This window comes from Podarcis raffonei, chromosome 1, assembly GCF_027172205.1.
Source record: "Podarcis raffonei isolate rPodRaf1 chromosome 1, rPodRaf1.pri, whole genome shotgun sequence".
Taxonomy (NCBI): Eukaryota; Metazoa; Chordata; class Lepidosauria; order Squamata; family Lacertidae; genus Podarcis; species Podarcis raffonei.
This window is the reverse complement of record NC_070602.1, coordinates 64,734,007-64,855,902: the sequence shown is the minus strand read 5'-3', so window position 1 is coordinate 64,855,902 and position 121,896 is coordinate 64,734,007. Positions and strand designations below refer to the sequence as shown.

The window sequence follows — 121,896 nt, the reverse complement described above, 5'->3', positions numbered from 1 at the left end:
CTTCACACCCGTTGCAGGCGACCAAGACTTATTGTCGCGTCTCTCGTGCCGCTCCCCCCCCCCCCCCCGCAGCTGAAGAACTCAAAATAGTCGCAATCATCTCCAGTTACACAAATTACGTTAACTTTCCCAGCTTCTTGTGTTTGTAGGGTTGCCGCCCTCTAGGCTGCCGCGCGCGACGCAGGCTTCTGTGAAACCGGAAAGCCTGCACACTTTGCACACTTTCTTGGCCCAAAGGTCCAATGGACGATCCCAGCAGGTCTCTTTCAGATTTTTTTTCCGGGGTGGGGAGAAGGACTGGCGTGGAAGGGGTCAGAAGCCAGAACAGCCCCTCTCTTCTCCATTCGGCTATTGAAGCTTTCTTCTCGAACCCTCGACCGGGAAAGGGACAAGTTTGAGCTCCGGATATTGGGAACAGCGGAGCTTCAGCCGATTCACAATGCAAAATGGTTCAGGCACACACGCACCCGGCCCCAGTTCAGAAGAACTCTGTGCTGCTCTCCCAGAAACCTCTGCCTGCCCCAGTGACTGCCCTCTCAGCTTAACCTACCCCGCAAGGCTGTTGTGAAGATAAAAAAGGGGAGAGAGGGAAAACAGTGTATACCGCCTTGAGCTGCTTGCAGGAAAGGTGGTCTATCCATGCGCCCAGTTTGGGAGAACAAGAAGGCTGCTGTGCACAGCGCTGCCGCCCGGGACGGCGCTTTCTGAGCTGCAGCTCCTGCGTCCTGGCGCGCTGGGTGACAGGTTCGCTCCTGGGAATGGGGGACTGGCGGCCGGTGATTGATTCTCTGTCTCCTCGCAGCTCTCGCTGCTCCCTTCACCCTCCGCGGCTCCTGCCTGGAGATGGTTCACAGCTTTGTTTTTCCCGGAGTTGGCACTTTAAATAATCAAACCCTTGAGTGAGTGAGAAGAAAAATATTTCCCCTCTGCTTCTCTGCTGAGACTCACCAGCGAAGAAAAAGGGCAGAAATGCGCTTGGATCTCGATCTCTCTCCCCCACCCCCCGCTCCACTTCTTTGAAGGCTGCGGTCCCTGAGCGCATTTATTTTGACGATTCAGGCCGCATTCCTTCGAATCTCCTTTACGAGGGAGTAAGCCCCCCTTGGTTTCAGTGGGCTTTGCTCCCGAATAGACATGACGAAGGAAGATTGCAGTCCGAATCCTGCATCATACATCCTCCGCCCATCCTAAACGAGATCAAATCGCTTCCGAAGCTGAGTGGGGGAGGAGGCTGTGTGTGCAAGCGGGAAAGTGAGAGTGCCGGAACCACACTTTCGTTCCCACTTTCCTTGGGCGCTTTCCACGGACGTGGGTTTGGAATGCTGCTCCTGCGACAGCCCGCGTGTCTGTCTGCTCTTCCCCAAAGTGGTGGGGTTAAACCACTAGTTAATCGAGTCGTGTGACTGAATGCCAGAGCAATAGCGAAGTAAAGATTCCCAACATCTAGAAATCTTTTTTCCCCACTGGAGGGGGACGCGTCATTGGCCACTCATTGTTGCTATTGTTGTTTAGAGAACCGAGCACTTGTCATATCTTTCTCTTGGCCTTCAAGCTCAAAGGAGAAATCCAATCAACCTGGTGTATCTGTTATTGGGGTTATTTTTAAATGCTGCGAATGAGGATCTAGAAGCAAAACATGAGATGGGACTATCTTACACGGGATCCGCTGGGGAAACTGACCGGCCAATGGGCTTTCATCCAGCCCTGCTATGGTCTCAATTCCTGAAATTCTGAACCTCTCCTCGACGTAAGCAACAAGTGCCACTGGAAGCCAGTTCCATCCATTTCAAAGGGGTAGTGGAAAATTTAAGGAGAACCTAGCCGGGAGGGGGCGGAAATTCGACCCTGCCACTTCATGTTTTTGGGGGGATTTATCAGTCAGCATGACCCACGTTGAGCTCCAGCCAAACCACACTGATCTGAATGTATTTCGTTCAGTTAGACGGAAATCAGATTAAACACCAGTGGCTGTGTAGTTCATTCTTCCCCACTCCTTCCAGAGGTCTTAGGGCGGGTTATTCTCCTTTGAAAGCCAATAACAACTCTGAACTGTACTATGTAAATAGACAAAAGCTAACCTAGAAAAGGTCGACCAATTTATAATCCGGACCAAAAAAAAAAAAAAAAGCTAACACAGGGTTAAGACAACAATGGCCCTCGCAAAGAGCTCTGGTCCATCTAGGGCCGCAGGGGTCGTTCATTAGTGCGGATGGCGAACCTGGGATACGGGTCGTTGACAGATTATATTATCTCGGTTCGTTCTACGGTACTTAAAAAGAACCTTTACCAGTTTAGAGGGAAGAGCAAATGGGAATTGCTAAAGATTTCGCAATAGTTTAGGGTGGGGAGATTTTAAAAACAACAACAACCATTAAGTGGTTTAAAAACGGCGATGCCTCTCCGCCTGTACTCAAAAAAGATAAGCTCTGACTCAGTATCTTTCATTCCGTGCTGAGAAAAATGCTACCTGGATTTCTTTGAGACGAAGCGGTTTGGTAAGGAAAAGATGACGGTGTCCGTGTTTAAAAGGAACTTTCCAGTTATCAGAACGGATCGCACTTCTCAAGCATTGCAATTTAAACCACTGCAGTTTTACATGCTATATTTCGGCAGATCGGAATGAAATGGCAGAAACAAGGGGAAACCCAGAAAGCGAAAGCGAGCGGTTAAATAGGCACCTACCTGTTACTGCTTGTGTAGGAGCAGAAGGAGGCTTGGGCGTTTTTGGACTCCGTACCATTTACCACTCTCCGAAGGCAAAGGTAATTTGTCACTCTGCAATTGAGTTCACTCTAAGACGGAAAAGGTATAAATTTACCGAAGTCATTCAAAGTTGAATTCTGGAATTATGTGTCCAAAACACACACTCTCTCTCTGTAAAGGAGAAGTAAAGGTCCTTTACAAACCATGTCCCATGCTGAAGTTAAACACACGCACACAGAGACACGATCAGGAAACAAAACATTTTTGCTGACTTGGTTTGATTCGGCACTTGCTTTTAATTGAGAAATATATGGGTGCTATTTTTAAAATGAAGATATTTGGCAATACTGTACTTTCCGGGCACTATATAGTCCAATGAATAAAGAAATCAGCAAACAAAACAAACTTGGGCATTATGTGTGTGTGTGTATATATATGCAAGTAACTATGCATATCCAAACTTGACAAGATCCTTTAAAAAGGTATAGATTGCTGCACTAGTTTTGAATGTTAAGAAAGTCTCATAAGCTGAGTCTGAAATTCTAGATGCTGCCCTTTTCAGGTCCCAAGTAACCCTGTCCCCTAGAGAGGGTTATGTTAACTAGGTTGTTTAATACCTGCTGAAAAACTGCACGTGACACCAGAAGAGTGATTTGCAACGTTTTGCTTCCTTTCCTGTAATATACACCGGTAAGTTTATTGCATTAAATTTCATCTGTTAGGAGCTGTCATCAGAGCCAGATGTCAAAAACGGCTCAGGCTGCCATCTTGAGGCTGAGATTCTCTCGGCGAAAGCGCAACTGGTCTCAGTGCGGTTTACTTCCGAGTCGATGTTTTTAGCGTCAGCGTCTGCTCCTATTTTCACTCGTAATAAAGTTCCACTAAAACAAGTAAGTGGCTGCTAAGTAACGCCCCCCCCCTTAAAGGATCGGGAGTTCAGTGGCGGGACCAGGGGAAAAAAATATCAGGGTGGGCACAGAAGGGGCAAAGTGTGTTTCTAAGTGGGCGACAAAGAAAAATAGCAGCATATATGAATGACAGGAGTTCAGATATGGGAGGGCAAGTGGGAGGTGAGATTTTTTTTGGGGGGGGTGTTGCTTGCCCCTGCCCCCCCCCGTCTCTGCGGGAATTAGTTGCTTGGAGAGAAAGTCACCACCTCTATAGGTTATATAGGTTAGTTGGCGTGTAGACAAATGCACAAGCTTGGGCTTGGATGCTAAATAAAATCTGAATATTAACTACGTGGAGATTTATTTGGAGATGAGTTTTATCATACTCCATGAACACAGTACTTTCATGTTTTTGAAATCAAATGCGGTCCTTCTCTTAAGCTGCTTGCTGGTTGGCGGGCATTTAAATAGATAAAGTAGATGACACACAGAACTCCACTTTCCACTAAACTGTATTGTTTATTATATTTGCTTTTAGTAAATCACTCGCCGTTTCTCTTACAACAAACCCTGTGAAGTAGGTTGGGTTGAGCGACCGCTACTGGGCCAAACAGCCTCTAACACCCTCTAATCACAGTTTCTTTTATTGCAGCTCCTCTTCAGAGTCGCTCCGGATCAAACCCCCTAATGGGGGACAAAATGTTCTTAGGACGAAGTGTCTGCCATTTTACAGCCTTCCTCTAATCACTTGCAGTGAAGGGGCAGTGAAAGAGAACCAAAGGGGCTGTTTATTTAGTCGGGAAGAGTCCACTAAAGAGATGCCTTTAGAAGTCCACTCTATCCGGAGGGTTGGTTTTGGACCGACCTTAAAATCTCCAGGAAAATCCTTTTCGCTGCATTAAGGTATTAGGTGCACTTCAAGCACTCTGTACACTGAAAGTGTCGTAGAAGCAATAACATACAGTTGCTACACGATCTAACGTAGCTGACTCTAATCAACAACAGCTTATGCCACAATGAAAAAAGGATCAAGTCTTTGTGGTGCCCCTAAGACTCTTCTGTGGTTTCTACTGCCGAAGTAACACAACTACTCTCCGTAAATAATATATACTCTGTCCACAACATCCTCCTTTTCCTCATTCGAATTCGATCGAGGGTATGAGTCCTGTATTTCAGAAAGGAGCCTGCTGCACGACGTAGTGGACTGAGGAAGGCATGGTCTGAGAAGGCCTGGATTCAAATGAGGGTCTCCGTAGCGAACCGGGTCCCTATCATTAGGCAGAGGGAGGCAGTGCTTCAGGCAGCAGATGCTAGAATGCCTGGAGCATCAATGAGAGGGTAGAGGCAGCCTGCCCTGCTTCCCCATAAGCGAACCTGCTGCGCCGTCGTATTGTTAGTGTGGCGGTGGGATCCACCTGCTGGTTCAGGCACATATGACTTATGTGGAAAGCGGGAGGGTCACCACCCCTTCGGCTCAAGTGGCAAAAGTGTGTCGAGTCGATCCTGGAAGCAAGAGAGCGGGGAGATCCTTGATAGGTCAATACAGACGACCAGTGACGACACCAGATATAAAAATAAAATCAGAAGGGGCAAAATGAACTGAGGGTGGGAGGTACTTGTGAAAAATGACTTTTCTTCAAGTAACCGCAGGGATCCAGCAACAGAGGGCAGATCCGCCTCAGCTGATGCTGTGAATTTCAAGCTCTTCCTCAGTTCACGGGATTAGAAGAAGAAACCTTCCTCAAATGCGGCTCTCTTAGGCAGCCTCATTATTTGTACTCAGAAGTCAGTCCCACTGGTTTCAAAGGACTTGCTTCCGAGTAAGGCGTGCTTGGGATGGCAGCCTTATTCGTGCATACCCTTAGAGGCGGAAGAAGAGCCGGATTTAGTAGGGAAGGTATTCTGTAGGGCAATTCAGCAATAAGGTCTGGGAAGAAATGATGGCAGAGGCGTGGAAATGGTGCCCCCATTCCCTTTTGTTCAGCTCAGCTGTTTGGTGGAGCAATTTCACTATGATTTGGGCCTTAGGTCTGCAGCATCCAGGATCATGAGTCCCTGGGACGGCTGGATGGCGTCTTCTTCCGGCAACTCTTGCAGCCAAACTGGTGCCAAACTTTGCTCTGCTTTCCTTTGGGCCACATCAGCGAGGCCAAGAAGTCTTGTATTCTGGGCAGCCCAGGACCTCCTTGCACCCCAGGAAGGTCACTTCAGTGCTCCTAACTAGACAAAAGCAACACGGGAGGCAGCAATTATGAGTTACTGGTCTCTGCAACCACAGCAGGCGCTGTGATTCTCCAGCGGTTTGACTTCATCCCCGGAGGCGCACTCCTTTGTCTCCCGGGACAGACCACCGATGCCAAAAACTGCTTCAAACCCTGTTGAAGTGAGAATCCGCCCTCATTGTTTTACTGTTTGGATGCATATTAACACAACCACGAAGTGCGAAGGAAGCGGTGATTTACTTTAAAAGTCGCTCTCCCTTTCGTTCTACTGTTCCTGTTAGAACATCGCCAGAGTCCCCCTTTCCCTCTTTTCAGCCGATGTCACCTTCTTGACATCTGTGCATCTACTAGCATTTATATAGTGTTCAGTGCCCTTGATCGTTCTTAGAAACGGGTTGTAATTCGTCAAACTGGCTCGGAAGGTGATGGACACCCACGTATGCTGAGGGAGGGAGACCTCCTGGCTGAGGTGAGATTCGAATCGGAGGCTTCCTGTTTCGCAGCTCAGAGGTAGAGCTGCAAGATGAGCTTCACCAGCGCCTTAAGGCCATCGTGAGCTAGACCGGCTTCCATAAAAGCACATGGCAGGGGAGCCCTAAAGCAGGATTCGACCTCCAGTGAAATTCAGGAAGAAGCACTCTTGGATGGCAGCCGGCCAACCTAATGAATATGAGATGAAGAAGAGGAGGATGGAGTATATTTGTGCGGCGTTAGGGGAATCTGCGACCCCAATCGGATGTCTTTAATTTAAGAACTTCTTAAATCCTTGTGTGCTTCTAGATGATGGACGGACATACTCCGAAGGCATAGGCTGCTACACAGCATGCATTTAAAGGACCTCCAAAGAAACCTGGGAACTGTAGAGCTACAATTCACACAGAGCTACAATTCCCAGGACCTCCTGTTTAGGATTATTGCGGGCGGGGCGTGCTTTAAAACTCCTGGTCCGTCTTAATTATTTAAAAAATTTTGTGCATCGCTTGACTGTAATAAAACCTCCAAGCGGTTTACAACCCACCCCAAGAGAACCTTATTTATAGACACAGTTAAAAGCCGGTATCAAAACATTCAAAAACTAGCAATAAGCTAAACACACATAACTTCTCCATGTTTTAAAACGTTTTAAGCAGCTCTCCGAAAGTTCCTGACAGATGTCAAGGGGCAGGGAGTTCCAAAGTGTAAGGACTGCCATACTACAAGATCGGTTTTTGTTTTTTTACCTCTGCGGGACGAGTATTGAGAACAGGTGTTATGTGGGCACGTGGGGATAGCCTGGCTCCCAGGGTTTCATCCAGGGAGGGGCATTTCCTTGAAAAGGCCGGGCGCTGGATTGGGCATTTTCCGCTTCCAAGCGCCTTTTCTCTCCCTGAGCCTTGTCAAAGTTCCCTTCGCAAACTAAGCCGCTTATGGAGCCAAGCCAGCCTCCGAGCATTTCGCCTCAGCAGCCTCCAGCTTGCCCGGGAAAGAAACCCGGCTGTGTTTAGGTCGGGTGGCTGAATTCAGGGCTCCGCGGGATGCGGGAGGGCTCGGTGTTCCGCCCCTCCGCCCGCGCAATGGCGGGAGAGCCGCAGCGAGAGGGGTCTGCCCTGTCCGCTCCTGCCCCCGGGGCTGCGAGTGCTTCTGAGGCGCGCGAAGGCGGCTGAGGCGCCGAGCGAAGTGTGAAGGGAGCGCCCGCGCGCTGCTGCTGCTGCTGCCACTGACTCCTCCTCCTACGCTGCCGCTGCCGCCTCGCGCGGCTCCCCCCTCTCAATTAGCTGAGCTTTGGGGACTTCAGGGCAAAGCCGCCGCTGAGGGAAGAAGTTCAAGGCGGCTCCTCAGTCAGTCAGTTCGCGCCTCCCTCCTCCCGCGCAGCCAGTTCAGCAAGCCAAGTCTTCCCCTCAGCCGCTTCCCGCCAGTCCCGCAGTCGGCTTTTTTTTTTTTTTTTTGCCTCGCTCGCCTTTCTTTTCCCTCACACCCGCGCGCTCTCTCTCTCTGTCTCTCTGTGTCTCCTCAACTTCGCTGTCCGCCGGACCCGAAGGCGACCCTGGAGACCAACCTCGCGTTGTCGCTTTTGCCCGCTCCCGCAGGGCTGGAGCCGGGGAGTTGCGTGCCCAACCCGGACCCCGCGTCGCCGAAAGGGCTGGGCTCGGCCGCCTGGTGCCTTCAGCCGGACCCGGGCAGGGGCCAGAGCGCTTGGAGCAAGTGCAGCGCGGGCGCCGGAGGAGGAGGCGGCGGCGGCAGTAGCGGCAGCGAGTGGTTCCCGGCGCCCAGGCGGAAAGTTTGCGGCGACGCCATGGGCTCCGACGTGCGCGACCTGAACGCGCTGCTGCCTCCGGCCGTGCCCTCCCTGCCGGGCAACGGCAACTGCCCCATGCCGGTGAGCGGCGCGGCGCAGTGGGCGCCTGTGCTGGACTTCCCGCCCGGAGCGTCGTACGGCTCGCTGGCGCCGCACTCGGCCTTCATCAAGCAGGAGCCCAGCTGGAGCGCCACCGAGGCTCACGAGGAGCAGTGCCTGAGCGCCTTCACGGTGCACTTCTCCGGCCAGTTCACCGGCACCGCCGGAGCCTGCCGCTACGGTCCTTTCGCTCCGCCGCCGCCGCCGCCGCCCAGCCAAGCGCCCGCCAGCCAGGCCAGGATGTTTCCCAGCGGCCCTTACCTGCCCAACTGCCTGGAGAGCCAGCAAGCCATCCGCAACCAAGGTAAGGCCGCCGCGTCCATTGGACACGCCGCGTATGCGCGCCCCGGGGGTTCTCGCTCGCCTCCCTCGCCGTGATTGACAGCAAGGGCTGGAAGATGCTCCCGTCGGACGGTGCCATCGCTGGACCACAAGCCGGCGGTGCCAAACGTGGGAACCCGAATCAGAACCAGGCTCGCAGGCGGGCAGACCTAATCACCGGTCTGTTGCGCTATCCCCACCCTCCGCCTTTAGCCACGGGCTGTTACAACCCAGTTGTTACATAAAGAGTTGGTATATACGGCGGCCTGTGTAGAAATATCTAGATATTTCAGGGGGAATGTTCACACTGGTGTTCCGTTCACACGTGTGTTCCGACGCACACGTGCTGCAATGCGAGTCCACGCGAAAGCAAGTACCGCCGAGTTCAAGGGGCAAGTCACGCTGCAGCCTTCCTCCCGAGGGAGTGTGCATAAGATTGCAGCCGTACTTGGCCGAGAGTACGCCAGCAATCTTAACCATTGTAGGGATGTGCATTGTTGGTTTGACTGCATTGCCAATATACCCCTTCTCAGTCAAAACGACAGCCGCGTCTATGTGGAACCGAACGGGAGTTGCTTTTGAAGGAAGATAAAAATCGGGTTGCTAGAAATGTGAGGTTCGGCTGCTCTGGAATTTCCCATTTCAGACTGCGGGGAAAGCAATAGGTACCAGATTAAGCAGGCGGCAGGTGAATACTTCCGAGCTGGGTGTTGGAGTGGATTAGATGCCAGTGGCACTCACCCCATGTAATTTAAAACGATAATTCTAACTTTAAAAAAAAATCATCTGATAGGACACAATTAAAGGCATTCCCCATTGTCGCCTATCCAGGTTGCGTTGCGAATTATAGTCGTCCCCGCTCCCCGACACATGCAGAGAAATTACTACGCGATTTAGCGGTTTGAGGGTTTGCGGCTTCAAAACTGCCATTCAAAGCGTCGGACCTTCTAATCAATTGTGGTCCTGAAGTATTCGCCATGTGTAACAGTTATGACATTTGACGCCCCACATGAAGCTGGAAGGAAGGGGGTGGAAGTTATCGGGCGCTGCTTCTTTGGGTGCTGCGATACAGATTCACTACTGTACAGTCAGTGGAACACTTAGCACTGATTTTGTGGTAGCTGCCATTTTTAGTGTTAGCCTTTCCGGCTGTTCAAGTACCGGATGAGCATAAACTCCGCAGACTTTTTTCCTGGCGGCCTTCAAAGAGTTCAGTGGTGTTTCAGGAAAACAAACTTCTCCACCCTAGTAGCGATGCTGAGTTCAACAGGACTTACTTCTAATAACTGCACTTAAGGAATGTAGTTGTACATAAGATTGCAGCCTAAATGAGTTTATGAGAAGACTCGCTGTTTTTGCCTTACCCCATGTGCAAAAAAAATTTCCGTGTGTGTGTGTGTAAATTATCTTTAACAGTTCTTTGGGATATCAGTTTTCCTGTCAGTTAGCGTTCGTTTACTTATTCTCACTCCAGTGGTGCCTGGTGTTAGTAAAATTCTAAAATCCGTGCTCTGAACACACGCCCACTTCGTTCCTTTTTTAGCTAACAGGTTGTAGTGCTACTTGGAGATATCCTGGCAAAGTACATAATGGCGCTCTTGATTACCCTGCGAAATGTTTGGTTAATGTTACAGAAACCAAACCGCGGGAATGACACTTGCCAACAGGAATTTTAAGATTGATTTGACTGGAACTAAATTCCATAAACAACCTTGTGCAGCTTGCATGCAGGATTCTTTTGCCAGTCTATAAGCACTGGAGATGCTGGGAATTATCATACAATGGTTTTCCCCCTGCAATGTTTTTTTAAAGGGCTGGGGGTAGGAGAAAGGTGACATTAGGCAATTGGCTGACCTGCTCATATTGAGAAGCTAAACCTGCAAAGGAGTAGCCTTGTGTTGAAACGCGTGGGTTTTTCCCCCGCGCAGAGCTTGGCTGAATAACAATTTTTACACAATAGCTGTAGAATCATAGAATCATAGAGTTGGAAGAGACCACAAGGGCCATCGAGTCCAACCCCCTGCCAAACAGGAAAGCTGTAGAGGAATATATTAAAGCTGTCGTCTAAAAGGTGTAAGTTCTCAGGGGAACGGTGTACTAAACAGTACCCCCCCCAATTCTCAGCAATAAGCGTGTGGTAGTAAGTTCTGTTGAAATCCATAGGACTCAAACTGCGATCCTAAACGCACTTTTCTGGGAGTAAGTAGCAGGATACCCAGCGGGGTTTACTTTTGAGAAGACGTGCGTAGGACTGCACTATTATCTCTTTAGACTTGGGGGTTTATAAGAACAGTTAAGCTCGGAACCTCTGCTGCACGCTAAACAAATAAATTGACCTGGACATATAAATTCTATTGATTTCGGTAGAAGACACGTCCAAATAAGAATATGTAGAATCTCATTGACTCAAGGAAATTTGTCTTGAATCGAGTCATATTCTTATTCTGGCTGCTCTTCTATTTAGGAACAGGAAAACAGGTGACTGTAAAACTGGAAGCAGCTTGAAGCAATTATTCAACTAAAATGCTAAATTGTTCTTGTTTTCATCTAGATTCCTATATGTAAAAGAGAAAGGCGTGGAACCTCCAGGTGGATTGTTTGTCACCTGAACAGTTTATTGCGACCTGAGTTGAGTTGAGTTGACTAGTTGACTAGTTTTCCTAGGCAATAGCTTACTTTAGCAGATGCATGAAGTGGAAGTACTATATAATTATTGGTGAATTCCAGAGAGTTATTTGTTGTGAATTCCATAATTAGTCGTGTTTGCTTCTGTAACTTGATCTGTTGCAATACTACACCGACTGAGGCTCTCAACAGCGTCTTGGAGGGAAGGCATCTTGGAGAAAAGCGAAGGACCTCCTTTCGCTTACTTTGCAATTGTCCCTTGAAAACGCGGTTCTGGAACAATGCAGAGCAGCCCAAAGTATGATTAATTTCCAGTAAGAATTCATTTAATCGAATTAACAGTTCACAGTAGTTCACGCAGTTCATACAGTTCGCCAAGTTTTACTTTTGCACGAAACCACTCAGTTTATCATTATTTTAAGGAAGTTACCAAATCAGCATGACTAAAATTTGTAAGGCTTCCATGGATAAAGTGAGGAGAGAGGAAACTTTTAAAAATCCTTTTTAAGGAAGTGTTACCTTGTTGGCGGGTTTTAAGACCTAGAGCTTTGTTCTGCAAAATGTTAGGTTAGGGAGGGAATCTCTTTCATTATTTTGGGAAGCCACTCCTTTTCTAAATAGCAGTTAACCTCTCTCCCTCCCCCCAATCAAGTTCTTGCATCTGGGTCAGTAGTAATTTTTTATGGACCCTGCTCTACTGGAATGCTGATGTTTGGTTATTGGGTCTGACAATTTCTGACTCCTTAGCGAATTCCACATGATGATGATAATTCCTATATAATGTGTGGGTTTCTGTGTATCATGGGGGAGGGTAGTTAAATTAATGAGAACTGTCAGAATGGAACAGAAGTGCAATTCAATTTCTTTTGATGTGAACTGCCAACCTGTTCGCCACCAGTTGATTTTCATTTATTTTCATTTAAATATTGTTTTTATTCCACTCCTCATTCATAAAAGGCTCCCAGACAAAGACTTGCAATTTGAAAATACACAACACAAAAGGAAAATTGATTGGGAAGGAGAAGGAAATAAGCAAACTCAGATATAAGTGATTAGAACCTGTTGCTATGTTGATCCAATTGCATGTTTTTCATGTATCTTTCTCCCTGTATGTATGCATGCACATACATACCTGTGAACATATATGCATATATAATACATACAGTAATTTTTTTTGGAAGAACATTGCCTTGGAATTCTCTCATTGCAGTTAGAATTGTTTTGCATTATATCGCTTTATCATGTGTCGATTAAAATTCACATCCCTTCTTACACCTTTTTGTGTGTGAGACCAGAAATATATTTGTTGTCGGTTATTGTTAGTTGTTGAAAAAGAATCTTTCTAGATTAGCTGAAGTGTATAGATATAGGAAAAGAGTTCGAATGACAGCAGGATAAATGTAATTGTTAACATTAAAAGAATGCAGGGGAAATTAGCACAATTTATCCTAAATCCATGCTTTCCCGTGGACACATTAATCATCAGCAACTTTTATATTCTGTTTTTAATAAATTAGATTAGTGTTGTTGAAAAGTGCTAAATAGAAGTTCCACAATTGCATTAGTTCTCCTCGCCTTGTTTAGTGATGAGAAATCGCTTTTGGAGGCGTGCATTTTGTCCATACGCCCTACGTCCGAGACACGGTAATTCTGTCAGAAGCCAGAGGCTATATATTATATTAAATCAGAATAGCGAAAGAAAATAATTTACTTTGGTAGGGCAGTTATGCTTGTAAAATAAGAATTCGAGTTCTTATAACTGCTGTTTTGATATGAAGAAAACAAATATCCATACTTTTGATTTTCAAAAGGGCGCATTGATAAATATGGGTTTCCTGGCAACGTGAGTCCTGGTGCTGATGAGTGACAGGTTCGTCCAGATACCTTAGATTCAAACTTAGATCCCCGATCTTTATATACTCGAAAGTGAGAAAGCTGCTGATAACAATATGCTGGTTTGGTTTAATTACTGCACCACAAGACCAACAGTGAGGAAGAGTATGATTTTTTAAAAAATTGTAGAGAAGAAATTTAACGATAATCCACAATAAAAACAAACCACCAGCGTCTTTCTAGCTGAAACAGGCGAACGCAAGAGAGGGCAGGGGAGAGCACTATGGCAGGACACCAAGGTTTCATTGGGTGGCTGGGAAGAATTTGGAGAAGCTGGCAAACTATGTTTTGGGCACGAATATAATGTTCTTGTTTTGAATCAGTCAAGGTTGAAGTTTAGGTTTCAGACGAGTTTTCCGCCGTGGGAAAGATATTACCTTGACGGTTTTGCCAAGGCTTGGGGGGGGGGAACCTTCCTGCTTTGAATCTCTTGCCCCGTCCGCGTCCCCCTCCCCGTCGCTTCTATTCTTCCATGCAGCTGGGCTCCTCCAACAATTGTATCCCTTCAGAAGATTTGCCTTCTCCGCCAGATGTCCAGATCTCAATTATTTTCAGCACATTTTAATCAGCCCGGCCTCCGATAAAGTCCTAATTAAAGAGCCTTCGCTATCAGAGGGCTGGTTCAGAACTCAGCCCTCTTATCGCATTCCTGAAGCTGTGGGTCAGGCAACACCGGGAAATGTGGCCAAAACATCATTCTGCTCCGAGTCGAATTGTGAAGGTCACCCAATAAAGTTGCACGCTGGGCCAAGAGTAACGAACAGATCTGAAGTGTCAATGCTTCGGGGAAAGTTGAAAAGGAAAGAGGAGGGAGAAAGGGAGGAGGCAAACCTTTGCTTTGTGGGTTATGAGCAGAGATAAAGAAGCCCGGGACAGCTGCAGCAGGGAAGTGCAAGGGTTGGGCACCGGCTGTCAACGCCGTCCGTGCGCCGGGGGAAAAAAAGGAAGGCTGCGCGCAACAGAACGCGCCAGGCGCACGCAGCAGCCTTGGAGAGGCGCTTCCCGCTCCCTGCTCCACCGCTGGCCAAGTGGCAAGGGGAAAACAGTGCTGGGTACCTTCCTTCGCTTCTTGTGGAGGGAACTCTCTGCCTCGCCCTTCAGGCCCAAACATTTTTGCACCCCTGTGGCAGGGATAGGGGTGGGGAAGGGCAGTTACCAAAAGCGCTTCAGGAAAGCGCGTTTTCCAGAGAGGACAAGATAAGAATGCAGCCCATTCCATATCACTGTAAACACTGTGATTTAAGCCCGTTTACATTCAGATCTAGGATATACTGGAGCTGCAACGCTATGCGCACTTGCTTGAGAGTAAGCCCCATTGAGCACAATGGCTCCTGCTTTCGAGAAAACGGTTGCGGAGGAAATAGCGTGCTACAAAGAAACTTGCTTCCAACTAGGCGGCCTTTAGACTCATTTCAGCAGAAATAAGTTCAGGATCGGGACCGGCTTTTAGTCCTGCTGACTTCAGTGGAAACGAGTCGATTCAAATCTAGCTATTTCACTGTAAAATCTACCTCACTGTAAAAGTTTGCAAGAATAGGAGCCACTGCAAACGTTTTATACTTGAAGCAGGTACTCCAATCTACTTTATGCTGAGACCCTAAAGCAAAAAAGTTGCAATCCGCGTAGATAATTTTCTTCTGGATCAGCGCCATTGGCATCCAGGAGGCCAGCACAACTGCACTTTAGAACAAGAGCTTAATTCTACGATCCAATCATTTTTTCTAGAGCCAAGTTCCGTTAAAAGCCGTGAGATTTACTTCTTAAGCAAATGCCTTCACGTTCCGGGTCTTATTTACACTAAAGCAAAAGGGCCCGGTACTCCGATTACCTAAATTTGTAAATATTAACATAAGTTCCGTTCCAATCGGTACGTAGAACGGTTCACAGGCAGAATAAACCAACGCGGGTGGCTTCCAGATTTCATCCAATGAATTTCAATGGGTTTTCACTGTCAAGGATGGTTGAAGCGTGGGCATGTTTACCAGGGATCACGTTTAGGAAATCAATAGTACTTCTGAGTAAACATGCTAAGGATGTTTGTTCTCAGTACACAGATATGTGTTTAGTAATAGAGGTCTAAATTGTCTTCTACCAGAACCTTCTTTGTATTATGTGTTTCTGCTTTTATTTGGGTTGTCACTGAGGGATCTGGAAGAATTTCCCTTTCGCCCTTCTCTCCCGAGTTCTGTCACATTCTGTCTAACATCCATCATGGTCACCCCCGATCTACTGCTTATTGAAACAACGGTCACTCCATCGGGAGTCCTCCAGATGCATCTAGCGAAGTAGGCTGTTGCCCTAGGAAAGCTCATGTCACAGAAAAGTGTGCAGCGGTGCTTGCTCTCTCTGCGTGCGTTGCACAATCTTGCCTGCCCCCCTGCCGCCAGTTTGGTGTTCTCGAAATAAACGGTGGTCTTGAAAGAGGGCGGGGCGGGGGGGTTGAGAAGACGCTAGTCTTTAAGTATACCTAAGAACTTTGCAAGCGTAGAGTTTAAAATATATTTCTAAGTCAACATAACGTGTGGTTGGGAAACCAAGGGTAGATCTCATAAGGGCTACACTAAACATTCTTTGGTCTTGGGGTAAATGCTGATGAGCCGAGAAGCCTCAAAGATAATATTACTTTGTAATTACTTTTTAGCTGAAGTTGTTTAACTGGCTCCAAGTAATTAATGAAAGTTGGTGTCCAAACGCCTGATTTACGATTCGGTGTCACCCTGAGGTCACTAGAGGCGATCCGTTTCCATCTGAATTCACTCCGGTTTTTTTTAAATAGGCTGTTTATTATTATTTGAGCGAGCAATTTTCGCTTAAAGTAGGAGGCTATTTTTCATTTAACGGCCTGCCATTTTTATTGCAGGCTCTTCAGAAAGCTAATCTTATAAAATAAGTGAGAAGTTAAGAGAGAACGAGATTAAAGGGTACCTTTTACATGTGAAACGGCAGACTAGTTTGCTCAACAGACGGGGGACTTTCTCTTAAATATGAGGAAGAATTAATGAAAGCATCGCTCACTGCGAGAAGCGACCGGCCTGCCCTTTCCAGGCGTAGCCAAAACGCCTGACTCCTAATTTCCCACCGAAGCATCGATCCCAGGCTTGACTAGTCTTGACAACAACCTTTGAGCCTCGCCATCCCAACAGCCTACTTGGCACCTAGATTCCCAAACACAAGTCATTTCCAAGTAAACAAACTTATGATCTCGTTATGACTTGGCAGCAAGTCACATTGAGATCAACGTTAAAAAAAAAAGTGCTTAGAACTGTAAGATTCTCCCCCCTGCCCACAGCTCCCGCAGCACGTGCCTGAGAGCCTCCTACTCAGTCCTCCTTGCTCCCAGAGAGACAGAGAGAAGCGGCACTGCCGTCATTTTACAAAAAGAGAATTGAGGCACATCGTGGGGAAAGTAATTAGACGTGCGCCTCGGATGTTAATGGATCTCTTAACACCCAATGATTCCCCTCAGCAGTTCTTGGCCACCAGCAGCCAGTGTGCTGATGTTTATGGAAAGAAAGAGTTACCTTCCACTAGGCCGAGCTCGGATGCTAATTCAGGAATTAAAGAATGACGGAGAAAGTGACGCAAACAGCCCCAAAGACCAGATTTAGAATGGACTCTCACCACAGTCATAAACACAGGGAGAACTATTTTGGTCACGCCGTGGGTTTATCTGGGTTCATTGAGCAGGCTCTCTCTTCCCGAAGGAAGGAGCCACCAGCGGGGGCTGCAGGTTTTCGACGCCTGCCTGCCCGGGGTGGGGACATTCTTGCAGGAAGCCGCTTCATGAGGAGTTCAAGGGCAGGCGATTCAACTCCTGGTTCTTGACAATGTTGTTCTCTTGGCAGGTTACGGCACGGTGGCGTTTGATGGAACTCCAAGTTATGGCCACACCCCCTCTCACCACGCAGCGCAGTTTACAAACCATTCCTTCAAGCACGAGGATCCCATCGTCCAGCAGACGTCTCTAGGTAACTACTTAGGGTTCTAGGAACCAAATGGAAGTAGTTTTGAGACAAATAAGTAGCGAACAGGTTAGTGGTACTGATAATCATGATCAGGATGGCGGTGGTCTGCCCTTATGTGTACCCATAAAAGCTTCGCCGCTGTTCAAAATACCTTCTCAGAGATTATACCATTGATAACGGAACACAAATGTGGTCCTGTGCACATAAAAGTACATTAATCATAGCCTAGACAAGTGTAGATTTCCTGAAGCTCATATGACTTCAATAGTGCAAACCTAGGCCTGACTGCTCCTAAGTGTCTCAGTGAGTTCAGTGGGATTTATTCCAGTTTAAGAGTCGAATAACCTGCATTGAATACAGTAAGGATTACTTCTGAATAAACATGCTTGTGCACTATAAGTAGTAGGTTTCATTGAAAGTGCAGCTTTTACACACACACACGTTTATGGACAAAAATCTAAGCCCTCTCATGCCTAAGTGGACACTTCTGGTTTGTGTGACTGAATTATATTACCGGCTGGACATTATTGTGATATTATTGACTAAATATTCAGGGCATAAAGCAGTCAAAATCAAGCAGATCCCATTGAAACTATCTTGGGATTTCAAGCTTGATAGTGCCCTTTGTTTGGATGATGCTCTTAGCATTTACAAAAGGTGTTTCAAATGTTGGAAGTCTTAATGCTACAATCCTGTACACAATTACCTGAGAGCAATTCCTAATAAAGTCATCTTCAGGACAGCCATATAAAGTTGCCCAGTATTACTGCATACACCAGAGCGTGGGTAGGTAAACTAAGGCCCGGGGGCCGGATCCGGCCCAATTGCCTTCTAATTTTTACATGAGTAGAATGTGTCCTTTTATTTAAAATGCATCTCTGGGTTATTTGTGGGGCATAGGAATTCATTCATTCCCCCCAAAAAATATAGTCTGGCCCCCCACAAGGTCTGAGGGACAGTGGCCAGGCCCCCTGCTGAAAAAGTTTGCTGACCCCTGCACCAGAGTAATCGTGCTGTATACAAAAAGTCCCAAATTTAATTTCTGGCTCGCTTCTGTAGGTAGAGGTGGGAAAGGTTCTTGTCTGAAATCTTGGAGAACACTGCCAGTCAATGCAGTGTTATAGGCAATACAGAACTAGATGAATAAATCATCTGAATTGGTATAGGGAAGCTTCCTATGGTCTTTCTTCCATGTGACAAATGGGAGGCTCAGAAAAAAGCACTTTGCAGGTTTATGGTTGAAGGGAGATTTTAAGGTTTTATCATCCGATAGCTCTCACAGAACTGGGGATCCAATGTAACACTTGCAAAAACAAAGTGTTTGCCTGTTTTCCACAAGATTTTTGTCAACGGCTACACAGCTTAGAAATAACTATAGGCATTAGCTCTGTTCTACTCAATGATGAAATAGCTACTGAAAATGGAAATAATTATCGGTTCCAAATTATTGGAGACTCAGGTGCTCCCTGCCCCCCTTGACCCCTGAGCATGAGAAAAAGCCCTTCCTCTAGCTTATAGGATGTGACATTAACCCTTCTGAGCATGGAAATCAGCCCTGCTGTGGGGTAGTAACTTCTCTATGGTTTGTCTGCAGGTGACCAGCAATATTCGGTGCCTCCTCCTGTTTATGGCTGCCACACCCCGACGGACAGTTGCACGGGCAGCCAGGCTTTGCTCCTGAGGACCCCATACAACAGGTGCGAAGCCTTTAGTGCTGGTCTTTTCATCTTCCAGTTCTCTTGTGTACAGTTCACCTCCCATATATTGGCAAAACAGCTTTATTGTTGGTGCAAACGCCTCCAAAGTTGAATTGCTGTCCTATACCTCCTCCTTCCTTCTTCACCCCACCAGACTTTATTTATACAAAACTCTCACATTTAGGCCTCCAATAACATGAGGAACATCTAACTTTAGCATGTCTCTAATTCTCCTTTCAGAGAATTAAAGTTGACAAAATAGAGCCCTAAATATTAAAATGCAAGGACAGAAAACCGTGTTGCTCTTAGATGCTCATATTTGTTTGTTATTAAAAATATATGTGATGTGGCAATGTTATTGGAAGGTACATTGGATAGCACCTAGCCCAAGCCCCTGGATTAATGCAGGATCTGCAATGCCTTTCCTTACCAGAATCCCTGACAGACTGCCCTCCAGCATTTGCTTTAAGCACCTCCAGGGAAGAAGAGCCGGAGGCAGTCTCATCCACTATGGAACAGCCTTTTGCAGTTAGAAAGTGTCTCCTAATGTTTGGCCAAAATCTATTCCCTTGCGGTTTCCACCCTTGATTCTAGTCCTGCCATCTCGTAAACAAGTATTTTATTCTATGAACTGCCCTGAGATCTCATGATGAAGGGTGGTAGATAAATGAAACAAACACTGTATCTATTTTTGTTATTTTAAATTACTCCACTCCTGTTGCAGTTTTTTAAAAATTAAATTCATAGATTTCTATCCCACCTTTCCTTCCAATGAGCCTATTCAATTCTCATTGAAAGGATTTTGTGACTCTAGGCCCATATTTGTTAACAGTGACTACCATTTAAAGTGGATTTAGTCTTGATGATATAATGCAGCGAAAGCAAAAAAATAATCTTGTTGCACCTTAAAGCTGAATAAATTTACGGTAGCCCAAGCTTTCATATCCCAATTAACCAGCCAGCCTCTTCAGTTTAAAAAAATGGTTTCTGACACAAAATGGGTGTATAGATTATAGAGCATTAATTACTTGTATTTGGTGCTAAGCCTAGAACAACTGGGTTTATTCTTGTTTCATCCAAGGCCTTGTGTCTTGTCCTCTGATAAAGCTGCATTCAGATCTAGAAAGGAACTCGACACTTTTCTCACAGTCCAGTTTACTAGGACCTTGGAAGCAAGTTCAGTTTAGGGTCCACTGAAGTTTATGGGACCAATCTGGCTGGACACAGAAGTATTACTCAGTTTAACTGTGCTGGGTGCCTGGTCTGTCAGTGATATGGAAAATGAAGGAGCTCGTTCATTTGTTAATTAGTAAGCCGAAGGAAAGGATGAGCTCCTTAGTTTTTCTCCATTCTGGTCTGTGGCAAAAGTCCATCTCTCTGACAGAAAGGAGGAAGGGAGTTACCCGGGTGTGTTCCTTTCCACCACCGCAGAATGGCAGGACCAAATAGGAGCCACTTCAAAATGTCAAGGCGTCCCTGAGATAGGCTGCATCCCGGAATTCTGGGGATGTAAAGTTTAATCAGCGCAAACGGCCTCTTACCAGAGATGGATACCAACTGTGAGAAAAAAGACCAAACTGCGGGGTTTCACAGCAAAATAATATTCTCATTTTTTTCAAAGTCGGATGCGGGATGCAGTACCTGAAATAACATCACTACAGGAGATGTTGGTAGTTAATAAGCTTTTTCTTTCCCCTCTCCTTTCCCTGCCGACGGGGGGAACCGAGGTTGAAAATGTAACTCGCTCAAGGCCATCCACACTGTGTTGATTTTAAACAAAACCGTCCCTTTCCATTCTATCCGGGCTTAGCTTTGTGGCCCGTCCAGCAGGCGTTTAAAAATCAAAACAACCCCCAACTGCTACCCTTTGCCTTGGGACCGGTAGCTCTTGCCCTTTGCTTTGAAGCGATGGTGGAGCGGGCCAGGGGCCGAGGCGAGAAGAGCGAAGCACCTTTTAAGTTTGTTTTGAGCTTGTTTAGGAGCCCGAACAAAACCCTCCACTCCGCTCTCTCCCACCTATGCTTCAACTTTTGGTGAACTTGGAACCAGTCCCATGTCTAGGGAGCTGCTAAGAAACGTGCGGCGCAAAAACAATGTACTCCTGCAAAGGAGAGCGACGCGGACTTTCGTTCTAACTCTACTGATTGATATTGTGCCGCTCAGTTCTAGAAGCCCCTTTGCTAGTGAGCCTGACTTGAAGTCACTGAAGGAGGAGACGCCGGAAAAATGGGATGCATGGATCGGATGGATGGAGAGAGCGAGCGAGAGAGATGTTGCACAGGAATAACTGTGGGGAGCAAATCTCCTCTGCGCAATGCGCACCTCTGTGGGACACCACGATTTCTTTCTTTGCTGGGTGTGTTTAGCAGTCAGTTCCACTGTTTCTAAAGGAGCCTGCTCCCAAGTCTGCCTGCGTCGGGTACCCTCCTGAACATGGTTCCAGTAAATCGGGGCTGCGGAGACTCCTGTGCCTCTTACATTATTTCAGATCAGGGCAGATCAAAGGTCTCCGCCCCGCGAAACCCCACAAGGGTCCTGTAAGGAGGGCCAAGGTGGGGCGGGGAGGGGCGCGCGAACCTGAGCGCCTCTCCACCTTCGGAGGTGTTGCTCGGCAGGAGTCGCGGAGCCGAGCGCTGCGCTTGCTTCATTAAGCTTAATGAGTGAGATCCGAGTGGAGCAGGGCTGGGGTGTCAGCCGTTAGCGGAACCGAACAAAGTATCCTCTAGGCTCTGCTTGTCGCTCACCGATCGGTGCCAGAAGCAATGCGGCAGCAAACGAAGCGGAAAGAGATGCATTGTGTAGCCAAGACTTCGGCTCTAATAGGCTCCCTAGATTCTATGTCCCATTCATTATTGTCGGATTAAGGGTAGCTCTTTTCTGCCCAAGTAATGCATCTCTCACCTGATTGGCCTCGCACACAGTCCGCGCGGTTTTCTGGTTTAGGTTGCCCAAGAGTAACTTGCAGAACCATGATTTGTTGACTCCAAAGGCCTCGCTGTGGCATTAGCCTTCTGCAAACTACTTTCCTCATAAGCTGGCCTTCCGGTTGGATTGGTTGAGGGCCCCCCACCTCTCTCCCCTTGCTTACACCCCGGTACTACACGTCAAGATGTTGCTCCATAGGAACCACTTCAATGGGACTTACTATTTCAAACCAAATATGCATGTTATCAAAGTGCCCCTACCACCTTAACCTACTTCTTCATCCATTTGAGAATTTGTTTAGTTTCGCCTTCCCATTGTGGTAGATATGAAGATACTCAGTATGAAAACTGAGGAGCAAACTCTGAGAAACTGAAATGACTACATTTCTCAAGGATACTATCTTTGGAAGCACAATTAATAATATTTAATGACTGGCTGGCAAGACATTCACTCACTGAGCACAATTCCTGTCAGTGACCACAGTAACTTGTTTATGAAAAAATAATAATACTTCATTCTGCTGACTTAATAACAGCTAGAATTTCAATAAGATAACTTCCATTATTTTAGAGATAGTAGTCCTGTTGATCAAGCTGGGTAGTAAGCCTTCTGAGCTGCACAGGAGCCCTCTTTGGACCAGAACCACCCTCCTATGGAAAACTCCTCGATGCCAAGACACTGCAGAATGCCCAGTAGCAAAGGAGTGGGGTACAGGCTCCAGAAGATTTGGTTCCTAAGCAAGAAAGTGGTGTGCTTCCACTCACTTACATCATGTCCTTACTCTGATGCTTCCATTATTTCTATTTTGAAGGCCATGGCATAACAAGTAGCAGTACATTTTGAAGTGCAGGAGCTTCTCATGATGGTTCCCACAGCTACGCTCCCTGAGGAAAATGCAAAAATGCAGCAGCTTGTTGATACACGTCCACCCCACCAAAGAGCAACAGTATATAGTACATAGTATAAAACCCATTTTATTATGATCAGCTATGGCAGTCATAGAATAGTGATCTGGCAACAGGTGTGTGTGTGTACTGGTTTGCGTGTTGGATTTGGGCTGGAGAGACCTAGGTTCACATCTCCATTCACACATCAAACTCACTGAGTGAACTTGAGCTAGTTACTGGGTGAGCCTTTCCATTCTGTCCTCCATCCCCCCCCCAAAAAACCCCTTACAACTCTGGCAAATGAAGTCCTGGCTTATTACACCACTGCTCTTTCTATGCAGAGAAGTATCAGAGCTTTGCTCCCCTGTGTTCCTGCTCCACTATACCAATGGGCATGACAGCTCTGTGCATACGTTGCTAAGAAGCAGGAAATGGGGATACCATAGCTTGGTGTGTGCATCTGCACACGTGGAGTCCTAGTACTGTGGACAAGAACCTGTTTAAAAATCTGGTCTTTAGAGCCCCAATTTATACCATTTTTTTGTTTTTGAGGTTTAAAATATCATTTACAGTGTGTTTTCCTAACTTTATTTGCAACTGTGGACTAAACATTATTTAACGCTGATGTTCTCATAATTCTGACAAAGCAACCGGATTATGTACTAAGCAGATACGTTTTGCAGTTTATAACATGAGCAGAGCTGTTCAAATCTGTATCACTCAGTGTCCCTCCATTTAACAGCTTGATCCATCCATGGCCAAAGAAACAACTTCTAAAAACAGTTTCGTCAAAGTACCCAAAAGCATAGGGTGAAAGTACTTTTGTACTTTTCAGTAACTTTTAAAAAGCCATAGCTCCTACTGACTTGGTTAGCACTTTAATAAAACTGCTGGAAGGTGTTGATTTGTGCTGCTGCAGATGCACCATGCAGTTTCTTCTCTCTGCACTCCTCCCTTTTCAAGGAAGCTTCATTTCCAATTTGTGCATGTCCCTAGCTTCCTACTGGAATCCTATAACTTTTCACAGTACAAATATTATGGTGGACTTTTTTTTTTGGTCCTGCTTTTGTTTTAGTAAATGTTTCTTCCTTGTAGCAAGAACAGTTGCCAGGATAGCTCCTTTATCTATGAGTGTGTGTACACACTGTGTGATAACGTGCAGCCAGTGCTAGATACAGGTGCCTTTTTGGAGTGCTGTATGCATGACATCATCCCAATGCCATCCCCATCCTGCAGTATTTGCCAATCCAAAGCACATTTTGCTGAAACCGTTGTAATCTGCTTTGTGCCTAGCATGCACTTCTCAAGCGCTTGCTGCAGACGTGTGTACAGAGAGAGTGCTTTGTCAGGTCACCTCCTACTGGGGCAGACCTACTGACATTGCAGGGCTGTGCTACCCCCTCACCATGTTTAACTTGTCAATGAACAAAATAAGTAAAACAGGAAACAGTACAGTGACTTACTCACCTCTGTATACTTCTGAATACCAGTGTATCAGCACACCAGTTTCCACCTCTCTCTTTCGAAAGGGCAAAAAGTACCTGAACTCAGTGGAGTTCTCTCCTCAATTAGTTCTCCTCATACTAATTGAGGAGAGGGGTCTAGAGAACACCAGCGTGCACTAGTTGGAAAACATGCCCACCGGTGTGCATAGCCACACAGATATTAGCTGCTGCCTTAGAGGAAGTTATTGTGTACAATTGCAAACCGTTACGTACAAAAGCACACTGTGAAGAAACAAGCCCTGTATGTGTGAAAGGCTACGTGTATACACAGTTTATGAATTGAACTGAGCGAGTCTGAAAAACTTGCATGGGATTATGCTGCATGAGTGAAATATTTGAAAAGGGGAATTTGCCCAAATACAGCTTCTCCTGTCATAGCAAAACTGTTAAGTAGGAAAGCTGTATCTGGAAAAAAATATTTGTTCGTTCTATATAACCCTTAACAGACAGGAATCTCCTCATTGTTGACTTGGCAACCCTAGCTGCAACATAATATCTGTTTTTCAAGAACGTTGTGTTGGTGTTTGATGGTCAGGCGCAGAAGGCAAAGAAACACCGACTCCAAACATGCATTAGATATCCAACAGTTGCGGATCTATTAAAATGACATTGTGAACTTTTCTGTATCAGTTTGATGCAGTTTGATGTAGTAAACATGTTTAATGCTGAAAATTTACTATGAGTCACACTTACAAAGACTTTAAGAGAGGAGGAGTTGCAGCGCAGATTATAGCTCTTTCTGCACCAAGGTCAAGAACTCGTAGGCAGCAGTACAGGCCAAAACAAACTCTATATGATCTACTACTGGTTTCCTTTTAAGTCCCCCCTCCTTTTTTTGCTTAAAGTTAACTTCCTTTTATTTCACTCCAACTGACATTAATCCCTGTTGTATGAATGTCTTCCCCTCCCCCTACTTCATTTTCAAAACATCTCTGGAAGGCAAGACTGACTTTTTGCACTGGCTTAGGAGGTTCAGTTCATAATAATTGAAACAATCCAATTATTTCCAATTAGTTCTAGTACTTCAGACTCATTTAAAGCAGATATTTGAATAGATCCATTGGTTCAAAAAATGTATTCTATTGCATGTTGATATGTAAGCCAATTTTAATGAGATTTGAATATTGTTGTGTGCCATCCCAATCTATGAGTGGCGCAAGATTCCAGGGGTTACAGGCACTGACCCTAATGAGGGACAGTGGAGACTGGGGTGTCTTTATGATATATGGTTTATTTACACATATATTCAACGTGAGCCTACAATGGAGGGGCTCACAGCATTAATGCCCCGAGAAGGTCTTGTGTCTCCCATAGTCACAGCCTTGGATTCAAGCAGATATCAAGTATGTCTCTCAGGCTTCTGCCTGCCTCCTGTTTCTAGCCCAGCTCTCTCTCTCAAAACTCTGGCTTTTGTCCTTCTAACTACCAGCCAGTTGAGGGAGGGGAGGCCTACCCACATACTTGGTAAGGCATTACCAAGAAGCTGGCCTGGCTATTCCAGCTGCATCCAGGAATTAGAAGGAACTCAGGCATACAGCCTAAGCCCTCAACCACTCACAACACTATGTTATATGACAGAAGTTCTTCTAGCCAAAACAGAGGGCTCATGGAATTATTTTCTGCTCCCTCATAAATCAGAAACAGTATTTATTTATTTCCTTACTTGCTCATTCTCTGGATCTTCCAGGCTTCTATTCTGGTTCATTGTTATGAATGACTGGAGTAGAAACAGAAACTAGCAACAGCATCTTTGGACTGCATTCCTATACACACTTACCTGGGAGTAATTCCCAATTTATTTAATGGGCCTAACTTCTAAGTAGATTGATTGCACGGTCAGGGGAATAATCTGATCATTCTGGTCAAAAGAGGTATCTTCTAAGGCAAAGGTCCTCCTGTAGAAGTGACCTGAGGTTGCATTGACACTTCTACAGCAGCAATCAATTACTGTGCACCAGCCATTCAGAAACTCTTCTCTTCAAATTGCAGTCTTAGGGTTATATTACGTATGTTAATGAGTCTGCATAATTGCAGCATTTACACCCCTGTGCATTGCCTTCCACTTTACAGCCTGCTCACTTCAACAGCAGCTGTTTTTTCTTCTGGGAGGCAGGCTTCAATCAATTACACAGCAATGTACCACAATACCTGTCCTTAGTTCAGGGGTGACCAATGTGGCACCAGCAGGTGAACATGCATCCACAGAGACATTGCATGTGCCCACAGGGTCCTTCCCATTATGGAAACAAAGAGGTCTGCTACACAGCTTGTTTGTGGTGTGTGTGTGTGTGTGGTTAGGGATGTGTGCATAAGACCCTGTGCATTAAAAAAAAAAGCTGATCTTTTTTTCATTCACTCTGTGCCATAGGAGCCAACTCCTAGCAACAAGGTCCCTTCGGCTCCCCCCAATAAAATATTTGAGGGGGCCAACCCCCCCAAGTTGAATGGAATTGCCATTCAAATGGTGTGCGTGCTCCACGTCTTACGATCAATTATGTGGGGCAGGGGTTACCTGGGTCCCCCAATAGTTTATTCAAGTTGGCACCCCTCCTCCGTGCTCTATCAAGTTTTGATCTCTGCTTTGAGTTCTGAGCCATTCTGCGTAAAACAAAGCTTTGTGGTCCCCATTCATCATAATCAGGAATTTCCTTTCACCCCTTTTGTCCAAAGTGGATGAAATTTACAGGCACAAATTTAAGTCTGCCAAAATTCAGACATATTGGTCAGGGGGCTTTTGTCAGGAGCTTTCCTCTATAAAAACTGTATTAGGGCAATATCTTTATTAGGCCATTTGGACTCCACTATTCATATTAACATCATGTTTTCAACAGAGGGAGAGAGGTTTGTTTTTTGCTCTTTTTTACCTTAAAATAATTAATAGGTGGCCAAGTATTGTATACTCTTCCTTGTACATTTAAAAATAAATAAATCCAGGACTTGCTTGTGTCCTCAGGCCTCCAACAGACCTTAAGGATGAAGCTCTGTTTTTATGTGTGTGTTAAAGCAGAGCAACACAGGATTTTTAAAAAGTCAATGATGCTTTAAACTTTTTATTTAATCCTCCACTGCTGTGCTTTAACAAACAATCCAGAGTTCTTCAGTGCTCTGCAGGAACCAGTTTGCACAGCCTCACTTCTTGCAAACTCCACAGACTAGAGAAACAAGGAGATATAGAAAAATATAAAGCTAAGAGTTCAGAAAAGTATAGAAGAAAAACAACAGAGTGACAGGACAACATGAGGCTTTTGGGAGCCCTGATCCTACCCAGTGGGGTTTATTGACATTGTGCTTCAACCCTGGAGGGGGCTGGGTGGACCCTCAAATCACCACAATTTGTCTCATTATTCTGCCTATGCAGCCAATGCACACTGCTAATGTGTGGTGCCCATGACAGTTCCTCTTGTTTGCAAATGTGTTCATGGGTCCAAAAAAGGTTGGTGACCCCTGCCTCACTTAAATGATTGATTAAAACAGAAACTTTGAATTCTCAAAACTTAAGCAATACACACTGGATTTTCACTAAACTGGCAAAAGGCATAATACCATTCAATTTTCGACACAATCTAAACTGCCAACAGGGTAAATTTAATGTATGTTTTGGATAGGCACAAAATAGTGTGAAGGCTGTAGTGCAAAAACTGGTATATAACTTATCCATTCTTCATCAGAATTTTCAAGATTTTCAACCCAGCAATTTTTGGAAGATCAGATGGAATTGTTTCTCACTGTTTTTTAGAGTTTACACGGTCTGTTTTCTTGTTTTTAGAGTTCATTGAATTGATTTTATTTTTCTTAGAGCATCCATATCTGTGTTTTGCTCAGTTTTTACCATGTTCAGTGCATGGCTGGCTTTAAACTGTGAAGCAGCCTATAAATTTGTGTAATAAATAAACAAACATTTGGTCAGATTATACCCCTCACTAGTTGCTTCTCCATACAAAGTAGATACAAGTTGTCCTGACTGCATGACAAACAGAATTTTCAGGTTTTATAATGACAGAATACTGAAGGCTTAGCTAGAGTCAATAGCATGGATCTATAATATTGTAGAACTAGGAAAAGTGCAAAAGAAGGGCAACTAAAATGACCAAGGAGTTAGGAGCAGCATCCAAATGAGGAAAGGTTTAAACATTTTATGTTTTTTCGTTTAGAAAAATGTGAGCAAGGGAGGTCCTGATATAAAACCACAAATAGTGTTCTCAAAGTGGATAGGGAGCAGTTTTCTCCCTACTGTAACACCAGAATTTGAGGTTACTCAATGAAACTATTTTACAGAAGATTTTGGAGAAACTAGGTACTCCACAAAAGCATAATTAATGTATAGAACTCACTGCTATTTAATTTGGTGACAACCATTAGGTTAGATGGCTTTGAAAGGCAGTTAGACTGATTTTGCTCCATGAGTCTTTCTATCAATGGTTATTAGTTATGATGGCTACCTGGAACCTGCTTGTTCATAAGCAACAGTTTGAGATGTATTGCCTTCCTTCATGACCTATTTGTGGTTTCCCAGTGGGTATCTGGTTAGCCTCTGTGGGAAGCTGTATGCTGGACTAAATGGATCCCTGCTTTGATCTAGCAGACTTCTGCTTAGATTCTTAAGATACTGCAACCTGTGCCTGAGTTCAAAAATTGTCCTGATTTCTAAATCCTTTTGGCAATTGCTTTCTCCTGTATCCACATATATAAAAATGGGTTTTCCATTCAAGCAAAAATTGCATATGGTCTGGCTACTCCTGTCACTATAGCACTGCAAGATGAAAATGCTGCCCTAGCAGAAATCTCCATTCAGTGTAACTCATAAAAATATACATACAAGTCATTTCAGGGCCTGGACCTGGCAACCTGAGTGGCTTTCTGCTGGTGACAAGATGAGTAAGTGTATTACTTGATGAAAAAGCAAATGAAGGAAAAAAGGAGATCTTGTGGAGGAGGCCCTTATAAATGAACTGTCAAATGAAATAAAGTTAAAGGAAAATCTCCTGCTGTAAATGCAGAGGTCTGGCGCTTCTAATAAAAATCAGGGCCCTGGAGGAATTAATTACATCAGCATTACAGGAAGAATTCATGGAATTGCAAAATGTAGTGGCACAGACCAGCACGAGCTGCTGTTGCAAATGGGGAAACTGCAGGAGAGTCTTAACAATTTCTGAGCTGATATGCAGGACATTGTAGTCACATAATAGCAGTTTAGACACTCTCATGAATAATAGTATTCAGCGGTAATGACAAATGATATTACACATACTTCGCAGCTGAAGTCATTTAACTTTATTTCTTTGCTTCTAAGGGTGTATATTAAAAGTAGTCCAGTGAAATCTGAAGAGAAAATGGTATAAAAATATATATTTGAGTGAAATTAGTTCTAATTAAATTTAGAAAGGTTTGGTGATTTATAGTGGTGTGTGTGTTTGTGTTTATCTATCTCTACCTCTATCTATCTGTATCTCAAAATTCACAGTGAATGGCCAGCACACCAAGACTTTCCGCAGAATAATGTTTTCTGATAACAAAGAACAGGGGCAAATGGATGCCTGATAGCAGAGCAGGGCTATGTGCAGGCTGCAAGAAAGCCTTGGGGTGCCTGATATGGCCCTGGGGCTTTATGTTGTCTTACCCCTGATGCAAGTATGAATGAAAATCAAGGAAGGTAACTTCTTTTCCTTCATCAGGAAGGTTCCTTTAGCAACTTGTAAGAAAGTTGATCTTAGCTGTTTGTACATCAGTACTTTTCTCCTAAGAGCTCCAAGGAAATGGGAGCATTTCCATGTAATAATTAGTCCTCTGAAAGAACTATGCAGTAACAGGAGCATCAGCGTGGCCCTGCGACTGTGGGTACCTGGGTCTGTGGGTGCCCATGCAGCATGCTAGAACTGAAATTTGTAGGTGCACGGCTCCTTCGTGAGTAATTTTGTGGGTGCTTGGGCACCCAGGGCCTCAGGGAGTTGGCACCTATGTGCAGTAAGTATTTGCTTGGATCACTACAGTACTAACCTGCTGTTATGGGGTGGAAGTGTCTAATGACAATCATGTAATGGGTCTTGCAGCTATTTTAGTTCTCCTTTTTTAAAATAGAAACATTTACATGCCACCTTTTGCCCACGTCAATGCTCAAAGAATAGTCACCAGATATTATATTAATAAGATTAAGGTGATGTTGTCTAAGAATGTTTTAATAATAATAAAAATGAAACAATAAAAAGCATTTGTGTTCACAAACTTCATAGCTGGTGCAGCCCAGTTTGAAGTTCAGGTTCTTATGGGTTTTTTTACTTGGAGTCAAGTTACTTTATGAAGCAATATTAATCACCTATCCCTATAGCTGTTTCAGTTAATTAACTATTGCAGTCTTCATTGAAGAGTAAAAAAATATAGGTGGAACTGAGCTAATAAGCCCCATCAGCGGAAGCCCTACAGAAGGCCTTCTGCTTGCATTATAGAGCTTTCCTCCTCCATACCCCACACCCCTAAAAGTTGATGAGGAGGGATCCTGGAGAACCCCCAGAACATCACATGGGGAAGGAGAGGGGGGTTCAGATCAAAAGAGCATGATGCTGAATTCTACCCCAGCTCCCCCAAAGCAATAATTTGCTGTTATGGGTCTATAAATACTGTAATTTAATTGCATGTAATGTTTTTCTTCTTTGCAGAACTAATTTCGTTATATCATATTTTATGGACATTTTAAAAACACTATAAGGGAAGTATTCAACTAAGTGTTACTCTGAGTAGACCCACTGAAATTAATGACCTTAACTTAGTCTTGTTTATTAATTTCAGTGAGTCTATTCTAAATAAAACTTAGTTGAATGCTACCCTGAAAGTAGTATGATATATTCTCCTCTGATATCCTCCTCTTTTTTTAATCTTTTCTTTATTTTTAATTCAGCCTTACAGATAAGCACCATGCTGGCAAAGCAATAAATTACTTTAAACTGGTTTACCTTTATTTTTGAAATGTTTTTTTTTTTAAAGAAGAAAATAAGAATATTGCTTCTCAGTTAAAACAAATTATTTGAACTGGATCACATAACTTTAGTTCTAACTTTAAATATTTTTGTAACAGTGACAATTTATACCAAATGACCTCACAGCTTGAATGCATGACATGGAATCAAATGAACTTGGGATCTCAACTTAAGGGGTAAGGTTTATGTTTTTGTTTTGTTTTTAAATCAATCTTATATTGCAGAATTATGAAATAATTTATTTTTTGATAAAACAACTTATCAAAATATTAAACTTCTTAGCATGTGGATATTTGTCACTGACATCCTGGCTGTTTATGTTTGTGTGTGTGTTAGATTTTGAAATGCTCAATAAAACCATTTTTTTATTGAGCGTGTTAAGCAGTGAAAGAGCACAAGAGAGCAATATTATCTAATTTGTTATGAGCTAGAAGCATTTATATAACACATTATAGGTGCGGATTGCATTCATTTTATAACATTTGAAAAAAATATGGTGCAGTCATAAGCACTTTTGATAATCATACTTTCACTTACACTGGTGTAATCTTGTAGATTTACAGTATCCATTGATGTACAGTGAAATCTTATTTATGTCTACTCAAAAGTAAGTCCCATTGAGTTCAGTTGAACTTACTCTCAGGTAAGAACATACCGTATTTTTCGCTCTATAAGATGCACCAGACCATAAGACGCACCTAGTTTTTGGAAGAAGAAAACAAAAAAAACAAAAAAATTCTGAATCCCAGAAGCCAGGACAACAAGCGGGATCGCTGTGCAGCGATCCTGCTGGCTGTCCTGGCTTCTTGCTTGGCTGCACGTAGCCTCTCCCAGGCAAGGGGAGCCTTCATCCCCTGCCCGGGAGAGGCTGCACGTGGCTAAGGCTCCCCCAAGAGCCGTGCTCCCTTTAAAGAGTGTGCGGAGTGTGTGTGTGTGGCTCTTGGGGACTTTTCCCCGAGGAGGGAGAAGGGCTCACTTCATGAGACGCACACACATTTCCCCTTACTTTTTAGGAGGGGAAAAGTACGTCTTATAGAGCGCAAAATATGGTATATGACTGCAGCCTGATAGTCCCATAGATGCCTTGGCTGTGACAGCATTCATTCATTGATGTGGATGGTATTCTGGCCTAACCAGCCTTTTTATTTTTGGGGTGACTTTCAGAACAGTGACACTATTTTTCACCAGCATTTCTTAACAAAATCATACACCTTGAATAAACTTGCAGCTTTTTGGAATAACTCCATAAATGGACCTGATCAAAATCTGTGCCTACTGCATCCAGCCCTCCCAAAACTGCAGGGCTGTGTCGCAGGGAGCTGGTGAGATGGAGAGTACCTAGGAACAGGGCCAGCAGACAGAAAAATAAAGTTTGGGCATAGTAACCACATAGAAAAAGCCAAGCTGACTATTGCCTAGTATAAACCCAAGCCTGACCAGGGATACCAGATGTTGGGGTCTGGGTGATGCCTGGGATTGGGGAATTGCGTTCTCTGGGTTTGGAATAGACCCAAGTGCTAAAGTTCATCAGTTTGGAAAGGGTGTGGAGGCAGGGTCCAATACAACAGGATTTTATTCACTTACGATACATAACGGAGGGTGGATAGGTGGGGAAAACCTCGTTTGGCCCTTTAATATTCTGTCAACTGGCCCCAAAGAGGGGAAACTCTAAGGCTGATCTGGAAGCTTTTACAGCTTTGCCAGGTCAGAAGAGACCAGTGGTCCGCTTGGATGGGCTGTGTCACTCTGGAGCCTGAAGCAGGACTGTGGGCCTAGAGATGATTTAATCTGTGGCCTTGCTTGCTCACAAAAAGAGCAACAGAACTCAGGTCAAAGCCAAAGTGGCTCCGGGTTCCAGCCACAGTGGCTCCTGACAGTAACAATGCCACAGCCCACGCTTTCCTTTTCTCCATCCCTTTTCAAATGTCTTATTTTAATCTTCCTCCCCATTTCTTTATACTTTTTCCGTCTCTCGCGTCCTTTTATTACCTTGGATTCTCATAGATCTTACATCCTTTGCCTTTGCTTTTCCGCTGTCCCTCCCATTTTCCTTAGCTTCCTCCCTATGGACCGGACTGTTGTTCTCTCCCACCTGTAGGGAGTGAGCTCCAGACTGGCCACTGCTTGCCCAGAAATTGTTTCCTGTTACCCTGGAAGCAGGAAGTCCTTCTTGAAGGAGCCGCATGCTACTAAAGATATTTGATGAGGCTGCAGGCAGGATATGGGGGCGGTTATGGACAGTGCACTCCTTTCTTTCCTGAAGTTTGAACAAAGTGGGGAGATGAAGGTCATTATAAGTATAGCAATCAGAGGACAACTCTCAGAATTTAATGTTGGCTAGCATGTTTTGGTGGAGTAGAACCTTTCGACTGTGTGAGTTATAAATGATATTTGTATCTGGTGTGTAGATTTGAAATCAACATTTGAGAGAAAATAAGAAAATGCATTTTCACAAATGAATGGAAAAAATGATTCACTATATTTTAAATAATTATAATTGCTTTATTTTCATTTATATGTAATTGCTTTTTTCTGGCAAGGTGTTTACTTGCATCTTCTGAGAGTAAAGCTGCAGCGTTTTATTTTATTTTTAAAAAGATAGATCAGTATTAATTAACTACAGTGGTACCTCTCGTTACGAACTTAATTTGTTCTGGAGGTCCGTTCTTAACCTGAAACCGTTCTTAACCTGAGATACCACTTTAACTAATGGGGCCTCCTGCTGCCACTGCGCTGCCACCGCATGATTTCTGTTCTCATCCTGAGGTAAAGCTCTTAACCCGAGGTACTACTTCTGGGTTAGCGGAGTCTGTAACCCAAAGTGTTTGTAACCCAAAGTGTTTGTAACCCAAAGTGTTTGTAACCTGAGGCGTCTATAATTTAAGGTACCACAGTAATAACTAATAGTTGGATCCTTCTGGTGTTAGCATGTTAAAAATAATTTTGGTTTGAAGAAAAGCAAAATTCCTTATCCTATCTTTTAACAATATTTATTTGTGGACTGAAATCCCACAGTTCAAACAGCCTAGCTGCAACTGGAAGAGTTAGTCTCACTTAGTCTCACTGAGACCAACGTGTGTTAAGTGCGCATTTCTCTGTGTTGGAATTCCTCCACACCCTCTCATTTGAGGTTCTGAATTAGTTTTTCCTGACTATGCTTTGTGTATTTGTTGAAACCAAGCCCTAACAGAAGCATGAAAAATTAGATCTGAGCATTCCCCATCCACACATAATCAATTATTGTCAAGAGATTCTTTCTAAAAAAAAATAAAAAATAGTGGGAAGGGAGACATAAAGATGAAGAAGTAGTTGCTCATCCAGGTCTCTCCCCCCCTCCCCCAAATCCAGCATGTGCAGACATAGTATGTACTTATTATACAGAAGCCCTGGAATGAGCTGAAAACTAAATAAAGATAGAGTGTAAGTAATGTGAGTTTGACATGACACTAAACAGAAATGGATTAACCTATAGTGCAAGAGATATCCTAACATGTCACTGGAAATCTTAACCAAAATGTATACTATCTAATTATGGGGAGGTAGCATTATTAGATAGCACTCTGATTCGGTGCTACTTGTTTCAAATGATTCAGCACTGCATATGCTAGCAATTGAAAAACAACACTTTTTCTATTTCAGCTCCTTTTCTGTGTGTTGGACATCAGGAGACCCCCCCCCCTTAAAAAAGAAAGGAAATAAAATTGGGCCAGTAAGCAAATTTACAGTGAGAACAGTATGATGGAACGCATTGTTTATGTTGCTATGGCAGCACTGAGAAAACGTGTCATTTATTATATGGAAACTGCTACATATAAAGTCATGCTAAGATGACTGAAAATCGAAACCTGTAGTTATCTCAGTGGTGTGGTTGCAATCCGTTGCGAATAAACGGAAGTTAATGATGCTACTTATTCATCTTGGTAAGCTTATAAAAACAAATAAGCCCTACTCCTAGGATGTAGCAAACTGTTATATCCTCTGTTGCGGGGCTTGGGAACCCATGACCCTCCAGATGTTATGGAACCACAAATGCCATAATCCCTGACCACTGGCTGGGGCTGATGGAAGTGCAAACCCAACAACATCTGGAAGATCACAGTTTTCCCATCTCTGCTGGATAGTTTGAGCACAGATGGGAATAATATTAACAGCACATACCTCCAACTGATTAAAGGATTCTTTAGCTACTTCCTTGGTGAACATTATTGTATGACCCATGTAATGCGTTTGCAGACTTGCATGAGCCCCTGTCAGGCAAAAATGCAGGATACAAATAAATAATAATAACAACAACAATAACAATAATAATAATGTACTCTTGCATCCCATTCAGATATGGTACTTGTTACATTGCAAAATAAAATGTGCAGGTTAAAATTCACATTAAATAGTAATGTAAAATGTAACGGTAACATGGTAATGAACTGAGGTCAATGTTTCCAGCAGTACCTTTGACATCTGGCATGTAACTCACAGGAGAGAAAAAATGGAAAGAATACCCAGTTTCTCAACAATCCATCACATTACATGGTTTTGATTTTTTTTTTTAAAATCTCAATACAATACCCACTTCTGCCCTTTTTTTTTTTGGAGGCCATTTCGGACTTTTCTCCTTCATTGTCTGCAATTTCCTCTTTAGATATGATGTTTTGTCTCTTCTAGAGAAAATATCCTGCAAAATGAAGAAGCATATAAACCTTGTCTGAGATCCAAGTAATTAAAGCAAGGAAGAGGTTACTCTTTAGGGATCTGAGTGGTGGTGGAGGAGGAAACCCCCTGGCTTAAACAGAAATATTGAAAGTAGAATGAAGACAATAAATGGCATTCTATGCATCCATAAGTGCAGACTTTTAGCAGTGATGCGACCTGGGTTGTTTAGGAGGAAAAAGCAAAGAGAAGATGGAATCATGATGAACGATCTATGGTAAAGTCAATTTAAATGTTTTGGTATAGGCCAAGATTGTAGAATCTGTGGAAAATCAGAGCTAGACATAGCCTCATCGTTGGTAATATGAGCCAAAATAGTTATCTGTCTTCTTTGGCTGAGAGAGTTACAAAACACAGCGCCTTCAGTTTCAGTTGCCATGAACATAAGCTACTCTTCCTAAGATTTACATCTTTAAAATACATGGACTGTTCATAAGGGATTCCCAGGAGTGTAGTGTTTCAGATGTTTCCCTCCTTCTTGAAAAACTTAATGAATATTGGCATCCTTCTTTGCATTGAAATATGTGGCTTCTATATATCTCTTCACAGATTTTAGCCTTTATATACTTGCTGTCATTCTCCTATGTGATTCAGTTAAGATTTCCTTCCCATACTATACTGCAACAAATGTTTGAAAAGGCTTTCAAAATCTGAGAAATGATTTTTTTTAAATGTACCATAGCAGATTCTGCTTGGGGGCATATGTAATTGGACATAGGCATAGCCCTAATAGTACACAATGATGGGTGGTGTACACAGAAATCATCTCCATACCTAGCTTTTGGAACAGCCTTCCAGAAGGGGTAGATGTTGCTGGATTTAGGCACAACTTGTCAAACACTTGGTTTTAGTACGATTGATGATTTTCTGAAAGGGCTACATCCATCGTTGCTGTGTGCACACTCATAATTGGAATCACTGTCCTTTGAACAGCTCTTTTCAAGGGTCACCAAGCTTTGGGCCCCACTTGAAATTTTGAGGAAGTGCCATGGGCACCAGCCATAAAACAGCTGCCATTGGGGTGTGACGCAACACAAAATGGTTCCATGGTTGTGGCACAACACACAGTAGATACTTTGAAGGGGCAACTACTTCTAAAAGAGCAGAAAAGGAGATGGGAACATAAAATGGTGTGGGCATATCGCTCACCTGTCAGCAACCCCATTAATTAGTGGGAAAGGCACCCAAATCAGCCACTGCCACACTCAAGAGACAGGAGCTCTTTGCAACTCTCCTCTGTTCAAAACAAATGGGAAGGTGGAATCCAGTGAAGTTTAATGGGGTGTGTTCAGTGTAGAAGAGTCTGAGCCTGTGCAAACAGGAACTGGTCAGGAAGAACTAACATGTTATCATGTATTTTTGAACCATAAACAATTTACCTAAGCCACCCCCATCCCCACTGCTATATCCCTGTCCGGCAACTGTGCTCCCCAGATTTGGCGCTGCTGAGAGTATCACCTGCCCTGGAAGTCCACTTAGAAACTGGGCTTTTAGTGTTGCAGCTCCAGATCTCTGGAATTAATTATGAGACAGGTGTCCAGTGTTTAGGCACCTGAGGTGTGATCCAGTCATTTGTGAAAAATTAATTGTACATCTATAGAGTTTGCAGAAGTGGTTTAAATTGTTTTTAGAATTTGGATTTATCTTACTTTTTATTGTGTTGTACACTGCTGTGATAGCCTCAATCTGCGAAGAGGTTTATAAACTTGGTAAAACGCTGTATAAAAAAATAAATAGATATATTCTGAGACCTTTCACCATAGGAAGTACTAGCAGGCATGCTGGTGTCTGTGGGCACTGCATCGTTGACACTGAAATAATAGCAAGTTCATGTACTCTGTTGTGAGTAAACCTTAAACACAGATCAAGTGATGTATAATATGACATTCGGTAAAATCACACATGCACAAATGAGATGTGTTTTTCAGGACCCTAACCCTGCTCCTAAGACTGTGATTTCATAGAACCAGAGTTATAAAGGACCCAAAGGATCATGTAGTCCAACTCCCTGCAATGCACTAATCACAGCTATATTTAACTGTTTTTAATACTGATTCATAAATTGTCCAAACCTACCCCCACACCTGCTGGTGAAAGGTGGGTGATAAATTCTTTTTCATATTAAAACAGTACACTCCAAATATAATCAATTCACATGACCCTAAAATTAAATTGCAATTAAACCAAACCATTCATTTTGTGTTTGACAAAAATGCATTTAAAATTATGATGATGACTTATTATTTATTAAGTGCATGATATTCTAGATACAATTAAAAACAAAAGCCAAGCCCTTGCCAGTGGTGTAACAGTCAATGAACAACAGTGGGAGTAATAACAAAGAACTACAGAAGGAAATGATATGTTATTCTAAGGGAGGTTCATCTGCTGCTTCTTTTTCACAATTTATCTGCTAATCTACCACTTTAAGCAACCCATTTTTATGCTACAAGCACACAAAAATTAGACGCTAGGATTCCCTGCTCTGTGAATAAGTTGTTATATTTCTACTGCTGAGATTTCTAGTTTTTATGAATGCCGTGTGGGCAGAGCAATTCTAACAAGGGACTAGGGAGATGTGGAGTGGCAAATTTACTGCTGCCTGTCCAGTTGCCTCCTGCTGGCCAGGCAGAAAGGTGGTGCAGGCAGTAGGCTTTTTTGTTTTTTGTTTTGGGGTGTCAGATCCAGGATGGCATATCAGGAGGAGACTTTAATCTAGCAGATCCAAACTCTCTGGTGCCCTCAGTCCCTGACCGCACTCATGCCCTGTTTGGGGGTTTTCTGCTGGATTCCGCCCACCAGGATGAAACTCAGAGCTTCTACTGCCCCAGAACCTGCCTCCCCACCCAGCACCACTTCTCTCTGCTGGTGGAGAGGTGATTGTGCCAGCCTACCCCTTCCCCATCCTAAGTGGGGTTATGGGTTTTCTCTTTTTTAAAAAATTCCAAAGCGATATACAATAAACTATATTTAAATAACTGCAGAGGTTCAAAGTCATATATTAATCATAAACCGGAACACACGAGGGCTTATCAGCAATGTTTCACACTCTTTCCAAATAGGTCATGCTGAAGTAACACATGTTCACAGATGCACACGACCTTTTCTTTATCCTGATTTTACTGGCATTGAAGTGCATGCAGTGTACTTTGTTCACAACAGGGCTTTCTCACCTCCTTCCTATCCCATCATAGCCTGGCATGACTTCTGAAAAAATTTTGGTCCTTAAAAAGGATCTTATTCAATCTAAGCCAAAAAAGAAAAGGTTGTCAGTGTTCGTAAAAAAGAAAAAGAAAAAAGGAAAGGGTTCTGACCTCCCTTTGTCTCCTCAGTCTGGTCCTCAGACCCTTGTCGGCATAAAAGAGTCCATGAGAAAAGTATCCTTGCAGAGTTTTATTCTTAAAAGTCTTTGTGCAAAAGCAACTGACCAACTGTACACACCAACACTACCAGCTTTCACTAACTAACTAACTAACTAACCAACCCAACTCAGCAACAAACTAACATTTCTCACTCAATATATACAACCTGGTGCAGGCCGCTGACTCATGCTGACCCAGCTTTATTCACATTAAAGAAACAGCGGCCATTTTAGCCGTGACAAAGGTGTATTAAATCTATACAACACTGCCAATCTTTGACAATTACTTTCTCCCATGGTATGTAGTTTAAACACTAATGACCCAACTACATTTCCGTCATCCACTACTTTTTTTCATGGTTATGGTGGTTCCACTTGCAAAAAAAGAAGAAGAAGTTTTGGTTCTTTTCTTCTTCAAATTGGTGACTTCCCAATATGATCAGCACGTTAAAAGGATTTCCAGAACACTGACTCCCAGCAAATGTCAATTACCTGCCATCATAAAATTTTCTGGGAGCTGCCTGGTGCTGTTTCCAAGCCTGAATATAATTCAAATTAGAACTCAGAAGGCAAAGACTGCAATAAGCAATAGGTGCGGATCAGGATATGCATGAACAGAACCCCATTCCCAACTTCCCCTCCCCAGTAGAAGTGTTCTTTGGGCGTTTTGCAACAAGATTGGATGGGGTGTTGGGGGATGAAGCAGGAAGGGGGAAATGGAGGAGCTAATTTAATAGGTACAATTAGCGGAGCTCAATGAAAGCAATGGGCTTAAGAGTACCTAACTGTTCTAGACTGTGGCACTGGCCTTGGTTGGGCAATGAGAATGCCTCAACAGAGTTTTACTTTTTTTAAAAAAATGTAAATAATCTTCATAATGCATCTGCTTGGTAGTAGCATTATTACCAAAGAAAGCAGCAATGTATATTTTTCAGTACTATGATGACAATTGTTTTAAATAGTCATATTGAACATCAATTCATTATTTTCCTAAATGAAAGTGGCATATTTCCTGTGCCTCACATTTTTGGCTGCTTCTCCATGCAAAAATCCTGATCTCTTTCTTGAACTGCTATTAAGTTATGGCTTAATGTGGTATCTGTTCTGTGTAATCTCCCCCCCCCCACTTCCCCCCAACTGTTTAAAAAACATCCAGGGTTGATGGTGATGAATCACTCAGTTTTCATATTTTATGCTGATGTTTGCTAACTTGCCTCTGGATTCCCTAGAAAAAGCTTAGTACATCTTTATTAACCTGGGGCTCTAGTTTATCCATCTTACGAACAATGCCAGTGCAACAAAATAAAGGTTGTGGAAGGAAGTAATTCAAGGATTCATACTTTTCAGATATCTTTTTATGATTTTTTTTAAAAAAAACAAAGTTGTCATGATTCTTCAGAGCTGCTCTGTTTTTCATCACACATTTTATTATATAAATATTATTAAATATTATTTAAATAGCCTTGGATGTACTATATACTATTATGCTCAATCATTTTACATTTCTTCTGCCCCGAGGATCAAGTATTTTTTGTTCTTCTAAACAGAGAAATATATAATGCTTGCTTAACATTTTTTGGGTATTTTTTGTTTCTCGGTTGTGAATGCATCTTCTTTTAGCACTTGAAATAAGGTGTTCAAACTGTTTGAATTGGCAGTTGTGTTTTATACTGCTCTAGGCTACTGTGGGCTATTGCAGTATAATCCAGGCTGTGGGTTGTATCCAAATAAGACATACTCTGAGTAGACCAATTGAAACCAATGGACTTAAAATTATTACATCAATATCAACGGGTCTAACTTTGAGTAGGACTTTGTTGGCTACAGACTATTTATGCTGTTGCTGTTGCAAATATAGTTTTTGTCTTTTATTGATTTTAATTATTAATTCAGTATTTTTAAAATAATGTCTTGCTTGTAAGCCACCCAGGAATTTCTTATTGAAGGGCAACTTTATAAGTAATACTAAATAATAATAATAATAATAATAATAATAATAATAATAATAATAATAAATTCATCCATACTTAGATAATGCACAAAGACACATGGATGTTCTTTTATTTAGGAAAAGCAGTGGAAATTTTATTGAATAGTTACATACATCTTGGGGCCCTCCTGTGGTGCTATGGTTTAGTGCATGTGGCTGTTAACCAAAAGGTTGGTGGTTTGAGCCCACCAGGGTCCCTTCCAATTTTATAGTTCTATGATTCTATAGCATTCTTTTTTTCTAAAAGACTGACTGATGAGGATAAAATCTACAGTTTCTTATTGCTCTGCAGGTTAGAGAATGCATTTTTTATTCATGCCTCTTTCCTTTTCCATGTTGTTCGTGCTGGGTCATTATTAATATGATGTGATATTTGGAGAGGGTTCCTTGGATTATACCAGGGATGGAGCACCTTAGGCCTGGGGGATGAATGGGACCTTCTAGCTCTCAGGATTCTATACAGGACACTCACCCACTGGCCATGACCCTCAACAGCCATGCTCTGCATCTGCTACTACATATGGCTGGAATGTCCCTTGAACTGTGATAACACTTCTTGCTTGCCTGAATGTAGGATAGATAGTGGTGTGTGTGTGTGTGTGTGTGTGTCTAACTACATTCACTTTGACTGCTCCCACAACTGACATGCATTCCCCAGACGTTTGCCCATGGGCAAGTAACCTAGCTTCAAGGTAAAGAAGAGTTCTGAGCAAAAATGGTCTTCTCGCAAAAGGTCTCCATCTATGCCAGTAATTTCCATTCTGTGTGCTGTGCCATAAGAAACAAACTACCTGAGGCTACAGTCCTTAAAACATACTTACTAGGGAGAAAGCCACAATGAAATGTACTTCTAAACAAGCATGCATAGGATGCATAGGATATTTAATGCTGTATTGTTTTAACACTTGATTGGGAGCCGCCCAGAGTGGGTGGGGAAACTCAGCCAGATGGGTGGGGTATAAATAATAAATTATAATTATTATAATTATTATTGTCCTGCATATTTGCAGTCTTGCACAGTTATCGGGGAGTAAGTTCCATTGAATTTCCAATTAGGAAGCACACTGAGATCAATGACTGATACAGAAGTCAAGGGATGGGTGTCATGTAATTTCTTAACTCTTAAACGACTTAAAGGTAAATTTTTTCTTCAAGTGTAAGACTGAAATGGTTCTCCAGTTTCATTTTAGAATAAAAGTGTGTGTCTCAGCTGTCAGAAGTCTGGTAAATACAGGTTTATATTTATAGAAAGTTAAATGTTGCAGGATGAAGTTCAAATATTTTTAGCCTTAAACTGAAAGTCCTAAATACTTCAAGGGAAATGTTTGGGTTGCATCCTTGCTGCACAGAGGGGGATCATTGATTTCCACAAGGTAACGATTTCCTTGTTTGTTGATTTTACTAAAGGTTAAGCTACAGTACATCTTCCAAGCTGATATGTGGGTTAAATAGTTAGGACTCTGATTTGTAATCCTATCCTGTGGCTGCACCACTGCTGTTCTTGTAAATGTCATCACTTTCTCAGTCCTATCTGGCTATATCTGAGTCATGAGGTGCTGACAAAAACCCACTGCACTTAATGTGAAACCTGAGGCATTTTGCTCATTCCAAAGATATTAGCAATAGCCAACTTGGCATTTAACTGATAAATAACTTGCACGTATCTGCTGCATTAACTTTTGCTTCTCTGTGTTCCCCCACCCCTATCTGTACTGTTTTTTTTCAGTAATCAAAATTTAAAGCACCACTAGGCAAATCTTATGTTCTCTCTTTGAAACCTATGAACCACTAAGTTTCCATTATGTTTCCTTGGTCTGTTTAGTTGTTTTCGGATTGAATGAAGAAGGCCTGTTGCTAATACTTCATCAACAGAATATAGTTAATTTCCAACCTTTGGCCTCTCTTTATTTTCAGCCATGCAACAGGATATGAAAGTGATAACCATGCAGGCCCTATGTTATACAGCTGTGGGGCCCAGTATAGAATACACACCCATGGAGTCTTTAGAGGAATACAGGTAAGTATATTGCAGAAAATGTACAATTCTAAAAGGATTTCTAGGCTGTCATTGGAAACTGCTGCTTTTAAGTTAAGAACTAGAGATCAGGCCAGTGGTCCCAGATGCCCATAGGGAGCTCGCCAGCAGGACCTGAGCATGACAGGATTCTCTCCCTTCCTGTGGTTTCCAGCAACTGGCATTCAGAATAATTACTGCATCTGACCATGGAGGCAGCCATCATGGCTAGTAGCCACTGATATACTTTATCCTCCATGAATTTGCCGAATCCCCTTTGAAAGCCATCTAAATTGGTGGCCACCACTGCCTCCTGTGAGAATGGGTTCCATACTTTTAACTATGTGCTGTGTGAAGAGCTTTCTTTTGCCTGCCTTGAATTCTCCAACATTCAGCTTCATTGGAGGTCCATGAGTTCTAGCGCTTTGAGAGGGAGAAAAACTTTTCTCTATCTACTTTCTCTATGCCATGCATTATTCTTTTTTACACTTCTATACAGGATCTTTTCTCCACTGCATCAGTAATAAACTCAGTGAGAAACTATTGGCTTACTTAAAGAAAAAGAAACAACAGAAATAATTTTCATTAGAACAAGCTACAATATTCCTCTAAATGGGAAACTTCAAAGTGGCATTGCACTTTCCTAAATATTAGATCTGGCATGTCAGATGACATGTGATTATTAACTGAAGGCCTGAAATTTTCATTTTTTGCTGAGCAGTAATATGTTAAAAATAAAAGGGACGCGGATGGCGCTGTGGGTAAAACCTCAGCGCCTAGGGCTTGCCGATCGCATGGTCGGTGGTTCGAATCCCTGTGGTGGGGTGAGCTCCCGTCTTTCGGTCCCAGCTCCTGCCCACCTAGCAGTTCGAAAGCACCCTTAAGTGCAAGTAGATAAATAGGTACCGCTTTATAGCGGGAAGGTAAACGGCGTTTCCGTGTGCTGCGCTGGTGCCGGCTCGCCAGAGCAGCTTCGTCACGCTGGCCACGTGACCCGGAAGTGTCTCCGGACAGCGCTGGCCCTTGGCCTCTTAAGTGAGATGGGCGCACAACCCTAGAGTCGGACACGACTGGCCCGTACAGGCAGGGGTACCTTTACCTTTACCTTTAATATGTTAAAGCTTGTTTTACAGGAAGGGAAAAAAAGATTAATAAACAAATTAAATAAATATTAATTACAATAGATATGTTTTGAGTTTAAGGTAGTATAATTGGAGCAGTTATTGCACGCACTGCTTCCAGTTCTGAAAACTGGTCATATAATAATCCAAATTCTTAATGCCATTATAGGATGTGAGACGAGTACCTGGAGTAGCTCCTATGATTGTTAGATCAGCAGGTGACACAAATGAGAAAAGACCTTTCATGTGTGAATACCCTGGCTGCAATAAACGATATTTCAAACTGTCTCATCTGCAGATGCATGGAAGAAAGCACACAGGTAAGTATTTTAATGGACTGCAAAATTGTCCCTAGTTAGAAGTCTGATTCTGTGCTTTGGTGTTTATTGTACAGTGGTACCTCGGGTTAAGTACTTAATTCGTTCCGGAGGTCCGTTCTTAACCTGAAACTGTTCTTAACCTGAAGCACCACTTTAGCTAATGGGGCCTCCTGCTGCCGCCGCGCTGCCGGAGCACGATTTCTGTTCTTATCCTGAAGCAAAGTTCTTAACCTGAAGCACTATTTCTGGGTTAGCGGAGTCTGTAACCTGAAGCGTATGTAACCCGAGGTACCACTGTACTGGGAATTGAACCCATTCATATAAAATGGCTATTTACATACCAACAGCAAAAGCAAGTGCTGATTTGCATAAAATTTGCATAGGTTTATAGGTATGCAAATTTATATACAAATTCATATGATTTAAATAGAAATACAATATATATAATGGGAAACACTATGACTAGGTGACCTTTGGGCCTTCTTACTGCTGATGGGGAACTTCAAGGAACTACTATGGTTTTTAATTAAGACTTGGAGTGGACACTTCAAGTAGAAGACTCCTTCAGACGGTGGAATACATGACCATGCTGTGTTCATAATCCCTCCAACATGGGGCATTTTAGGGTCCTTGGGCTAAAAAGAGCAAGATAGTCCTTCACTGGTCACCTCTAATACAGATGCAGTATGTGTGTGTGGTTGCTTTGCACATACAGCACAATTGAATGACTACCTTATTTGTCAGGCATGGCCTCACAAGTCTTGAAGGGTTTTTTTTTAAGGAACAAAATGCTTCTGTATATCATTCCAAATTAATGATTTGTATGTGATGTTTTTCCAGTGAATTGTGCTTGATAATACACACACACACACACACACACACACACACATATATGGGGGTGGAGCTGGATGCGCTCCATAAGATTCCTCTTTCTCATCACCTAGATATTTATACATGACTGGCTCATTACATTTCCTGCAGACTGCTCACTCAGATAGTGTTACCCACAGTCGGATTAGAAAACATGCAGAGCTCGGATAGAAAAATTTGGAATTCATGTCAGCATTTCTTAATGTTTCAACACATGCTGACTTCTCATGTGCCCTTTAACTGCTTATTGAGTGCTTTGCTGGTTATTAACAATACCATTAACTGAAACATATAATAATAAAAGGCATCTGGTTGATTTGGAGCATTAGGAAGCTGAGAAATACAACGGGGGAAAAGCAATATAAACAATACACTGGATTAAGTGGTAAGATTTCATGGAGCTTTCGATCACCATTAACATGACCCAGCAACTATGATTTGTGTTTTTGAAGGTTTTTTGGAAATTGGTGTATGGTTTGGGAGTCTGGAAGGAATGCAATTTCGCGCTTTCAAGCCAAAATGACCCCCCACCTCTTTCCCCCGTGCACTGTTCCAGGGATTCGGCAGATCCCACCCCCCAGATAAAGGGGGGAAGCCCTATTGCACAAATAGAAGTCCTTATGCACTGATGTGACTCATTAGTAGAATGCCACTCTTAGTTTTTTAATCAGTGAAGTGTACTACTTTGCACCCATGAGAGTTTTCTTTTCAGCAAAACTGTAAAAATGTTTTGCACAGAACAAACAACCATATAACAGGCACAGTTCTTGCAACAGTTTTTCTAGTTTTGAAAAGCAAAATTTCATTACTTTAACAAATTTATATTAAAGATTTTGTTTGGAAAGTCATGGCTCCTTCTCCAGGGTGTGTAAATTACAGAGTGTGTAAATTAAACAACCGTCTCTTCTTCAGAACATTTGCATAAGTCACTGTCACAAACCTGATGACCTGGAGCAGCTCACCCCAGTTCATACTGGGTCTTGTGGTTCTTATTACACATTCTTTCCTGACCAGGCTATTTTGTTCCCACCATCACTGTAGACTGGTCTCTTCCAATTAAAGGATTGCCTTTAGAGTTAGCTTATGAAGTTGTTCTCTGTGAGAACGCACTCTCTGGGTGTGCAGTCTTTCCAACCTCATCCAGTACCCCATTCCTCTTCAGAACAATGATTTTTTTCAAGGCCCATGGATGTATTCATGAACTTGGAGAACTATAAAAAAATTTTTTTTCCTTCCAGTAGCACCTTAAAGACCAACTAAGTTAGTTCTTGGTATGAGCTTTCGTGTGCATGTACACTTCAATGTATCTGAAGAAGTGTGCATGCACACGAAAGCTCATACCAAGAACTAACTTAGTTGGTCTTTAAGGTGCTACTGGAAGGAAAAAAAATTGTTTTGTTTTGACTATGGCAGACCAACACGGCTACCTTTCTGTAATTGGAGAACTATATCAGTTATGAGGTATTATACTGTGAGAGAAAAAGTATCAGCACATATAAACCCTTCTGTAAACTTCATGCCAACTTTTCAGCTCTGGCTATACATTAGGATGGCTACATGGTAGCTTGAATGACAGCCTACACCTGCTGAAAAGCCATTTTATACACAGGTATTAAAGGTGCAGGAGACACACCTTCCTTTTCTGGTCACCCTATACTGCACTGATGCAAGTTGCTGAGCTTGCTGCAAGCACGCATGCACATACCAAGCTAAGCTAAAGATCAGCATTCCCATAATTACACACTGATTACACATAACAGACAGCATCTCCTTGGTATGACTGCTTTCTCGCTCCCCTCCTATAAGAAAAATATTCTTGAAGATGCAGTTGTGCTTCATGACTCTTTTCCAATCAGGCAAATTGATGGAATTCAACATTGAGCTAATACAATTCTTCCATCAATGCAAGCATTTCTGACCCCTGCTCTTCTCTCCCTGTGAGCTGTTCTGGAGGTTCTCCTGACTCTCCAGACCTGATGGGAGTGGAGAGGAGAAGAGGGGAAATCGCCATAATGCTGGTGAAACTCATTGCCTGCTTCCCACTAGCACATTTTTTCAGCAGAATCTGGCCCCAAGTCTTTTGCACCTTAGATTTGGGACCAGACAGTGGGAAGGTAGCTGTGAAGATGAACCTTCTATGTGTTTTCCTAATTATCAAAGGCAAAAGGGGCAGGAAAGGAGTTTACTGGTGATCAGTATGGGGATGTCCCTTAAACTTCACTTTTTTGGGCCCTTATCAGTCTGCTGCCTCAACAGAATAGAATGAAGTGGTTTAACCTTGAGGAGAAACGAGTGGGAGACAGCTCTCTGGGGAACATCTGCTATTTCCTGGAATGTATGCACCGAGTGTAATCTTGAGGCCAGTTTAAATTTATAGATAGCTAGTGTATAAAAAAAGTATCATGAATGGGGTTTTCTACATAACCACAAAGCTCTTTGGAAAATAAATACACATGGTCTTTCTTCCTGTAAATGTTTCATAGCTGGTTTATCAGGTATTCCCCATTGAGTGACTTTCCACAAGTTTCTGTTGCTTACATTTTCAGTGGTAATGATATCTGTCTTCACCTTTTTGGAAGGAGATGGGAATAGGTTTTCTGATGTTCAGCACATTAAATTTACCATGCTATAAGAATAATTTGTGCACCCAAGCATGAATGCACAGTAGCAACAGTCTGCATTATGGATAGATATGTGGTGGTCACCCTTAATCTATGGCTTTCAGTGGGTCAGATGTTGCTCATCTAGTTCCCTTGTGTGCTGCTGAGCAGGTGCTTTCTATGAGCCCAATCCGTGTTGGAAATGTCCAGAATTTAGCATTGTGCTTCTGGCATCTCATATCTCAGCATGTGTCTGAATCAATCCTGATGTTTACTAGAAATTCATAGGTAGCTAATTATAGGGAGGAGGGCAGTAGCCCAGTGCCAGAGCACATACTCTGCAAGCAAAAGGCCCCTGTCATTTCTGCATAATGACACTTCACTCCAAATCTCCTAATGACAGCTCCCAGGAGCTTCATATAGGTGTTACATAGCATGGGGCACAATATGTAACCTTGCAGGACACCACAGGGCAACTCCCATGGCACTGTCCTACATTCTTAGCCCTCATTTCAGGACACAAATTGCATCAGAAGCATAAGAAGATGCCCCATGTTATCATTCAACAAAGTGCTTGGGACCTAGCATACTTCTTACACTGAATAAATATCAGATAATAGTAGCAATAGCTCAAGAAGAACACACAGAAGCCAAAAGATTTGTAACAATGCCAAAAGCCATTCACACATTGTACATGGTTTGCTATTCAGCATATAATTCCTGACAAGGGAACTGTATGACACCCATGTTTGTATTTGTGGGTGTAAACTTGAAACATCTTAGGCATATAGGGTTGCATCTGACTAAGGCATACTCAAGAAGAGTGCTTTTTTCCCTATTAAAATATTTAAGGATACTGTACTCTCATTTTGTCTCAAGAAAAACACCATTTTATAGTTCAAAAATAAATACAGTACAAAGATTCACAAAATATTTAGGGGTATGTATACCACTGCATACCCCCAGAAAAAGCATTGCTCAAGAGTAGATCCACTGAAACTAGTGGAGGTCAATTGATTTTAATGGATTTTAATGGACTGAGCATAATGGATCTACTTTGAGTATGGCCTAGTTGGATACAACTCATAAAGTGTGATGAGGTCCCTGGGTTATTGAAACTTTCTTGATTACATAAGTGGCTTCATGCATGTTTTACATCAAAATCTAATGTGATTTCCTACAATGACAAAAGTTTCTATTCGGAAATGCAGAGACATGTGAAGATAAGTAGGATTCTGAAAAGGGTAAATGACATATTCTGTTTGAAAACATTCCCACACATAGATGAATGACAGCAGAGGTCTGTAGCAGATGGTTGCTGTAGCTTAACTTGAGAAAGATATAACAGTTCCAGTAAGCCTGATAATAACAGAAGACCTTTGTTTGCAATGTGGAAGCAGTGTGAAATGTATCACTTCATGCTGCTCAAATGCTCATGCTTTAGAACTGCATTTGCACTGAACTTTGGAGACTACAATCTGCTCAGTGCATTCTATTCCACCAGCATTCTCTGCCTTAAATCTGCCAAGGCTTCAGCCTTCCGCACAATCAGTTTTAAGGCACAGCAATTCCTACGGGAGACCTTGTGGCCAGATTTAAAAGGAACTGTTTTAAACACATGTGACAAATATAACTTTTTGAATAAATAAATTAATCTGAATGGACGTGGAAACAACCCATTTTGGGTTTTAAAAGCCAGTAAACTCCTTTGGGTGACTTCTACAGGAAGCTATAAAGATTTTCTTACCGATATCCAACAGAAACGTTTAGATATTGAACTCCTTGCTTTCAGTGTAAATGTGAAAGAGCAGTTAATATGGGTGATGTCGCTTGTCATTTGGAAAAGACATAACAATGTTTCAAAGCAGTTGCTTTATGGCATGCTAGCAAAAATAACTCTTTTTAATAGGAATAAACCTAGTTTACAAAAGAATCATATAACATCTTGAATAAACTAGAACTGATTCAGTGTTTATTGGTCCTGAAGAAATGTAGAAATGCATGCCACTATGCAGGATTCATAGCTGTGTGGTCAGAGCATATGCTTTGCATGAATAAGCCGAATCACTAGCATCTCCAGAAGATGAAAGGGATGCAGGGGAACCCAGCCTGAAACTCACTGTCACTCAGAGGAAGTCTGCTTTGCATTTGTAACAAGCTAGTCCTTTAGGGTGGCAGCACCTGAACGTTGGAACTCCCTGCCTATTGATATTAGGCAGTCACCATCACTACCCTTTTAGATGCCTCCTGAAAACGTCAGCTTTGGCAGGCCAATCCAGACACAAGATTGTGTTACACCTGCTCTTAAATCTGATTCATATGTTTTATTGTGCTTTATTGTTTTTAGATTTTTTATTCCTTTTAAAAATGAGTATAATATGTTTTCTTTTTCTTTTTAATTTTTTTAAAAAAGATAATAATAATCACAGAGGTGTTTGCTCCCCTGGGCTCCTTTGGGAGGATGGATGGGATATAAAAGCAACAAAATGAATAAACTGTGCTAGATGCACCCATGTTCTGACTCAGTATAAGACAGGTTCATATGCATTCCTCTGTTTCTGAACATCTGAATTGACCATTGACTATAAATATCTTACCAACACACATTTGCCCATTTTGCTTTAAATGCAATATTTTTTTGTATGCTGTTTTCCTTCTTTGCCTTAAAAATATTGAAAAGTTGGGACATTACAAGTATAAGCACATGGCATTTCTGCCTCAAGATTGAAAACTGGTATGAAATGACTTATTGTGACAGAGTGAGGCATGTATAGAGTTATTTCCTAAGCCTTTTGCCCGCAAGGGGTTAGAACAAAGACTGCCACCACTCTGGATATTTATCTGGCCTCTATAGAAAGCCCTACTAAAATCTCATATGAATCGAACCCCAGTATTTCTTTTAAAAAATTGCTAAATCATTTGGAAAGTTCCATTAGACATGGTTTCTTACTTGCCAGTCGCAGCTACAATTCTTTATGCTGAGAAATGGAGATTGAGCAATGAAGCATCCATAGAAGAATTTGGGAGGATGCCCTTATGGCAAAGTTGACATATTTTACTAGATCTAGAGAACAAAATCAAAATCACGGATAGGACAATTTTGGGGCAAGATGAAGGCATGGCCTTTCTTCCAACAAATGTTATGGTCTCACAATCTATTAATGTTGGAAGAAAATAAGCATATTATTTATGTAACTTTATCCTTAGTTATTTTTGGTAAATTGCCGCTTGTGATCTTGAATTATTAATCACTTCCAGTACATGTTGACCTTCTTCAAAAAAATAAAATAAACCAAAATCAAAACAAAGCATGGGCCCAGCTGTGACTTTGGTAGACAGTGACTGAATATTCTCAAAACATAAGATGCAATTAAGAAGTAACAAGAGTCCTGATCATGGAATGGGCTATGAATCTACAGAAGCTCCTGTTCAATGTGATTTCCCCCTTACACTGCAGTCTCCAGTAACACCTCTCACTCTCATTTAGAAGGTTCCTTCTTCCTTCGAGCAGATTTAAGGGGTCTCAAAGGGCTACTTCAGGCAGAAAGGTGAACTGGAAGAAGTCACCTTCTCCCCACCATTCAATGGACCTTCATTCATGCTTCGCTTGGATCCAGCCCACTGAAAGTCCCATTATGCAATTGAAAGTCCTTGTGCAAGTCTTCTGCTGCCAGGATTGGTTTGGAAAATCCCACCCTTGGTACTTTAAATATACAAGGTTGTCAGAACAGCTTTTAAACTGATTTCTGATGGCGGAAAACCGACAGAATCTGACAAACATCTGTTTCAGGATTATCATTCCTAAAGAAATTCTAACTTACTTTGCATTAAGTACAAAGATGGGGTAACGTAAGTTGTTACATAAGTTGTCGTATCCATATACTGGTAGCAAAATAAACTGCTTTGCCACAATTCAGATGTGACTGCTTACCCAATTCTTCCCATGCAGAGATTTTCCTTGAAAATGACTGATATAAAGCACCCCTGCTACAACACAGATATATTCACCTGTTTTAAATGTGTATGTGATTGAAAATTGTTCTAGTGTGTTCGTATGGGCTTTTATTTTCCAACTTAATTCACCTTTTTCAAATGAAACTTGTTTTCCCTAAGGTGAAAAACCGTATCAGTGTGACTTTAAGGACTGTGAACGAAGATTTTCTCGCTCAGATCAACTCAAACGACACCAAAGACGACATACAGGTTTGTTGCATGCCTTGGCTTTTGACATTTGTAGCAGTTTGCAGTTTCCATAACCTAGAGTATGAAAAATTGAATTCTAATTCCTTTTGCTCCTCCTTGCCCCTGTAATTCAGGATTATAGGCTCATGTGTCATCAATTGTTTGGATACATTCAAAATTAAACTGCAAAAAAGCAGTTTATTTAACATATGCAGTGGATATTTTCATGTATCATTAAAATTGTAGCATGGCTAGCAACACTATCACTTCTGTTTTGGGGAGAAGCAAAAAGATTTGTGCTTTTGGTACATATTGTTAGATGCAGGAGAATCCAATTGTTTTTAATAGGAATCAATGCAAATAACAAATATGTTGTCCATTGATACAGGTGATCCTGATGAATAATCCTGTGAAAGGGCTTATGCAAACTTCACCAAGTAGAAACATTGTTATCTGGAGAGTCATTACATTACATTACATTTTATTTGCATGCATAATTTATAATATATTATTAATGCAAACTGAGGATTTTGATGTCTTTATTCTGGAATTGTTAAATCAGTTGCAAAAAGCCTCTTGTCTGTGTCTCAGTATTTCAAACAGAGCAGCAGATAATATTGCTATTTTGCTTTCTTGGTTTTCTTGACAACAGGGATGGGGAAACTTCATCAGATCAAGGATCACGCTTCCTGACAGGCAATCTTCTGGGGGACACATGCCAGTGGTGGGGATGGCCAGGCACAAAAGTGGGTGGCTCAATGGTGTGACTTGTGCCTTTGTGCAGTAGGTCACATGCAAGCTATGCAAAAGTCAGAGAGGCCTTTCATCAGAGATGGCTGCTTCTTCAGCTGTGACTGTTCCTGTACAGAGATAGCCTAGCCACAGTGATCTGTGCTCTGGTAACCTCCAAGCTGGACTACTGTGCTGCATTAAACACTTCATTTAGTGCAAAACATGACTACTAGGTTTTTAATGGGTACAGCCAGAGCAATTTATATTACACCTCTTTTGGATGACCAGTATTGGTTGCCTATTTCCACCTGAGCCCAATTTAAAATGCTGGGGTGTATTTTTGAAGAAAGTAGGAACCTCTGAGCTGCCAGTCTAATTTGATCCAACAGGCTAGTTTGGTTCATGAGGTGGCATTTGTCAGCCCAAACATCCAGCTGCCAATCACCTGACACTGGGTGCGCTTACTCTGGCCATCAGAAGTGAATTTTGTGCAAGATGCACTTTTCATGGCACTGTACATTGTTAACTTTCAGCTGCCCTGAAGCCCTCAATTTCAAAGGCTGGTTCTAGGAGCAATTTCCATTTGGCACCATTTTCAGCTGCTCAGAGCAGTACACCGTCAGGAACAACCTTCAGCACAAAACAGAACATCTGGTGCAGTACTCTTAACATAGCTGCTGCAGTGCTCTTAACATAGCTACACTGAAGCTGCCTTCTCACTCTTTCTCATCTCATCAGTTAGAAAAAGTAATGACCCCCCTTCTGTTCTCTCCATTTCCCAGTTAGTAAACATGCACACACACTCTTTTAAGAGTTAGTAGAGGTGAAGTTATGGTTCAAATTTGTTTGGCCAGAATGATGTGAAAGTAGCAGCACTTTGATTGGATTGAAAATCAAATCATACTTGGGATAGACCTATGGAAATCAATGGTGCTGTGAATGGGCAATAATCCTGAGCATTTTATGTTTGTTTTAAGAAATAATGAGAACATTTGCTAATGCAGAACATTCTGTACCAAATTTTGGAATCTCTGGAATTAACATATATAGGGTTGTACCCAGTAGTGCCTTTGGCTTAGTGCAGGCATCACTAGCCATAGATTTGGGGGTTTGATGCAATCACCAAGCAAATTTTGGGGGACCCCAAAGACCCCACATATTTTGTGTTGTGCCAAAAAGAAAAATTAAGAAAGTAGAAACAGTGATGTGGTGGATGGTGAAGTTTAACTCTCTCTGTCCAGCCCAACATTCTTGATGGTGATACAATCCAGCCCCTCCTCAGTCATCAGTCAATCATATGACGAGTAGGAAGGGGGCAATAATCCCCCCCAGCTAATCTACAGGGAGATGTAGGGGGATGTGCCCTGTGCATTTGCAAGTGACAGTGTGGGGCAGCCACACCAACTTTCAATTACACCCACAAGCAGGGGCGAACCTAGGGGTTACTCAGGTTGGCCCCTCCCAAGGGCACAGGCCCAGGGAGGTGCAAAAAGTGGCTCGGAGTGACTAGAAGCCCACCTGCCCATCTGCATGCTCCCTGGGCAGGACTTCCACTACTCTGGGCAGCCAGGTGAGGCACGCAGGCTCCTCTGAGCACCTTGGCAGAAGAATTTGGTCACTGGTGTGGACCGTCACAACATCTCTGCAGGGGCCCCAACCCAATTGGCTGGGGGCACTATTAGAAGTGTGAGTGGAGTACCCAGCAAGGCTTGGAGGGAAGAAAGCTGAAGAGAGTGGGCAAGAGTTGCAGGAGGAGGAAAAAGGAAGGGAGGGAGGAGGAAGGATGCAGAATGGAAAGCAGTGCGTGGAGGGAGGGAGGTGAACCAGTGGAGGAGGAGGGTGGGGGGAGGTGGAGCAAACCCAATGGAGATGGCCATGGAGGAAATCACTGGAGGAGTGCAGAAGGCAACAAAAAGTAAACTTTTTGAGTTTCTGGTCCATGGTCTCTCCTGGCTTTGGAGGAACCAATGTATCTCCTACCAAGGGTGCAAGGGATGGGTGGATGGGTGCTGATACAGCTCCTTGCAAAGGGCGCAGGAGAGTCTAGGTATGTTGCTGCCCACACATGGCATGTGCCCCTCTCCCCAGGTTGGTCAAGGATGAATGTATCCCTCAGACAAAAAAGGTTAAGTACCCTTGCTTCAATGGGTAGTGTGCCATCCAGTTTCTCTAATTTACTTCAGCACTCCATGCCACATTCCATACTATCCCAGAAGTCTCCAAAGCCTCAGGAGCAGCTTTTTGGAAGGGATAGGGGAACTTAACCAGGTGGGGAGTGAATAAAAGAAAAGAAAATGCCTTGGTTTGTGGAAGTGCTTTCTGCTGGGGGAAATACACCATTAAACATTTTTTGTGTGTGGGCATCAAACATTTTGTTAACAAATATTAAAACTTTAGGCTTGGTGATGAAGGACATGGAATATTGTGCTTAGCTTTACGGTTGGTTAGCTCTTTTGTTGGTTAGCATATCCTTTGCTGGATTTAGAAAGTAAATTTCCTAGGTTAAAGCACATAATTGATGGACCTTTTTTTTAACGTGCTAGGAAAATATGTAGAATATTGAACAAAAGTAAATTTCAAATTTAAATGAAATAATGCCCCAGCACCAGAGGGTGTTCCTCATTTGCTACTTTTCAAGTTACAAATCTGGTAGTGAGTTAATCCTTACTTGCTTTGCCAGGAACAAAGGCACTGTGAAAGCACTAACTGGTGAAAGAGGGTTGAAGAAAGGTTATGAAGTTGAGAAGCCTGATTAATGACCTTTGGGATGTGTAGGCATGTGCAAAGAGAAAGATTAATTTTGGTAACTATTAAACAACAAACGCAAAGCAAAAATCCATAGTTTGGAGGTCATAAGCAACTGGTGTCCCTCCCTCCTCTGAAAAGGTATTGGAACATGGGACTAGACTTCTTTTATCTATTTAGGTGTGAAACCCTTCCAGTGTAAAACCTGTCAGAGAAAGTTCTCCAGATCTGACCACCTGAAGACTCACACCAGGACTCATACAGGTAAAACAAGTGCGTATACTTTTTTCCCATTTATATTTTTAAATTTCTTTTACCTGAATTGATTTTGCTATGTTTTAAATGCATATGGTAGTTCCAGGAAATTAGTGAATGTCATAAGAGGCATGGGTTAGAGTTATCACAATCACATGGTGGAAAAGTAAAACTTAAATAAGGGTGCAAAATATAAATAAATAATGAAAGTTTTAGAGCTTTTCTAGGTGATATCGGCACTTTTCTTTTGGTGTGATATGGAAATATACTAAGCAAGTGATCCTGCTTACTCCATCCTATGAAGCTTCGTGTGCCTTCACCTGAACATCAAGTATTTGAAAAATAGTGAGAACTACACTGAAGCTGGAGACTGTAGGATCATATTTGGAAAGGAATGTAAAAATTATCTGCTGCTTTCATTTATGGGTCATTTACAAAAAATTCTTAGAAGTTTAGAGTGGTGTTGCCACTACAAATAATCAATCCCCCTCTTTGTATATCTCTGTCAGGACCACAGCTCGGCAGAAGAGGAGATTTAGCTTTCCCCCTGCCCCATTTTCTTGTAAAAAATCATATCCCGCAATACATAGCTTCTGTTTGTTCCCAAAGCTGCCATTTTCTGCAGCTCTGGAGGCAAGTTGCAGCTTCAGGTAGGGGCAATTTTCAGCAGCGCAGGATTGCCGCCAGACGAAGAGTTAAACCCTACTTCCTTGTGCTAAAGTGCTGATCTGAATTGTGGCCTTGATGCTGCATGAGATTAGTGTCGGATTTAGGGTGCTCCAGGCGGTTTTCCTGCACAGGGAACTGAGGCAAGGGGGCACTAAATAATAATAGTAATTTGAAAGAACCAATATTTATAAGTGTACCCTTTAAGATCCATAAAAAGCCACTGAACCAAAAGGAATTATTGTGAAATATCAGAAATAGAGGGTGGTGGTGGTAGTTTTTGTCCTCGCTTAGGGAGCCATATTACCAAAGTTTGCCTCTGATGGGGTTCAAATACACCATTGACATAGAACGTAGTTCGCTTCTGAAAACTGCGGTGCAGAGGGTACTAGTTATGCCACTTTTGTGCTGATCTATTCTTTTGAGGTCGGTTGCCTCTTCAGTACTGTTGTGTTATCATACTATTGTGTTCATTGCTGAAAGTTGGTGGGGTTGGGATGGCCAATAATAGGCTGCCTTCTAATGTGAAAAGGAAGCTGAAACTGGCTTAGCCGAGAGTAGAAGTTGCCCATTCCTTTGTTTAAAAGTGAGTGGCACTTCTTAAAGATTATTGTTGATTTGGTTATTTTTATTGTTTAATGGTAATTATCTGTAAGCTGCCTTGTGAGCATTTCCCCATAAGGGCATATAAATCTGTAAACGAACCATAAACAAATAACTGCTTTAAACTACATGATAACAGGAGAATATCATTCCATAAGTCTCAGTTCTGTATAGATTTTGAATGTTCATTTCCCATTGAAAATAATAATAGAAGCTATTGCCCAGAGTATGATATATGATGAAGCAGTTCTCCTGCTGAAGCAAACTAGATCTACTCCTGAGCATTGCCTGGCTGGAAGATCTGTTGGAGGCATAAATAAGGCACTCTGAGCTTTTTTGGAGGCAGAGAATGGTGGAAACATAATTAATATTTTTAAACAAAAAGTAATAGAAGCTAAAAGCACCATCCATCTCCCTTTGAAATCACTAGGCTAGACTCCAAAGACCTTGATGGAGCACCATATATTTAAAAGTTAGGGACACACTTCTATTGACATTTTCTATATGCTAAGAAGGGATGGGCCTAGATGATAAAAAAATCATCCTGTGACAGTTTAATAACTCTGTGTTTTGTTGACAGGTGAAAAGCCTTTCAGTTGTCGGTGGCCCAGCTGTCAAAAAAAATTTGCTCGGTCTGATGAATTGGTCCGTCATCATAATATGCACAACAGGAACATGACTAAACTTCAACTTACGCTTTAGATGTTTCACACTGTCTGTACAAACCAGATGGACCCTATGAACTACTGCAAACATTTCAAACATTGTCTGTTGAATCTTTAGGAAATCTCAGATGCCTTCATAATGCGGTTGAGACAAGTTAACTAAACTGTAGGATAATGTTCAGTATAGGCCTCTGCTTGGAATTTTGAACCTTCCTATTCCAAAACCTCGATTTGTAACATTATTATATAATTACAAGTTGACTATGTTATACTTTAAATATTACGATAGACTTTAGCTATGTATATTTGTTCTTTCCTTAAAAGGTTTTGTACTTTTTATTTCTTACTTGAAATTTGCAAGTGCAAGCTAGTGCTTTGTCATGCTCATATATAAATGATTGGTATGTTTGAAAGTCTGTTCCATGTATACTGTGTGCTTACTGCAAACACTGAAGTTTCAAAATACTGATGCAGTCCTGTACAAATATTGAGTCAATTTTAGTAATCTTTGTACTGCCCAAATGGGACAATTTTATATCGTTCTGTGAATCTTCAGTGTCAACCATTCCAATATCTTGCTTGCATTCCTCAGAGTTATGGGTGCTCTAGTAGTTTCTTATACGCACATGCAATTCATCTGGGGGTTGGACGCACACTTTGATGTACACCAGAGCCTCACAATTCACATAGGCTTGTGCAGTTCCCACAATAGTTTACACCCAAGAGAGGGAAAACAAAGGGACCAGTGTGGCTGGTTTCAGAAAGTCAATAAATAGATGTATATGGGGGAGGCCAGGACTGCACAATGCCCTTCCACAACCTGTGCATGCTCAGTTTAAAGTCTGCACAGAACCGATGAGCATAAAAGTATATATGAATAGGATTCTCTATGAACCCTATACAGTGGTATAGTCATCTGTGTTATGCAGACTGGTACAGTGGTACGTCGGATTAAGTACTTAATTCGTTCCGGAGGTCCGTTCTTAACCTGAAACTGTTCTTAACCTAAAGCACCACTTTAGCTAATGGGGCCTCCTGCTGCTGCCGTGCCACCGGAGCACAATTTCTGTTCTCATCCTGAAGCAAAGTTCTTAACCTGAGGTAATATTTCTGGGTTAGCGGAGTCTGTAACCTGAAGCGTATGTAACCTGAAGCATATGTAACCCGAGGTACCACTGTAATTGAATGTGCCTTAGGCAGGAGCAACATTTAAATGAGAGATGCTTCTTGTCCTCCTAAGCAGCCAAGATGTGAGTCATCTGACTCCCATATTTAGGTGCCAGCCACCACTGAGCACAATACTTTTTGCACCCCAATGACTTGGTTTTTAACCAACCCCATCGTCTTGCTATTGGAGACTCTCTTTCTCCTCCCCTATTGCCTTGATGAAGGGCAATAGAAAGATAGAAAGAAGAGCTGGTATACCCGCAGTCTTCTAAGGAAGCTCAAACAATATGTTGCATTGGACTTTCCCTTCCCATAGGAGACTATGAGAGTGTGTACAATCTGCAAGATCACTAGCTTTGCTTCTAAAACTGGTAAAGTTAGAGGAACTGATATTTTTCTATACTGAAAATGAAAATCTTGCATTGAAGTTAACTTGTTTTAACACAAACAGCATTAATGTAGAGAAAATGTATGTTTGTTTTTTTTGTATTTTGAAGCTGGTTTAAATTTCAGCTTTTTAATGTTGAATATTCCACTTTGAGATACAGATCCTCACACAAAGTAAAGTCAGTATCATTGTAAATGTTTAGGATTTGTTTAACATGCAGCCATGCTGGTTATATGGCTAGCAAAATGTGTAAAATAAAGTTAAAGTTGAACTCAAGAAGAGGCTGGTCCAGAATTTCCATTAACATATGGCTCTTAAGCTACACAAATAGCTCTTAAGTGACTTGAACGTCTTCTCATTTACAATTATATGTGCAAACATAAATGCCCAATGTGAGGAAATATATTATTTCAGGGTTTAGGGGTTATTATTTACGATTAATTGTTTGAAGTGGTGTATATATGTCTATAAATATATATCTAATAATGTATTGCTCTTAAACAATTAAAATTAGAAAGTGAACAAACATAATTTAGATGCATCACGGTTCAGATGTTGCTATAAGCTATTGATACCACAAAGACTGTAACCTGCATTTTTCACTGAGCTTTCAATTAAAGCCCATTTAAAAAGAAACAAATAAGAGTCCAACAGATGTCTTGTTTCATGGCTGGTATTAGGTTTCAAATTTCTTCTCCAATCGTGTTGACCTCTTTTTGTATATAAAAGGTACCACCAGAAGGGATGACCACTAGTTAACCTGTCCAGGTCCTGACCACAATTTATCCTTCTCACTGGGGAATTGTACTGACAACAGTATCAAATTTCATATTATGTTGTAGAGAGTTGGTTCACTCTTCTTCCCAGATACTTCCAGCAGTTTTCCTTTAAGAGAATGACCCACAGGCCACACTTGAATTGGTCTCATTGATTTCTGTGAATTATCTTTCCCTACTTTAGAGTAGACAAACATAATGTAGCTACACCCAGATAAGGATTACAGTCTCACTAACTTTAATCATATCACCACACAATCCCAGCCTAACCATGGCCGAGTGCATTCTTATTTTTAACCACATCTGCATCCCCCATTTCTTCCTATCAGCTCAGGGTGGTGTACATAGATCTAGGCTATCTCAGTTGATCCTCACAACAATCCTGTAAGGTAGATTAGATTTGGAGAGAGTAAATGTCTGAAGGACACATGGTGACCTTTGAGGCTGCGCGGGGATCTGATCTCCACAGACTCTCTAATCACTACACTATATTGGTTTTCCATTTCCTTGCAAGTATGCTGAACTTAAATTTTCTAACTAGTAAGTTTGGCATGGTAATTATTATCCGGCTCCTGTTCAAATCTCAGGAAATGCTCAACATGAAATGACTACTATATTAGGAAGTTATTTCTTCATACTGGCCTGCTCCAAAGTGGTGTCTTCCAAATGTTTTGGACACCAACTCCCATCAGTCTCAGCCAGCATGATCAATGGCTAGGCATAATAGGAGCTGTAGATTAAAATACTCACATTGGGAATGATTGTCTTATACAATTATATTTAATTTACAGCGGTGGTGTACATTTCACCTGTGTATTTCACACATTACCAAGATGCACGATTTGCCATCAAGCATACACTGGACGCGGGTGGCGCTGTGGGTAAAACCTCAGTGCCTAGGACTTGCTGATCGGCGGTTCGAATCCCCGCGGCGGGTTGAGCTCCCGTCGTTCGGTCCCAGCTCCTGCCCACCTAGCAGTTCGAAAGCACCCCTAAGTGCAAGTAGATAAATAGGTACCGCTTTATAGCAGGAAGGTAAACGGCGTTTCCGTGTGCGGGGCTGGTGCTGGCTCGCCAGCTGCAGCTTCGTCACGCTGGCCATGTGACCCGGAAGTGTCTTCGGACGGCTCTGGCTCCCAGCCTCTTGAGCGAGATGAGCGTGAAAACCCTAGAGTCGGACACGACTGGCCCGTACGGGCAGGGGTACCTTTACCTTTACCTTTATACACTCAACAGGGAATGGTTGCCAGTCATCGTTCCTTGATTAGAGTACCTGCATCACGATACATATGTTTGCAAATGGACATTTGTTGTTGTGCACTTCAAAAACATTAGGTATACACCCCCAAAAATATAATGTCTGAAGTGTCCCTTATTTCCAGCACTTGAATCATTGTGCATAATAAAGTATGGATATAGGCATCAAATATATTATTATTATTAGTATTAACTTCTTCTTCTTCTTCTTCTTCTTCTTCCTCTTCCTCTTCCTCTTCCTCTTCCTCTTGATACCCCACCCATAAGTCACTCTGGGTGGCTTACAGCACATATAAAACATAGTAAAACATCAAACATAAAAAGTTATGTAGTTCATTATCTCCTTGACATCTGGAGGGAGGGTGTTCCACAGGGCGGGAGCTACTACCGAGAAGGCCCTCTGCCTGGTTACCTGTAACTTTGTTTCTTGTAGTGAGGGAACCACCAGAAGACCCTTAGAGGAGGATCTCAGTGTCCGGGCTGAACGATGGGGGTGGAGACCAGGTATACAGCCAATTGGATTTTTCCACAATAATGGATAATATATTATATGGCATACATGGTGCATACATGCCCTTCATTATTTTTTTAAATCTTGCAATTTATCTGGATGTGTATGTTGTTGGCATCCATCTGTCTCGAGACACAATGAATGAAGTCAAACTGCTGTGTTAGCAGCACCGAAGTGGCCTCCCCAGGGTGCAAGCCTGGACTGCGAGTATGGAGGTCCTGGGCTGCCTAGACAACAAGACCCCCATCTTGGTCTGACTGATGTGGTCCAAAGAAAAGCATAGCTATACCTTTGGCAGCAGCTTGGCTGCAGGAGTTGCTATAAGGAGGCATACATCCCACCATCTCAGGGACTCTGCTCCAGATTTGTGTTGGGTTTACTCTTTAGCCTTTTCTTCTCTTGAAGATATCCTGCAAGGCAGCGGTGGTTTAGGATCAAAGTTTTCTTTCTCCTAGGTGGGCTACCTTCCCAGGTTGACAAGCCCTATCTGTCCCTCACTTGCCTCTACTGCACGCTTAGAAACTGCTCTCTTGACCTTTGGACCTGCTATTGGTCTCACCCATTCAATCCACTGGAGCCTGCTTCACATGCAGGGGATGTCCTTAACTCACTGAGGGCTTGAGACTCATCAGCTACCCTCACCTGGTTTAGCTGGCCAGCTGAAACTGTTCTCAGGGTGTGGCCACTGTAACATGCTGACAGCCTTTAGGAACCACAGGTGACAGCTGAGTTCAGGGTGAGAACCAAAGGTGGACAAACTTCCCCAGAAGTAACACGACACACATCAGAAGTTGGTGTGTGTGTGTATCATTTCCCCCATGGTAATATATAGAACAAAGAGAGCAAACATGATGAGGCTTATGCTTTCTGTTACTGTTTACTGATGCATCTTTTAGGATAAGCCAACAGTTAATTATTCAAGTCCTTTCTTACATAGGAATTGAATCATCTTATTTCAAGGGAACAGTGACTCATTTGTATTAGCCAGCTTTATCTTTTGCTGTCAGAAGACAGCCTCTGGAGAAACTCATAACAAGAGTGGCATTTTAAAAGTCGTATGTTTAGCTGCTTATGCATATTCACATGCACCCCACCCCCATATTTATTTATAGATATGGATTAGAAATTGATACACACACAACATATGATTTCCAGATTATATAGCCTGATGATTCAGGTAAAAATGCCCTCTTAAAAATTTTAGACTTAATAAGAATGCACGCATTTAATATATTGAGGCTGGTTTGGTTTTAACTTGCACCCCAAGCACCTGCTAAAATGGATTTATGCTACAACTCAAAATGTACAATAGTTAAATAATTTTAAGAACTTGTTTATGATGAATAAAACTGACACTTTGGGAATCAAATCATAAAAATGTTTTGATTTGGATTGTCACCAATTGAAGAATTCTTAGTCAAAGAATATTATGAGATTATAAATACACTGTGTTGAGTTCAGTGACATTTACTGGTAAGTATGAACATATGCACACTTATCTGAGAGTAAGCTCCATTCAATACTATAAGGCTTGCTTCTAAGTAGCTAGGTATATGTTTGCACTGTAAATCTGCTTAAATCTGCATATAAACTACAAGAATTCTGAAAAGAAAAATCTTATTTTAGGTAATGCATGGGTATGTCATAAGGGCTCTGTTTTGAAACAACATTCCCTCCTATCTGAAAGAGGAGGACAACAGCCTCTTCCAAGATGTCTGTCAATGCAATTATATGCCTCTCTACTTAGAGGTAAGTCCCATTCTCTTCCACAAACCACACACATACCCTCTTTCCTGTAGCCGCAGTCATCCTCCCCAAAACAGATCTGTTAATGGACATGAATAGGATTGCGCTAAGTTAGGTATCCAAGAGAGGTGTGCCCTGTCTTAGGTATTCTTCAAAGAATGATGTCCACCAACATGAGTTCTTGAAGTATGCATTGTGATATAATTTTTCCAAGGTACCTATGTGCCTTTTTTGAGGTGTCATTAAATGGCATTTGACATCGTTCCATGATAACCAGATTGACTCTTCAGTCTGATTTAGTGGTATAAGTAATGAAAAGGCTATTTGCAGCTAGTGTGTGTGTGGTTTTCTTAGATCCACCCTTCTTTTAATCATTCCTAATAGTTCCAATTACCTCGCATGTGTGGGGTCTTGATGGTAAGGATCATAAGGAAAGAGGAACAACATTCGTCGTCAATGTTTCAGAGCAGTGTGTCACTAGGGACTGTGCCAGTCCTGACCCCAACAAAGTTTTAGAAACAACTACACTAGCATAGATCCCAGCCATGCTTCACATAGATTGTGTATAGCTGCTATTTTCTTAGAACATGGAGTGACCGCTAGAACGAAAATGGGTGCGTGAATGAGAGACTTCATATACCAGAGAAAAGTCTACCAATATGACTTCTATCACTTTTCATCATCTCAAATATAGATGTGTGAAGGAGTGTCAGTTCATACATCTGCTACCAGCCAGCAAGTGGCAAGTAATCAGGTGAGGGACATGCATGTGTGAATAACATCCAAGGCTCTCCTTTTGCCTACTGTAGAATTCTCAGCTAATAAGTGAGCTAGAGATATTTGATTTGGCTTTGTTCACTGTGAAGTTCCCATTATTAGTTTGTTTATTTTTAAAAAGGCATTTGAATGTCCTGAGATTCTGACTCCTCAGTTTTTCTCACCAATATTATGAAGCTGCATCAAGCCAAATCCATCCCACTTCCGCTTCTCCCCTAGTCCACTAAACCTGCACAAGAAAAGCCCAAACACAAAAAGACACACTTATCCCATCAGTATGAAGGCCGCATGTGTGTTTGAAAAACAGTCTTCAGAATACGAACAAGAAGCCTTGATCTTCATGGGAGTGCTGCCAAAGCCGACATTATGGATCATCCAAGGAGCATGTAGACTAAGGTACCCAACCCCACCCTGCAAGGTATAGAAGCAGCTGCTTTGTTAAACGCACACACATCTGGGTCTCGTGTGACAAGGAAGTCTGATAATTCTAGGTTTTTAGCTATACACAGTGCTTTTTTTTCTTTAAAAAATGTTTAGGGGTACTCTCATTTTCCTACTCATATTGAAATACTGCCCCTCAATGAGGCCAAACTTAGATTCACAAAATGTTTAGGGGTATGCGTACCCCCAGAAAAAAAGCACTGGCTATACATATGCTCATTGTTGCACATAATCGTAAAGTCTTCCCTACTGCAGTTTAAGGCCCAAATTATACTTGATGCTCAGTTGTTTATTCTCCTCTCCCCCAAGTATTTTTTTTAAAAATAGCTATAAAAGCTTCATGGGAAGGGTCTGCCCAACCGTTCCACACCTAGCTATTTTCCTGTTCACAGCCTGACCCTGCCTTCATTTCACCCTACTGCAGAAAATATGTGACTTTCAGTATCTCTTTGTCCATTAATATCTGAAGTGCTTTCTGATTCTTCCCAGTAGCTATTGGCTCGCAGCTTCTGAGGCTAGATCCAAAACTCCCTCCTCTTCCAGGGTAATAGCTGTTGTTGATCTATGTTCCAAGGACCAATCCAAATTACTTTTTATGATTAAGAGCTTCCACTTACTTAATTTGTGGGGAAAACAATAACGTTTTTGTTTCTTTCCCTTTCACTTGGGGCAAAATGGCTCACCAGAGGGAAAGAAAACCCCAAGGCTCAGTCCTATTGTAGCTACAAGAGTTTGAGGACTGGAAAAGTATCAAATACAGGAAAGTAAGGAGCAATGATCGCAGCAGCAAGAATGAGTAAAATACTCTCACAATCTGATCTTACCAACTGAAAATGACATTATGTGACAATAAAGCAGTAAATAAAAAAGCCAACTTCAGCAAATAGGCCAACATAACTTTATGAAGACCTGGCAGAACCACACAAGAACTGCACTTATCTAGTTCACCAAACATAGAAGTGATATGGATGAGAGCACTAACACAGTAGTAACCTGAAGACATATTTGCATACAATTATTCTATGGATTTATTCCACAAATCATGTCCTCTTTTAACTAAGATCAGTGCTCCAGTGTAAAGTGGACTGTAAACTGTGCTTCTCTTCTCTTCTCTTCTCTTCTCTTCTCTTCTCTTCTCTTCTCTTCTCTTCTCTCTCTCCTCTTTCTATGCAGCCCGAGAGATATGCTGACATGAAGCTTTAAAAAACCCTTTCATATTAGCCAGATGGTCTGTGGACTGAGGGTCAACTATTGCTGGGGAATGTGGCTATTTAGCCAATATATTTGAAGCCCTTCATAGGCATTTAATTTCTGAGAACCCAAGTAACACATTCTGAAAATCTGAAGCTCACATAGCAAAAAACCTGCTGATATTTCCCCTTTATCCTTGTTCTCATGGCCATAATTGAGTGTAATCAATACTGTGTTTTCATATATTTTATTTTGATTATCTGGAAATAAAGACAATGTAGCAAATTTAGGCTCTGGGACAATTAGTTCTTTGGTTATGTCTGAAATTAAGCTCAAACACTTGAGACCAAAAGATTTTCACTGAGAGATGTTTCTGACACATGTGGAATAAAACGCTTGTTATTCTGTAGCCTTTCTAACACAAAGAAAAGAAGCTCTTAAGGTCCCTCTACCTTCCCGTCCTAGTTATAACACTGCTTTCAGGAAACTTCAAAACCACATATCTGGACTGCTCAAAAATTAATTTTGCAGTATAATAATCTTCAACCACTAGATGGCTCACTCCCAAATATTTTTTTATTTATTGACTATACAATTTTATAGCCTCTAAGCTACAGCTGGAAACAAAGATGGGTTTCTTTAGTTACGTACGAACATTTGAATGTTCTCACAAGTCAGCCTCAAAATGTCTTTGTTGAGAAGATGCAAGTGTTGTGCATTACTTTTGGACCCATATGTCTCATGCTGAATTAGCAAGCAATTCTCAAATTAAGGCCTGTATCTTCTCCATGCATGAAAATAGTTGAAGAGCTCAGAGGAATTAATGAACAGTTCATTCATTATGGAAGAGAAAGGAAGGGCATTCTTCCACCAGCTCAGTAGGTACCATATTTTAATTTAACTGCTTTATGGCATGCACCTCTAACCTATGTCTTCAGGTGGAAGCCCTCCTCCATTGCACCTCTTTGGCTAAGCATTGTGCAAAGAGAAATTATACCTCTGGCTGCAAATTTATAGCAAACGAGAAAGAAAAATCACAGTGAGGAGTGTCCTATCAAAACAAACCATTCAAGTGCCTTCTTTCCTGAATTTTTGTTTCAGGGAAAGAGGGGGGGGGGATCTCAGCCCACAAACAGGCTGCAGCTCAAAGCAGCCTTTTACACTGAGCCTCTTTTTTTTACCAAATCTCCAGCGCTGTGCAATAGGAAACCCTTGGCTCACCCTTCCTCAGAGCATTAAGAAGTCCAAAACAACAAAAAGCAGGAAATGCATGGCAAGCAACAGACGAAGGTGAGGCATCCTAAGGTGTCATGATTCAGTTCATGTTGAAATGCGAACCTACCAAATTCAAACCAAAATACAGCCATTGCTCAGGGGTGAAACTAAGCTTTATTTCTTTTCTTTTTTTAAAATAAAATTTTATTAAGTTTTACATAACAAATTTAAATTCAAAGAAACCATCCACCTTACCCTGAATCCTTTGACTCCTCTCCACTCTTCCGTGGTTACTATCATGAATCTTTTTTTCTCCAACTGCTTCCTTGTTTTCTCTATTTTAAAAAAAGAAAAATAATCAATTTTTACCATAGTTTTTCGTACATTACAAGCATTACTCAAATCCTGCCAAAGCTTTTAGTTGCTTACAGTGTTCTCTTAAATACATTATAACTTTTTCCTCATTCCTTCGTAAAATTCTTCTCTTCCTGGTTTCTGATTTTCCCAGTCAATTTCACCTTTTCAGCGTAGTCAATCACCTTCATCAGCCATTCATCTCTGGTTGAAACTAGGCTTTATTTCCTTCCTTCCCCCACCCCCCACCCCAAATCTAGACCTGGTTTCTTGGGAGAGGACTGGGACAACCATTGTTATGTATTGAAGTTCTCATCCTGGCCACCAGGAGTATCATGTATATAGTTTTCACTCAGGTCCACATCAGTTACTTTAAGCGGGAAACCCTGGGTTGTTGTTGCTACAATGTTGACAGCCGGCTGCCTATAAAAGCAGGCAGGCTGAGCTGTTTGCTGTTCAGTTCTGTTCCAGCTTACAAATAAAGAGCTGCTTTGGAGAAATCGCTGTGTTGTCTGCTATGTCTACCCACTATTCAACAGCCATGGATTGGGCTTCCCCTTTACCAGCAGCTCGTGAGAGGAGGGAAGGGCATGCTCTACAGATATAATAGCTGTGGCAGGCAGAAGGGGCCTTCCTCCTTGGAAAGTGGGACGGTTTTTATCCCCGGCCTTCCTGCTCCCCTCTTCTCCTGGGGCCAGTTCCCACCCTCCCAGTAATTTGTATTTTATTTTAGGAAAATCTCTTTTTTTTAATTCTGATGAATACGGTGGTACCTCAGGTTAAGTACTTAATTTGTTCCGGAGGTCCATTCTTAACCTGCAACTGTTCTTAACCTGAAGCACCACTTTAGCTAATGGGGCCTCCTGCTGCTGCCGCATCGCTGGAGCACGATTTCTGTTCTTATCCTGAAGCAAAGTTCTTTACCTGAGGTAATATTTCTGGGTTAGCGGAGTCTGTAACCTGAAGTGTATGTAACCTGAAGCGTATGTAACCTGAGGTACCACTGTACAGGAAAATAGAACATAATAAAGAGATGGGGGGCAGGGAAGAAAAGAAACTAGGCTTTATTTCACTTGGATCAAAAACCCAATTTGGCACACACACACACCACACATTTGCACGCGCACACACAGAGAGCCTCAATGTCACCCCCTCTGGAGGCTTCATCCAAGGCAAAAACCCCGGCTAGCCCCCCCCCCCCCGTAGCTATGGCGCTGCATTGCTTAGTGTTACGTATCTGGAATGCATGAAACTGTCTTATACTGAGTCACAGCATTAAACCTTATAGCTCATTAGTGTCTATACTGGCTGGTAATGGCTCTCCTGAATTCAGACAGGGACTTTCTGCATCAAAAGCAGATGCTGTGACACTAAACTGCAGCCTTTTCTCATCTCATGCTGCTGCTGTGTTTCTTAACCCTCTTTCCCCCCTCCTGGCTCTTCTGGCCTTGCATAAGAGTCCTATGTTTAGAGATAATCTGGCAAACATATTTACTTTCCAGCTAACTTGTATTGTTTTTACCAGAAGTGGAGTAGCAACGAGGGCAAATGCTTGCTGCCCCATTTGGACACCGACAGCACACATGAAGTGAATGAAACAAAAGACTTCATCATTATGAACCCTGAGCTCCATTTTAGAATCACTCCCACATCATAGACTTTCTATATTCCCAGGAAGAGCACAACTGCCTGTAAGGAAGCAAGCTGATGTCTTGTCCTGTTTTGACTGGGATGCAGGAGTTCATCTCAAGTCTGTTGCTGACTTCACCCCTTGGAAGACCGTCTGGAGACCACAAAACTGTGCTCTGTGACACAGTGGGTCAGCAGGCAGGACAAACAATGCAAGAACAGTCTAATATTTCTGAGCTCTATAAATTCCTGCTGTCTGTCCCAGGCGGGACTCGAAACGCTTGTTTAAATTCTGTACCATGCGCCAAACTGCCAGAAACCATTCATACATAAGCATATTTATCTGAGCCGCAGTGCAGTGCAAGAATTCGTCAGGACAATATGTGATCTGGTGCTGAAAAAAGAAGGCTGGGGGGGATTTTCTGGCCAGAGATGAGGAAGTCTAGTCCCTGCTGAACTTTTACGACTGATAAAGACGACGTCTGCTGGCAGTATTCATTTTTTACTGGGCCATCTGCATCTAGTCAAGGATAACTTGACTTTTGGCAAAAGCCATTCATCAGAATCAGCCCTGCACAACTTTCTCTTGAGGAGTGAAACAACACAAAAGACACTGAGATGGTTAATATACTTCTCCCGGTGCAGAAGGTCAATGCTGGCATAAACAAACCAGTGTCATAGTAACACACAGAAGCATTGAAGTTCCCCCGACTGTTTATGTGGCTGATGCCCCCTTTCTTTTTATCAGTGGTTGTTATCATTTATTTAGCTCTGCTTTAGCTGCTCCATAAATCTTTATAACAGTGTTTTTTATTTTCCTAATTTTTGTCATCTCTCTTATCGGCTTTTATCACCTGTTTATGTACACACTACATTTGCTGCTACTCTGCTGCTGCCACTGATTAAAGTTGTGTTCACTCTTGGCTCCCATCTTGCCCTAGCAACGTTTGAAACCCTTGGCTCAAATGAATGATCAGGGTTGCTTATATCTTGCACCGGATAACAGTTTCATCAAATGATGTCAATGAATAGGATGCTGATGAAAGTGTATCTGCTCAGAGCCCTTTTTATAGTAGGGTTTCTCAAATGCTGAACAAAGGATCACCGGCAGAGCTAAGTATACTTTCAGGTGGGTTTTGGGGCCAAAGGAAGCTGCCTCCTCACCCCTGCCCCCCGCCCCCTGGCAATGCCATATAGCATTTTGGTTGGATCAATGGCAGCACCAGCTCATTGATCCACCACTCCCCCACCCAGAGCTGATCATCGGGGTACAGAGGAGTTGGGAGGAGGAAGCAAAGGAAGGTCTCTGTCGCCTGAAGAGAAACAGGCCAGAGGAAGTGCTGAACAAAATTAGAAAGACTAGCCCAGAGATGGAAAGAAGAAAGAGTCCCTATCAGAGAGGAATGGCAAATTAAGCTGAAGGACTACGCCGAAATGGCAAAGCTGACTGGAAACAAGAGGACAAAAAAATTTAAAAATGGGGAAATTTTCTAATTTATTTAGGAGACCACTGTAAGCAAATGAAAACATTAGCGGGATTTTAATCTCACTTGTAATGTAACAAACACTATGGATAATATGGATATATACAAAATATAGATTATGAAATAATATGCAGTTGAAAATGTTGACAATAGGACCTATGGAGGGGATGGGGGAAGTCTCGAGATTCAGAGAGATCGCTTTATACGGATATGTATTTGGTATTGTTGTAAACTTATATTTGTAAAATCAAATAAAAATGATTAATAAAATAAATAAATTAGAAAGAGCAAACTTAATGTTTCTAGTTGGGTGAGGGGTAATTGGTACAAATTAATGTGTTGTGGCAGTAGAATCGCCTGCAGACTTTCCACATTCAACAGAGAGTATATGAAGCAAAACTGGTGGGGACTTGGGGTGGGTTTGCATGTGTGCCTCTGCCCCCCTCCATCGCTACAGAGGGTGCATGTTCAGGGAAATGTCTGAAAATGACTTCAACGACATGGTTTAATGTGTGAACTGACTACCTTGAAAAACATTGCTTTGGAAGCAATGTGAGGTGAGGTGAATGTCCCAGCCATGATGTTTGATATGCGATGGTTTGTTCACACATACAAGTCACCACTGGATGTTGCCACTGAGTGATGTACAGCTGAGAGTCAATCTACTGATGGACATACTGTGTACCTCTGTAGAAGAACAGGAAGGGGGTACCTTGTCGTCAGGAAGCACACCATATTTTGGTGTATAAGTTGCGTACAGTACATGTTAAAAATTCAAATGAAAATATACTTTGTTTCTACACTGAGTCTTTTTTAGCGATCCCTTGTAGCCGAGTAAAATTGTCTTCCATAAACACAGTTTTAACAATGAGTCCGTAGATGACTGTGGAGGCCAATTCTGGATCCACATGTCCTTCCATACTGGGGACATTGGTTTCCAGGTGGGAGTTGATCACTGTGTGGATTTGCCAAGCGTGCCTTCTTCTTAGCACATTTCTCCCTTGCGTCCTGAGTTCGAGTGTCTTCAAAGCCCACAACATCTTTGGTAAAGGCTGTACTCCAACTGGAGCTCTCGCAGACCAGTGTTTCCCAGTTGTCAGTGTTTATGCTAGCTTTTTAAAGATTTGTGTTGAGAGAGTCTTTAAATCTCTATTGTTAACCACCAGCATTACGATTTCCATTTTTAAGTTTGGAATAGAGTAGTTGCTTTGGAAGACGATCATCAGGCATCCGCACAATATGACCAGTCCAACAAAGTTGATGTTGAAGAATCATTGCTTCAACACTGGTGATTATGACTTTGCTGAATAATTCTATACACGCTAACCTGTAAGCAAGTCCCATTAAACTCAGTGGGACTTTTTATGATTAGACATTTGTAGGATTGCACTGTAAATGTGTTTAGAATGCAATATTCATTCATTCATTTAATTTCATAAAATTTATACAGTGCTTGATTGTAGAAAATACTGACAGAGGTATGTATTCATCACTTTTCCAAAGATTGGTCCTAAGGAAATAACCCAAACATTTAATATATTTTGTGAGAACTTTTGAGAACAATTATTTATTTTCCACCTAGGAATGAATCTCCCCCCCCCCTAAAAAAATGCTATCAGCTCCCTCGATCAATGTACATTTCATTGACCCAGGGTCAAATATCTTCTCAGGTCTTCATCGTTCAGAGCAGTTGCTAATTCTCACTTGATCAAGATTCTACTGATTTAGCAACTGTCTGGAGAAGGACAAATTTATGATTCAGCTCCTTTTCCCCCTCCTTGAAACTGCATGATAATTTGTGGGAATTAGCCTCTTGATAAGATAACAAGGGTGGACAACGTGCAAGTAAATCCACCAAGTACAATTTGCAGTGTTGTTGAATTCCTTAAGATGTGTTGCAAAGACACAAATGACCATTAAGGGATTAGGCCTTTACTAGCTGAGTGGCTACATAGAACTGAGGCTTAGTAAATCACTGGAGTACTAGGTCATAATCACTGCATGCTGGAGACAGTCAACATCTGTGTCCTAATGCACAGCCAGTAAATTGAACTGTGCCAAAGAAAAAGAAAATTAAACATTGCAGCAATGCTCTCCAAGTTCTCAGACTTCCAGGTCATACTGCAATCGTCCCTCCTCTCTTTTTTGGCATAAAAAACACTTTCCTTCCCCTTAGTATCAGCATATTTTGGTTTTTGTAATCTATTTCTAGTCCTTTTCCTGCTTACAAACTGTATTAACTTTATACTGAGTTGGAAAGCAAGATAGCATTTGCAAACATTCTTTTTTTAATGAACTGTGCCTTAGAAGCTTTTGCTTTCCAGTTTGAACTACTTGCCATTATTATTATTATTATTATTATTATTATTATTATTATTCACTTAAATAAATGCATAAAACAATAGAAGATTTTTTGAATGGGGAAATGACAGTGTATTAGAAGTTTTTGCTTTCCAGTTTGAAGTGGGTGTTGATGCTTATATCACATGGGAGTTGCATAGGATCTCGGTTATAGAACTCCCTCTCACTAGAGGCAAGGATGGTTGCAACACATATGGGATGTTGTCACATGGCAAAAACACAACTGCTTACTGAAGCATTTGAAGACCATGCTTAGGTCATTCTTAGCCTTTGGTTTCCATTTGTATTTTTGAATTGTTTATGGTCATTCTATGGTTAATGTTTCAATTTGGGTTTTATTCTTTGCATCGATACTGTTTGACTGTTATATGGAAACTGTTCCAAGTGCCAAATAAATAAAAGAGAATAAAAGTCCTGGCACCATTTTTTTTTTTAGAGGTATGCCTAATTTCCTCACTGTCTGATTTTCTGTTTGAGGAAATTATGTGAATGTGAAATAATGTGAATGTCTGCTATGTATATATGCTGTTGTTTGGAAACAGCTCCTCTTTATTAAATGTGTCTTTTACACATTTTTCAGGGGCTGGCGGGGCTGTGATTATCTCTGAAGAAAGTGAGAAATGTGGTTTATTTTTCTATCAGAGCAAATATTTGCCAGTGTACTCCTTCAATAATGTAACCTGTCCCAACTAAAATTTACTAGTTTAAAGGCCTGATGGATACAGAATATTTATTTGCTGGATCCCAGTGCAAAACACATGGGAAATGACAAGAACCTATTACATTATAATTCAGAATCTCCACAAAACTACAGAAAAGGGTTCTTTGTTTTCCCACAACATAAACAAATAGCCATTGCTTAGTTCATTTTATGTTCAGAGGGATTTCACCACCGGCTGATTATTTTACAGTCAAGTAAATCTATTTGGAACACTGATTTTGTATAAGAAGAATGAACTGTGTGAGAAGCAAATACGATAAGAAAGCCTCCATTAAAAAAAAAAATCAATGAGAATCAGCACTGACTGATGTGCAGTAGTAGTTCAGAAAGTATTTAGTTACGTTCCAATCTAGGTTCAGGCTGTGGGACTGAATCAGCAGGCATTCATTTGCTGGCTGTAGTTTTATGAACAGCCAACACTGTGCTGCCTTGAGTGATGTTCTGCAACTGGGAGAAGACAGCATATTTTTTAGGGTGGGAGGACTCTTGCATACTCTTCCCCCATGCAGCACCATTGAAGCCAATCCCATGGAATGTTTTGCTCTTTCCTCTTCTGCGCTTTGTCATGTGGAATTTCTATTGCAATGACTACATAATTTGTCCCTTAAACATCATGGATTGATCATGAGAACCAGCTGTGCATGTGAAATCAGTGGCAAGATCTCGACCTCTTTCTTATACACATGTGCAAACACACACTACAGCATATGAGATAACGTGGATTATAGCATAAGAGAGAGTCTCTCTCTCCCTCTCTCTCACTTGCACCCCCTTCCCCCGTTTACATCATTTCCACTTCTGGAATGAAGAAATGCACCAGCAAGTACCATGCAATGATTTCACCTCTTGACAGAAAGCAAAGGGATTGAACCAAGACACGATACATCTGCTTTACGACTTTTAATTGCCTTTGTGACCCAGTTCATACCAAGCCCTCTCAGAGCAGAGGCCCTCGGTATGCCTCGCTAGAATAAATCTCGGTCAGAGATGCACTGCTTAAGAAAACACCGCCACCTAAAATAGCAACACTCTTTCTCCTTCGCATAAATCTTGAGGTGCTTATGGGTGACCTGAGAAAGTGAGATGCTGAGAAATTCAGTTGTCTGGTCAATGGCTTGTTAAAGTTTCTGGGAGAAAGAAGCCTATTACTAACTAAGACATGAGATTCCTGAAGTAATAAATTACTGGAACTTCCATTCTTGCACAGCTCTGATGGCACAACTCCCATGCACTTGAAGCATAAGGAGACTTCAGATAGAGTTGCATACGGCTGTTTATTGCAATCTGTCGGATTACTTATACAGAATGTATAAGTACTGATAAACTTGTAATTTTAATGTAGCCTCTAGTGGTTCATTAAACAGAAGAAACTGGATTAAGACCAATAAAATGTGTGTGCGTATTTTCTGGATTTATACCAGTAATGTGTGCCTCTGGTACCCACATTTCATATATTACAGTGTGTTTGTGGTGACTTGCGGGCCCATGAGCAGGAAGCTTGCGACTGGCATGGGTCAATGACAAGGAAGATAAACAAGGCACTGGACATCAGCATTGGGTTAAAATAAGCCACAACTTTATTGATTACAGATATAAGTAGGCTTTGGCAAAGGCATTGAGCATATATCCTGAATCAACCAACCCAGCTGGACATTTGCTTATTATACAAAGCTTCACAGCTTGCTCTCCGCCAGGTGAAGTCTGGCACCGTGATTCATTTAAGGACTTTCAGAGACTTTCAGAGACTTCAGTTTGTTAGTTTTGATGTTTTGAATTATTCCATAAAGTTTTTCACATTGTAATTGTTTCTGGCCATCATGTTGCTTTTGATATTGCTGAATCAGGCCATCTATGACAGTGTTCAATCTACATTATGTAGTTTATGGCTTTTAATTCAGATGTGGTTTTTGAAGCATGTTGTTTTCAATGACAGAGACTTAGGGTTTTGACTTGAGGGATATTATTGGGAAGCTCAGGGAAGTTTTTAATGTTTGATGTTTTATCGTGTTTTTAATATTCTGTTGGGTGCCACCCAGAGTGGCTGGGGAAACCCAGCCAGATGGGCAGGGTATTATTATTATTATTATTATTATTATTATTTCAATGCATTCCTCTGCAGCCCAGTCAAGTGATATGGGCTCTGGCATCCAGGCCTCAAGGAGTTGCCCCCAAAGGGGTTACGGTTGCATGTACTTGCGCTCAGTGGACAATGCATTGGCCTACTTGGGCACAATACCTAACAAAGACCACCAAGAGGAATGGGTAAGTCTCACAGCTTCCCTCGTACAAACGTAACATCCTGTTTGCCAAGGAGTGCCAGCAGCCCATAGACTCGACCGCTAAAACAAACATGCACACATTATCATCTGCAGTTTGTCTGCAGTTTAGGAGATTTACAAAACAAAGCATCCTTTGGCCACAGTTTAATTAGAGATGTCAACACAGCCTGCATCTATTTTGTCTTTTTATAATGAGTCAACAAAGCACCATCTCCTTATTTCTGATTGGTTTCTCTCCTATGACCCTCCAGAGATTGCTGGACTATAGTTCCCATCATCTCAGACCGTTGGCTGCGCTGGCTGGATCTGATGGGAGTCTGACAGGTTCCTCAGCTGAATTGAGCCCCTGTGCTGAGGACATGCTACTGCTAAAGCATTGAAGAGGAGCCCCTGTCATAAGCTACGGCACTGCACAAGGACCACATTTCTGTGCGTGTTGAATTTGAGCTTTACAGATACCACTGTAAATTGTAGTGCAAATAAGGAATTTGTAGATGATGCATGTTGCCAACTTTCAGTGTTTTGAATGATGGTCTAAAAATTCATGCTCACCTGTTAAGACACATTAGACAAGATCTCTTTATGGATAACAAGGCAGGACCCGTTGTAATGCTTTCTTCAGAAGAGGAAGCAGGACAGCCATCCTTGCTGTGGGAATTGGAGCTAAGGAAGTGGGTGTGAAGGAGAGAGGATGATCAAGAGAGTCTTTGATTATGCTATATGTAATATATTAGCTGGCACTTCTACGTTTTCCTTTTTGTTAGATAGACAAATTTATTCTATTTTGCTTTTTTATTAAAAAAAGACATAACACCTGCTTTCTACATGGCTGTAAAATAAAAGATGAAATACTTTGGTAAAAGGAACTATGTTGGTGAAGATGCTGGGCTTCACAAACTTGAGTGCCACCTACTGGCTCTTTATCTGCTTACCAGAGATCCTCCGTAACTTTTTTTTTGGTATCTTTTAGGGATTCAGGAAGAAGGAAAGAAGAATATTTATAATGGGGGAGGGAATCTAGTTTCTGATAAATGACTTCACCTAAAAATTTCATTGAATCGACTCAAATACTCATTTTAGTGAATGAAACCATTGCTGAGCTTTAAAGCACTTTGTGTAGTGCACAAGGATTAGGGAGAGCTACATTTATTGATCAAAGAGATCTCAAAGACCCAACAGTCGTGCTAAAAGATTTAAGCACGAAAAGAGTTTAAGTGCTAAAATGTTGTTAAAGTGTCATCATATACATATCAGCTCCTTCAGCATAAACCTGGCGCCCTTCCAGTTTTCCCTTTCAGGTTTTGCCTTTGGGCTTCCCATGGGTATCTGGTTGGCCACTTTGAGAACATGATGCTGGACTAGATGGGCCACTGGTCTCATCTGGTAGGCTCTTTTCATTGTGCATTCATGATTATTAGTGCTCAGGGCAGTTCTTCGCAATCCCACTTTCAACTCTCTTTGCACCTGCAAAAGTCTAATCAATGTATGTCCTTTCAAAAAGGCTTTCGAGAGATGGAAAGAAGACAAAGTCCCTACCAGAGAAGAATGGCAGATGATGGACTATGCTGAAATGGCTAAAATGACCAGAAGAGTCAGAAATCAAAATTTTAATCAGGAATGGGGAAAATTTATAACTTATTTTAAAGACCATTGTAAACAGTTAGAATCGGTAGTAGGATTGGAATATCATTTGTAGTTTAAGGGTGAATTCTGGATACAATGGCGATGTAAAAGATTTGGACCATCATGGAAGGAAATGATTAATGACAGGACCCACAAAGGGGAGGATGGGAGTCCAGGAGATTCCTTGGAATTTTGTTTTTGATTATTTATGTTTGATATATTTCTGTAAAACTTTAATTTGAAAAATCAAACAAATAAATTTTAAAAAGCCAAAAAGCTTTCAACATGGTAACTCACAAAGACTCCTGAGTAAGCTTAGTAGTCACAGAATAAGAAGAGAAGTCCTCTTGTGGATCAGGAATTATTTGAGTAGCAAGATGCAGAGTACTTCTTTGAAAAAAGAGTTGGAGAAAGTGGAGTCCTGCAAGGATTGTTACTGAGACCTGTGCCTTTTAGCTTTTCATAAAGGGACCTGTGCTTTTAAACTTTTCCTAAAGAAACTTTTCCTAAAGATCCCCTTCATGGATCACTGCCTTGCCGTGGCGAAGGGGCTTGAAGAACTCAGAGAAGCTATGAACTACGCCGAGCAGGGCACACAAGATGAACAGGTCATAGTGGAGAGTTTTGACCAAACGTGATCCACCTGGAGGAGGAACCGGCAAGCCACTCCAGTATCCTTGCCAAGAAAACTCCATGGACAAAGACAACAGGCATATAAAAGTTATGACGCTGGAAGATGAGCCCCTCAGGTCGGAAGGCGTCCAACATGCTACTGGGGAAGAGCGGAGGGCAAGTACTAGTAGATCCAGAGCTGATGAAGCGGCTGGGCCAAAGCCGAAAGGACGCTCAGTTGCGGATATGCCTGGAAGCGAAAGGAAAGTCCAATGCTGTAAAGAAAAATATTGCATAGGAACCTGGAATGTAAGAACCATGAACCTGGGTAAGTTGGAGGTGGTCAAAAATGAGATGGCAAGAATAAATATTGACATCCTGGGCATCAGTGAACTAAAATGGACGGGAATGGGCGAATTTAGTTCGGATGACCATCACATCTACTACTGTGGGCAAGAAACCCGTAAAAGAAATGGAGTGGCCCTCATAGTCAACAAAAGAGTGGCGAAAGCTGTACTGGGATGCAATCTCAAAAATGATAGAATGATCTCGATACGAATCCAAGGCAGACCTTTTAACATCACAGTAATCCAAGTTTATGCACCAACCACTGGTGCTGAAGAAACTGAAATAGACCAATTCTATGAAGACTTACAAGACCTTATAGAAGTGACACCAAAGAAGGATGTTCTTCTCATTATAGGGGATTGGAATGCTAAAGTAGGGAATCAAGAGATAAAAGGAACAACTGGCAAGTTTGGCCTTGGAGATCAAAACGAAGCAGGGCAAAGGCTAATAGAGTTCTGTCAAGAGAACAAGCTGGTCATCACAAACACGCTCTTCCAACAACACAAGAGACGACTCTACACATGGACATCACCAGATGGGCAGTATCGAAATCAGATTGATTATATTCTCTGCAGCCAAAGATGGAGAAGCTCTATACAGTCAGCAAAAACAAGACCTGGAGCTGACTGTGGCTCAGATCATCAGCTTCTTATAGCAAAATTCAAGCTTAAACTGAAGAAAATAGGAAAAAACACTGGGCCGGTAAGATACAATCTAAGTCAAATCCCTTATGAATACACAGTGGAAGTGACGAACAGGTTTAAGGATTTAGATTTGGTGGACAGAGTGCCTGAAGAACTATGGATGGAGGCTCGTAACATTGTACAGGAGGCAGCAACGAAAACCATCCCAATGAAAAGGAAATGCAAGAAAGCAAAGTGGCTGTCCAACGAGGCCTTACAAATAGCGGAGGAGAGAAGGCAAGCAAAATGCGAGGGAGATAGTGAAAGATACAGGAAATTGAATGCAGATTTCCAAAGAATAGCAAGGAGAGACAAGAAGGCCTTCTTAAACGAGCAATGCAAACAAATAGGGAAAACAACAGAATAGGAAGAACCAGAGATCTGTTCAAGAAAATTGGAGATATGAAAGGAACATTTCGTACAAAGATTACTATAATAAAGGACAAAAGTGGTAAGGACCTAACAGAAGCAGAAGACATCAAGAAGAGGTGGCAAGAATACACAGAGGAATTATACCAGAAAGATATGGATGTCTCGTACACCCCAGGTAGTGTGGTTGTTGACCTTGAGCCAGACATCCTGGAAAGTGAAGTCAAATGGGCCTTAGAAAGCACTGCAAATAACAAGGCCAGTGGAAGTGATGGTATTCCAGCTGAACTATTTAAAATTTTAAAAGATGATGCTGTTAAGGTGCTACACTCAATATGCCAGCAAATTTGGAAAACTCAGCAGTGGCCAGAAGATTGGAGAAGATCAGTCTACATCCCAATCCCAAAGAAGGGCAGTGCCAAAGAATGCTCCAACTACCGCACAATTGCACTCATTTCACACGCTAGCAAGGTTATGCTTAAAATTCTACAAGGAAGGCTCAAACAGTATGTGGATCGTGAACTCCCAGAAGTGCAAGCTGGATTTAGAAGAGGCTGAGGAACCAGAGACCAAATTGCAAACATGCGCTGGATTATGGAGAAAGCTAGAGAGTTCCAGAAAGACATCTACTTCTGCTTCATCGACTATGCAAAAGCCTTTGACTGTGTTGACCACAGCAAACTATGGCAAGTTCTTAAAGAAATGGGAGTGCCGGATCACCTCATCTGTCTCCTGAGAAATCTCTATGTGGGACAAGAAGCTACAGTTAGAACTGGATATGGAACAACTGATTGGTTCAAAATTGGGAAAGGCGTACGACAAGGCTGTATTTTGTCTCCCTGCTTATTTAATTTATACGCAGAATACATCATGCGAAAGGCTGGGCTGGATGAATCCCAAACTGGAATTAAGATTGCCGGAAGAAATATCAACAACCTCAGATATGCAGATGACACAACCTTGATGGCAGAAAGTGAGAAGGAATTAAAGAACCTTTTAATGAGGGTGAAAGAGGAGAGCGCAAAATATGGTCTGAGGCTCAACATCAAAAAAACGAAGATCATGGCCACTGGTCCCATCACCTCCTGGCAAATAGAAGGGGAAGAAATGGAGGCAGTGAGAGATTTTACTTTCTTGGGCTCCATGATCACTGCAGATGGTGACAGCAGCCACGAAATTAAAAGACGCCTGCTTCTTGGGAGAAGGGCAATGACAGGCCTAGACAGCATCTTGAGAAGTAGAGACGTCACCTTGCCAACAAAGGTTCGTATAGTTAAAGCCATGGTTTTCCCAGTAGTGATGTATGGAAGTGAGAGCTGGACCATAAAGAAGGCTGATCGCCGAAGAATTGATGCTTTTGAATTATGGTGCTGGAGAAGACTCTTGAGAGTCCCATGGACTGCAAGAAGATCAAACGCATCCATTCTTAATGAAATCAGCCCTGAGTGCTCACTGGAAGGACAGATCGTGAAGCTGAGGCTCCAGTACTTTGGCCACCTCATGAGAAGAGAAGACTCCCTGGAGAAGACACTGATGCTGGGAAAGATGGAGGGCACAAGGAGAAGGGGGCGACAGAGGATGAGATGGTTGGATAGTGTTCTCGAAGCCACAAACATGAGTCTGACCAAACTGCGGGAGGTAGTGGAGGACAGAGGTGCCTGGCGTGCTCTGGTCCATGGGGTCACGAAGAGTTGGACACGACTAAACGACTAAACAACAACAACAACAAAGAAGCGAGGTGGCCATGTTTGCTGACGATACTAACTTGTTTAGGGTTGTCAAAACAAAAGAGATTACAGGAATGATCTTTCCAAACTGAGTGAATGAATGGGAAAATGGCCAATACAATTCAATATAAAGAAGTATAAAGCAATGCATGCCAGGACAAAAAAATAAATAAATCTTAATTTTGCATATATATTTTGGAAAAGGTTAAGAAAAGGAAAAACAAAATGATCAAGGGGATGGAGAAACTGCCCCTTGAAGAAAGCTTGTAGCATTTCAGACTTTTAAGTTTAGAGAAAAGGTAAGAGGCGCCATGATAGAAATTTACAGAACTATGCATGGCTTAGCAAAAGTGGATAGGAAAAGGTCCCCCCCCCCATAATGCTAGAATTTGTGGACATCCAATGAAGTGGAATGCTGAAGGATTCAGAACAGATTTTAAAAAAATACTTCATGGGATGCAGAACATAGTTAAACTGTGGAACTCGCTCTCACAACTTGGATGGCTTTAAAAGAGGATTAGACAAAGACATGGTGGTTGGGTCTATCCATGGCCACTAGCCACAACGGCTATGCTTTGCCTCCATGGTCAGATCCATAAGCAGCATCAGCGACAACACCCTCCTTCCCAGCAGTTTCCAGTGACTGGTTGGTAGCCAGTATACCTGAAGGAGTGTCTCCAGCCCCATCATTCATCCCGGACACTGAGATCCAGCGCCAAGGGCCTTCTGGTGGTTCCCTCAGTGCGAGAAGTGAGGTTACAGGGAACCAGACAGAGGGCCTTCTCGGTAGTGGCGCCCACCCTGTGGAACGCCCTCCCTTCAGATGTGAAGGAAATAAGCAGCTATCTTCTTTTTAAAAGACACCTGAAGGCAACCCTGTTTAGGGAAGTTTTTAGTATTTAATGCTGTATTGTTTTTAACACTTGATTGGAAGCCGCCCAGAGTGGCTGGGGAAACTCAGCCAGATGGGCGGGGTATAAATAATAAATTATTATTATTATTATAGCCATTGAAGCCGCAAGGCTCCTGAACTGGTATGAGGCCCAGGCAAAGGGTTATGCGTTAGCCCAAGAGCACCTTCCTGGACAGGGGGAAGGGACTGGGTTTTAAGCCTTTTTTCCTCTTGCACTCTTCTAAGAATGAACTGTAATTCATATCTTATCTCCCGCTTTGAAAATGAACATCCTTCTATTCTTATCATCGTGTTTCTGTTTTGTAAAACATTTTTGATCCTCAGCCATATCCCTCTTGGCAATTACTGTTAAGTTGTTCCTGTTTGGTTATGCGCTGCAATGGATTACCTTTATTTGGACTGATCCTCCTTTCCATGACCACACCGATGGAGCTCTATTGCCTGTAAGCATAATGGTTTTGCGGGGAGCCCTGCATGTTCTCCTCCAGCTTAACTGATAGCAAAGCAACATTCTGAGAAACCAGCTTTAAGAATAAAAGAAAGGCAGATTAAGGAGCTGCTTTGGCACTCAGAAAGAAATCTAGGCACTGGTGTGTTGTCTATCTGGCACAAATGGCAATGGAGGCCAGTCTACTAGGGCAAATGGGGCACTGCCCCACCAATCTCTATCTGCCCTCAACCACACCACCCTCCTAGCTTTCATACAGCTAGCCCAGACATGAATCTGACTGTCAGCTTCCTCCTCCTTAGTTTCAATGTACTGTATTTTTCGCTCCATAAGGCGCACCGGACCATAAGGCGCACCTAGTTTTTAGAGGGGGAAATCAAGAAAAAAAATCTTATTACCCCCCCCCCCCAGCCCCAAAGAGCAAAGAAGCCAAGACAGTGAGCGGGATCCATCCCGTTGGCTGTCTTGGCTTCCTCTTTAGCCGTGCGCAACCTGTGCTTCGGAGGCTTCGTGTTGCTTTCGCTGAAGCCAAAGAGCCTGCATTTGCTCCATAGGATGCACACATATTTCCCCTTAATTTTTGGAGGGGGAAAAGTGCGTCCTATAGAGCGAAAAATAAGGTAATCCTTGTAGAGCTCAGCAGGAAAAATCAAAACTGTGGCAGCACCTGTCATTGGCTCTGGCTCCACCTACTGTTGGCCTCCTGCCTTACACTGTGTAGAAAGCAACAAACAAATAAACAAAACAAAAAGCCACTCAACAGTCCTGCACTCTAACCACTGCACCACACTGACTCTGCATGTTGTTTTCAAAAGAATTCCATAACTGCTGGAAAGAATTCCACAACTGCTCCTAACATGTGTTTTGTAGGACAAATTCACGCTAAAATGGCCATATAAAACAAACTGATGTGGAAATGGGGAGAATTGGAATTACGATTGGGAGGAGGAAAAACTGTAAGAAACTGAGAGTGAGAGATTTGCCCATTCCAAATGGTGACAGAGGGTTTTATTGTTATTTCACAGGAAGATGCTGGTTGCATGCATTTCAGGCTTGAGCGCTGGTCTCTGGCCTGTGAGTGGACTTCAGGTATTCCAACCTGAGCCTGCCAAGTTCAGACAGAGACTTTGCAAAGGAGATTCCGAGTGATGTTAACTGGAGCTGCGTCCATCTGGCAGTACAAATACTCTGACCTTAGCACTTCAGAATGCTCCTCTGCATTTGTTATGGTTTCCAAGGGTTGGGGGTCAGAGTTCTCCATGAAACATGTTTTGTTTATGTTGGACACCAAACACAGAATAACTTGAAATGGGCGGGTGGGTGAGGGGAACAGAGCCAACTCCAGCAGAAATGTGAGCTTTATCTAAGCTGGATGAAATGAGTTTGCTGGCTTATTAGTGGAAAGTGCAGCTCTTGGCAAGCTGGAGCTCCTCAAAGCTTTGCTCAGAACCTTTTGAACAATGGATAGTTTTGGTACGGAAGGTCTTAAATCTTCTGTCCTCTTCATGAAAGCCATGATGACAACTTTTTAAAAAGAGAGGAGAGGAAAGAAAGAAAATCTTCCATGTGGAAGGTGACAAAAACAAGACTGATCACAATCCAGTGTACTATAAAAGCCAGAAGTGCCTCAACAGTTTGTGAATGGACAGGAATGTCATTTCCTTGGCATGAATTGCATGACTTGATGGAATTCCAGTCTCTTCTGCCATGCTGATTGTGCATTCATAGATGGGACTCTAGGCTATCCTGACAAATAAGGTTATTTGACGGAATGAGGTAGCTCAATTGGTATAGCATAAGTCTCTTAATCTCAGAGTCATGGGTTTGAGCCCCATGTTGGGCAAACCATTCTTGCTTTGTGGGGGATTGGACTACATGACCCTCGTGATCAGTGGCGTAGCGTGGGTTGTCAGCACCCGGGGCAAGGCAAGTAATTTGCGCCCCCTAACCCATGGATTTTAGCACTCGAGTGCGAGCGCGCCCCCCCAGATGTTGCGGCCGGTGCGGCCGGCCCCCCTGCACCCCCTCCCACGCTACCACTGGGGCTGGGGGCAAGTGAAGGAGCCAAGGAGCCCCCCCAAAGGCTCAGCAGGAATTTATTAAATTTATTATTTGCGGACCCCCGCGGGCCGAGGCAGCCGAAGCCCCCTCCCCTCGGGCGCCTCCCCGCCCCCTCCTCTCCTTGGGCTGTAGGTGGAGCCCGCGCTCCGAGGCGCTCCAGATCCGGGCTTGGCGAGCGCCTCTCCTCCCGGCCAGGTCCGGGGGCTTCCAGCCGCGCTCCGTCCTCGCCCCCCCCCGCGGCTGAGACTTGCGCTGAGAGCCGGAGCCAGCGGCGCCCCCTTCCGCTGGGAGACCCTCGCCCGCCCGCCGGCTTCCTCTCGGAGGGTTTTGGGGAGGGCAGGGCACGTCGAGGCCCCTCAGAGCTCTCCTTCCTTCCAGTCGGCAGAAGCAGCTGTGGCTGGGCCGAGGGGATGGCGGCGGCGGCGGGGTGCGGAGGCTGCCCGTGCCCGGCCAGGCGTCGGTGGTGGCGGCGGCGCTGCTGCAGCGGCTGCTCCTCCTGCGAGCAGTGAGTGGAGCGCAGCCGCAGCTGCGGCGGGGGGCGCACGCGCGCTAGGGCGCAAGGCTGGCGGTGGCGGCGGGGAGCCCGGCGGAGGAAGGAACTTGTCCTTTCCCTCTGGACTCGCGCCCCCCCAGATTTTGCGCCCGGTGCGGCCGGCACCCCTGGCACCCCCCACGCTACGCCACTGCTCGTGATTCCTTCCAACTCTATGATTCTATGAGTCTATGAGATGGGAGTGCCAGGGTGAAGCTCCATATTTCTGTTTGCCAATCCCATTTATAAAGCCACTTACAAAGGAATGTGGAAGTTCCACAAGTTTGCATTGGCTTGGATCCCAAGAATGCGAGTGGAAGAAAGTTTGTGAAAGACAGCCTCTGCCTGATTTTGTACAATTCCCTCTTGCCACTGGAACTCCTCACCCCCCATCTTAAGCCATTCAGTAGGTAATCCTGAACCTCTGGAGAAGTTTTTTGGGGAAGCAAGGGGCTGCAGGAGGAAAGTCCCCTTCCACAAACTTCCTCCCACTTGTGGTTCTCAGGACCCAATCCACTGCCTGTCAGTTGATGTACTCAACATGCTGAAGGGATTTGTATGTCAGATTAAGACCTAAACCTATCTACCTGGGAATATGGCCTTTTGAATTTAAGGGAACATTTCTGAGTTCGGACTCAGTGAAAGGCAGCTTCCTATGTTGTTCCCACTTAGGATTGTTTGTATGACAATGAATGAAAGCCTTTTGTGACATCTGAAAGCTGTCTAAGTGCCATGTCAATTTATATTTTTTACCATTAACTGAGCCAGCATCTCTGCTGTACACAAAACCAAAACATTTGGGGAACTGCTGGTGCCTTACATTTGGCAGCTTAATTAAAAGTAAGAGTAAAAGTAAGCTTTTTATAGGTTCATTCACTTAATGAATGAACATCTTTTCCTTCCAGATTTATTTTAATACAGGTTCTGTGCTGTTCCTGCCTACCCTTCCTCCTCCCCAGTTGCCTTACCAAAACAAAACTATTGACTTGAGTAGAGAGTATTCATGGCATGTGTGCTTTTTAAAGACAACCAATAAAATTTACAGCCACTTTTGCTAAAGTGATGCCCGTTTCATGTTTCTCAGCTGTATGTATTCATAGAGTGTCTCTCAAATGCCAAATGGAAAAGGAAGATAAGGAAAGATGTAGAGGGAGAAGATTAAAATAATGAAGACTTAAAACTTTTAAAAGGAGATATGCTTTCTGAAATGTCCTCTAGTAAGAAGTTCTAGAATAATAACTGTAATTATAGATTGAAAAATGTTGGTTCAAAAGCAATAATTCAGCAAATACTTTTCTATAATCATTCACACACATTTTTATGCTTCAATCCCAAGCATATATATTTAGAAATTAATTCTAATTGAACTTTTGTATTTTTATCCCACTATGAGGATACTTGAGATGCTATACACAGGTTTTCTCAACCCGATGCCCTCCAGATATTTTGGACTACAACTCCCATCAGCCTAGCTGTATCCATAGAGTGTAATAATAATATCTGGTCACATTTGGCAGGGAGATTCAGGGTAGAGAGGTGAGGCAATTAGGTGATCACCTGTAGGCACCCTTGGGGTGCTAGTTATTTCTGGAGGTCAGCTGCTCAGGGTAACCTATGGAGCACCTTTGGTGTGGAGCACCTTTGAGGCAGCCTAGAACCCTCAGTTGTGAGGCCCTGGGGAGGGGTCAGGAAAACATCCCTTTGGAACTTAAGGGTGTGGCTCAGGTATGATGCTGAAAGGTCTCCTCTCTTGGGCAAAGTGAATCACCCAAGGCAGTATACAATTAGAATTGCCCCCATGCCAATTGTTATTTCCCTCTTTTGAGATCTGTAGCAATAAATGTGGCTCTAGTTCACTCCATCTCTCTCTCTCTATTACCCACTCCAGCCACAAATAATTCAACCACAGCAATAACACCACTTCCTGAAGTGGTGCCCCTGAAGGTTTTCAGAAGGCCATGAGGGAGTGCAGGATGCGTCCCTGAGGAGTTGCAGTGCCAAGGCATGTGTAGTCCTAGGAACTTTATTGCAATTACCCAATTGTGGTGTATTTGCTTTGCAGGTGTCTTTGAACCGATGCACAGCAGTGACTCAGCGTTGCCTCTTTTATGGTTGTTTGCCAGAGGAGATGCCCTGCCAAGCTTTTGCCATTACGCAACTTGAGCTCAGACCAAAGGATGAAAGGCAAATACAATTTCAATAGACTTAATAGAATTGATTAATCTTTTTTTAAAAAAGAGACAGAACAAATTACTGCATCTGTTTGGTGCCTTTAATACTGTGGGGGTAGAAAGAAGTCAAGAGCTGAAGCTCCTTTGTCTTACCTTGGTAAAAGATCCTAGTCTGGAAGTCAAACACTATTAACTTTAATGAAGCAGCTTTGAAGGCTGGGAAGAGACAGCCGATACTATACTTCCCTAATAATAAACCACGCCGACAGATAAAAACAAACATGCAGAAGATAACGTATAACATTTCAGAGAAGCAGGCCAATAATTAATGTAAGTTGATGTGATCTTTGCTTCTCTTTAAAACCCATTGCTCCTTATGTTGTGGTAACTTCTAAGGAGCAGAAAAATGCAATCCTGCTCTTAAAGCACCACCGAAGCAGGTTATTACCCACAGGGAAGCAGGAAATCTGTGGCCAGGCTTTTGCACTGCCACTGATAAGAGCAATCTTATCACTAGGTTACGTCTTCAGGTTGAGAAAGGATCTTGATGCCCTCGGACCAGGGGAGCAAAATCTTTGTCTGGAAGACAATACCGTGTAAGGAAATTGCTCCAAATTCTGAACACCAAATTATACCACGGGTAGGGAACCTCACGTCCCAGAGGCAAATGTGGCCCCCTAGGCATTTCTATCTGGCCCTCAGGGCTTTCTGTGTCCTTCACCAGCCCTGCTCTGCACCCTTCTTGAGCGCTTCTGCCTGGCTGGAATATGTCCCTGCACAGTGGTCATGCTGCTGCTTGCCTGGATGGAGGATGGGGAGATGTGTATGGGTGTGTAGAAATCTCTGCCTTTTGCATGGCCAGAATGTAGCTTACTGGACAAAAGAAAGAGTTACATCCACTGCTCCACCTCCTTTTCACACTGGCTCCAACATGGGCATGTGGTCCCCATAAGGCTACCCACCACAAGGGAATGTGGCCTCAACAAGGGAATCCAACTCATATAACAATACACAGGACATCAGGCTACATCACTCCACCCCTTATTCCCAGAAGTGTGAAGGCACGAGTGAGGAAGAGCTTAGCACAAAGGGAGCACTTTGCTGAAAATACTAGTAGCCAAGGCTAGCAACAGATGTCTAAAGGTAAAGGTAAACGGGACCCCTGACCATTAGGTCCAGTCGTGACCGACTCTGGGGTTGCGGCGCTCATCTCGCTTTATTGGCCGAGGGAGCCGCCGTACAGCTTCCGGGTCATGTGGCCAGCATGACTAAGCCGCTTCTGGTGAACCAGAGTAGCGCACAGAAACGCCATTTACCTTCCTGCCGGAGCGGTTCCTATTTATCTACTTGCACTTTGATGTGCTTTTGAACTGCTAGGTTGGCAGGAGCAGGGACCAAGCAATGGGAGCTCACCCCGTCACGGGGATTCGAACCGCCGACTTTCCGTTTGGCAAGTCCTAGGCTCTGTGGTTTAACACACAGCGCCACCCGCATCCCGAACAGATATCTAGAGCTTCATTTAAAGTATAAGCATTTAATTGCATTATTCATGGTAAGGCATTTTGAGTCTTTGTGAGAGAAGATGGTTGGAGAAAAAACATCTTTTTTGTATAAAAAAATATTTTTATTAAAGATTTTCTTTGTTGAGAAAAAACAGCTTTGAAATAGAATCGCAACCTTAAGAATGGAAGCTTCCTAACACGAATGGCCTATAAATGTTGCTCAGTTCCCTTTTGCCATGTCTCCTGTCTGTAGGTTAGTATTTACTTGAACCCACTTCATGAGCTTTGGGATGGAAGTTCACCAAGGATCTTCTTCATCAATGGGGACTGAAGACTGGCTAAGTTTGGAGAAGTTATTTGAGGTTCCATACACAGAGCCCAGTGTGTGCTGAAGCACCACTGGGGAAATGTCTGCCTCATAAACTGTTGACAGCTATCCCCAATCAGGAAAACATGCTCAGCCATTCTAAAGCCTAGGACTGAGTTTCACTGTGATCATGATGAGGTAAATCTAAGTATAATATGTAAGCAGGGAGTAAGCGGTTCTATGATCACGAAGCTGCCCTAGAAAATTCCACAAGGCACCCACATTTGAAATAAGTCATGGGCTACTAAATTATTCCTCTCTGACAGTTGCCATTTGCTTGCCTTGAAAACATGCCTCTCTTGGAGTATCAACTAGGAGCGGATTTCCTCCTGCTTGACCCTTATCAGCAGCCAAACGTCGTAAAGGAATATTTGTGTCCTCTTTAGATGTAATTCTCGGCTTTGGTCTCTTTGTATTTTCTTTTCCTTATTTCCGAAGAGATTTATATGTGAAGCCAGGATGCCTGCAAGTTCACTTGCCCTGCCATAGATTTCACAGGGACTGCTAAGCTTCGACTTACGGCATCATAAAACATACAGGCTAGTCACTTGGGAGTAAACAAATACAAGAACATTTGATGTTGGAAATAAGCAGGAGCAGGACAAAGCAGGTAAAACAAAGCTTTTCTGCACAACTGAACGGAAAAGAAAAAACACACACAAGAGAAATGGAAAGAGTGATAAACAGAGCTTTGTGCTTTACTACCTACAGTCTACATTTTAAATATAGAAAAAGACTGAATAAAAACTAATTATGACAGCCGCTTGATTTTTTGCCAAGCCTGTTTTCTTTTTCCTTTTACAAAGTCACGCCTACTGGGATCATTAACTTTTCTGGACATGTTTGGAATTTTGAGAAAGTGCCATGGGTGTTGGTTGCAAAATGGCTGCTTTGAGGTTGGATACCATAGAGTGTGTGGCAAAAAAAGGGGGGGAGCTGTGGGTGTGGGTGGCATCACACAAAATGGCTGCCATATTTAAGATATCGGAAAAAGTGACAGGAATATTAAATGGTGTGGGCATGTTGCTTAATGTTATGCATTGCAGATTTTTGAAGGGAATATTTTTGGAGATTTTTTGTGGGCACTATCGGAGGTACTGCCAGGTGCAGTAGTACCTGGGCTGCTGGGCTAGCAATCTCATATAAACTATAATCATACTATAATGGAATAATATATTATATTATGCTATTCTATAATATATTGCATTATAGTATAGATTTGACGTAGCAAATATGCTTGGTCTATTTTTGCTGTGACCTGACTCTATCCTGACAACCAAGATTCCTGCTACTGTACCTAGGCTAACCCTCTTAGCTTTCTCTCTGACAGAGCCAGCAGCAATGTAAAGTCAAAATCATTTGGAACCTATTGTCGCTTCCTCCTTCTTATCAAACTATCTTAAGGCAAAAGTACACATTACATGTAACCAATTGCAGCTTTTTCTCTTTTATTTTTTTCTTTTTATTTTTTTAAAAATAAAATCAGCCTACAAGTCTCAATGGAGGAGAGGCTATTTAACTCTTTCCCTTCCCGTTATTTTTCTCTTAAATCATTCCAAATAATTAGTACCAAGATCTTTATTCACACAGGGCAAAATGTTTCTGAAAGGAAAGGTTTTGTGTGGGAAAATGTCAGAAAGGGAAAAGGTTAAGCTGTCCCCTCCTCCGCCGCCACCTTTCCCCACCCCTTCATTCCTCTGCTGAAGCTCGCAGCCTCAGAAACTGCATTTGTTTAAAACTGCATTTGGTAAGAAAGATAGAAGAAACAGAGGAAAGAAATATGGCTGTGCAGAAGAGGTAGTTTAGTTCTCCTTCTGTCAGCCAGATACAGCTAAACATTTTTGAAGTAGAAGAGTTGTTTTGGAGTAGCTTCTTTGTTTTCTTCTGGGGAAACAGTTTTGTGAAAGCATTCCTATTTTCAGTTCCACAGGAATTTTAATGATTTATTCCATAAAAATGATTGTTAAAAAATGGTGCCCAGTTGCAAACGTGTCAAAAGACAGATTTCCTGCTTTTTAACAAGGATATTAAGATCATGAGAAGAGTAGCCAGCTTTGTAATAGCACAAGCCAAATGTTATAAGGTAAACGTAGAAGCCAATACTGGAGAAGTTTGACCAATAGTTAGCTACAAATTAAAATAAGAAAGTGGCATGATGGAAAATGTGCCATTTGAAGGGTCAGATACAGAGTTAATTAATTTAATTAAATTACTTTTTACTGATTATGTGTTTTAGTTTTCATGACATTTACTGTGCTATAAGTTGCAACTAAGTTTTACTCAGAACAGACCCAGAAGTGCAATTGATACTGAAGTCCACTGATTTTGATGCATCTGCTCTGAGCCTGGCTTTATTTCATTCCTTTTTGTATTTATCTCTCCAGTTCTAGTCTTTTTTGTGATAACCTACAGTTTTAAAATTCGAATTGACTGAGTGAATTATTTGCTGGCTTTTATATTTATATCCTGATATGTTTTAATTGGATTGGTATCACATTTTAATTGTATTTTATCATCGTTTTACAGATTGTAAGCCACCTTAAATGTATCTTAATAAATAAATATAAATAAAAGTGCTTTCCCAAGCTATCATTTAACTTTTATTCAGGTGTTTTGAACCAGCACTTTATTTCATGAAAATTGAATCTGTCTAATAACTCTGCTACTACAAACCAATCAACAAACCCTGCTGAATTGGCCTTTAATTACACTTATAGATTTTGGGTTGTTTTCTTGACCTAGAAAGTCTGAAGATGACACAGTTTTTAAAAACAGATAATTCCTGGATGGCTTTACAAGGGGTTAAGACAAATTTTTGGAATATAAAGCTACCAATGACTATTAGTCAAGATATTTATGTACTACGTCCAGTGACAGAGGCAGTATGCCTTCAAGTATCATTTTATGGACATCACAAGTGAAGAGGGTGCTTTTGCTCTCATGTCCTGCTTGGGGGCTTCTCATAGGCATCTGAAGAAGATGCTGGACTAGATAGTCATTTGGTCTCTTCTCATGTTCCTGCTTCCCACTACCTCCTGATATTGGTTTCATCCCAAACAGATGTTTGCCACAGAGACTGCAGACATTTTAATGTGTGTGTGATTATGTAATTATGCAAAATATTGGGAGTCAGACTGAGCCACAGAACTTTCCCGACTGCCCAAGTTTGCCCACTTTGGCTGGAGCAAGGAAAGCTTTGGCGCTTTGCTTACACACAAATTCAGGTTGTAGAGAAGTATGCCCTCTTGTGTTCTGTTTGAGAAAACAATAAAGCAAAATGTGTTTTCTGCAGCCTGATCTTATTCTAAAGCAGAGGTGTCAAACTCAAATTCATCGGGGGGCCGCATCAGCAGTTTGGTCACCCTCAAAGGGCCGGTTGTTCAGGCAGCCGTTGGATCTGTCACATCACAGGATGGCATGCGCTCAATATAAAAACAAGTGGAGGTTTCCTGAATGCATGTAAAGTGGAGGTTTCCTGTGTAGAATGGCCGGCACCGCTAGAGGGCAGACGTTCTCTGGCTTGTAGGCTGCCGCGCATGTGCTGAAGAGGCGGCTTTCTTGTGTAAAAAAAAAAAAAGCGAGAATAAAAGGTGAAGGCTGGCGGCTGGCGGCGGCTACACGGGCCACATGACGAGGTCTGGCGGGCCGGATTCGGCCCACGGGCCTTGTGTTTGACACCCGTGTTCTAAAGCATTAGCATTAGGATTCCAGAGTAAGAAAAAGAACACAGAAGAGCCCTGCTGGATCAGAATGTCAACTTCCTGTTTTCCAGAGGCCTCTTGGATGTCCACACACAGCCCACGAGGGCAACAAGAGAGAACTCCCATGCATGTTCCCCAGCAACCATTATCCATGCTGCCACTCATGCAGAATGTAATACCTGGCCAATGTTTTTTCCACCTGGTTCTTTGTCTTTTGTGTGAAGATTTTGATTTCAGGTGCTCTCTTTTAAGGGACGGAGGACGTTTTTGTTTTTTTGTTTGTTCTGTCTGCATTTTAAAGAGAAACTTTTTTCAGATCCTGGATTAACACACAGATCGGAACATAATGATCCTTTGGGTTTCAGATTTCTCTGAGTTTTGCAATATAGTTGTCAGCTCAGAAAAGTACTCAGATGCATAACTCTGCCACCACACACTTATTTCAATAATATGCATTTAGAAATCTGCGCTTTGAGACAAAATATGCGCTTGAATACATATTTTGAGATGAAATATATATTTATATACGACTTTTAATATATATTTTTATTAAAGAGCTCCACAGATTGATGGGACAAAATGGACTTTAAAACACCTGTCAAACTGACATTATCACTCTCTCCCTGGTGGGCAGCTGGATCTTAGATGCCAATGCAGCCCTCAATTCCTCCTATGCTGTTGCTGCTTACTGCCATGGTGCCTCTGTGGTGTCTTTGGGGTCATTTGGAGGGGAAGGCTGGCCTGCGCAGGACGTGTGCCTTAGCTGCACCGCTGGGACTGCTGGCAGCATAAGCCCACTCCCACCAGTGGATTTTCCTTTCTCTCCAGCAGTGTAGCAGCAATTGCATCATTTCCTGAACCCCTTCGGCCAGCCTTCTGGTGACTAAAGAACCATTTGAAACAAATCACCTTGAAATTACATTGCACAGAAAGTGAGCATTCTGGAGATATTGGAGGTCCTCTCTTGAATCACGTTGAATCTTTAATAATGAAAGAACATGCTGCACGTAGACGGGCTAAAAAGAGCTGCCAGGAGCTGCCACAGAGACGCAGATAGATTTGGAGGCTCATTCAATTGCAGTTAGCCAGTGAGGGAAGACTGAATGGCTGGCTGCCCTATGATGCCATCTGCAGCTCCATTCGAGCAACCCATGTGGGATTCTTCTTGGTTAGCATCCTCTGAAGAGGATAATGGCCTATGAATAATTTTAGGCAAACGGAAGGTTGTAATTATGATTCTTAGCTATCGAAAACGATACAAGTTTCTCAAAAGGGCAGTAGATCCTGGTGTACTGCTAGTTAAATGACTACTGTCCTCTTTCTCAGCCTTTCTGGTCACTAATCACTACCCTTCAGGAATGCATTTGGAGGCAGCCTTCAGGGAAAGTTCCCTTCAGGTCTCAGATTGATGATGTAAAGCAACAGACCTTAGCATTTCCTTAGTCCATCACAATGGTGCCTGTAACACCTCAGTTCACCAGCGGGCTGGCAGATGCATAAAACAGGCCCCAAAGCTTGGATTAATTTACCAGCATAGTGTTTGAATGGTGGTCAGCTCAGCAAGCTGGCAAGAGTGCCAAAAAACAGAAGAAATTTGTAGTCCAGTGTTTAAAAGCTACATTAATACTGTAAAAAATTAAAATGCTGTTGGGCATAGTGTTGGGGAAAACAGGATGATTTTCATTATTCAACACAACATTTTTTTTAATATAAAAATGACATTTGAATCATTTCAGAATCTTGCTTAGTAGCTGCTAAGATTTAAATGCAGTCCTGAAAGAAAGAAAAAAGGGTGTGTGTGCGCTATTTTCTCATGTCAAAATAACTTTGTAGTTCGAACATTAAATTATGCATGTAAGGGATGGCTTTTAAAACAATACAGGAAACCATTCACTTTCATTGTTTTGGTGCAGTGCCTACCCCCCATTTACTTTACAGTATCCCCATTTAAACTGACTTTTTCAGGGCAGTAGGTTGCAGAGTACAGTTTTTGTACGTGAGAACGACAGCCTGTGAAGAGAGCATAGCAGTATCCCGTTTCAAATTGTTATCAATTATACAGGCCAAAACAATCTGTCACCGACAGACGGTTTTGTGGTGGACACACCAGTGTTTTTCTAGGCGAAAGGGTAATGATCATGCTGTTAATTCTTCATTAATAGCATGGAATGTGAAGGTGAAGAATTAAGCCAAAGGAAACAACAGCATCCACAAGGGAAGAGGTAACACTTTAAACGTTGTTGAGAAAAGCTATCAGAACAAGAAAACATCAGTTGGGGATTGGGATACTTTTGATTGTGAGTGCTCTCTGGAAGAATTTGTCTTTTTAATAAACTTAGAAAAGGCTGGTCTGATTTCGCCTGGGTGTGTTTGCAGAATACCTGCACCAGGACCAGTTGACTGGAATCTCTTGAATATTAAGAAGGAAAAACATTCAGATGTCACCAAAAATGTATGTAATTCTGTGCTGTCAAAGTGGTCAGGTGAGAAAGGAAAACTGGCATTTCCCATCTTAAGTGATGTGTACAATTTTAGTAAGCAGCTTTTAAATGCCTTAATGGAACTTTTTTAACATTCAGCTATTAGTGTGATTACAAGATACTTCACAAAGTCATTATGGCATTTCTATATATTTTTTATTTTACCTTTCTGCCATATTTACAAGACAGGATTTATAACTTTACAAGCAAATACAGTTGTGTAGCATATTGTGTGAACTGGATGAGGATTGTAGCAACCCTCCATCCTCAGACCACATTGGGAATGAGAAATGTTCCACAGTGATTGCATCTTGAATTAATCCCGGCTCCATACAGGATTTACCCCTTGCATTGTCTTTGTCACAGGCCGGACGATGCATTAATCCTGCAAAATGTATGTCTTCTTTCCTTGCCTCCCAAAGGAGCCCAAATACCTACTGACTTCCTAGATTGCTACATAGATCAGACAACATTTGCCCTTTAGCTCACAAAAGCTCTTGCTATCAAAAATTTATTCATCTATAATCTGCAGAACTGTGCATTTTTATGTACAGCAGATTAACATGGCTACAAAAAAACTAAGCGTTTAACTGATAATTTTTATTTGTAATATGAAAAACTAAGACTTGTGGGCATTTCTGTATCTTCATTGTCTGGCTGCCCAACCTGAACATGGTATCCTATGAATATCTAAATGAAATGTAAACTGTTTGCCATTGAATAATGAGCATTGCTTCCAAGATCTTTCCAGCAGGTGGTTTAGGGAAGCAAAATTGCTCCAGATGAATGTGAAAAATGGCCCACTATACAGAACCACAATTAATATTTTGATCATTCAGTCTGACATTTTTGCTCTTTGGAAATTATTTTGAGTGCATCATTGGAAATAAACCAAATTCTCTTTGCCTTCCGCTCCAGAGATTATGTTACTAAAATAGGATGTATAATGTTTGGCTCTGGTACTACCTCTTCTGTACTAAAGCTCCAAAAGGGCCCATTAGATTGTTAGTCTCTGATTCTGAAGCTGTGTTTGAGATCAGAGAAGCCAAGCCTTTTATTTTTCCAGATAGAAAGGAATGTCTAATTATCCAACAGGAGGATTCTTTTAATCTCAGTGAAAATTTAGGTCAAAAGAAAATTGACGATGGTAGTTATTATCTGTAAAAGAGCCCAAGAGATTAATCTAATGAAATGCCACACCATGAAATAAATTCTTAGGATGGGTGTACTCACAACCAGGTCAAGATCAAATAAGAATGAACTGCATGCAGATGCTTTTGCACAAATAATTACATCTGGATGTTCCTGAAGAACAAGGTATTTTTAGATTTTTCATACTGTGATACTAAACACTTCATGAAGAAATATCACATTCTTTAAAACAGATTTTGGCTGAATCCAATGTTTGGATTTAAGTGCAAACTAGAGGGAAGTACTTAGATTCCAAACCAGAAATGTTCTCGTGCATATTTCTCATACTTACTCCTATAAATAAATATTTCCTTTCTGGTAGTGATGATCACCTGTTGATGAGAAGGCGAAAGGGACTACCTTTAACAGACACAAAAAACAGGCAGCAAAAGTGCACTTCATGCATTAGTTTCCTCTTCAACCAGGCCTTTGGCTGATTAACATTCTACAGTCTTTTAAATGTGTTTGTAGGAAGGGGCTGGACAGAGTTTTCCAGTTCACAATGTACATTATTGTTTCGTTTTCTTCTTGTTAAAGTCCCCAGCCACCCTGGATTGCCCGCTCACAATATTCAAGGGCATCCAAATACATAACAATGTGTTATTTGGGAAGAGGTTGGGGCTGAAATAGCCATTGCAGCAACTCTGTAGTATGCTAACCAGTCTTCTGCACATGTCTATTTTATGTTGTTATTATAGCATAGGGCAGGGATGGAGTCTGTGGCTTTTGAGAGATTGTTAGACTACAGTTCCCATCATCCGTGACCATTTGCCATGTTGGCTGGGACTGATGGGACTTGGAGTTCAACAACAGCTGGAGGGCCACAGGCTACCACTTACACAAGTTAGGATTCATGAACTATTTTGCAGTATTGAAACTTCTCACCAAAAGAGGCAGACAATCGTCAATATCGCCTGGTCGGTTCATAGGAGCCCCAACCATAGTTATCAAAATAGTCAATTTGAATCTGAAACATGCTGCTGAGGTAGGTGAGTGGGAAAAGAGAAGCTTTGCTGGACACACAGGCACAAATTTGGTGCAAGGTCTTGGTATGGGGCTTTGAGTGTTTACAGAAGGAAGGGAACCCTGAGGTATTTGAATTCTTGTGGAGGCCTGTATCCTTTTAGTAATCAAAACGCGCGCACACAATGCTGCTGGTCCATTGCCAGGGACAGGGTGGATGAGGAAGAGTGATGGAACCCAAGAACCCTGCAGGGAAGGCACAGAAGATGACATTGAACCCATATCTTGGCGGGTCCAGATACTGGCCACACCTCAGAGGAGGGGACAAGCTGGAAGGTACTAGAAGCAGGAAACTTGAGGGATCAGAAAGAAGAAGCAGGCAGATGGCCTGGCGCGGGGTGATGAGGTTTCCAGTTTGGATGCAGGCTCTGGCAGAGGGGAGCCAAACTCTGGATATCTCTTGCAGCTTCATCGCAACAGCTTCTTCTGCTAATGGCTCTCTGGCCCCACTTACTCCTAGAACACAAAGGATGTTACATGTTGCCAAGCAATGAACCAGACAGGCACAGAGAGAGGCTCCTGTGGATCATTGTAGCAGAAGATTACAGTGGTACCTCAGGTTAAGTACTTAATTCGTTCCAGAGGTCCGTACTTAACCTGAAACTGTTCTTAACCTGAGGTACCACTTTAGCTAATGGGGCCTCCTACTGTCACTGCGCTGCCGGAGCACAATTTCTGTTCTCATCCTGAAGCAAAGTTCTTAACCTGAAGCACTATTTCTGGGTTAGCGGAGTCTGTAACCTGAAGCGTATGTAACCTAAAGCGTATGTAACCCGAGGTACCACTGTACAGGGAAGGAGCTCTGACTCAGAGGGCTAGAGAGCAAAGGAGGAGCTGCACACCAGTTTAAGCAACTTCTTCATTAGAGGGGTTTGCCTTGATGAGTTTCCTTGTATTTTTGCCTTTCCTTAGTAAAGAAATTAACAGCACATCAGCCTCGCTTCTCCCTCTCTGACCTGTGAATGACCGGCTCTTCCTGTTCAGCTCCGTGACATCTAGTGTATTGCTAGAGGAGACCTAGGGTGTCCTGGATTCAAATCCTCACTCAGCTATGAAGCTCAGTAAGTTATCTTGGGCCACTTGCTATCTCTTAGTGCAACCTTCACCACCAAGCTTTTGTGAGGCTAGAACTCCTTCCTGAAATAAAATCAGTACACGTTAGCTCTGTGGTGGCGGAAATAGCCTTTTGAAAATGGATACAAAATATCCTTGCAACTTTTGCAGGCCCCACACCCAAACTCAACATTTGATGGAGGGCGAGGTAAAGTCTTAATACTGCATGAGCCAGTCATGTTTTATTTATGGTAGCTATGGTTTCATTAAAAATGGCCCTACCTGCTAGCATAGCACAGCTATGCTTTTAACAGTTTTTATCAGGTTGTTAAAACTACACAGGTGATGAATATTTCATGAGGAGAAAGAGCAAACCATTTAGCAAACTGAATTCGTTCTAGAAGCTGGTGCCACCTAGAAGAGTAATGGCTGTTAATTCTGTATATATAACCAAAGTTGCCTGTTAAGAAAAGAAATTAAAGGGCTGCGCATGGCATTTCCAAGAAGTCAGAAGGGTGGTTTCATTCAGGCGGTAAATTAGTGTCTACACACACTTCCCCATTTATGTCAAGGAGAGTAAAGGGATCCTTTTTCAAATGCAGTTTTATTTTACAGGTTTGGGAAGGGAGTCTTTTAGGAGAGTGCATTTTCATCTATGATTTTGTTGTTGTTGTAACTTCTGTCTTCCAAATCAGAAATTTTACTTGCAATGCATATCATAGAGATGTTGGGCTGCAAAGAAGGCCAAGAATTGCTGTATGCTGAGATACCATCATAGCTAAGAAAAGCTGACTTGTGTTTCTCTTTTATTTGCATTACCTGGGAACTTGACGTGGAGCACAACTTTCCGGGTGCAGTTTTAGGAATTTCCACTTGGTGGAGCTTTATGATTGAATTTTTAATACATCATTTTCAAACATTTGCAACTCAGACAGAAGAAGATACAGCCACAACATCGGTTTGCAAAAATGTAATGAAGATTTGTTTTGGACTTCGATTTATTCAGTTACACTATTAATTTTAAAAAAAATACAGGATGCTCCTAGACTATCACTCTTTTTGAGTGGGATTCAGCCACGTGTTGCCAAATTCAGCTTGCATAATTCAACCATTCAAGTTGATTTGGAGCTTTTGTGCAACAAACCCGCTTCCCCCAAAACCGGACTATCTGTGATAAGTCAAGTGATGGAGAAATATACTGAGAAGTGTGGAAAGATGCTTGCATGATGCAATAACATATAACCTCCTTCAAATACACGAAAGAGAATGCTCAATAAGCATTCAATCAATGACCACAATGTACTTCAGGCTTCTTGCTTGATAATTCTACTGATATAATTAATTTGGAGAAAACTGCCCCCCCATGAATCTAAGTGATAACATTGGTTTCCCCTTCCCTCCATACTGCATATTTCTGCTCATAGTTCCCTACAGTATTATTCATATTGTGAAGTGCTTTGCAGTGGTGATTGCATTTGCCCTCTGGTGTAGCCTATGCTATAGCAGGACTGGGCTGGACTTTCAATATTTCAAAAGTTCATCCTGAACTGAGAGCGGGGGTGGGGGAAGTTCAGGGGTGCAACTGCACCCTCTGTTCTGCAGATTTGGCAGTTAAGAAGATGGAACTCATCATAGCTCCTTCTGGCCCCAGTTAGTTGACAGCAGTGCAAAGGTCTTTGCTATGGAAGCCTTCCTTTTGCAGCTTCTGTCATAATCAGATCGGCAGGGCAGGGCTGTTCAGGGGTTTTGGCTAGGGTGGCAGATTGACAAATATGTCCATTTCCGTTTCGTTGCTTCTCATCTTCCCAGTCTTAGATTCAATTCTCCACATTTCCACACATAAGCTTGTGGTGATTATGTCTTAATGAAAATTCATCCATGTTTTATTTTAATTTTCTCCTAATATATACATTCTGTATGCAATTTTGCAAAACACACACTCCCCACCTCCCAGGCAATTGATCCCACTGAAATATGTTTTTGCATGTTACTTTTACTAATATGTGCTTTACCTGTTACAGTGGTACATTGGTGTTCTAACGTCTCCGTTTTTGAACATTTCGGTTTTTGAACTCCGAAAACCCGAAAGTAAATGCTTCGGTTTTTGAACATGCCTCAGAAGTTGAACATGCCATGAGGCTTCTGTATTGAGTTTTCCATATTGAGGCTTCCATATTGAGTTTTGGGTTTTCGAATGCTTCAGAACTTGAATGGTCTTTCGGAACAGATTACGTTCGAAAAGCAAGGTACCACTGTATATACATTCTGTACTTGACTGGAGAATTGCATTGCAAAATTGAGATAAGTTTGATGCTCAAAGAATGCCTGAACAAGAGACATGTGAGCACATAGGAAGACAAGCTAATGATCTAGGAATTGTACAGATACAGTGGCAGGGGGTCATTTTTGCATTGAGATGAAAAGAACATGAATTTAGTTTCTAGTTGGGAACAACTATTTTCACTGCCAACCATTGTTGTCAAGCTTCCTGGGACATTTGTCAATCGCAAAATTTTATTTTGCTGTAAGCAGCAGGTAAGAGGGACAGATCTTGCCCCCATCTCAGATTAGTTGACTTTGCTCTGTAAAAGACTTCTCACACACAGCCAACATTGTTTATCTTCTGCAGCTCTGCAAAATTTACTCAAAATATGACATCTGATACATTTCAATGAAGTTTCTAGTCTTCATTATGATGTGGATGTGATTAAAATGTTCATATAGACTTATTGAAAATCTTCGTTTTTCAGGATGTGTGTTTGCCCATGGCTACACCTCTCCCCTTCCCTCCTCTTTCGCCCTCTCTCTTTTGAATTATGTTCCCTTACACCACCTTCTTTTATCCCACTCCCCAAAAGACAAATAACATCTCACCAGGTTTTACAAATACTCACATAACAGCTTCCGATGAAAACATGTTAATTGAGCAAGTTTAGCTAAAACAAAACATCACACGAATATTATCACTGTGCATATTTTGCTTTCATTGCAGCATTTGAGCCTTCTTGGCACAAACTTCTGATTATTTTGGCATGAGTGTGAACAGTTTTGAATATACTATTATGCAGAAGCATGGATTAATTAGTCAACAGGGTCAAAGAACCTGGAATGTTATTGTACACAGGACTATTACTGATGTGAAGCTAGCTGGTGCTCAGCTGAGGGAGCTGTAGGCTTAAAGGCACTCTGATGTCTTTCGGAAACTGGGAAGAAAAATGTCTATTCTCCAAATCATCTATTCCTCTATTTCCCTGACCCTTTTCTCATTCTTTATCACCAGGGCAATTTGCATAAAAATAGGATCTATGCCACTTATGAGTTTGTGTGTTCCTGCTGCTTATTCATCCCTTGAAATCTTAATCCTTTGTGGCATTTATATAGTACCTTTCACCCCAAAGCACTTTACAGTAATTACTGATTGATATAAAAGGATCACTTCATCCACCCCTGACATGAAGTCACCTCTGTGGTGAAACCAGATGTTTAATCATGTAGAGGGTGGGGGAGAAATCATAGCAATTTAATACAGAAAGTAAAGAATGAAACACAGAGAGGAAAGATGAGGAAAATGCAAACAAACTTCAATATGTACTTTGGCTTTGGGCAACCTAGAATGATGTTTCTTGCTTTGCACGGGGTTAGACTAGATGAACCTTGGGGTTCCTTCCAACTATACAATTCTATGATTTTATGTTGTCAAAACTGTAATTAATTAATATTTAATTATTTATTAATTAATTAACTATCTTTTAATTATTTCTGAAGTGGCTATGCACAATTTATAGTAAAGTAAAATGTTGGTAAAGGTAAAGGTAAAGGGACCCCTGACCATTAGGTCCAGTCGTGACTGACTCTGGGGTTGCGGTGCTCATCTCGCTTTATTGGCTGAGGGAGCCAGCGTACAGCTTCCGGGTCATGTGGCCAGCATGACTAAGCCACTTCTGGCAAACCAGAGCAGCGCACGGAAACGCTGTTTACCTTCCCGCCAGAGCGGTATCTATTTATCTACTTGCACTTTGACGTGCTTTCGAACTGCTAGGTTGGCAGGAGCAGGGACCAAGCAATGGGAACTCACCCAGTTGCGGGGATTCGAACCGCCAACCTTCTGATCAGCAAGTCCTAGGCTCTGTGGTTTAACCCACAGTGCCACCCGCGGTACCACCCTGCAATTTGTTGTGATCTCCATGACAATCTGAAGTCATTTGCAATTTACAATCCTGGCCTAATATACTTTGCCCCACATTCCATCTGCAGAATCTGACTCAATTGGCAGTTGAAACTGACTTCAACACTGGGGACAGAGCAGCATTTTCCACCACACCTGAAGCAACAGAAAAAGACTCAGGGTCCTAGAAAAGGTGATGTGGCAAAAGAGCAGAAAGGCTGGAGGACTCAAGAGGATCAGCTTTGAGCTACTGCTGTCACCACCCCACATCATTTTCTTCTGGAGGTGTTTGTGACACTTTGCCTAATGGTACGGCTGGCCCTGACAGTAATGGACATCAAAATGTGGTCAGCCAGCCCTGCTGCATTTGAGAGCCATTCTGCTTTTTCCACCTGAAGCCACCAAGCTGCAGTCTCACCGCTGAGTTTGAAAATTAGCTTTGCTATTGATACACTGAGGAGATAGGGGAAGCCCCAAATTCCAGTTTTTCCCAAACTCACTAACCTGCAATTCCATGTGTGTCTGCTGAGAAGTGTGTGCAATTTCATATGTGTCTGTGAATGGTTGGTTGCTGAATTACAGCCTAACAGTACCATCCTATAGATGCCTACTCAGATGCAAATGTTCTCAGAAGAACTATGCTCAGGTAAGTGTGCAGCCAAGGACTGCAGCCCCCTCAAACCCCCACTTTTCCAGCAAAACTGCATTGCTTAAAAAATAATAATTCTGAGTGGTAGGGTTTGTGGTGGTAACTCCCATACTCCTCAAATTCATGTCTGACTTGACTTTATTGTTTATAGGTTAATTTTTTAATTACTCCATTGTGTGGCATAACTTTTCCTCAAGTCTCCCATATTGAGACATGGGGTTTTTTTTGAGATGCTAGTGGGGTAGAGATGCCAACGTACTGCCAAGTCACTTTGAGATGTCATAAATAAATAAATAAATAAATAAATAAATAAATAATAAACCTTTATTGTCACTACACCACCTGTGTGCAGTGAAATTAAACGAGGCCCCCTTCCCCCATACGCTCAGTCTTCTTCGCACTTTGTGTGCTTGGCGGAAGCTTGTTTTACACTTCTTGTGTAAAAAGTGACACCATCATCATACTGGCATCCACCACTGCCCCATTTGAAATCGTAATGTTCCAGGAATGAGCTCTGACATAAAACCCAGATTTAAGAATCATCTCTGGTTCAAACTTAGCCATGATAATAATCTGGCATTCACATTTTAAACAATCCAGCATCATGGAAAAACACACGCAATCCCTATCCTGTTCCGAACCATGCCGTGTAAAAAGATTGGGCGAAAAGATTCCTGCATTGAGGGGGCTGGACTAGATGACCCCCCCAGGGGTCCTTTCCAACTCTACAATTCTATGATTCTATGAAAATAGTTGTATGCTTCTTTCAGAAAAACGTCTCTTTTGCATGTATTGGGACCTTTGTGTTGGTATACAAATTGACTTGGCTCTGGGGACTGAGAGAATGATCTTGCTTAACCATTACCAGTTAAGCTCCTGCTGCTCCTTGTTTTAAGCTTCCCCACTAGCAAATTAGAAGATAACAACACCTTGGGGAACATTCTGTACATTCATAGTGCTCTCAAAAGGCAAAAAAACAAAAAAAGCAATCTCTCTCAACAATACAGCTGAGGTTGTACTGAGGAAGGCATAGTTAATGGAGGGGAAGAGTTCATAATATCCACGTGTTTTCTAGTTATCTGTGTTCTTGTGCATCTATGGCTGAATGCAAAATTTAAAATTTCAGAATTTATAGGTTGCATGGGGAAAGTTGCATGAATGCAACTTCATGTCTTCTTTTTCTCTGACAACCTCTCCTGTGTACACATCCTCTGCCTCAGTGTGAATTACCAAGGCATTTTACAACGAAAGATCAGAAATCAAAATAAAACACAAGCTAAAACAAAAACAGGAGACTAAAATAAAATCCCATAGCAAGTGCTTAAGCATCTGGCAAGCCAAATGCCTGCCAGAGCAGGCGGGTGCATGCTAAGTGTAGGAGTGGTTGGTTGCTGAGTATTGAGTGGGTGTGTTTATTGGAAATATGGTGCCAGGGGTGACTTTGCAGGAGGAAGGATGGAGGAACCCACCTATAATGGTAATTATGGGAACGGGGAGATATGGTGTTAGAGTTTACAGATGTTTACAGACCACCTCCTCTTCTGGCCCTTTCTCTATTCCTCAGATGCCTGGTTTGCTCTGCCAGCATGCCTTCCAGCCTGGTGATGTTTTTTTTTTTTTAATAATATTTTTATTAAAGAATTTTTTATGATCACAAAGACATAACATAACATAACAATACAATAAACACAACTGATACATAAACAAACAAAAACAAAAACAAAACAAAAAACAAGTACCATTTCATATCTTAATTTCTTATACCTTTCTTCCCCGACTTCCTCATGCCTCCCTTTTCTGTATTCCAAATTCTAATCAATTACTCAGCAAATCTTCCCTTATTTTAATTTAAATTTAAGCTAATCTTCCTTATTCTCCTTGTCTTAACCATTACTAATAGTAACCCTTTACTTTCCAGTCCAACATCATTCTAACTTTCATTAATTTTGTAATATTTCTTTAAATAGTCCTTAAACTTTTTCCATTCTTCTTCCGCTGCTTCTCTTCCCTGGTTTCGGATTCTGCTCGTCATTTCTGCCAAACCCATGTAGTCGATCACCTTCATCTGCCATTCTTCCAGTGTGGGTAGATCTTGTGTCTTCCAGTACTTTGCAATGAGTATTCTAGCTGCTGTTGTAGCATACATAAAGAAAGTTATATCCGTCTTTAACACCCCTTGGCCGACAATACCCAAGAGAAAGGCCTCTGGTTTCTTAGGAAAGGTATATTTAAATACCTTTTTCAGTTCATTATAGATCATTTCCCAGAATGCCTTAATCTTCGGGCACGTCCACCAAAGGTGAAAAAATGTACCTTCCTTTTCTTTACATTTCCAACATTTATTATCAGGCAAATGGTAAATCTTTGCAAGCTTGACTGGGGTTATGTACCACCTATAGATCATTTTCATAATATTTTCTCTTAAGGCATTACATGCCGTAAATTTCATCCCGGTGGTCCACAACTTTTCCCAATCAGCAAACAAAATGTTATGACCAATGTCCTGAGCCCATTTAATCATACTTGATTTAACCGTTTCATCTTGTGTATTCCATTTCAGCAGCAAATTATACATTTTTGACAAATTCTTAGTACTGGATTCTAACAATTCAGTTTCCAATTTTGATTTTTCCACCTGGAAACCAATTTTATTGTCCAATTTAAACACTTCATTTATTTGGTGATAGTGCAACCAATCTCTCACCTTCCCTTTTAATTTCTCAAAACTCTGCAATCTCAGTTTGTCCCCTTCCTTCTCCAGAATTTCCCAATATCTTGGCCACTTCGACTCCATATTTAACTTTTTAACTGCCTTAGCTTCCATTGGCGACAGCCACCTTGGGGTTTTGTTTTCCAGCAAATCTTTATATCTGACCCAGACATTTAATAGTGCTTTTCTGACAATATGGTTTTTAAAACTTTTATGTGCTTTAACCTTGTCATACCACAAATATGCATGCCACCCAAAAATATTGTTAAAACCTTCCAAATCCAAAATGTCTGTGTTTTCAAGAAGCAGCCAATCTTTTAGCCAGCAGAAAGCTGCCGCTTCATAGTACAGTTTAAAGTCTGGCAGGGCAAACCCCCCTCTTTCCTTTGAATCCGTTAATATCTTAAATTTAATTCTGGGCTTCTTGCCCTGCCAGACAAATTTAGATATGTCTTTCTGCCACTTCTTGAAACAGTCCATTTTATCCATTATTTGTAATGCTTGGAACATGAACAACATTCTTGGCAATACATTCATTTTTATAACTGCAATTCGACCTAACAAGGAAAGCTTCAAGTTTGACCAAATCTCCAAATCTTTTTTCACTTCTGTCCAAGTTTTTTCATAATTATCTTTAAATAGGTTCACATTCTTAGCTGTCATATTTATACCCAGGTATTTCACTTTTTTAACCACAGTTAACCCCGTCTCATTCTGAAACCTTTCTTTTTCAACCTGTGTTAAATTTTTCTCCAATACCTTAGTCTTTAACTTATTCAATTTAAATCCTGCCATTTGACCAAACTCATGAATTATTTCCAAAACTCTTTTCGTGCTAGCTTCTGGCTCTTGTAATGTAAGTACTAGATCATCTGCAAATGCTCTCAGTTTGTATTGTTTAGCTCCGACCTGGATCCCTTTAACCAGCTGGTCCCTCCTAATCATATTAAGCAAAACCTCCAGGACCGATATAAAAAGTAGTGGGGAGATAGGGCACCCCTCAGCCTGGTGATGTTTGTGATAGGAATTTTATGGTCTTAGATATATGGTAATGTTCATAAGTGTACCAACCAAGCACATACATAGATCAGCACAGGAAGGCCAACCTGGAACCATTTTGATTCCTAAACTGACCAAATCTTTTTTCTGCAAGGTCAAAATGGAAAAGCCTCCCCGTTGTCTTTTCCTTCACAAATCCTGTCTTAAGGATATGTCTGTTTGAATAGGGTGTGAGCCTGTTACCTGGCCCAGGAACTAAGTATTTATCATTACAAAAGACTGGCCAGGCTACCCAGGAAATCCAATCAAGTAACCTGCCAGACAGGAGATAAACAACAACAGGAGAAAAACAATATTAAAATTTCTGTGATGTAGGTGTGCTGTATCTGAGGGGTGGTTGGTCTTAGGTTACACCCCTTCTGTGATGTATGTATGATGTTTCTGGGGGTGGTCTTGATCTACAGGGTGGCAATCTCAAAAGTCTTTATAAGGCCTTGCACACCATTTTTCGGGGTCCTCCTCCTTTCCTCCGTGTGAGGGGAGCACCCTGTTGCAACAGATCAATAAAGATCAAGCTTACTAGCTGCTTTGCTTCTCAATATTCTCTGGTTGGCCTCTGTTATTTTCTCCTACCACTAGGGAACCTATGTAAGGACTCTATATGGGCTCTTGGATACCCCATAAGGGAAAAGGGCAATTTTTGTTTACAACATGTTCTTTCAGTGTGAAGTCACAGGTTGGTAGCCATGTTGGTCTGCTGTAGTTGAAACAAAATAAAAAAAATCCTTCCAGTAGCACCTTAGAGATCAACTAAGTTTGTTATTGGTATGAGCTTTCTTCAGGTATCTGCAGAAGTGTGCATACACACGAAAGCTCATACCAATAACAAACTTAGTTGGTCTCTAAGGTGCTACTAGTGTGAAGTCAGTTCATAATAAGGACTCACATTCATGATTTGATCATGGATGAGGAATTTAGCCTGGCATTTATTGTCAAGACCTGGATGGGTGTGCTGGGTGGGGTTGATCTGATACAGTTGTGTCCACCTGGTCCACAGTTGTGTCCACCAGTATAGGCTAGAGCTGAGAGATAGTCACTCGGTGGTCCTTGAATGGGTCAGTCTAGGACATCATGGTCTCCATAGCAACAATGAGGCTGTGTCAATTTGTCATTGGCACAAACACATAAAGCAGGCCATACCCTGGATCTGATCTTTGTCCCAGGACTTGGAAGAAATGATCTGGAAATAGAGAGGGTTGAAATAACCCTTCTGGCATGGTCAGGCCATTCACTGGTGACATTTAATCTCACAGTGGCAGTTCCTCCCCATGATGGACCCAATAAGATGGTCCAACCCCGGAGACTTTGGGAATGCAAGGGACTCCTGAATGCTCTGGGGAATTTTTTGGGTGAACAGAATTGGTGGCCCCGTCAAGGCTCTAGACTCACCATGTAATGACAAGATGTATTGGATGATGAACCTACATTGTTTCTTGATTACTCTGGGGAAGCTGTGGACAATGGCAAAGGTTGGACAACAGTCTTGAGTACAAATGGTATAAGACTCACTGCAAAGACAACTGAATGCACATTAGTGTGCATGATTGTGCCTAAAGCATTGCAGTGAGGAATACTTTACTGCCTCCATTGCCTCCTCAAATAGCTAATGTTGTGGTCATTTTTTATACTTCATCAAAACCAGAGATATGAGTACTTTTGAGGTACAATTGTATGTGGTATGCTTGTCAGTGTGATCCTATACATGTCTACTCAGATGTAAGTACTACTGAGTTCAAACAGAACTTAGGATGGGATTAAACTAATAGGCTTCCACTTGCACAACGGGGCTTCCCCCCTCCCCTCTGGGGTTGCCCCCCAAATTGGCTGGGTGTGTGTGTGTTAGAGACCCCCAGGAACAGTATATGGAGGGTGATCCTTCCATCTGGCGAGCTTATATGATTGAGCAGACAAAATGTTTGTAATAACACAAATGTTGAAATCCACCCTTAATGTGCATAGGATCATGCATGTGTATGTATGTGTGTGTGTAAAAGAGAGAGAAAGAGAAGAGAAAGAGAGAAAGAGATTCCCTTGGTAAATTGAATTCCTGAAATAAACCTTTTGCAAAAAGGAATCTCAAGCTTGTTCATTTCTTCCCCTCTTGCATTGAATAAATAGCATTGTTAAAATAGCCAAGTACAATTAAATGTGATGCCTTTACTGCAATTTTGGCTATAGGATTCTAGGGAGTTATCACAACATCAATGAGTATTATTGTTTTAAGATGTGCAGCAAGTTTGGATGTCAAAGCCCAACCCTGCATATTGACATTAAGCTTTTTTAAAAAACAAAACAAAACAAAACCAGTGCCTTCTGATTTTATTTTCCATGCACGTCTGGGCAACAGAGACGTTTGTCAGCTTCTTCACACCTTCTGGTAATTAAATAAATTAAATATGTTGCCAGGAAAAGGACTGAGAGATCCAGTAGGTTAACAATTGCCTCTCAAGCCATCTGTTGACATCTATATTAGGCATTGCTATTGAACTACTTGATACTATGAAATCTTGGTTCCGTCAGCTGGCAAACTCCACCAAGAATCATTCCAGAAGGATAATAATGGTGTGAGAGAGATTCTGTGTGGGTCACTGGCTGCTTGCATTTTCATGAATGACAAATAGGTGCACCCTTCTTGTGGGATGAGAGGACACATGAAAAGAAGAAAACAGAGTCAGTGAAGAGAAATGGGGTGCTAGACAAGTACAGTGGTACCTCAGGTTACAAACGCTTCAGGTTACAAACACTTCGGGTTACAAACTCTGCTAACCCAGAAGTAGTACGTCGGGTTGCGAACTTTGCCCCAGGATGAGAACGGAAATTGCGTGCCGGCGGCGAGTTGGCAGCGGGAAGCCCCATTAGCGAAAGTGTGCCTCAGGTTAAGAACAGTTTCAGGTTAAGAACGGACCTCCAGAACAAATTAAGTTCGTAACCCGAGGTACCACTGTAAGTGGAAAGTAGCAGAGGGAAATGTTGTGTTTGACCCCTTGTTTCAGTAAAGCTCCTTCTCTCTCTCTCATATTACTTTGTTAAATACTACACACCTTACAGTTTCCACTGACCATCAGAGGTGGGGTGGATGAGGTCACAAGGCTGGGAAAAACATTTCCCCTATGATGCCATAGACTTGAATGCCCTCCCAAGGGAGGTCTGCCTGGCTCAGTCACTGCTCTTTTTTCAAAGAGTCTTCAGGACAAATTATGCTGCTTTTAGATACTTTTGTTCTCATGGGATGCTGACATTTTAATAAGATCCAATGTGACGCAGTGGTTAGAATCCTGGTCTAGAATCATGGAGACCCCAGATCAAATCCGTGTTCAGCCATGTAGTTCACTCAGTGAACCTCACTCATTATTTCTCAGTTTAGCCTACCCCATGGGGTTGTTGTAAGGATAAAACAGAATGGGGAAAAATAAAATTGTAATAATTAAAGAATGGGATATATTGTTTGTATGTCTGTAATAATACAGTGCTACCTCTAGTTACAGACTCAATCTGTTCGGGGGTGCTGTTCGTACCCCGAAAAGTCTATAACTAGAGAGCTGCTTCTGCGCACTTGCACGGCGCGATAGAGCGCTTCTGTGCATGTGCGAAGTGTGCAGAACACTTCTGCTCATGCACGCACAGTGAAACCCACAAGTATACACTTCCAGGTTTGCCGTATTTGCAAGCCGAAAAGACGCAACATAAACCTAACGCAACATGAGGTATGACTGTAGTGTTTATTTTTTTTAAAAAAAAGTTTTAGCAATTGTTTTCAATTCAGCTGTGTGTCATCCATTGTACAGTACAGTCATACCTTGGAAGTTGAACAGAATCCATTCTGGAAGTCCATTTGACTTCCAAAATGTTCGGAAACCAAGGCGCAGCTTCTGATTCGCTGCAGGAATCTCCTGCAGCCAATCGGAACCTGTGGAACCCACATCGGACCTTCAGGTTCCAAAGAACATTCACAAACTGGACGTTCACAAACACTCTCTTCCGGAAGCCAAAACCTTCAACTCACAAGGCATTCGACGTCCAAGGTATGACTGTGTCATGAATACATGTGTATAGAAGCCAGCTTTTCATGCTGTGTGAAGACTATGCAAGAGTATGTCCACAGTTGGAAGGGGGCCTGAACAAATAGATATGAGACCAAACTGACACTCCTGTGATTTTCATCCCATGTCTACCCATGTACTTTTTCTAGACAAATATACACCCTTGTAGGAAAGGGTGTACTGCATGCAGCAGCTAGCAGAACATTTAATATGGGTTTTAGATTGGCTTAAAATACTGCTAGTCCCACTAAACTGTTGCATAGACTTCTCCGATTTTCCTACATGCTACATGTTAATGAAGTTTTAATGTTTCTTGCAAAATACATACTCTGATATCTCAATCTAATTTTCCAATTTACATTTAATTGGGGAGGGAAGCGCAAAATATGTTTCAAGCCAGGGTGGGGGGGATAAAACACTTGCAATTGATTTCAGGAATACCATCCAATCTTATCTTAAATTGAGATGCCATAGTGACTACATTGCTGTTTAAATCAGAAAACAAAATTATTCCAGGTACGAGATGATGGTGAAGAGAGTTGTGGTAAATAGCCTGTGAATTCAAATGCGGCTTGCACATCTCTTGAGATTTCTCAGTTCCTACAAATTAGACAAATAAATTGGTAGTTCACCTACTGCATCCTGGTAAACAAACATTTTTCAGGAAAACTCTCTCCTCTATTCATTAAGCGGGCCTAGTTTCAAGGACCGTAAAGAGCTGTGGCAGAAGTGATGGGTCTTTGAGTTAGAATTCAGAATAATTCTTGGCAGGACACTAATGAAAAAACAACTAATTCTGACAATTTACCATAGTAACTGAAGCATTCATGTTATTAATGTCAGCATGATCTAAAACTGAAAGCTCAACCACAGTGACGCACACAGCACTCAGCCATTTCCCCTTCCTGCAGTGGAAATCTAAGAGGAATTCAGACTTTCATTTGTACACTGGCATTGTTCTACTAAACTGACACTGAGCAGAGTCAAAAGAGAAGGATGCTGTACACTGAGGATCAAACAAACCCTTGCAAAATTCATTCACTGAGTTGTGATTTGTAGGCCAAGTCTCCCTATTATGTTCTAGCCTACTCTTTGGCATGGAGTTGTGTGCCCTTTATTTAACATACACATATTTCTTTCTTTATTCTTTAACCTCTATTTATTTTGTTTTAATTTCTTGCATTTACAGGCCGCCTTTTCCTCTAAATAGCTCAAGACAGTGTACATGGTTCTCCCCTCCTTGTTTTATCCTCACAACCACCCTGTGAGGTAGGGTAGACTGAGAAGCAGTGAGTCATCAAGCTTCCTGGCTGAGTGGGGATTTGAACCCTAGTCTTCCAGATTCTAGTTGGAAATTAGACCACACAGGGTCCTAAATGCGTACAGTGGTACCTCAGGTTACATGCACTTCAGGTTACATGCACTTCAGGTTACATGCACTTCAGGTTACAGACTCTACTAACCCACAAATAGTGCTTCAGGTTAAGAACTTTGCTTCAGGATGAGAACAGAAGTTGCGTGGCGGCATCAGGAGGCCCCATTAGCTAAAGTGGTGCTTCAGGTTAAGAACAGTTTCAGGTTAAGAATGGACCTCCGGAACGAATTAAGTACTTAACCCAAGGTACCACTGTATTCTTAGATTGCAAAGTCCCAGAAAACTACACCGCACCATGAATACCCTCCAACATTTCTCCGATGAAAACAGGGAAGTCCTATTCCATGATGATTATGATAATAATTTTATTATTTATACCCTGCCCATCTGACTGGGTTGCCCAGCCACTCTGGGCAGCTTCCAACACATATGAAAACATAATAAAACATTTAAAAACTTTCCTATGCAGGACTGCCTTCAGATACCTTCTAAAGGTTGTATGGTTACTTATCTCCTAGGCTTGGTGGTTGCATAACTCTATACCCTCCAACGTTTCTCAAATGAAAATAGGGACTTTTTAAGGAAAAGCTGGACATTTTGGGATCAAATTAGAAACAGGAACGGCTTCTGTAAATCCAGGACTGTCCCTGGAAAATAGGGACATTTGGAGGGTCTGCACCATATAATTTTTCTGAATATATAGATCAGTTCTCATGATTGATTTATCTGTCTGCCATGGACTGGTGCAGCTGCAAATCTGCATGAACTTATTGAAAATTATGGTAAGCCTATTTGTTGACTTACTTACTTACAAGCCTGGATGACTGGGTTTGATCTATGAAGGAGAGGGGAGCCAACAGGCCCATCACCTAAAACTCCTGTTGACTCTTTCAGAACAGTTCAACTCTGATTCACCTCTTGAATGTGTAAACAAATCAGTGGTTGAAGTGAGCTCATGGATTTGTCTTTTATCCCAGGATAATTGATTCTATAAAAAGGCCCAGTGGTATCTGATGGGCTCATCTCATCTCCCCAGTGGTAGCTGTGACATCTTTGAAGTCTGCAGAGGTGTAGCAGGGAGGCCAATTATGCACTCAGTTAGGAGTGTATTCAATTAACAATATTCCTCAAGTAATATTATGCCGGGTTTTTTTGGGGGTGTGTGGCTTAACTACAGAAATCCAGTGTGTCTGGCACCAGCAGCCGCATAGGGACTAATGCTGCTGATCCTGCAAGTCCAGCTAACATTGGAAAGTGATTATCTGTCCTAGTAATGTTGACTCTAACTGGCAGCAGTTCTGCAGGCACTCCACACTACAGACTGGGGTTGTTATCTAGGAGGATCAGTATGGAGAGGCAGTATGGCGAGGCTCTAGTAAAAACGGGGGGTGGGGGTGAAGAAATTTAGTTTGGTCCTGAAGCTGCATTTTAATACACCTTGCATATGGTTTCATATTTCCTGAAACAGTGTCCAAACTGAAATGCAATCATCTCTTGAAATTGGCACTTCAGTGAATTTTGCATGTACTTTGCCAGCCAAAGCACAAGTGCATGTAAAATGACTATTGAAATATATAAAAAAATAAAAAATTGTCCAGATCTGATCTTCAGATCTGAAGAAGTGTGCATGCACATGAAAGCTTATACCAAGAACAAACTTAGTTGGTCTCTAAGGTGCTACTGGAATTATATATATATACATATATACATATACATATACATATATATATATATATGTGTGTGTGTGTGTGTGTGTGTACACACATATATACAGATACACACACACACACACTGTGTCAGACCAACACGGCTACCTACCTGAATCTAGTAAAATGAATATGTTAGTCAAAAGGAAACACAAAATGAATGCATCACTTTAGGGGAAATTGTTTGCAAATATGTGTCTTCAAGGCAAATTTGCGTACCAAAAAATGTCTCTTAAGAAGAAATGCCCACTAAAATGCTGATGCAGAGAAAAAACAAAACTGATGCGGAAATTTCATGACTGAACTTAAGGCTAGAAACATGAGGAATGGAGAGGAACTGAAATTGCCAGGTCTGTCCACCCCTAGTATAAACATTCAACTCCCTGCACGAAACGGTCCTTCCTCCCTGAGGGTCCTCCTCCTGCTTCCAATTAGTGCTGCAGTGCTAAAAGGATCATGGGAGACACTAGAGTTCAATACACCAGAGACAGGCATATGGCCAGAAAACACTTTTTTTGTCAATAAAGTACTGGAAAGAAAAGCAGGTTGCTTTTCAAAGAATTCAAAAAAATTCAATGCCCAAACTAAAAAAAAAAAGAGTATATAATATATATATATATATATATATATATATATATATATATATATATACTGCAAACAGGAAAAACAAATGGATCCTAGTTTACAGACAGTTTGCAATAAGCCTTGGAGAGAGGATAAAGTATGTGCAGAAAACATACAGTGATTGTATAGATCTGATGCAGGCCTGCCTTGTAGCCTTCCTCTCTGCTCTGCCCCCCCTCCCCAAAAGATGTAACAGGGCACACAAATAGAGTGTAAAGTCAATGGGATTACATTTTCCTAATTATTTTCTGGTTGAGGTTTACATCACAGGCACAGAATGAGATCAGCCGGGACTTGCCTCTCGAACAAATCACTCAGACTTAATCATTGCTCACATAAACAACAACGGGGGAGGGGGGATGCGAACTGGGGGAGGGAGGCAAGAGAGCGGAGGAGGCTGAGAAAAGACAGAGAAGTGCTTCTTCAATCACAGTGGCAAGGAACAAAAACCTGGAGGGGGGGAAAGCTGTTGGACCGCCACCAAATTCTCCCTCGCTAGAGACGGGAGCCCATCTGCTGAGCTCTGCAACTTAGCTTTAACTACCATTCAGCTTGCGTCTCTACAGAGATCAATCTGTAGTGCTGGCAGATGGACCCCTGCTTCCCTGAGTCGCTGTGTTATTTGTTTAATAAATTTAATTAATATCCATACCACATTGGATTGCTCCCAGAAAAAGGGGGTTGCAGCTCTCTCTCTTTCCCTGATAACTACACGATGAGTGATTTCCCAGAAAAGACCAGAGAACAGAGCCCCCAGGCCACTGAAAAATTTAGAGTGTCCAGGCGCTTACATTGCTTTGCATGTATTTGGTTGTTGTTGTTGCCGCTTTTGTTGTTGTTGTTGCAATTCCACTGATGTTATTATTGGAGACTATTTTAAATTTGCAAATGAATATGAGTTTTGGAGATAGGCAGGAGCCAACATGCATCTTGTTTTGTATCACTTGCAACATTAGCGAGGATTCTAAAAAGCATCAGATGTAATTGCACTACTGACAATTTTATGTATTTGCCAAATAATAAAATAAAGAGATTGGTAATGACAATACTCTTCTAGACAAGATACATATTACTAACAAAAATCCGAATGTGCAGTCATGATTGTCTTGGGTAAGTTCTAATGTCTAATAAGCAAGAATGTGCACTTTAAAATACAAATAGATATAACCTCAGTGATGGAGCGCCAAAGAATCATAAAGACAACCACGGTCTCACATGATGTCACAGTTTAAATATCTTTTTAAAAATAAAATGAAAATGAAAAAAGTTGCATTTATCTCAATTGGGCTATAGGAATTTAATATATCGTTAGGATCAAGACCCAGCAAAGTGGAATAGTCAAGGGCATCTGGAATTTTTCTGGCATACTAAGAGAAAATATGTTATTTAAGATAACTGAGACTTTGATGTGATGCACACTTTGGCCAGTTTGTCTAACTTGTTTTTAAAGCCATCAAATGAGCTGCATGAAGAAGTACTTCTTTTGTCTGCTCTGAATCTTCCAACATTCAACTTCCTTGAATCTCCTCAAGCTCTAGTGTTATGAGAGAGGGAGGAAAACTTTTCTCTGTCCACTTTCTTCTCATCCTGTACAAATTTAGACACCTCTATTATGTCTCTCTCTCTCTCCTCATCTTTTCTCCATACCAAAACCCCCCCCCAAATGTTGTAACCATTCCTCATAGGTGAGTTGCTCTGCCATCTTGATAATTTTGGTCACCTTTTTCCAGCTCCACAATATCCTTTTTAAGGTGAGGCAGCCAGAACTGTAGACAGGAATTCCAAGTGTGGTCACATCATAGTGCCATGAGTGGCACCTTCAAGCTTGCCTGATGCTAAGTCTGTTCTGTTAACTCTGCTTTAATAAAGATCTCTTCCTTGCTTACGAGCAAGAGCCCCTCTGGTCATTTTCTGGGTAAGAGCTGGGATACATCAGTTTGTAAAATGGCATTATGATATTGGTAGTTTTATTTTCAATTATTTTCCTAATGATTCCATGCATGGAAGATAGGATATACCCGAAGAACCAGCATCTGAAACCTAAGATTTTGCATTAGTGCATCTATCTGTGGTGCTGGTGCAATGTTATGATATGAATTGGCATAGCTGCTGGTAAGGCATGTTCTAAGCATTTGACACCGTGGTACGTAAAACCAGGCTGTTTACTTCATGTTCAGAAGCTGAAATTACAAATAGAAAACATACCATCTATATGTCTGTAACAGTGATGAGAATCTACCTGAATTTTTTCTTAGCTATCTTGGTTATAAAGCATGCCTGGGGTCAAATAAGATGCCTTCCAGATTAAGCTGGACTTTCTGAATCCAATCTGTGTTTCCCTGTCACAGATATCTATTTCAATTGTGTGATGACTTGGCTAATTTTGTTCAGCCGATTTGTAGCTCATCACTCTCCCTCTCCCCTTACATTTTAGCTGCATATTAAATGAGTTCATTATCTAGACTGGAATTTCAGGTGGTTCTTAAAGGAGCTTTTAAACACTATAGGTTGTGTCATATCACTCTACATCAAAGGATTTCTTCCCTTTCTAATAATACAGGGTCATCAGGTTTTTGTGCGACTAGCCAAGCATCCAAGGACTCATGGGCTGCATGTGGCTTTCAAGGCCAGTGAAGGAACAGAACAGGCTTTCAGCTGAGGTCCAACTAGCTACTTTAGGGGTCCCCGAGGATCTGAGGATGCCCAGTGGGGCACCTGTTTTTCCTTTGAGGAGGAAACCACCACATCATTCCCACAAATGGCTTACAGTGGTGGTTAGGATGGAGAAAGGAGGCAGTGGCATTCTCTTGGCAGTGTCAGTGTTGCACTCATTGAATGGGGATGGACAGTGGTGGTAGCAAGGTTGAGGCAGACAGGAGCTGGTTGTGGTAGCTGTGTTGGTGGTATGGGCTTTCTTGAGACCCTAAAGCATAGGTGAACCTTGTGATGCAGAATGGAGTGAGGTTTGAACAACCCTCCATTGCAGAAAAATCTCCTGGAGCAAGCGAAACTCCTGCAATTTTTCAGCAAATGCAATTTTTACAAGGAAAGAAACTCATCTAACTTGCAGACTTTCAAGATGCAGACTATTGGCTTTTATCTGACTATAATCTTAGTACAAGTGAGTGACCTTTCTGCAGAAAAATCTCAACATATCAATGTAATAGAAAAGCCAGCTTCCACCATTCTTCTCCCTAGAATTTTCTATCTCTGTCCGAAGTCTCACTTCTTCCATGATCTCCGGAAAGAGAAATCACATAAGCAACACTGCTTGGATATGCTTCCTGTCTGGCAATCTCCTCAAGATCTCCTCAAGTTTCTTTGGGCTAGTGAGGTACCAAGTATTGCTTTTCTGCCTATCTGGCTCCTAGATCTTCTCTGATTGAAAGCTGGTCCCTTTGCTCATTGAGCTTTCTCTTTCACTTTTTTGGGGGGAAAACATTAAAAAGGCTAATTTTGAATATGCATTGTCTTTGCTTGAAGTTTTCTTTTAATTTTCACAAGAAAGAACATCAAGCTGCTTCTCCCCCGACATGTCTCAGGAGTCTCTCTCTGCCAGGCCAGATGAAGGTGTGAGAGATCTGCGTATTCATTGCACATAGGAGAGATGCTGTCCATTAAGCAAGTGCTGAAAGCCCACTAAAACCAGAAAATCTGTGTTATCTTTTGCTTTCAGTGCAATCAACTTTTTTCTTCTATTTCCTTATTTGGAGCCTCTAATTCAAAAAACAAAAGACAAACCGTAAAACCAGGAAACCTGAATTTCTCCTGCTTGATGGAGAAACTCAGGATTTATCTTTTTTCATGTGCCGAACCAGCATGGGCCCATTTGTTAGATTTGTAAGGTGAAGTACATGGAATTAACAGGGTTAGGTCCATCTGACCTGATGAATATTACTGGCTTCGAAGCCATGGAGACTTCAAAGTGGTGGCAGTGACCTCTCCTGTGAGCATGTGCCACGATCAATCTGTTTTTTTGAGATGCTGTGAGGAATGCACCATTCATTTAAAAGCTCCAGCCTTTACTGAATGTGTGTTCATTTTTTAAAAGCAGCAACACTAAAAGAAGTTGGCTGTTCTGGTTGGGGTTGAGGCAAGTTGTGGTCCAAAACATCTTGAAGGCATCAGCTTGGCAAAGAATATATTTGGAACTCTCTTTCTTTTTTCTTTTTATGATGTATAAAAGTGGGCTTAAAGACTCACCCATAAGCAAGTGGGGAAGGTTTCTTTTCCCACCAGAGAACCATACTCCACAGATCTTCTGTGAGGGGGGGAGTGAAGGGGTGGCGAAGGGAGGAGGAATTGTCCATCAAAGGATCAAAGAGTGGAGAGAAGACAGGCTATATGTACACATGTCTACCAGTGCAGCACTCTCTGTGAGCAATTCCCTTACCTTTTGACCACAGACCTGTCAAAACTGCCTACTACCCTTCGAACTCATGCAGTTTCTTTCCTTTTTTTAATACTTCAAATACGTTCACATGGGTGGATGGTAGTAGGTGCATATCATATCTGAACAAATGATGGACACAAATTGCTTTAGGCAAGGCTAGCATATGCTAATTTCCATTATTTCCTTTTCTTATGAAACATCCCACCTGCAGCACATATCTTTTATGATGTCTATTTTAAGTGTCGAAGAAGGAGAACAAATGTTCTGCTCTCAAGTCGGAAAGTCAGGAAGAGATTGTGACCATTGTAATACATTTTAGCACTGGGCGTTCTTATGCATTTCAATTCAGAAGTTAGATCCATTGAGTTCGAAGGGACTTACTCCCAAATAAGCGAGCATAGGGTTGTGATCTTACTGACATCCTAGTTGCAGTCATTATTGCAAGTCCTATAGCTAGACCACCCTACATTTTTTTTATTTAATCTTTAGGGAAGAGGTTTCATTTTAATGCTTTGCCATTTGGGTTGTAATAGTGTTGCTTGGCAGTAAATTTTAAGGACTAAGATCCAGAAAAAAACATGGGTGGAACTCAGCACAGTACTTGAGACCCTGAAGGAAGGATATGGGGCAGGCAATTTTCTGGTTCTCCTTCTCCCCTACAACCTTCTGAGTCTCCCAAAAAGTTGTTTGAGCTATTTTACAGAACAACTTGAAAGCTGGTACTGGAGGCTAGAGGGGGAATGGGCTTAGACTGTCCCCTTCCTTTTCCTCCAGCATGAATTTCTGTTGGATTACAGTCCCTTCATGAGTGGAAGGATCCTTTCAATTTCTGGAAAGGCAAGTCTGGATGCAACCCATGGTTATTTTGGACATAGAAAACATAAAGAGGAGATTTTTCTGTCCCCCGTTGGCTTAGACCAGCTTTCACCAACTTGATGCCCTCTAGGACTACAAGAATGGTTGTGTGACTGGGCTGTTCATAGTTGTAGTCTAAAGCATCCGGAGGGCACTAGATTAGTGAAGTCTGGCTTATACAATAGCCAGTAAATGAAAAACCATGGCTATAACAGTAGGGAAGAATATACTATATGCACCAACATCCCATCTGATGATTCACGGTAAACGAACTGCAATACAAATGTTTACAACAATGTCATTTTATGCTAGACAACACAATTTGCTACCAAAATATTGGTCCCAGATGGAGTACATGTCTGTTAGTACTAATGAACCTGATGTTCAGAGGAAGATGTTAACTCTAAGCTGCCTGCAAATCTTTTTTAAAAAAACACCCGCAAAACAGTAAGTTGCCCATTTAAGCCCAGTCTGTGAATTAAATTTTGGAAAATATTATCAGTTATTTGTAAGATGATGTCAAACATCAGAGCAATAAAGAAAATAAGTTAAAGATTTTTACAAAAATGCTCACTCTGAATACAGAGACTTTTTAATTGTTAGCTGTATATATTTATCATATTTCACCTGATTAATTTTGTGACACATGACTGAAATATGCAATGGGTAGATAGGGAAAATACATATAATTGTAATATTTCAGATGGCTATATGTGTGGGAGTCTGTCTGTTCAACTTACTCCTCTGGTGTGGGCAAAGAGGTACTTTAGAAAACACTGAGAGGAACAGGAAGGAATCTGAGCTTGAGGAACCTGTTCCCTATGACCAGTGTCTTCGCCCCAGGGTACTCAAGGGTACTCAGTACCGGTACCTCTTTTCATTGTTGTTAAAAAATGTGACTTCATGGTGAGTGCCAACACCTATTTTTCTAGGAAAAAAGCATATATGAGTGCCTTAAATAAATGCAATTGCCAGAAATTAAGAGAGGAAATATGTGGGGAATGGACTGATGAATACATATTGATTCTAGGAAGTGTTAGATGAGGGCAGAAAAATAAGAAAAAGAAATAAAAAGAGAGACTTTTATTATGGCAACCTCCTTCGTTCTGAACATATGCTTCTATAGTGCAAGCAGAAGCTTCCAGGGTGTTATGGAACAAAACCTAAGCCATCTTTCTCTCTGTGTGTTGCTGCCTCTGAATGCTTTATAGTGGTGAGAATCTCCTAACCTCTCTCCCAGACTCCAGCGTTGCACCTCAAGTGGAAAGAACAACACGCCGCTCCCATCATTTTGACATCTGTAAGGGGTTAAGTCATTCTTGAACAGTTTATCACCCATCAATTGTAATTAAATATGTTTATATTAAATTATGTGATATAATTAATGTAAAATCTTTTAGCCTGTGCTGTTGT

At 42.1% G+C, this 121,896-nt stretch overlaps 1 protein-coding gene across 3 annotated transcripts; it reads left to right on the top strand.

The window, feature by feature from the left end:
• Nucleotides 1-7,546: 7,546 nt before the first annotated feature.
• On the top strand, nt 7,547-58,222 carry WT1 (WT1 transcription factor). 3 transcript variants are annotated; one of them, XM_053390215.1, is made up of 9 exons: nt 7,547-8,493; nt 16,874-16,996; nt 18,588-18,690; nt 31,074-31,151; nt 42,948-43,050; nt 44,338-44,488; nt 52,072-52,161; nt 55,798-55,881; nt 57,722-58,222. In XM_053390215.1, exons 1-9 carry the CDS (start codon nt 8,088-8,090, stop codon nt 57,841-57,843), a joined length of 1,260 nt encoding a protein of 419 aa, XP_053246190.1. In that variant the 5' UTR covers nt 7,547-8,087; the 3' UTR covers nt 57,844-58,222. The 3 variants fall into 3 exon arrangements, with proteins under 3 accessions (XP_053246190.1, XP_053246200.1, XP_053246207.1); XM_053390225.1 differs by having other exon boundaries at nt 7,548-8,493; nt 55,798-55,890; XM_053390232.1 differs by lacking the exon at nt 31,074-31,151 and having other exon boundaries at nt 7,553-8,493; nt 55,798-55,890.
• The last annotated feature ends 63,674 nt before the right edge of the window (nt 58,223-121,896 follow it).

Bases quoted from the DNA above. Each gene is read 5' to 3' on its own strand.
- WT1 (XM_053390225.1), top strand. From the start codon at position 8,088: ATGGGCTCCGACGTGCGCGACCTGAACGCGCTGCTGCCTCCGGCCGTG. The intron at 8,494-16,873 runs GTAAGGCCGCCG...TTCTCTTGGCAG, and splicing joins GCAAGCCATCCGCAACCAAG to GTTACGGCACGGTGGCGTTT. The intron at 43,051-44,337 runs GTAAGTATATTG...ATGCCATTATAG, and splicing joins GAGTCTTTAGAGGAATACAG to GATGTGAGACGAGTACCTGG.